Genomic DNA, 104,726 nt, shown 5'->3' with positions numbered 1-104,726 from the left:
CTGCATTGCCCCCTAAACCCATGTTAGAAATTGGCATTTTGTTTTTGTGTTTCTTAATAGTTCTGAAGAAAATATCTTAATAGGTCCTGCTTTCACCCTTTGTGCCAAGTTGCACTGACTAAAATTTATTTTTCTTTGCCACTATTACTGATAAAGGAACCCTCACTTCCATCATGTACAGTCACCCTAAAGTAAAAAAAACAAACAGACAGATGGTATTGTTTTGTTTTGTTTTTTGTTTATTGGGTCCAATGTTGCAGTTTGAAATAAGGGTAGGTTTTGGATCGGAAAAGGTTGGTGTCTACTGCTCATGAAAACATTCACATTTGTATTCTAACATTGCAACATATTTTTAGTCACTAATTGGAGTTGTGCCTGGGCAATTGAAAGGATGTGTCTGGGGTTGTGCTGAGAAAGCTAATGGAAATCTAGGCCTGCATCATAACTCCCATTCTTGGCTGTACAGGTTCTCACAAGAGATAACTGACTCCTTCATCTATGTACAGACCCGGAGCTCTAGCCATCTTGAGGACTGGACACTTTTTTCTGAACTTGCCACTCCTCCTAGCTCTGCTGGATTTAGGGGTAGGCAGCCTAGTGCTGGCATTGGGGTTCCTATCACAGATTATCTACTCAACAATCCACTCAACAGCTGAAACCTGTAATGTGAATAGTTCATTTTGACTTGTATGTAGCCAGCATTGCATTATTTTTGAAACTGTTCCGATTATGATTTAATGGATTTAATTAGTGCAACACTGATTGCGATCATATTCACAGGTGTTTAAATTTATTGTCTTAGATGAAAGGGCAAAACCATGCCCACAAATCCTCCAGGCATTTTTAGGCAGGACTGTGCAGCAGATATCTAATTCTGTGCTCTGGCTCAAGCTCTCTGCGGTGGAGGGGAAAGAGAGAGTGTTTGGCTGGTCAGCTTGGCCCATCAAAACTAGTATCTTTTAAAAAAATTAATGCTTAAACTGTTCCAATATTCCTAAGAACAAAATTCCTCAGTACAGCCCATGGGACCTTCCCTATCTATTTCATACTGTAGCCTCTAAGTCAGCAGACAATATAAAATTTCAGATTTTATATATAAAAGCACTTTTGTGTAGCAGAATCATAGAATCTTAGAGTTTGAAGAGACCCCAAGGGTCAATATAGTCTGACCTCTGCAATGCAGGAATCTCAGCTAAAGCATCCATGACAGGTGGCCAGCCAACCTCTGCCTGAAAACCTCCAAGGAAGGAGAGTCCATCACCTCTAGTGGGATTCTGTTCCACTGTGGAACAGCTCTTACTGTCTGAAAGTTTTTCTGAATGTTTAATCAAAATCTCTTGCAACTTGAAGCCATTGGTTTGAGTCCTAATCTCCAGAGTGGGAGAAAAGCATGCTCTCTCCTCCATGTGACAGCCCTTCAGATATTTGAAGATGGCCATCAAGAAGACATGTAAAACATCTGCAGATAGTCTTTTTTTTTAAGGATACGAATACCACACCTTTCCACAAGGTGACTTAATACAAAAACAAGACAGTTTTAAAAATGCAGCACACCCAACAATACTGCAAAACCCATTAGCAGTAGTCACTACAGTAAGAATCAGCTAGGGAATATGCACAGCTGATTGTTCTTTTATTCCAAAATCCCTCTGCAGCAGCAGAGTTTTAACCTGATGTCTCGCCCACACTAATGAAGGAGCTAATAGCCCTTCCGGCTTCTGTACAACAGCCAGAAGGGTCCTCAGACTTAGTAAATACAGACACTGCTACTTACAGATGGAACTCAACTGTTTATTTTAATTAAAAAAAAACACAACTGAGGCCTAGAGACTCTAACAAGAGTCAGCTACCTTTTCAAATACATTAATATCCAAAGCACCACCAGGAGTTCTCCTGAAGTGACAAAACACTTCACTTACTCCTGTATGAAATGATTGCGCATTGGGGCGATGTAGTGTCAAGAACAGTGGACATTGTGATGCTGGGCTTGTCCTCCATTTATTAAAACAGGAGCAGGAGCAGTTGTAAAGTTGTATGCAGAGAGGACTCCCTACAAATGATTGAGACCCCAGCAGACAAAGGGTTCCCAGTTACACACAACAGCCTGGGTTCTCAAATGTTTTTAGACACCAGTGTCCGTTGTTTCTGACCATTGCCCTTGCAGGCTGAGGAAGATGGAGGTTTGCAATCCAAGACTATCTGGAGACCGAAGGTTGAGGAAAAACTGGCGCCAAGCTGGGCTATTGTTGGACTGTGGGGCCCATCATCCCTGGCCATTGACCATGGAATTGGAGTCACAGAGAACTCTCTGTACATACAGCTGTGCACCAGGGGCTCCCCTACACACATGATAAATGTATGTAAGTCATGGAAGGAGTCTGTCACCGATGCCGGTTCTCCCCCTGCCCCCCACCCCAAAATGAGCTCATTTAACCTGACATACATCCTGCTGAAAACACATTTACTTGAGAGGCCACAGTTTCCTGTTGCTTGGTCTCCACAGTATACCTAAGTGTGGCAAAAACAGAAGGGTGAAAAATCTTCCCACGCAATTAGGCCCACGGGCTGTTTGCACAATATTTCTGACACGCAAATATTTTTTCCTTGAGGAAATGTGTCACATCTGGAACAGCCCTTGGACAGGAGCTAAAGGAGAGGGAAACAATAGTAATTTTGAACCGGGGAGACAACAGGCAAAGCTTATAGTATTGAGCTGGCCAAGGTCTATTCCTGGCTTGATGGAACAAAGGGCAAATAAATAAACGCCTCCAAGTCTCTCCTTGAGGGTGTTGTGGTGGAAATTGGACTGAAAGAGGAGCCTGACTGGAAAGGGGAAAGAGGTTTGGTAAACTGGGTGGGGAGGGGTGTTTCCTGTGCAGTGAAATCCCACAAATATGGTTCAGAGACTTGAGCACGTATTGGGCCAGACATGGCAATGCTGAAGGCGACAAAGCACGAGTTTAAAACGAGCAGCAAATAAAAATTGTGCTGCTGCTCGAAATAGAGAAACCAACACCCAATCTCAAGGTTTCTCAGGACTAACTTGTGGCCAAAAATTAAAAATGGCTTCTTTGGTGATGAGTCTATGTATTTTGAGATATGGCACCAGCCCTATGGAACAATAATACTACGCTGGGTGGAAGGAATGACTGAAGTCAGGGCTATAATTTCTGCCTTAGGCAAAAATTAATTTTGCTGCCCCTGCTCTTGTTTATTTGAGGGGAGCAGTTTCTTCCTCAAGGTTTCCCCAGTTACAGCTCTCTTTCCATATTCCTTAAGTGGCTGACAATGCGAAGAATGGTGGTGGAATTGGGAACTGATACCTTGGAGAGTAAGGCACACTAGTTTACAGGCCCAGACAGCTATCCCAAGAGTCCAGGGATGGGGTGTTGTGCATATTTCTGAGTTCCTGATTTTTCAAAGCAGTTTGGCACCCCTGTCTGCCGTAAAGTTAAGGAATATGGTCTGTGTTTTATGTGTTCCAGTTCACTAGAATTCTGGTCCTGGTTTTACAGAAAGCTGGGGAGCTCTAGAGACAAGACCTGGGAGCCAATGAAAAACTGTATTTCTGTAAGGCTTTTCGCGTGTCTAATGTTTTAGAGCCCATTTTCAATAAGTGGTTTAGTCACTATCCTGGAAGTTAGTTAGCAAGCTCTTGTCTTTTCCTCAGGATATTAAAAACAGCAGGTAACATTGATAGCAAGTGCTCCTTTGAAGTTTGTACATACCGTACATTCATTTTTACAACACAATCCTATGCGTATCTACTTGTAAGTAAGTCCCACTGAGTTAAAAGGCCATACCCCAGGTAAATTAACATGCTACAACCAGATCAAGATAAGAAAATCAGTTACATCTTTTCTTACAACCTATTTAAGTACTTTACTCATCCTCACCGAATGTCACAAACCAGCTTAGCTATTTCAGAGAGCTCTTAACCGCAGTCACTTCTCTTTCCTTTAAAACGTCAGGAACTGCTATTTAGATGGTCCGCTTTCCCAACCCTTTAAAAAAAGTTTTGAGATATAAGAGCATCAAAGCACAATCCTACACATGTCTATCCAGAAGGATGTTCCAATTAGTTTCCAGCGTGGCTTACTCCCAGGTAAGTGTGCACAGGCTTAATAAATTGACGAGAACCAGAAATACTGCCTAGGTTTCCTGCTGACCCATTTTCATAGCTACTTATTAACATAAAGAGAGGCAAGTCTCACCTGTAGGGAAAGACCCTCTTGTTGGGGAGTTGTGAAAGTTCACTGCCTGAGGAGCAGCACGGAGCTTCTGCCTCTCTCTCTCTCTCTCGCTTGGACTGCAGCTCTTGTCTGACTCACCTCTTCCCAGCTCAGAGCTAAGCTGTCAGTGAGACTGAAACGGAGGAGGAGGAGGAGGAGGAGGAGGAGGAGCAGCTTAGCTGCTGCTCTTGTCATTATGATTTTTTTGTGTGTCTTCTTTTGGTGTAGTAGTTTTTTTTAATTTTAAAAAATTCATTTTATAATGTATATAAAGCAGAGGCAACAATTATCTGTTCTTGTCATTATGGAGAGCACAAGAAGAGCTCTCACGGGATCAGACTGAAGGCCCATTGAGTTCGGCTTCCTGTTTCTCACAGGGGCCAACGTGCCCCTGGGAAGCCTGCAAGCAAGATGTGAGGCCTTTCTCGCTGTTCCTCCCTGGCATCTGGTCGACAGTGGCAGGCTGCCCCTGAAGCTGATGTTCTAACCAAGGACAGAACCGACATGTGTGGGGAGACCATATCCCCCATTAATGTGCCCAATCTTTTTACATATCTTCCATAAATTGTGTGTTATGTGAGGAAATGCTTCCAATTTAATGGCACAGAGTTCCAGTCTTCTCGGGGGGGGGGGGGCAGAAATTATCTACATTCACTTTTCTCTACACCATGGGTGCAAATTTATAGGCTTTTCACTGGGTATTAGTGTTTTCTTAATCATGGTTATTAAAAGCCCAAATCCGCCCCCCATTACATTTCTACCCTTCCTTTCTTCTGTCATGACCTGAGGGATAGCTTAGTAGTGGGCAGGGCATCTCAGGGTGGTGGGTTCAAGCCCCACATTGGGTGAAAGATTCCTGCATTGCAGGGGGTTGGACTGGATTATTTTTGTGGTCCCTTCCAACTCTACAAGTCATGCTATGACACCTAACATGTGGTTCCCACAAAGTCATTCACCCATCCAGACACAGACCTGCTTAGCTTCAGAAAGCTACTGGCCTCATATACCTCCAGCTCATACCCCGGGATCAAATGTCTTTCCCCAGCAGGGACTTCTACCCCCTTCAGAATTTTAGTCATGCATTTGTACACATTTTGTAATTCTTTTGCATTCCAGCCATTTATTTAAAATATTTATATCATCACCTGTAAATAACATCATGGGAATATTGTTTTGCCTTTTTTATTGACAGACAGTACACACAGACCTTAATTTAATAACCGGAAAGCTTGCCAACTGCTGTTTCTATTGATAAGGTTGTTAATACAATCAAGGGGGGGGGGAACAGTTGTATTATGGTAGAAAAAAAACCAATGGGAGGAGAGAAAAGAAGAAGCTTCATCTAAAACATGCTACAATTTACAGGGAGAAAAATGTGACTATTAAAATACTGACTTCTTATCAATATTTTCTTCAGACCACGAAATTGCCCCCATTTAGCAATCTATTTTAAATTCATAGATTACAATTTTCCTCCCCTTAAACCCATCTTACTTGTAAGGTCAAGAGGATGGATGGATTGCTCCTGGCTCCTCCTGCTTTGCTGGACAGTGAAGAGACTTGTAGTGGGCGGGATCGGAAGTGGGGAGGGAGCTTATGCTAACCCCAGACTTATGCAATGTGTCAGAGGAGTAGAAAGAAGTCCTAATGTTATGACTAATAGCTTATAATTTGTGTATTATTATGTGTAAACTGCTGGCTTCCCTCCCCAAATGTTGCAGTTCTGCTGATGCAACACACTTCCCCATCTTTCCTTCTACATGCAGCTCCTGAAATCTGCACCAGGGGGTTGGGAGACCCTCCAGAGCAGATATCCACTTGCCCAACTTTGGAGAAGGACCATTATAATTTAAGACATTCCCCCATTAAATTGCTGTCTCCTCGTCTGTGCTGAAATAGAATTTGGGAACATGAAATCTGGATTATTTGCTTGTAGTTCTTTATATGTCTGATATTCCAATGTATGGAACAACTTTATGACTAAGCTTATAATTTGTGAGTTTTTAATTAAGTTCAGTCCCCTACCACATCCGCTCCTCCCTGTCTGTCCACTTTGGCTGACCCTCCTTTCTTCTACTCAGAAGTTGCCATGAGAGTAGAGCTGTGTTTATGGGAGGGACGTTTGTGTGCACAGAGGAGAGGAGTTGGATCGGGCTCTTATTAACGGCTAATTGTCGATTGGTTCCAACAATAAGACAATGCAACCAGCAAAAGAAATAAAACAATAGGAAGGCTTAGAGATGAAATTCACTGGGTAGGCTTGGTAAAGTTACTAGGCGATATCCACCATTAGTAATACTCAGAGTAGAGCCATTGAAATGAAATGAAGTCCACAATGATTTCAGTGGGTTTGAGTATTGCTAACAGCTTCACAAGTGCCTGACTCTTAGCAGCTGAGTGGGGCATTTTATATCAAAGCCAGGCACAGTTAATCAACTGTGCACATCCCCATTAATAAGTACAACTCAGTTTCTCCCATTCTATTCCTTCCCTTCTCTTTAATGTAAGAGGAAACCCTGCAGCCTGTGGACAGAGCCCACCCAGAGAATTGTATAGAACCCTGCAGATAGACTAGTTAAGTTACTAACGTCTGTGGAAAGGCTGAACTACGTAATCAAGCTTCAAGAGAAAAAAAAAAAGCCAAAAGATTAACAGATCATTCACAAAATTTCAGTACCTGTCAAAGAACAGGTCTGATGCATGCATGGGAACCCTTTATTAAAAGTACTATGAATTCATTATTAAAACTGTATTTGAGTATTATACCCTAGAGAGGAAGTTGGAGGACCCTGTCTGGAGACAAATGTGGGAAGCCTTTCTATAAATATTAATAAGAGGGAATGAAAATTACAACTTGTCAACCATCACCCTCCCCCCCTTTTTTTCTTTTTGGAATGGCTGTTAATGCAATCCTCCAGAGAGACATTGATAGAAATGTATATTTTAAAGAGGCTTTATTATAAACAATCTCGCTCTTCTCACAATATGATCCGCTACACAATAGTCACCGGTTATGTGCAATTGATACAGATTTGTGTGTTCTCTCACTATGGTAAATCACAAATCAGGAGAACTTTTACAATTCTGTTGTAAGGTGATCTGTCACACACCGGGGGGGGGGGGAGCATCTTTACAAGAAAAACAGCAGAAACGCACAAAACACTCAAGTTATACATAAGCACTCAGTGAATCTCCTGAAATGTAACAAGTCTTTCAGCTGGGCATAAATATGATTTAATTAAAAAAGTATTTATTTCATGTGCATAGAAATGTGTTTTGGTTTCTATACAGTTCCAGTTAACAAGAGTTAGAATCTGGGCCTGAAAATATCAACTACTTAAAATGACTAGTTCCGGTGGAAAAAACTAGCCTGACGATTGCAGCAGTCATAAAGTCACCGAAAGAATCTGCTACGTATCATTTACGATACAAGCAATTGTACACATTAGAAGGAAAGCAGAATTGCAGTATCTGTTCATTTCCCCTTGGCTCCCAACAGATCCAAATAGAAATATAACATTTGCAGTAGTGAACACATCAGTCTAGTGCATGGAATCACTGTTTAAAAGAGGCATTACCCCACAAGAACAGTGCATCCATTCCAGTGTTTTTCATAAAACGTTAGCCATATATATAAAAAAGGCAGCACCTCCACAGCACCACAATGCAGGTGCAGTAAAAACAACAACACACAACCCCAGGACATTGAACAGGCCTCCTAATGTACTGTGACAGCCATCAGAGGGAAGGGTTGAGACAGAGACCTCTACGTTTTAGTCACCTCGTTTTTAAAACAGCAGCTGTTCCAACCCAGACCCAGTAAGAGACTTACAGCTTAGTAAAATTTGCCTGCCATTTTAAAATAGGAGGGAGGTGCCTGTTTTATCGGGCGGCGTTTTATTAAGGCTTGAACTCAGTAGGCAAAGACACACACACATGTGCAGTTTTCCAATTAATGAAGAGCAACAGGGCCAGCAGGAGAGTTAAAGGGAAGCAAAACTGCAAGCTCTCTGTGCTTCCAGGAGTTCAGTTAAATTCCTGGGTTTGAGGGAGAGCAGAAAGAAATGGAGACACTTGATCTGTCCACATGGTCATCTAGGCACAAGAGCAGCAGCTGCATTTGGCAAGTCAATCTTTCACCTCGAGTGTACACCAATGCATTTTGTTCCATTACACTCGCTTTCCCCAACGCAGTGCCCTCCAGATAATTTTGGATTACAAATCCCATCATCCCTGGCCACTAAGCCTGGCAAGGAATGATAGGAGCTGGTACTCCAAAACACCTGTAAGGCGTCAGGGTAAGCAAAGCTGTACGTTAGCATCTAGAAGAGAGTTAAGACAACTGGCAGGTGGCTCTGTATTTAGAGACACCATCACGCCTGACGCCACCAAATTTTCAGTAGTGAAGCACATATTGTACATCTCTTTTTTGGGGGTGAGGGAAGGAAGGTAAGGGCATCACACACAGCCATATTCATACCAAACAGTCTCCTGATCAGCATGAGAACCTGGTGGTGATGGAGGGTTCTTGGAGCTGCCCCCTCTGTTTGCTTCTTCAGTGCCTCCTGCTGGGATTTTATTTTCTGGGGATCGACCTTTGGTAAGAGAGGCCTCACTTGGGCTCGGCCCCTGGGGGCTGCTCCCTTCCGTGCTGCCGGAGACAATTCTGACAGGAGTCACTGTGGCCACTTCCCCAGATCTCAGCACTGGCTTGGATTTGATCTTAGAAACAGCATATTGTGGAGAGGAGCAGTGCTGCTCCAAACCTGGCTTGGCTTGCTCCTGTAGCTGAGAGTTCAGGTCATCCTTGGAAGTGGTTGGGGAGTAGGAAAAGGGGGGGAACAAGAGTGACTTCTCATCTTTTGGAGGCGCAAGAGAGAGCCGCCTGACATCAAGCTGCCGACAGCGAGAATTAACGCTCTGCAGAGAACCCTCCACCTTTGCAGACTGCGGCCTCTCTCTCAGAGAGACCTGGGAGCCTCCCGCTAAAGGAAGCAGAGAGGTCTGGCTATCCGAGTCCTTGCCCAGCTGGAGATCGGCAGTCACAGGCTTCGGAAGGCTGTTGTAGCATCTGTTTGCCTCTGGACCAGTGGCTCTGAGGAGGTCTGCGGAAGCCAAGCTAAATGCGCGGTTCAACGATGCGCTCTGCTTGCTCATGTTACTGCCCTGCTGAGAAGACTGTGCCACCTGCCTCGATCCCCTTTGAGATGCAGGAGGAAGCTTGTAGGAACTGGTGGAGTTTGCTGCAAACTCAGATTCTGTTGGCCGAAGGTTTGGTTTGACGTAGTGACCTGGCCTGGCTAGCCTTCCGTCTTCATTAGCACCAGACATCTTTATGGTTGGTGTGACGTAGATGGTGGGCATCTTGGCTGCCTCCTTCCTATTTGCTTGAGAAAGCTGACTTCCAATAGATGGAGGCTCATTTGCTTTTCTGAAATAGTCACTCAGGAAGTCGTCTCTGCTGGATGCGTCCTGAGAAAACCAAGAAACTGAATGAACATGGAGCTAATAAAATCACTATCCAAATATGTATACACAAAGATGCCACCTGATTTCTATGCTTTGATTAATGGATGGATAAGCTTAATCCTTCCGAGGATCACTAGGGAGCCTTCCAGAAAGGCGTGCTGGCAATCTGTGCCAGAGCTGCAGCAGGGCAAAGTGTTCTTCACCCCAGCACGCCCCTTTCATAATTGCCAGGGTGCCTTTTGAAAAGTAAGGCGGTGGGTGGGTGGTGGCAGGTCGTTGGCATGGCCGGGTGAGGGGGCACACAATGGGGCCCCCCCAATGTTGGGTGCAACTCAGTGCCTTTGCTGCTGCAGAAGATCAGGCTTCTAATACAGTTCCAGATATGGATATATGCATACGGCTTGTAGGCTTTACAGATACAGATACACAGATACAGATACATACAAGTAGAAAACAATCTTGTTGCTCCAGCAATTCATGACGTAACACAGACTCGAACTCAGTGGCAGACTCACTGAATGACGAATGCGCTGAAATGCCTTAAAAGGTAAAGGGACCCCTGACCATTAGGTCCAGTCACGGACGACTCTGGGGTTGCGGCGCTCATCTCGCTTTACTGGCCAAGGGAGCTGGTGTACAGTTTCTGGGTCATGTGGCCAGCATGACTAAGCTGCTTCTAGTGAACCAGAGCAGCACACGGAAACACGGCTTACCTTCCCGCTGGAGTGGTACCTATTTATCTACTTGCACTTTGACGTGCTTTCAAACTGTTAGGTTGGCAGGAGCAGGGACCGAGCAATGGGAGCTCATCCCGTCGTGGGGATTCGAGCCGCCAACCTTCTGATCAGCAACCCCTAGGTTCCGTGGTTTAACCCACAGTGCCACCCGCGTCCCATGCATTAATCACTTATAAAGATGCCACTGGGCTGTTGCCATAGCAACTGGCTTGGCTGACCTTGCACCTGTTTGCTCATCTCATACATGAGGTCAAAGAAATTCACCCCTTCCTCAGTTCCTCCAACACTAGCTTACTGTGTACATGTCAATGTATTCATTTCATTGAATAAATCACAACCAATCAATCACTGAATAAATAATTTCAAATCATAAATGGAGTTCTGGGTGCTTACATTAAGTGGTGTTGATCTGTGGCTTTCTTTCAGGAATTCTTCCAAAGTCACCAACTCGCTGCCTGGAGAAGCAGGTCGATGCCTAGCAGACGGTGCATGGGCTGGATTACTTTTCTGAGATATTTCATATGAGAACGCAGAGTTCCTGGTAAGGGAGGCATTGTGCTTAGTGTTTGAGCCCCCGAGAGCAGAAGAGGTGGGACAAAAAAGGCCGTCTCTAGGTGAGCCAGGTGTGTCTTTAGTCAGCACTGTGTCTTCACTACTGAGACTCTCTGATCTGCCATGAATACGATCAAAAGAACCTGTGCCAGGAGATTAAGACATATCAAAGTTACCATCTTGTTTCCCTTTCACTCTGTGAAGAAGCTTTCTTTGAGCACCACCCAAATATGAAGGACCCCTGGGCAGTTAAGTCCAGTCAAAGGTGACTATGGGGTTGCGGCGCTGGTCTCGCTTTCAGGCCAAGGGAGCCGGCATTTGTCCACAGACAGCTTTCCAGGTCATGTGGCCAGCATGACTAAGCCGCTTCTGGTGCAACAGAACACCTTGATGGAAGCCAGGGCACACGGAAACGCCATTTACCTTCCCACCGCAGCGTTACCTATTTATCTAATTACACTGGTGTGCTTTTGAACTCCAAGGTTGGCAGAAGCTGGGACAGAACCACAGGAGCTCAGCTGGTCGCACAGATTCAAAACCAGGTTAGTTTATTTGTATTGTTTCATATAATGTTGTGTGGATTTATTCTTTTGTACATAAATATGGATATCATTATTTACAATTGCTTCTAATAGCAGAATAGTTTTCTGAAAAAGGTGTCCTACAAATCAACAGATGATGATGAAGCACTGGTTTAAAATCAACCATGTTAAACACATCTGTATTTTATGTAAGCCTCTTAGATTTGTTGTTATTATTAAGCCATCTATAAATCTGATAAACACACCAACCAACAGCACAATTAGTAATGTGATCATAAGAAGAGGCCTGCTAGATCAGGCCAAACACTGAACTGTTCCAGCATTCTGCTCCCATTTTGGCCAAACAGGACATGAGTACAACAGAATTCTCCCCCCCCCCCAATAATTCCCAGCCACTAGTATTCATATGGATATGGCCTTGGATAATAGAGGTAATATATTCATCATAAATATTAGCCTTTGTCCTCTGTCAATCCATCCCATTTTATTAAGAGGGCATTACCCTATGAAATTAAAACTTGATGCATTGGAATTCCAGTGCAGCTTTTAGGTGAATATGCCAGGATGCAATCCACCATATATTTGTGAATATATCTTACCTTTGAAGTTCAGAGGGGAGCTGCTGGAGGATGCATTTTCACTGTTCTCTAAACTATTTGGCCTTGACACTGGAAGGGAGAAGAGGCACATGAGAGCCTAAGGTGAATCCCACCTCCCGAGTTGCATCAAATTAGGAAGAAAAGAAGTCATCATTTCCAAAACAAAATAATAAAAAATTCCTTCCAGTAGCTCCTTAGAGACCAACTAAGTTTGTTCTTGGTATGAGCTTTCGTGTGCATGAAAACTCATACCAAGAGCAAACTTAGTTGGTCTCTAAGGTGCTACTGGAAGGAATTTTTTTATTTTTTATTTTGTTTTGACTATGACAGACCAACACGGCTACCTACCTGTAACTTCAACATTTCCACTTACTGGAGACCAGAAAAGTCTCCCACGATGCTCCAATAAATCATGCAGCAGCAGCGACAACAACAAATTCTTTCCAGTGATAATGACTTGCATCCTAAGAACTGTGAATGGAACTTTGCTCATGGAATCGGGTTTCCCCCACCTCCCATTTCAGCCTCCTCACCCCAAAAAGGCACGTATAGAGGTCTGGGGACACCCTTCCTCCCTGAACATTGTTTAGTGTCGAGGATCAATGACAAAGGGGGAACGACTGATCACTTACTGTGCTGCCTGCTTGAAAGCTCTACCTCAAGGAAGTTTTCATAAAGGTCACCTTCTGAATTATGGCCTGGATAGAAGAATGTAAGATATCAGAACGTAATGTTCAACAGAGATGAACAAAGCCAGCAGACATGTCCAGCCATGTTATTTAACTTTCAAAATAGTATAGGTCAATATAGGGAGATGTGAAGGTGCGTTGCATAAACAGGCATCTAATGCAACCTGTCAAGTCTGAACTAGGTGCAAATGCTAGGTCTGGTCATGGGAGTGAAGACCACACACTAGGAAGGGCTAGGCTGGAAGCATGGAGAAAAGGGGGCTGCCTGGAACTTTCCAAACTTAGCAAGGGATGCTTCCCAATATACAGTCTCCCAAAATCTATTCTCTGCCGTGCAGCACCAATAATGTGCAAGGGCCAATGTTTCAGCTGCAAACTGCCCCAAAGGTAGCAAATCACTGAAGATACACACTGGGAGGAGCAGAGGAGCTAAGTCCCATATTCCATGGCACAAACCTGTTTTCAATTTTAACGCCAACTGTAGAACACGTGATGTAGAACATGTGATTTTAAAGCCAACGGTAGAACACGTGACATACTTACAGATAGCATGCCTGTAAAATGTGCTGTCTAACCACCACATGTCTACACCCTTAAAGGTTTCTGCCACATTAAAGGCAAAATCATTTTGGGGGGGTTTTTGTTTACTTGTTTCCTCTATCTTCTTCTCCTCCCACACAAATGATGTACACAATTCGTTAGCATTAACGCATGAGGACGTATGCACCAAAGCCAGTTCTATGAAAGGGGAGATGATAAATGAAGCAATGGCTGCACATTGAGGCTTTTTATTTGTTTGAACTTGGAAAGCGTTTGCTGAACCTCCCCAAAGCCAAGGCCCCCATTGGTAACCTGAAGTCAAGTCAGCCATGGCACATACCTCTGGGTCTGTTTTGTTGTCTAGAGGTGGAGGTAGAACCCGGAGCAGCCAAGTAGGCGGCTGAGGCAGAGCTGTAAGTCCTGGAACTCGGCTCCACGTAGCACTGCTTAAGAGCAGAGTCTGTTGCACTTCCAATGTGGTCACTGCTGCCTCCATAATGAGAATTTCTCTTCGGCTTTGAATCCACTAATATTGAGTAGGAAAGGCAGAAGAACGAAAGAAAGAGAGAGAGAAAGAAAGAAAGAAAGAGAGAGAGAGAGAGAGAGAGAGAGAGAGAGAGAGAGAGACAATAAAGCACACCAAAACTAGGCACAAACTTACCCACCCACCGCCTTGTAAATGCAGCAAGCAGGCACAAAAACAGTGGCACAAAAGATGCGCTGATTATGCAAGCTGTATCACTGAAGTTTATTATCAGATTAAATTTGCATTCAGTTTTGCAACCGGATGCTAGCTCAGTGAGAACCTAATGAGTGTCCTGGGTAGCAGGGAGAATGTTTTATAGATATTATGGGGAAGGAAGGGCCACACACAAACACTGGATGGGGTGAGAGCACTGAAAATCCTCTAAGGCTGGAAAGCTATTAACCCTTACTTGGGAGTAAGCCCCAATGAACCTAGAGGGATCTATTTCAAGAATAGCCCCAATGAACCTAGAGGGATCTATTTCAGATCTCACAAATGCTTTTCCCCCCTTTAGCATTACAATAAAAAAGGTAATTAATGTTTGATGCCCTATGCAACATATTGTTCCTAGTGTTCCTTCAGGGAATAATTCATATTTCAACACAATAGTTTTTGAATAAGCTATTAGTAAGGCTGGGATACTCGGTTGTAAATTTAAACTGCGCATTGGAGTACTAAACGCCAAAATTATTTACTTGTAAAAGTGAGTTAGTATTCATTAAATAATAAGGGTCTTGTATATTTTCAAATGCCCAAGAAGTGCATGTTACACTTGTTTTCCAGAGTAATTCTCTGCAAACAATATCACTGAATTCCTGAAAAATGAATAGGATAAGGCGCATGTAACAAATGGCTGGCACAGACAACAAACAACAGCGACAAATTAAATTAGCACAAAAGACACAGGTGAGTTAAAAATTGCAAAGTAAGCCTGAGGAAAGTGCCTGGAAGCTGTGTGTAAGGCTATGGTGCAATGGAAATATGGAAACACCATCATAATACTGGCAGCAAACACTCAAATATAATGTGCCCCACATTCTAGAAGCTCATGGAACTTGGGAAGTAAGAGGAAAAGCAACTTTAGGGCTGATTTATAATGCTGCCTCCTAGTCATCTACATGTAAAAAAGGACGGGCATTTGTTACAGTACAAAAGTGACTTATGCTACACATCCTATTTAGGGTCAGCTCTCTCAGAACAGTTGGCTCTTACTTGACAGACATATTTTATATCACCCACCTCTTGCTTTGGACAAATTTTTTTTATGTAAAGAGGAGACAAAATGCAATGGCATTTCTTCACTACAAAATTGGACGTTTTGAGGATAGTAGTATTTTGCACTTTGTAAAAATGAGAGGAATAGGTTACGGCAGGAGTAGCTGACATGCTGCTCGCCCCATGTTGCTGGGCTACAGTTTCTATCCTTCTATCCTTCCTGAGCACTGGTGGAGAGTGATGGGAGCTCAGCAAAGATCTGTAGGTTTTCCACATTGGCAATGCCTGGGCTAAAGTATCATAACATTCAACTACCTTTGCCAATGGTATGTCTATATTTCGATGTCTACATTGCAATATTATTGGGAAGGGGTGAGTGCTGCAAAGGGCCTGTTAGATAAAAGGAAACTTTAACACAGAATATGCAGAGGCGGTTAAAGAGGATGCGTCATTGGCGACACAGCGACAGCAGTTCGTCTCTACATCTGTACGGGACATGAGGCACACCAGTGAGTGCAAACATTACTGAAGCACACAGCAAGCTCACTTACTTAAGATGTGCACCATCACCTGTAAAGAAATGGGCACTGTGTGTCCCTTTAGAGTGTACTGTAGTGAAGAAACGATCCAGATTGTGCAATAAAAGATTCTTCATCTTTCTGAGGGGGGAATGCAGTCCATGTTGACTTGATCTGAGCTTGGATTTAGTTTGTGTCAATGATATGCGGAAGATCTATAATTTGTGTATGTAGAGAAGTTACAAGTCTGGATATATTCAGAAATGCATTGAAAATAAATGATAAGAGAAGGTGTTAGAGATCTCCCGTTTCCGAGAAAGAAAGTGGCTCATTAGGAAAGGATGGGATGTCAGGAGACGGCCAGAACCGGAAGCGGTTAGAGAGAGACGGATGATTCGATGGAGACTTGGGAGACTTTTCTTTGGGCTTGCTTGTGCTTCTCAAAAAGGCAATCTTTTTGCGTTGAGCAGCTAAGTGTTATCACCCAGAGATCCCAAAAGGAAGAAGAAAGGAAGAAAAAAAAGTAACAGAAATAACTAAAATGTACTTCAAACAACCAAGAGACCAGCTAAACATGAAAATGGACCAATTATTTATTCTACAGCAACTACTAAATCAGGTGAGGGATTAGATGAGAAAATGGTGCAGCCACAGCCAATAGTATCTACGATTATACATACATAGTAAAATCACACATGCAATAGACACATCTGATGTTTTTCTCTGTACAGTGGTCCTTGGTTCTCAAATGCCAAAAACCCAAAAGTAAGTGTACCGATTTTAGAACGTTTTTCGGAAACTTATGCAGCTGTCGGTTTCTAGGGCACCTGCACCAATCAGAAGCTGCACCTTAGTTTTCAAACATTTCAGAAGTCAAATGGACTTCTGGAACGGCTTAAGCTTGGTGCTTTTGTTTTTGCTATTTATTTTGTGTTTTTGAGGCTTTTTCGGTGAATTTGTTTTTGTAACTGTGTGGAACCCAGTTCAGCTACTGATTGAATGGATCAATCTGTTTTGCATTACTTTCTATGGGAAAGCGCCCCTTGGTTTTGGAACGCTTTGGTTTTGGAAAGGACTTCCGGAATGGATTCAGTTTGAGAACCAAGGTACCACTGTACTGCAGTTTAGAAATATCACTGCGTTGTTGCAGGCCAAGCCTGCATTTCTTAATCATTCGGGGGCATATGCTTTTACTTTGTGTAGCATCTCTTACAGAATTTGTAAATGAGAAAGGACACAGAGCATTCCCCAGTTCATGAGCTGCATGTAAGTGGTTCTTGATCCAGGAGAGATGCCTATTAATGGCTTGTGGTTCAGCTCTGGCTGCAGCTTGTGGTTAGTGAGTCCATGAGCCCAGGCACTGACAACACACTAAGCCAAATCATGGCTTAGTTTAGCATGGTACAAGAGAGAGAGAAACTGGGGAGAAGTAAAGTAGTTATGAACTCCTCGCTGGCAGCAGCCTGTACATAATTTTTGTGTTCCTCGTAAGCCATAACTTGGCTTACTGGGTTGTGCAAGCCAGCATGTGTACTATGGCCACACATTTACCATTATAATTAAGGTCTACATTAAAATTTCACATCATTCCCCCCCCCACACACACACTTGTATACATTGCAAAGTGCATCTAAGTAAGGCACATTTGAACACAATGGGACTTTAGCACAAGGTTGAGCACTTAAATTCCACAAGTTACAAATACAATTGAGGCCTAACTTCCTCTGGATTAAGTCTCGGCTAGTTAATATCATGCACCTTCCATCTCTCCCAATGTGTCACATGGTTGGCACACACAGTTTCTTTAGAAAATATCTGTACGGCATAAAGAAAAGTTGTGAGAAGTTTTCGTAAGATTTTCACTGAATGCTCATGTTTTCTTCCTGCTCTTTAATAAACGCCAGCCTTTTCCAATAATCCTGAAAATTGCTTTTACCTCTAAGTCAATGATTATGTAGTTGCATTTTAGTGTAACATACTCTGCTTTCTTACTGACAAACAGCTGGTTATAAAATGAAAAGCACCAACCAACACCATGTGTCTCTTGAAATCACTACCAACCCTTCCCACTTTTCTTACTTTGTCTCTGTGCGACCACTTCTTTCCTAATTACTCCCTCTACTGTTAAGAGATGGGCCACACCTTCAGAGTGTATCAAATGTCATAGTAAATTACACTATGCGGTGGAACCTTTATATATTTTTTATATATTTTGGACAGCACGAAGTGAAAAATCCCCATCCATTAATTTTAAAACAGTACTTAATAGATCTCACGCAATCAACTCAGAAAACATGTTGAGTCAAGATGCCGTTAAAAAAACACAGACATTTGTAAGAATCTGATAAATTCAGAGAACTACTATGTCTAACAGGACATATGACAGTAATATTATTAGTATTCAGTAATCCAAAATTATTTTATTTACTATAAACCATCTTTCAGTCATAATGCCTCTCAAAGAAGTTTAAAAAAAAAGAACAAAACTGAAGATGAAGTAAATAATAATAATAATAATCTAAAAACCACTAGACAAGAAGTCTAATTTAGTAGCAGCAATGGCAGGACAACAACCAAACCACAGCATCAAAATAAGCAAAACCTTCAAACAGAAGCAGCAGCAAAAGAAAAACTTTGCTCCATCTACATGTTGATAGCTCAGTAAAAGAGTTTTATGTTTCACACTGCCCTCCCCAGAAAACAGACTGTGCTGGATGAACCTCCAAATAGTAGGGAGTTTCCCCAAAAAAGGTCCCAAAACTAAAAACTCTGCTCCTTATTGAACAGGGGTAGGAAACCAGTGACTCTTCAGAGCTGTTTGGACTCCAGCTTCCATGAACCATAGCCATCATGGGCAATGGTCAGGGATGATGGGAGTTCCATATCTGCATTGTTGAGGATCCACAACTCATAGTAGTCATGGCTTCAATGGCACAGCTTAAAAAGCTAGAAAATGGTTTATCAGCTGTATATGGACCCCTGTTGTTGCAACTCTTAAGTTTGATAAGTAATGGCTGCAACCTCAATATAATCTGTGCTTAAAAAGCAAATCAACATTCAGTCCCGAGAAAAAAACTGTTTAGCAACCCTGTATAAATAAGTGCAAACTCATTTTCAGAGGTAGCTCCAGAGTGGTGAACTGGGACATCGCTGCGACAGTAAAACCAACCTCACTTTGTATAGTGCACCCAAGAACACCAAGCTGTACAACATAATTCTCCATCTGTGCTTGCAGTCAAAGTCCACTTCCCAAAGGACTCATAATTCTAGAATGGGAAAGTATGCTCTGCATACTTTTCCTGCTTCTGCTGGTGGTGTATTTGTGTGTGTGTGTGTGTGTGTGTGTGTGTGTGTTGGGGGGCAGGGAATAAAGAGCTACTCATTTCACCTAAACCTCAAACCCTGCCCCCCCCCCCGGTAATCCCTCTAGGTTCTTTCATCAGCCATTAACCCCAATCTCCTCTTCCCTTCATGCAACTCTCGGCTGCCCACCTTCTTTTCAGGAAGCTTAGGCTCAAGATTATGCTTGCTAGCTCTGCTTTGCCTTTGTGCTCAGCAAAAAGTGAGAGGGAGCTAGATGTTCTGTAGATTCTTGCCTCCAACTGGGAACCCTGTACCAATGAACTTCCCAATCACACATACAGGCTTTATGCACCTACTGAGATCCAGGTATACCCACACTTTTTGAAACCTTCCACTGAACGTACAGAGATAGTGGTCAGTAGGTGTGACCCCACTGAGGAACCCCATGTTCACTGAATGTTTGAATGGAAAGCGACAACCTGTTCAAACCTACCTCCTCAGCACAACACCCACTCCCCTATCACGTTGTCTATGAAACAGGTGAAAGTTGTCTATGAAACTTTGTGGAACCAGAAGGTATCACCATTCTCTCGATTTCTACCATCTCCACAAGGTGGTCTCCTTGTCTACCCTTCCTCATGAAAGTGCATTTAAAATAGCCCACTAAAAACAGATGTGCTTCTCTCTAATTTGCCACTTGATTTCAGTGGCATTCAGAAATGCTCAGCCGTGGCTGAATTGCACCCTTTGTCCCCCCCCCCCCTTAGCTAGCTATCCTTCCCAGCACCAACAGACCAGCAGTTAACTATCCATTAAGTACAATACCACCTACCTTTCCCCACAGGTCCATTATTCTGCTCTCTGCCTTCCACTGAGCCAGACTCTGCGGAGACATTCTCCAGATTCTCCTGCTGCTTGGGCAGCTGTGAAGGCAATGGTGACCCGGCTGTGTCTGTGCTTTCTGAGTGCCATGGAGGGCTCTCTACTGAGGATTTCAACCGTTCTCTTGTAGCTTCTTTCTTTGGCTTCATGAGTTTAACCAAGGCTCTAGCTCCTATCCAGTGGTTTTTCCTATTATTGAGGGAAGCAGCAGCAATCATTTTGTTTCTTTTTTTTAGCACAGTGCGATTCTTATCTTTTCTCTCCACCATAAAAAGAGTACAGTGGTACCTCAGGTTACATACGCTTCAGGTTACATACTCCGCTAACCCAGAAATAATGCTTCAGGTTAAGAACTTTGCTTCATAATAAGAACAGAAATCGTGCTCTGGCGGCGCAGCAGCAGCGGGAGGTCCCATTAGCTAAAGTGGTGCTTCAGGTTAAGAACAGTTTCAGGTTAAGAACGGACCTCCGGAACGAATTAAGTACTTAAACCGAGGTACCACTGTACTGCGAAACTGAATTGGCATCAGGAAGATGACATTCCCCAACTCAATAAAAGTTGGGCCGCATTTTGCCAGAGGATTTAAAAACCAAAAACTGGGCAAAGACCCTTGCATGGAGTTTTCACATAAACAAACATCCCATGCTTTTTTTATTTGTTGTCTCTTATGAGGACCTTTTCGGATTCCATTCATTAAAAACCCTTCTGGGAGAAAGATGGGGACTTAACACTGTACCTGCTCACTGCTAAGATACATACAGACACCACTGCCCTTATCTGTGAGCCTTATATAGCAGCAGTGGTAAACCTTCATCCTGCAGGCTGAATGTGGCCCTCTAGGCCTCTCTATCTGGCCCCTGGGACTCACCCCAGGTCACTGCCCATCACTGGCACCTTCCTCAAGTGCATTTGCCTGGCTGTTGCATGTGCTTCAACTGCACATCTTGCTGGCCTGAATGGAGGGTGGAGAAAAGTGGTCTGTGTGGTGTCTAGAGATCTTTGGCTTTTGTGTGGCAAATGTAGCTTACTGTACAAAGTAAGAGTTGCATCTGTAGCTTCACTCACTTTTGCTTCTGACCCTACTCATCCGTGGCATGCAGCCTCCGGCTGAAAAACGCCCCAACCCTTGCCTTGCATCCACACATGATGAAACCTGCAAGGTGTGACCAACCCCCCAACCCCAATATCTTCCCTAAGAGAAAATGCCCATGCCTCAATAAATAGGATTTCTAGACTGCAAGAACTGTCAGTAAGTGGCCGCCTTTCCAAACACAAAGGGGTGATATACCCCAAGTTGCCATCGCACACTTAAGGGGCATCTTTCTGCCTAGGACAGGACTGCCCGTGAGAAAACTTACTTTTTTGGAGCTGGATCATAAAACTTATACTGATCCATTATTTTCTCCTCCAGTTTTTCTTTGTGTCTCCTTAATGCATTCAGTTTATCACTGTTGAAAAACCAAAGCGGCAGGGGAAAAACAACACATTAGCACTTAGAGGGTTCGACTTGCTAGGAATTGAGTATAATTAATAATTCAACTCTCACAAAGCCCGTAGGCAGGATTTTGAGTGACGAAAAGCCCTTCTGAGAAAGTACCTCTCACACAGAAGTAATTAGCTCCATGATTAAGCACGTCAGCAGTCTAGTTGGTAGAGCAACCACCACCAAAAAGCTGAGGCACAAAAAAAAACAACAAGGAGGATTTTAAAATGCTTGGCAGTCCTTGGGAAAAAAAAGTGCTGGTTTTGTTTTGTTTTTGGAACGTGTGAGCTAAACTATCTATAGGTAGATATACAATCATGACAAGTTCATGGCAGGATTTAATGACCACACAATATGTCTGGGCCTCTGGACAATGTAGTTGGGTGCCTGGAAAGTAGAGGGCTGTTACCATGTCTGCTAAAAGTTTAGGGATCAGCCAGTACCACGTGAAATAGAGCCTCACACCTTCATACCGCAGCTTGTCCCAGCAAATTTTACATAACTTACCAGGTGCATCGTTCAATCTGTCATATATCAGGTAAGCAAATCTGGCACTTAAAAAAACCCAAAACACTACCTTTATGTATGCATGTTGTCATCAACCTATTATATACACTATGAGTGCATGAAACAAGACTGCTGCTCCAGCTGTTGCCTGCTATGACTCATTCAAGAGTACTTGGGGACACCCTCACAAAGTTTGTTTCAGGTGCACTTAAAGGCTTGCGTGCACCAGGCAAGTCTCAGGACTTGATTTCCCTCCGTGTCTTGTTGCAAATTGCTTTTGCAACTTTCCAAAGTTTCAGGCAACAGGTTGAGACAAAGCCTGGGAGGCTGCTCTTCATGGTCCAGAGGAAATCTGAATTATACATAGAGGCTAATACAAGACAGCACATCATGAGGATTATCTGTGATAACTGGCGACATCACTAGTTAATAAAAAAAAAAAATCCTTCCAGTAGCACCTTAGAGACCAACTAAGTTTGTTCTTGGTATGAGCTTTCGTGTGCATGCACACGTCTTCAGATACACTGAAACAGAAGTCACCAGACCCATATATATAGTGAGAGGGTGGGGAGGGGTATTACTCAGAAGGGTGGTGGGAATGGGTGATTGGCTGATAGGTGGGGGAAACCTGTTGACGACTGTTAACGACTGCAATTGGTGTTACAGGAAAAAGCAAGGGGTGAGATGGCTAAAAATAGCTTTATCATGTATAATGAGATAAGAATCCAATGTCTCTATTCAGACCAGGTCTCTCCATGGTTTTAAGTTTGGTAATAAGTTGCAATTCAGCAACTTTTCTTTCCAGTCTATTTCTGAAATTCTTTTGTAATAAGACAGCTACTTTGAGATCTTGTATAGAATGTGTTGGGAGATAGAAGTGTTCTCCTACTGGCTAGACATTGCTGGCAAGGCGCAGAGGTGCCTTCGGAGACTGGGCCAGCTCTGCTGGGGGGGGTGACAAAAAAAAATCCACACCGGGTACCACCTGACCTTGCTACGCCTATGCCCAGCACAATCCCAAAATCTGCTCCAGAGAGTTGGGGGGCCCTTAAGAGAAGATTTTGGGGAGGAGAGGAAGGAGAGGAAGGGGGAATCCCACTGAGTGGAAATCCATTTGTGCAGTGTTGGATACAAGTCAATATCTTTCAGCCATCAAATGCTTCAGTGAACAGGATTATTATCATTTTTAAAAATGCCTAAATGTTAATAATTAGGGGGAGATGTGCACCTCATCAGGGAGGGCATTCCATGAGCAAGAGGCCACTACTGAGAAGGCCCTGTCACAAGTTCACAACAGACAGGCAGAACCCAGGGTGATGGCACCAATAAGGCATTACCAGTCAACCACTGTGGTCTGTGATGGTTTATCTTCTAGCTACTTGGCATCCCAGGCCGTTAGGGCTTTGCATACTGATACCAACACCTCGAACTGGGTGTGGTAACTCACCCTGCAGTCAGTACAGTGCTTTCAGGAAATAACTCTCCGCAGCTTGCATCTACTTTCACACCCCAGCATGAAGTTGCTCAAGTGCAGGAGCAGGAATCTATGCAATACTCTGTATGCTTAAGCTGCATAAAATGATCACCCAGTTGCTCAGAAGCTTTTTAAATTGACTTTTGGCTGTGCCAATGTGGCCCAAGGGACACAGATATCCCCTTGGATGTCTCCATGCATCCTTACTGCCACACTTTGATAACAGTCTCACTGACAACATGATAAATGGGGGGGGGGAGTCTTACATATATTGCTTCTGTTCCTCATGATACTGCTCTTTGTTCTCCATGTTCTGCTCCAACAGCATTTGGTTCTGTTGACTCAGCATCTGGATCTGACTCAGGAGATGATGATTCTCTTCTTCCAAGTTTCCTTTTAGACGAGCCAGAAGCTATTCAACAGACACATCACAGGTGAAGTTCCTCTACCTGCACATGTCTATTCACCATTAATAAAACGGCACAGAGTCAAGGGTCCTTTGTCAAGCTCACCAACTAGATAACCGAGTGCCAAACCACTGCCACCAGTGCTAAGATGCACATGCATAAGTATGTTTCACTGAAATAAATTACTGGCTGTTTGCTGCATTTATATTGTGGTGGCCTATTGCTTTCATTGCCATTCATTGATTGATTTTAACTGGAAGTGAAATAAGGCATGACAGGCTGCATGATCCAGCTTGGATGATGCTGAAACCCTAACAAAGCAAGGTGGGAGAAGCTTTCAAGTGCATTGTGGAGCTAAACAAACAAACAACAGTTACGAGACAGGAAAAGATGAAGGCATGGAAAGGGTTAGCTCCCCAACTCCATCCTGTTCTCCAGTCCACCCATCTCACTTTTTAAGGATTTGGCAGCAACCCAAGCCTAACACCAGGGTTTCTCCTTCAAATTACTGGCATTTAAGTGCAAGCCACTACATTTTGCTCCCTTCGGCTGCATTCTCACCTAACAGTAAACCATGGTAAATGATTTACCACAAACACGCAGATAACTCTCTCTTCATTTCTCCTTGCTAGCAACAATCCATCTTCCTGGGCTTCGCAGTATGGCTGAACCAGGGATTGTTGTTTGCTTCACTCCAAACAAAGGACAATCCGAAACCAAGGTTTGTTCTTGGCTTACCAGTTGCTTGGAGTGAAAGAAGCCATTCAACATTAATGTTATACCAAGGATTGTGGTTTGTTGCTCCTGTTTGCACCATAGAGGAGCAGTGAAGTGGGAGTGATCTGCCATGGGTTATGGTCCTCTGTGAATGAAGCAGAATCTATTTATGGACTGGCAAAGTCTTCCTGATCCCACAATAACCACCTGTATTTCATTGGTCCATAGATCTCACCTCACAGTGGTTGTCCAATTTAGTAAAGGAAATGTCCATGGTCTGGTACTGCTCCTTCAGCTCATCATAGCGAGTTTGACAGCAGTTCAGCTCTCGCTGGGTGCTATTTAAGGATATTTTCAGTTCCTTGGTATGGATGTGAAGCCCCTCATAGTCTGCTTTGAGCTTGCTGTGCAAGAAATTAACCCTAAATGGGAAAAGCCAAACATCTCACTGCTTCCCTGTCCAAATCTTCAACAGCAATTTAAACCAGAAATGAACAGTTAAAACCTTGGTCCTGCTGAAGGGTAAGAATACAGTGTTTCTGAATGCTAAACAAAGAGGCAGGTCTATTTCTATTAGCATATAATTAGTCAAGCATTAGATCTGCTAATAGTAAAATCTGAGAGGGATTACAAGTTTCAATGGTACCTCTGTTTTCCAAAAGCAAGGTTTTAACTTACTGGTAATCCTACTCCATTTAAGCACAATTATCACTTTATTTCAGCTTTAAGCTAAGCACAATTATGCCCTGCCCAAAATAATTACCAGTGCAGGATTTGAGGGTGTGTGTTTTTAATACTGGCATTTTCTAGGCTCATACTCCTGAAAATTTCAGTTGTTCATTCAGTCCTGTGATATATAATATCCTGCATAATGTCCCCAAATTTTTGCCTATGATTAGGGATGGGGAACATTTCTGGGTGAAAAAATATACAACATAGACACAGAAAGATGTTAGTATTGTCATCCATGTTAAAATGACAATGGTATACTGTAATAGAAGGCCTATCAAAACATTCCATACCTAACCTATATGCAGTGTGCTAGCAAACACTGTGTTTTTTACATAGGTAAAAGGTAAAAAGGTAAAGGACCCCTGGACGGTTAAGTCCAGTCAAAAGTGACTACGGGGTGCAGCGCTCATCTCGCTTCAGGCCGAGGGAGCCAGCATTTGTCCACAGACAGTTTTTCCGGGTCATGTGGCTAGCATGACTAAACCGCTTCTGGTGCAACGGAACACCTTGATGGAAGCCAGGGCACACAGAAACGCCATTTACCTTCCCACCGCAGTGTTACCTATTTATCTAATTACACTGGTGTGCTTTTGAACTCCAAGGTTGGCAGAAGCTGGGACAGAACCACAGGAGCTCTTTAACGAGTCTGCGCAACCTATCTGCTGCGCGTGTATTTATAAGGGAATGTCAACTCTCCTAATTTTGTTAAACTTGTGAAGACAAGTAGGGAGAGGATATTATAAATAATATACCCTCCCCCGGACTCCCATACTTTCCCACAAAAGGGGCTGGCATAATTTCTGAGGATGTGTACCTTTCCAACTCTTCTCTCAGTTTCTGGTTCTCCGCAGTCACTATTGCACTTGCTCTCTTTTCCTGCTGCAGAACATCTTTTTCTGTTTTTAAAACCATTTCCAGCTCTTCCAGTTTGGATTTGTGTTGTATCAAACCATTATATCTGCAGGAAAGAAATAAAAGAATGGCTGCTATTTTGTCTTAATGCTTCTCACGGTTAAAACATGATTCGGTAAATCGAGATTTATTTTCTCTGTGTCAACAGATTCTGATGGTCTATTGTTAATTTATGTATTTGCTTAGGCCACAATGCAACCAAAGTTAGGAACTCCTCTTGCATGCCTAATTCTCTGTGATTCGGATTGATAGGACCTGAAAGTTCTTATCTGTGGCTGCATAACATCCATATTTTGGGGTTTATTCCATGTACTTAAACCATATACATTGTAATTTATGTATTTTTACACACACACACACACACACACACACACACACACACACACACACTTACAAACATCTGATACAGGAGAAACTACTGGCACATACAATATTTCCAACACAAGGAACTTGAGAAGGTTGCCAACTCATCAGGGGGACGGGCAGATCGGCCTGCTTTTGTGCCTTTAAACAGATGCTTGATCTGCTGAAATCTGCAAGTGATGCTTTTCATTACATGAAAACATCATCTGCTAATATCTGCAGAGGAAACTGCTAAGTAAAGGCTGAGACCAGGTTTTTTTTTGGGGGGGGGGGTTTAAAGTTGGTAACCCTTTTTATAACCCCATCCTGCAGTAAATCCCCCAGGGGGGGCTTCAGACATGAATAACCCATTTATTCCAAGAGGCTAACCTTTCTCCAAGGTCTTTGTGCTCCAGATCCAAGTTTTTGTGGAGCGCTTTGAGGCAGCTGTGCTGCTTTATCAGCGTTTCATATTCTGTCGACTGCCGCTCATGCAGCGAGGCCAGGTGCTCGTGGTCTTGCAGGAGGGACTCGTATTCTGCCTTGAGCTGATCTTTCTGCTTCAACAGATTGTCACATTCGTTCTCCTTGGTCAGCTGCTGGTTTTGGAGTAGAGCGTTTTGGGCCATCAAGGAGGCACTCTGGGAATTTAGGGCTGAGTTCTCCACCTGAAAGTTTCTCAGAGAAACAAGAAAAGATTCATCAGCACACAGGGGCAAATTATATAAAAGGTGCTTGCATTGCTACACCACTTTGGAACTGAATGCCTGGTAGGGAACCTTTCTCTCATACCTACTTGCTCATATGCAAAGATCTAGGGTGAATGCCCTCTTGACAGGGGAATCAATATGGAGCAACTGAAGAAAGGCATTAATGACACAGGCACCCCCTGATTGCGGAATTTCCTTCCTTTTCAGGCGTGATTTGTGTTGACCTTTCTGAGTTTTCAGTGCCAATTGAAGACCTATTTATTCACCCAAGCCTTTGGTTGACTTTGTCTTGCTGCACTTTGCAATGAGCCATTTGATTATGTATGTGTTGTTGCTTGCATACTGATTGCATGGTTTTTATTGCATTTTATCAGTACTGTACCCTGATTTGGCAACTGGTGGTTAAATATTTTATACTTCTGAGCTGGGCTGGGGAGGAAATTAAAGGAGTGGAGTTTAGGGGGAGGGCAGGATTCTATCCCCTGTGAACACATAATAGGGAGGGATTTGTCTCTCTGGATTGTGTCAAGTCCTGCATGTGTGCGTTCACAAGTCCGTTCCATCCTTCATTTTCATTTTTTTAAAAATCAATATGAAAACTCAAATTTAAATATGTATTTTAACCATAAATTGGATATTTAAAATAAATTTTAATCCCAATAGAAGCCTTTCTAAATGCATCTTGTCCTAATATATGCATTTTTAAAATAAATACGGTTGTTAGATGTGCATGCCAACATCCATTAACAACAAACTCAGGTCTCCGATGTTTACCTTTGGTGGGAATGAGAAGGAATGGATTGACTCAACAGCCAACAAGCTCACTTTTAAGCACATTTTGGTTTGTTTGTGTTTTGAGCCGAGAACTATATCGCACAAAATGATGGGAGATGGAATCCAACAATATTTGGAGTGTATCAGGTTTTCCACCTGTGCATAATGTTTTTGAACATTCTTTTCCAAATTACATAACAGCACTAAATTAAGAACAAAAAAAATGGAGAAATCCAATGTTGTGCTTTTCTGCTCGTTCCATTAGCACAAACATTTCAGCTCGCTGGAGAGAATGATCCCCCCTCTCCTCCCCCAGTTCTGGGGATTCTCCTGAGCATTGCGGAGCCAATTTCGGGGGGTGGGAGGAAAGGAGGGAAAGCCCCATTGCATAAGCAGAAGTCATTAGCTGAATCACACCCATAAAATCAAAACACACTTCAATTTCCCCGAAAATACATCAGTGTATTCATCTCACAATCTTGTGGGAGGGTAATCTTTCTTTTCCACCAGACTGACACTCAAAATGACGAGACTGATGCTAGAAACTGGCAAATTCTGTCCCATTTTAAAATGAGCCACCTAAAATGCTTCTGGCAGAAGTGCGCAGCAGGGATTTTCCTGACCTGGAGCTTGGCTGTTTGTGTTTGCATGGAAGTGTTGTGCTCTTGAAGGAAGGCGTTTTGCTTCTGTAGTGTCAGGATCTGATTGTTGAAGGAGGTGTTCTGAGTTTCCAAATGTCTTAGCTGCTCCTTCAGAAGCTGCTTCTCTGCATGTAAGGCTGCATTCTGATAAGAGAAACAGATATGAAAAGGCGGGAGAAAAAGATTCAGCTGCTACGGATTCTTCAGAGCATCTCTGACGCAAGGGGAGCCTACACTGTCTTCCATGCTTCACAAGCAAACAGCTCATGAGTGCCCTTTAAAGTTAGAAATCCTAAAGTAGGGCCAATACTGCCTATGTTACAGAAAGAAGCAGGAAATAATGGTTGCAAGTACCCCACATCCCAGACTTTCATGCAGGTAATGAAGCAGCAATGGTAGTGCACTTTCATCCTTCTTCCCCATCATCAGTGGTTTCAAGCTGTGTTCAAGAGAGAACTGGAACCCTTAGGAAGCTAATCAGGGATGTCTTAATGACAAGGTCTATAATGTCAGGACTGTTCCTTGAATTACAGCTTGCCCACCAATGCAGATCATCTCCAAAATGCAAACAAAGGTGTGTTGAGTATGTTTTGGCACATTTTCATTCTTCTGATACAGTGTCAACAGTGTGCACAAACACCATCAAATGTGCACCAGCATTTTTTGCAAAATGCATGAATGCCTTGGCAGACCATTCAATATGGAAAGAGTTGCCTGTAGGTGGAAGAAACTTGAAAACCACCAGCCTTAATAACGAGTGTCTGCAAAAGAAAGGAGGGCTTTCTTCCTCTTACTTATTCAGGCACACTCATTGAGCCCTGTATGGGAGAAGGTGTAATACTGTAGAAGACCGACATAAAGTATGAAGGGAAAGCATTCTGAAAATGCATACCAGAAGAAGGACCTTCTCAGGGGTAGCGCCTCAGTTATGGCTCCCCACAGAGATATGGCTGGCACCAAATCTCATGAGTTTTTTTTTTTTTTTAAACAGAATTTATTAACATTTTCATAATATAACACAAACCCAACCCCACACCTACAAATACAAAAACAAATACAAATACACATAAAGTCAGGATTCTTCTTCTTATTTATAACCTTACAAAAAAAAAATTTCTAGTTCTGAATCTTGACGTTTGACTTCCCCCGCCTTTTCACCTTCGGTTTTAATTCCATATACTATTTCCTTAACCACTTTTCTCTATAAAAAAAAATTTAACTTTACTTAAAAAAAAGAAAACATTACTTATCTCAATCTTTGCATTATACCCTAAATCATAACCAAATATTCTTATAGCTAAACTTATTTCTTCTGTCCTTTATCATGCTGCTTTTAACTTAAAATTCAATATCTCCTTACTTATTTAAAATAAACTTATCATTAACAGACTTCACACTCTGACCTCGGATACCATGACAGACCATTTAGATTATACATTTAACACCTCAACCCACTCCCCCTCTATCCATTGTTTTTTTCTGTCTTTCTCCAACGCCAAATCTCCCATTGTCTTCCTCCAAGTGTCCACAGATCCAGGCAGCGTCCACAGCAAACCCCGCATCGAGCCTCAGGGCGTTTCTCATCTGCATTCTGGGCTCCTCCGTTTCTTTTGCTTCTTCTTCTTGTAAAAATTCTAATTCCATGTCCCTTGCCCCCGAGCTGCCACCTCGGAGTCTGGATATTGTAAGTTTTCCCATTTCCGGTTGCTTTTCCCGGATTTGCCCAGCCATCTCAAACCATCTTTCAAACGCCCCTCCCAGCTCTTTGCCAAGGCATGATTCCATTGTGTAGAACTTTTGAAAAGCCTCCTCTGTGGAAAGTAGATCTTTTTTATGAATAATTCCACTCAAGACTTGTAGTTTCCGATTAAGCAATTCCATCTGCAAAACAGTGAGCTTTTCCTCATCCTTTAAATCTGAGTTCGATGCCAGTGTGAGCGCAAAGCCCAGCATTTTAAGAGAGAGGGTGAGTGTCAGATTTCAGTTCCTGTCTCTTCCTTCCTTTGTTTCAAATTTTTCCCACGACAAACCAAGTCGCCGCCATTTCTCCGAAGCCGGAGTATAAAGACCAAAACTTCAAGCGGAGATATTTTTTCCCCAGTTAACCCCCGAAGGGAGATCTCAACAGACTCAGTTTTTAAATTCCAAGTACTTTCTATTGATTGTTGTGGCAGCAGTCACTTAAAGAGTTAATTTCTTTCACCAGCCGAAGGGAGGGAGGCGGGCTGCCTTTCTTCTTTCCCCCAGAGCGTTCCAGGAAAACAAAGAGTCAATCAATTACTCACAGCCTCTGGGTTCTTATCAGCTCCTTAATGACAGGTAGAACTTAGACGCTCATCACAGGCTTTGCCACCGCATTTCCATCCCGGTTGGGGCATGTCCCCTATAGCCCGGCTCCGTCGTCCCTTCACCCCCACTCCCCCTTTACAGGGGGTGCGGGGGAAGGGTTCGGAGCCACAACGGGCACAGCCGGGGAGCCCAGGGTGCGGGACGCTCTTCCCGCACCCCAACCGGAGCCCCGCTATGCGGCTGCAGGGCTCCTAACCCCCGGAATGAACTGGGTGCTTCGCAGCCGAAGCATCCCACGACCACCCATAATGGCGTCAGCCGCCGGAAGTCCAAATCTCATGAGTTTTGGGCACCAGCTGAAGACCTACCTTTTCGCTCAGGCATTTGCTGAACATTACTGCCTGTTTGCTATTAATATTTCAGTTTTGGTTACTGAGAGTAACGTGGGATATTTATTTATAATGCTACATGTTGTATTTTGATAATTTTTTTATGTAACCTGCTCTGGGATTGCTATCATAATGAGAAGTAATACATGTTTTAAACAGATTAATAAAATAAGGGATGCTCCACACATTATGATTTTCCTACAGAGAGAAGTTCCATATAGGAAAATATGTCAGTGTGGCACATGAGTTTTCAGAGCCACAGGCTTGTGTAATTGGCACGTGGTTCCCTCTCAGCATACATACACAGAAATGAACCATCAATGGGCTGTACCCAACATTATCTGTCTGCTAGTGCCAGGACTCTTACACTAACGTGGACAGGTGAGCTTTAAAGCTGCTCAACAGAAGAACCCAATGCAACAGCTTCACTCGCAGAAACCTGTTGCACAACAGATTGAGCAATGCATCGTGAAACAAAGCTATCAGCAACCTGCTTGTGTATGTCTCTTGTGCAACAACATTCCACTGTCAGCAAAGTGTTTTGCTGGAACAAGTATACCACAAAGTGAATTCACCTTAGTGCAACACTGGCTACATTGCATCGCATAGGATGAACATAATAAGCTAACCCAGTAAAGGACAAAACTTACATTCCTTTCCAATTCTATAGCTCTGTCTTTTACTTTCAGAAGCTCCATTGTTGCTTCTTTGTGTCCCTTTTCCCACTTTTCCTTTGTCTGATGACAGGAAACCAAATTTTCATTGGGCTGCTTCAATGAATTCTGCAGAAGGATTCCATCCTCTTGCTTCTGCTTGACAACTTCAAAGTCCCTCCTCATCTGTAATACACGTTGTTTGTAAAATATGCCAATAAATAGAACTGTGAAGTCTACAGGAATAACTTAGCCTAACCCTAAACCCATTATCAACTGATCAAAAAACAGATGATCACGACCATATATTTCAGTTGAAAACATTCAGCATGCACCACTTTAGCTACTTTAATTGCTTTTTTCTATTAATATTTGTGAGGTTTTTAACCCAAACATTGCAATGTCTATGGAAACCTGTTTTCAAGTGTTTCTACACTGATGGTACTTCGGGTGTAACAACCTCTCATTGCTTTCTGGGTCTTGCATTTCTGCAATCTACCTCTTGAATGCTTTGTGTTTTTGAAGACTTTATTAGGCTGGTATTTCCCAAACTTCTTATAGGAGAGGCAATATTTATTCTAAACTAAGCAAGAGAGGCACTTTGCTTTTACATCCTAAAAGCTTTACTTTTAGGTGTGAAGATGAAGACTTCTTCAGTGATGGAACCCAAAATTATTTGCCCTCAGAAATACCTAACCCACTTTCCTTTTTGAGCCACTGCTCTGAGTATACCTCTTGATGGAAAGGAGACAAGCTAGGGACTTGACTCATTCAGCAAATCAATGGGCACCCTCTTCTAAGGACATGTAATTTGGTCTCCCTGTATTGGAGTGATCAGATGATCCAATCACATCTCATTCACAAATGGAGTATAGTTACCCTCAGCAGAGGTCACTCCTTTGTAAGCACATGCTTTGATCTTACAGGAACATTTAACCCATTTCAAAACTAATGCACACAATTTGGGGATTATTATGATCCAAACCCAAAATCTGTTGGGATGGGAGAGTTTGGATTCAACAGATCTTGAGCTTTCCTGGCTAAGCTGAAGATATACCAGTGTAAATCCCTGAGACTGCATCAATTAAGTCAATGTATTAAAAAAGTGGGTTACTGGGACGTGATGCAAGCAGAAAAGGACAAAGACTTACACCCCTTCCAAACCTGTTTCAGCTCAGTCACATGACCTAGCATCTCAGCATAATTTAGCTGGCAAAAAGAGTAGTGCTAATGAAATTCCTCCTGAACTTTTATTTTGAAAACTTATCTATGGTGTGTTCCAGTCAGGGCCCCAACATGGGTTTTCTATGGAAGTACACAAACACACACAGCTGCTATTTGCCCCTGCATACAGCATGTTTGAAGGCAAAGAGCAGCCAGGGGTGGGGGCACGATAGGCAGTTAACTTGTCTGCATTGGGTACAATTTCATGACCTGGATGGAGTACAAATTCCATAGCAGGGCTCCACAGTTCGCTTTTCTCCAGAATAAAAAGTGGCCCACATGCTTTTCAAATAATCAATTTTTCATAACATGCAGTTTCACCCTTTATATTATGAAGCAAAGTTTTCCCCTCTTACGGTGTTTAGTTCATTCTGTAACTGCTGATTCAAGGTGAGAAACTCTTGCAGCTGGGCCTCCAATACAGCAATTTTCTCTTCTTTATCAGATAGCGTTGTCTTTAGGTCACATTCAGTTTTGCTTTCCAGTATCTTATACTTCCTGTGAGACAATGACCATATCAGTCATGAGAAAGGCAGGAATTCTGCCATATTGAGGCATTTCAGCCATTCTTCCTGAATATTAGAAAAGAGCCCACAGAACCACTGACTTTCCATCAGTATCCTACTTTCTCATTTGCAGAGATGTACTTAGGGGGTTAGAAATTACAATAAAAACATCCGGACATGCATAAAAGGATGCTGTATGGTGAATGGCCTGGGGTGGGGGTTGGATACTGGCATCCATGGATGCATGCTGCTAGACCAGGAACAAAGAACTGGGTATGGGCAGTGGGCCAGATCCTTATCTCCCACATTACAACCCCCAGGGCCAAGCTATGCTCCTTTCAAACTCCTGACATCACAATGATGCCAAGCTTGAAATCGAACTGTGTAGGCAAAGCCATAGCCCTTTGCAAGTCCTGGTGATCAGCTGATCACTGGGGCTTACAACCCCGTGTGCATCTCTGTTTGTGAGCCCTTCCCAAGTGCTGTGCAAGCTTATAGTTGCGACTTGTGAAGCCCTTGTACACAGCACTCTGAAAGTCCTGACAATCAGCAAAGCACAGAGAAAATCCCTTTTGGGCCAGTCACAATGGTACTTGATGTGATATGCATGTTGGGCAGGTGTGCATGACTTGGCCCAAATGGTCTGGTGGGCCACACGAGGAGACCTACTTTGGCCCCACACTGGGTTAAACATACAGTAGTACTGCCACCTATGGTGAACAGTGCAGTTGGAAGAGACTGTCCAGCAGGGAGAGCAAAATAAAGGGAAATCCTTGTGCTCATGCCATTCTACTACATGACAGATATTTTTTTGCAGATGTCATGTATCCACATCTTCCTGATAATAATTTAAATAGCAAGCGATATGGAAAGCAGAACCATTACTTGGCAAAATTGCAATATTTAAGTAAACCCCCGATCTCACTAAAACTCAGTGAAGCTAAAACTTCATATTTAATTCACTATGGCTTGCAAGATGTCCCTACATCTGTGCAGCTGGCACCTCTGTTGACAGCCTTGTTTTGAAGAGAAAGTCAACCTCACAGCAACTCTAGGACTGATAGGGGACTTTCATCTACCTATATAAGCTTCTTTTAGAAACAAGTAATGTAGTTCCTTTAGAAGAAACAAATAGGAGCACCAGGGAAATCCCACAAACTTTTGAAAAGAGTACAAAGAACCTGGGAAATGTAATGAGGGGAAATGACGGCAAAATGTGCCAGAAATCCTTCCAAAACAAAAAGGTGATCTTCTCACTTGTCATTGTTGCCATTATCAGTCTCTAGGAGCAGCTCCTTATTTAATCCAATCTTCTCCAGTTCCTGGTCCAACTTGTCCATCTCACTAGACAATCTCTGGCTCTTCAACTTCTCAAGAACCAAATCCTGCAAATAAGGACCAACTTAATTAGCAGCCTAACAATGAAAGCAACAACATAATTGCTTTTCTTTACAACAATATTAGATTTTGGAAGCCCTCTGGGACACTTCACAGAAGACTTTTTCTTGCACAGTTGTCACTATTGGGAAGAAAAACTATGTTATCTACTGTACAGTACTTCTCAAGATAAAAATTTGCACTGGATGAAGAGCTGCATTTGGAACACATAGGGCACCTTTGTGATAAACCCCAGTTAAAACAAATAGTCCTTAATTAACCATAGTTTCCCATTTACAGCCTGAACCGGCAAACTATGGATACCAGCTTCAGAAAAAGTTGATATAATAAGAACTCTGAAGTATGGTTTGGTATCTTGGCTTGTTCTAAAATTTGTCAGTTTGGATGAAACAAACAGATAAGGATAACTGGGAACTTCCCAGTTCAATTGTGGGCCATAGTACAAGAGGAATCAAAGAGGCACTGTGTACAAGCCAAATGCTCATGTTTAACTTGGCTTAATATCCTAGCAGGTGTTTGAGCAAAGTCACTCTGGAACCAGCCTATTTTAATTGTGTGGACCAGGCCTTAATTTGTGAAGAAACCTTTGCTGAGGATTTACGACTTCGATGTTCTGTGTTCTTGAAATCACAACCTGCCTGTGAAATATGACCCTCTCTTCTGTGATTCAGAAATCAGGTCGGCACTAGGCAGTGATATACTAATAACTCTACAACATCTGGATTGTGGATCACAGAGAACATCACCTATAGCGGGGGTGAGGAGAAGCTAGATTGGAATCTGAACTTCCATTAGTTCAAAAATGAACAACAACAAATGAACTTTGTTCATTTACATTAGGCTGCTGCAATGAAGAAAGCTAACCAAAGAAGACACTGGGGGAGGGAAACGGCTATAAGCTCAGCTCAGCTGCAGATAACAAGTTTCTAGGGGTCACAGTGTTCTTTAATTATTTTGTGTTGTCTAATGCCTTTTCTACCTGGCTCTGGTTGGCAGACCTCACGGTTCTAGCAAAAAAAAATTAAAAAGTGGATCCAACAAGCCTAAGGTCAACAGAAATGGTAATGAGAATTCAGCCCCCTCTCTGGGCCATGACAAGATGTTATGCTCCAAATGGCCACATAGTGTCCCCCTAATTCCCCCAGTTTCATTGGATATATGTTATATATAAAATGTTCTATATATGCTACATGCTAAAATGCACACTTCGGACAAAGACATTAATGTTACATGTGCTCACCTCTCTCAATGTAGCTAGTGTTCTCTTGTCAATGGCAAGTTGCTTTAGGAATTCTTTATTGTCCTTTTCAAATTCTTTCATCTTATGAGACAAGTCTCTGGACCTAGCCAGTTCTCTTTCTAGTGTTCTATTTTCCTTCTCCAATGCTGCCAGTTCTGCAGTGTTCTCGTCCAAATTAGCATCTTTCAGCTCTACCTGCTGCCAAAGTCTTTTTGTCTCCTTTTCCAGTATTTTCTTGTCTTTATCCAGCTGGGAAACTTCTTGCTCCAACAGTTTCTTCTCCTTCTCCAGCCACTCCAACCGCTTATTTGAGATCTTCAGCTCCTCTAAATTTTTCTGGAGGGTTTGGTTCTCACTTTCAGTGCCTTCCAGTTCCTTCTCCAATTGTTGGATTTTCTTGCTGCTGTTCTCTATAATCTGCTGGAGTCTTTGGTTCTCGGCGTTCACACTCTGGTAACTCAGCTCCAGCCGTTCCGATTTCTTGATCAGAATCTTTAACATCTCTACGTTTTTCCTTAGCTCTTCTTTCTCTCTTTCCAGCTCTTTATTTTCTGCTTCTATCTGGGCCATTTTTGCGCTGGCAAACTTCATTGTCTCTACCATTCTCCTGAGTTCCAGGTTCTCTTCATCTAGCTCCTTGTTGTCCTTTTCTAGGCTTTCTAGCCGGACAGAAACATTGTGCAAGGTGTCTAGGGATTTTTTCAGCTTCCTGTTCTCCACTTCCAAGTTCCCATTTTGTTCCTCAAGAACCTCTACTTTCCCCGTAGTGATCTTCATGGCAGCAACTTTCTTTGTGAGCTGCTCATTCTCCCTCTCTAGTCGATGAAGCTCCTTGTCCATTTCCTCTACTCTTTCCACCTTTTCTTTAACCTGCTCAAAGTCCTTCTGCAATTGCTTCTTCTCAAACTCCAGCTTGCTGAGCTTGCTAGTGGTCTCTGTAACCGTTTCATGGAGTACTTTGTTTTCCACTTCAACATCTTTCACCCTGGCCTCACTACTGACCTGAGACCTCTGCCTCAGAGACAAAACCACTTGATTGAGATGGTCCGTTTCCTTTTCTAGGTCTTTTATCTACATTCAGAAACAAAACAAGATGGTGTGTTAGGCACACACAAAAAGCCCTGCTGCATCCAACCCAAAGCTCAACTAGTCTGGCATTCTGCTCCCCCAGTGGCCAATGAGATGTCTAAGGGAAGTCCACGAGAAGGACATGAACGTAATGGTACCTTCCCATGTATTCAGTACCAGGAAGCTGCAAACAAGCCCTTGGGAATTCACCTTTCAAGAAACACAACCTGGACCAAACAGGTGAGATACATGATGAAGTTGCATTATTTCAAGAAGTACGTGAGTATGAATACTGTGCACCTGGTTCAATAATCTTTGTGCTTTGTTTTGTGTCATCTCAACTGCCCAGACCTTGGGGTATAGGGCGGTATATAAATTCAATAAATAAATAAGTAAATAAAAATAAATCTCATAGCACTATGGACACACTGCCCTGCTAGCAAGCAGTTAGCACCTCTGTGACGAGTACTGTAGGCCAAAGGTTTGGCTGGAGGTGCTATGAGGTCCCTGGGTGCCAGATCATGGCAGTGTCAAGACATTCCCAATGCAGCATTAAAATTGTGGAGGAGATGGCCTGAGATATCTGTTTGGGGTATCCCAACCAACCTTGGGGAAGCAGAGTGTTTTGGTTTTCTGTGGTAATTTCCACACCACCTTGAACTGAGTTGTGTTTACTCCTTATTCTGCCCAAATGTTTACGCTACTCAAACAGGCGGTGTGACTAAGCAAGCACAATAGGAATTGTTTACTTAGGTATATCTATGATTTTGGTTTTGTCACTTTGCAATAGAGTTCCTGTGGACTGTTATGGGAGTCAGGGTAGGCAAAACTGAGTTAGTTAGATCGATCAGTATAAGGTATAAGGCAGTTTCCGTTGTTTCAATGAATTCTTGAAGCTATTCAAAACAGCAGCAAAGGTGATGCAATTCTTTCAGCATTTTTATAAATTTGATCCATACACATCTGCTTATGCAACTCAATTTTGCTTCTGGCAGTATGAAAATTGAGTTACTTCCTCTTGACACTCACTCTAAACTGGCACGTCAAGGTTACCTGAAGGTGTGGAGACACCCATGTGGACTGTGATGGATAAGTTGAAATGCTTCGTACTTTGATCCTGCCCTAATTTCCTGGCAGGAAGAAGTTTTGGTGCCTTTTTATATTTGTGGGCCAATAAGTCTTTCTAAATAACCAACCAGCCAACCAAGCAAACATGCCTCTGGGTTACATCTGCAAGCACCTGTCTCTCTTTGTCAGCTTTCAAGGTCTCCATCTTGCCCTGAAGCTCTTCCTTCTCCTTTAGCAGGTCCTCACTTAAAGCTTCCAAGTCTTGATTACTTTGCTTCTCCCTTTCAATCTGGTTCTGCAGCTTTTCAATCTGCATGGGAGAAAATTATCACAATATATCGTATGCGAGCCTGAACAAACATTGTTCACATGCAAAGACATTGTGAGGATGTAAATACTTGCACTTTTGTCCATTCAACGGTACTTTTTTCAAAGCAACAAGTTTCGACAAACTGGGTCTCTATCTCTGTATATATAAACAACACAACCTTTTACTTCTGCAAGGTTGCTGGATGTCACACTTCAGTTTGCAGTAGAACTCCAGTGCTGGAAACTGAAATTGTTTTAACCTTTAAGTGTCTGTCATGCCCCAAACTAGATGTTTTCAGCCCTATCAGCCAAGTTACAACATGTTATATACTGAAACCAGGATTATCCAATGGACAATGGACAAAAAGACCCATTTTGTGTGCACCAGGATTCTCGGGTCTGCCCTTATTGAAAAATTGCAGCTCTTTGAACTGTATCACAAGTTCTCAGGAATGCTTGCAGAAGGGTAGGCCTCAAATGTGTCATTGCCTTAGCAGAGTTTCCCATTCAGTGCTCTGGTGTGGAGATGTGGAGACCCAGAAAAAAATCAAGTTTTTCTCCAAAGCCTTTCCCCTCCCCCCTTGATATATATATATATATATATATATATATATATATATATATATATATATATATATATATATATATATATATTACATTATGGAATATTTTCTTTCAGAATGGTGAATGAAATGTTCAAAACAAGATGAAAGACCTACATTGGCTCCCAGTATGTTTCTGAGCACAATTAAAAGTGTTGGTGATGACCTTTAAAGCCCTAAATGGCCTCGGCCCTGTATACCTGAAGGAGCATCTCCACCCTCATTGTTCTGCCCGGATACTGAGGTCCAGCTCTGAGGGCCTTCTGGTGGTTCCCTCACTGTGAGAAGTGAGGTTACAAGGAACCAAGCAGAGGGCCTTCTCGGTAGTGGCACCCGCCCTGTGGAACGCTCTCCCATCAGATGTCAAGGAAATAAACAACTATCTGACTTTTAGAAGACATCTGAAGGCAGCCCTGTTTAGCGAAGTTTTTAATGTTTGATATTTCATCGTGTTTTTAATATTCTGTTGGGAGACGCCCAGAGTGGCCAGGGAAACCCAGCCAGATGGACGGGGTATGAATAATAAATTGTTGTTGTTGTTGTTGTTGTTGTTGTTACTCCCTCAAAATGTTACCTAAAAGCTGTGTAACAGGAAGACTGTTATGTAAGACTATATACAGTGTCAGATGATTACAATTCCTTTACAGTTACACTGAGGACAGGCAAGTCCTCACCGCCCCCCCCCAAAAAAAAACTGAGATGGAAACTCTCAAACACAAGCAAGATGCATTTCTGCCATTCTCACGACAGAAGGAAGAAGTGCTTCCTTTGCTTGTGAAAGGGTAGAGAAGCTTGTTTCAATCACGGCAAACCTTCAGTTTTTATAATTCCACGACAGCAACAGCTCCAAAGATTAGTCTGATTTAAAAGCAAAACAAAACATGTTTACCCTCCCATGGTTTCAAAATTTCCAGAAATTTTACACCTCTACTCTGGACACAATCTAGAAGGCACAACTGTAGCTCCCCTTTTGTCATATTAAGGCAGCTATGTGGGAGCTCGGACGGTCCAGCTCATCCCCACGCTGCTAATGTAGCAGAAGAAGTTCAGTCAATGTTGCAATGGTATTGGCATAAGAAAATAAGGGCTTCTGTGATAGAATGTTCTATCAAACTGTGAGGTAAGGGGTTCCCTAAACTCCCCCACCCCCTGCCATAGGCACTTGTTGAAGATCTTGGTGGACCACACAATGATGTCTTGCCTGTTGTAGCAACTGTAATTCCATAGAATGCAAATTGCAAAACAATAAAATGCAATAAAACAAGCAGTAAAAAGACAATTAAAAATCAATACAAATATTTAACGAGATAGGTGTGCCCTTGCCTATCTTCAGTCACAATTTCACAGGCATGCTGGAGACCACTTGAATGAAGCTCACAGACCACAAGACCACAGACTGGGAACCCCTGCTCAAAGGGCTTTAAAAGAGTAAGCTCTCATTCATTTTATACAATTCTGCTGTTAATGTTTTAATTAAAATGCATCCTTACTAATGCTCCCCATCCTCCCCAATTAATTAATGTAAAATTAAAATCAACTGGGATGGGGAGAGATAGATAGGACCCCCCCCCCGTGTGCATTTTTCTGATTCTAATCCAGCCAATTGCCAATCCAGCATTACCAGCTCACTCCAGCATCAACATATCAAACACCACCTGCTTGGTTTGGCATAATAACTACTCAGCCTTACAAATGGACTATTTTTATATTCACTACAGCCTGACCAGGTCCTGGAATATCTCAACACATTAGGTTTGTGGATGCAAAATGTTAAGCACTGAAAACAGCTGCTGCCATCTGGTATGGTTGGCCAAGCTTCTGGCTAATTTAGGTAATCTCTACGGCTAGCAAGAACATTAAGAGCAATGAAAGCATTTCCCCCTTTTCCCTGCTAATGGCTGTGTTTGGACTTAATGTGGTTACATGGAGGAGCTGTTGGCTCATGTGGTCTCACCTCCCTTGGCTCAGCAAGGAGAGCAGAATCTTTTCCTTTTGTATCAATTAACCAGAGTTTAGCACAGGCTTCCTCAACCTCGGCCCTCCAGATGTTTTTGGCCTACAACTCCCATGATCCCTAGCTAGCAGGACCAGAGGTCAGGGATGATGGGAATTGTATTCTCAAAACATCTGGAGGGCCGAGTTTGAGGAAGCCTGGTTTAGCATTATGCCTAAACCACTGCTGGTCACAATTATAAGTTACCGAAACAAGCAAATTTCATAAATCATGGTTTGAATTAGGCTTGTTTTAGTAAACCATCCTTATGATTAACCACAGCTTTTCTAGGTTTGGACATTGTTATTGTTGTTGGTTGTTATATTTATTTTATATCCTGTCTTTTCTCCAGACAGGGACTGAAGGCGGCTTGCAGATAGAATAGATGCTAATGCTAAACTGCAGTTAAAAATGGAAAAGGAAGCTTCTGGTCTTCGCATGGCCACGCAGAGTGTATGAGCGTAAGCCTTGTTCATATCGAACTACTAAACCACAGTTCAGTGTGAAGTTTGAATGGAGCTGATGAGTCAACCTCAGATGATTTTATGTTTTATACAAAATCTCTACACTCCATCGGAACAGCACTCTGGGTGTCTCCAATGGACTTGCACTAACATAAGAACAGCCAGATAGATGGATCAGGCCAGTGGCTTATCCAGCATCTTGTTTGCAAAACAGCCACACAGATGCCTAGGGGAAGCCCTCAGTTATATAAAAGAAATTGGCAAAGGGTTGGCAGATTACAAATGTGTATCAGCCACTATTACAGGAAATGTCTAGATAAAGGAGCCCTGCCCAGTATGTAGAGAAGATCATTTAACATCTAGAAGTAGCCCCCCAGGGGATGTTTTATTAAAGGCTGGAATATAAATCTGTTGTGGCAATAACTGCTGTGCACAAGACTCTTCTACCAGGGGGACCAGAACTGAAATAGAAATATCTGTTTAATCTGCTTGCTTCTTCTCGAAGACACTGGGGTTGAAAAATTAAAGCAATTTGGCTCGATACCCATGGTTTGTTTGTAACTCTGACATATAGTGAAGGCTTAAGTGAATTACCGGTAACAAAAGTTAAATTGTCAAGCTACCAGCCAGACACTATCAAGGATTCATCATCCGCCCCCATAACGTCTTAAATACTGTACATCTATCTAGAGGAGAGTTTTGTGCTACTCATACGAACATAAATGAAACTCCCTTAAACCAAGTCAAGACTACTAATCCACCTTGTCTGGTAATGTCTTCTCTATGACTGGCAGCTGCTCTTCAAGGTCCCAGACAAGGATCTTTCCTTGCTCACACTAGTACTGTACTGGGTTTCCTAGCAGGGAAAATGAATAATTTTGCTATGAGAGAATGGATCAATACCAATCCCCTGGTATGCTCAATTAATGTTTTGTTAATTACCTTCTGGCCAAGCTGCTGATTCTCATTCTGTAGCTCCACAAATTTAAGGCTACTCTCTTCAGAGGTTACCGATGCATCCCTGAGCTCTTGGATAATATTTTGCAGACTCTGGTTATCCTTTTCGAGCTTCAAGATGCGACTTGATGCACATTCGTTCAGTTCAAAGACAAAAGACTTCCTTGCTGTTGAAATACAACATTCAGAATACAAGACTGTAGCACATTTGTACACCTGCATCCATATCCAGGATTATCCCCATGTGTTATCACCTGACTTGGATCAATACTCATCTCTTTAAAAAACAAGAGGGGAAAGGAGAAGCACCTTCTCCTCAAAAGATGAGCTCTATCACTTCTGAGAGTTATATGCCCTTTTATTCTAAAACATCATGCAAAATTCTTTCTTCTTTTCATTCATAAAAACAGCTTTTTAATTGATTACTATAACCAACTGATCCCATGAGAACAGAAGATGTAATTTAAATGGAATTGATTTAAAGGAAGATAATTATTCCTCTAATATATTTTGTGAAATAACAATTGACTAAGGAGGTCATGAGCCATTGGGAGGGTGTGCCCCCACCTGAGGCGATTCTTCTGCTGTGAAATTCCCCAACATTTGAGACAAAATGATTGTGGATGTTATTACTGTGAAATTCCTTTGAGATACTTTATTGGATTGTGATTCATAAATGGAATTTTAAAGGCAAATAATGATTATAAATAGTGAGTCAATAATTCCGCATAGAGATATACATGATCACCAGTATCCTTTATAACAAATCATAGTAAATAGTAATATGTATCTTGCTAGGATTTATTTGTTTTTAAGGATATTGATGACAATGTGTTTGACTTAAAAATATATTAGAGGAATAATATATTTCAACAGCATCAGCCCACTGGATCACTAGCAGCAGAGAAAGCTAGTGAGAAAGTTTGGGTATAAAAGAGCAGATTCCCCCATTTAATATTATATTTTAAGCATCTGAAATTAAATGCTTTATAAATCATGCACAGATGTTTGCATCAGGCTACCTACGGAACCAGAGGCATTTCTATTAGGCCACCTTCCAAGAAGATCCATCATTCAGAAAGTTATTAATTAAATAGACACTGCTTCTGCCAGCAGCAAGATGTGTTACTGTAAAGTGCTGAAAAACTGGCAAGACACTGTAAGGTGTGCTTCTGGTCGCCCTTTCAAGCAGGCGTGGCCTGATAAGTTTTGGTGCTCAAAGGCAGAAGAATCAAATAGTGCCTCACCCAAGCTGGTAAAAGATAATAAGCACCTTAATTGCCAATTTGCTAGTCTTTACGGAAGCCCAAAATTTGCCACCTGGGGGAAGCTGCTTCACCTTGGCCGATGCCAGAGATGGCCTTGTTTTTTTTAAAAAAAAAAATATTGAAAAGGAAAAGAAGTATGAGAGAGGACCTAGATACAAATAGAGAAGCACCTACTGGGGAAGCCTCCCTCATTATGTGTATCTAAACCAGAAAAAAAAATGGACAGGCGACAATGTGCCAAACCACCCCATGTCACTTACTATCAGAGAGATCTGTGCTCTTTGACAGCTGCTCTAGTTCCCTGCCCAGGTGTGCAGATTCGTTCATGCTTTGCTTCTGTGCAATTTCCAGCACCATATTCTCTTCCAGCAGCTCCTCAATCCTCTTCTTGTCCGTATCCCTGTCCTAGTGGAGAAGGGGCGACATAGAAAGACATAACGATAATCGAGCTTAGAGACGGAACATTTATACCTAACAAAGGGTGCTATGTACTAAAGACAATGATGGACAATTTTTTCATCCTGCTGCATGTGGGGAGCTATAGTCTCTCCAGCCAAACTGCTCACAGGGAGAACCCCCAGCATGACCTTGATATCACTGGTGGGAGAATATTTGGCCCTCAGGCTGAAACACTGGGCATTTCATTCTGGAGGAAAGATGTGTATTATCTCACTCAAAAATAATAATAATTCGTTTTTTTTAAAAAAAATCCCATTGATAATTAAGAACACGACACCAGGGGCGTCGCTAGCCACTGGGCTGCTGGGGGCGGCAACCCCAGTGGCACCCATGGGGGCGGGGCGTCGCTCCGTGCGCATGACGTCATGACGCATGCGCACGGAACAACGCCTCCGCGCGGGCCAGTTGGCCCGCCCCTCTCCCGCTGCGCTCCGTGAGCGGAGCCGTCCCGGGGAAAGGAGAGGGGTTGGGCCAGCGGGCCTGCCCCTGTCCTTTCGCCCCGGGCTCCGCTCCCTGAGCACAGCGGGCAGGGAGCGGCGCGGCGGCGCGGCGGAGTGATGGGAGGGGCCGCCGCTTGTCACCCCACGTGCCGCTGTTCATTCCGTCGCCCCGGGAGCAGCAGCACCGCACACACTGTGCGCCGCTGCTGCTCCCACGGTGACGGAGCGAGCGGCGGTGCGTGGGGGTGACTTGCGATGGCCCGTCCCACCACTCCCCACCGGTCACCCAGGGAGGAACAGCGCTGCAGGAACGGGGTGCTCGCAGCGCTGCTGCTCCCGGGGTGACGAGCGGCGGCGCGTGGGAGTGGTGGGAGGGGCCGCCGCTTGTCACCCCACGTGCCGCCGTTCATTCCGTCGCCCCGGGAGCAGCAGCACCGCACACACTGTGCGCCGCTGCTGCTCCCACGGTGACGGAGCGAGCGGCGGTGCGTGGGGGTGACTTGCGACGGCCCCTCCCACCACTCCCCACCGGTCACCCAGGGAGGAACAGCGCTGCAGGAACGGGGTGCTCACAGCGCTGCTGCTCCCGGGATGACGAGCGGCGGCGCGTGGGAGTGGTGGGAGGGGCCGCCGCTTGTCACCCCACGTGCCGCCGTTCATTCCGTCGCCCCGGGAGCAGCAGCACCGCACACACTGTGCGCCGCTGCTGCTCCCACGGTGACGGAGCGAGCGGCGGTGCGTGGGGGTGACTTGCGGCGGCCCCTCCCACCACTCCCCACGCACCACCGGTCACCCCGGGAGGAGCAGCGCTGCAGGAACGGGGTGCTCGCTCGGCCGAGCGAGCACCCCGTCTGTGTAGCGCTGCTGCTCCCGGGGTGACGGAGGGAGCGGCGGCGCGTGGGAGTGATGGGAGGGGCCGCCGCAAGTCACCCCCACGCGCCAAAATGTTACGCCCGCCCCCCCCTACGACGCCCCTGCACGACACCATACCAGTTCTATGTCATGAAGCTTGGATTTCAGCTGCAAGTTTTCCTTTTCAGCTTCATGCAGTTTATCACCACGAGCTCTTGCTATCATCAGCTGCTCTTCCAGCATTGTCTTTGTTTCCATTAATATGATGTTGTCTTCTCTAAGCTCCTGAAAATGGCAAATTCACAAAGTAAAGGATGGTTTCATTAAGATTTCAAATGGCAGGTAATTTTAATATACTGCAATTTAATCTTCGTGTGCTGCAACATCATTCTTGAATTAAAAGACTTTTGTTTTTCTAGCAGAAGTTTGACTTTCGAGAATCACAAGACCAGGCCACTTTTGATATGGAAATTGTAGAAAGAGAGAAATAACTTGCAGAGCAGGAAATTTACTCAGATCAGCAAAATCCATATGTTAAAAGCCATTAACTAGATAACAAATGAAATGCTAAAGTTAACTGGCATCCTTCAAAAGAATGAACCAATATTAAAATCCTTCCATCTCATTTTCATGAGAAAGATGAAGACAAAACAACTACCATGACTTAGCACCAAAATATATGCTATACAACAGCCATATGCAATAGCTTGGTACCCTTAGGAGGAGAGGCTTTGCTGTGGGGAAGGGACAAGAGGCCCACAGGTTGTTTTCCCTGCCCAAATGTATTACAGAAATCCTCTGCTTCCCCCCAGACTCGTCTTTGCAAGGTCAACATGTGTTTAGAACCTCTTTTAAGGGAACTTTGCAACAAGGAGGCAGGTCAGCCTAAGTTTACATGATGCTGTAGTGCAATATTTAGCTCTGTATTTGCAGCCTAATCCTAAACACACCAACTTGGAAAAAAGTTCAATGGGCCTTACTCCCAAGTAAGTGCACACAGAGCTGCAGTCTGATACTTGTTTTACATACCGGTAGTATTAAACAGGTGAAAGCACTTGAAAGAACAGCACATATCTAATCCTTAATTAGTTCTGAAAAGAATCAGGGAATGTGTAGAAGGTTTAACGGTTGGTTTGTCAAATCAATAGGTCAGCTTGGACATCATGGTAATAAATCATGCTTTACTGTGTCAAGAAAGAGTCACAGCAAGTCTCGGGCTCATGCCCTCCCCCTCCCCTTCCAGTATGGTAAAAAAGGAAGGTGAGGGCACGAACCTGAGGTTTGATGTGCCTTACTCTTGACATGATGCACCATGGTTTATCATGTCAAAAGTTAATATGAACCCTAAACTGTGCTTAATCCTAACTACAGTTGGTTGCAACAAGCCAGCTTTAAAACTGACTCAGTCGCAGATTGTCAGAATCAGATGAAATTCTGCTTTAGGTGGCGTGCATCATTCACATAGTGAAACCATTGTTCAAGCTATGCCTACAAGCAACATTTTAATTGAAATAATTACTCCACAAAACTATAAAGCTGCAAGTCAGAGCCTGGAAAATGTACCCTGTGGCACTGACCTCAAAGGGCACTTAGCTGCAAATCATATTTGTGTTAGGTAAGCAATAAAAGACAAACAATGCCTGCCTAAAGATTTATTCTCTACTTTAATTAACAAAAAAGCCATTAATCAAAATTTCTTTGGTAACGAACTAAAACAACTGCGCAGATGACTTCATAGCTTGGGAAGTGGTGTGTGTGTGTGTGTGTGTGTGTGTGTGAATACTAGTTTAGTATTAAAACACCACTCTCTGTGTGCATTTTTAAAAACTGCATACTGGTATTCATTTTTATTCCACTCACTTCTCATTTTCTTCTGGGGAATCTTGACTGGTGTTTGCAGCAGGGGACTCAAGCAGAGATCCCCTAGCTTCTGAAAGAATCCAGTCTCCAGGAGCAGCATGGTACTCAATGCAGAGGAATGTCACGGCATATTTATGACGGGCTGGAATCTCCTCCTCAAGAGGAAATGCACTAACACTGCTCTTCTGTGCATTAATAACACACACTGCATTGGGATTACACAGCAGGGCGGCCTACAGACCACATGCACCTTGCTGTTTCCTGGAAGGCTTGTCAAATTAAAACAGCACTCAGTTACTTTCTCAAAATGAAGCAACCATGGATGGCAAAAGCAGCGCTCATGGGCTGAAGCATAGCACTGTTTTGAGACAAACAAGCTCCTTCAGCATTCAATTTTATGAAGAGGAGTGAGGGTCACAGAATTTTCTACAGGTGAGAGAAGCTCCCTTGAATTCTGACAGGCTCAACACTAATGCCTCACAATTCCAACTATTACCAGTGAAAACACAAACGTAAATGTCCTCTGCTGTCGGGTTGGTATAGGCACTCATATGGAGACAAGGGAGATTTAAGATTTCTGCAGCTTTAATAGGAGGCAACCCTGGGCTGAAGCGATGGCTAGAGCGATGACTCCGCCATCTTGTCCCCTCAGTTCTTCCTGCTTGTCGGAACTTGTTGTGGAGCAGAAGAGGCAGCAACTGGGGATGTAGTTTGAGCCGCAAGCTGGCAGAGGACTCACTCCTCTCTAATGCTATTTGCCGCCATGTTTTCCTTGGGGCCATTTCAAGGGTGAGGTACATACTGGGGTTGAAGGAGAGGCATACCAGTTGTTGGGGATAGTGAGCAGGAGTAGGCATTGCGCACTGGACCTGCTTGTGGGCTTCCTGTAGGCACCTGACTGACCATTGTGGGAAACAGAATGCACCTTCATTACATATTTTTGACATCGTTTATTATATTAAGTGGTACATTTTAAAAATATATCTAAATACATAAACTCCTGGTTAAAAACCTGACTCACCTCCATCCGTGCTTTATAGAAATCCACATCGTGCAGTTTCTCTTTACACCGGACCAGCTCCATTTCAAGCCTCTCCACTCTGTTTGCTTTTTCTCTTAAGGAATCCAGTTCATCTCTATAGGCCCGAGTAGAGCGGGCATCTGCCATGAGGTTAATGTTCTGAGTTAAAACAAAAACCAGAAAAAGGGAAAAAATCTAGCACGGCAAAGTTTTAAAACACTTTAAAAGATGGACACTCATTTTATTTGCTTATGTAGAAACCTGTCCCGTCCCCGTCCCCCATGTCCACTTCCCCTAAAAAAATGGCTTCCAACACTAAAATATACATATAATGAAAAGAACTCCATGAAATGCACTAAACCACCATAAGAAAATGCCAAAGCCATAAAAAAGTGGGAGGGCATTGCAACGGATGGGCGCCACCCCTGAAAAAAAACCATACTTCCTGTTTATTTCATTTTTTATTTTAAAGAATTTCTAGGTTGCTTGATATTTAAAAAACATATAAGTGATATCCCAAAAACACAACATAAAAATAATAGATCAGTATCACAAAGTTCATATTGCTCTGCCGCCACCGTTCCACAGCAACGGGAAATCTTAAGCATACGGCTCTGAACATGGAGTTTCTATGTAGCTAACATGACTAAGAGTCACTAACAGACTTCTCCTCTATGAATCTGTTTCATTCCTTTTCAGTCATTTAAGCAACTGCTTTGTCCACCACATCCTCTGACAGTTAACTTTTGGTATTCTATGCTTCAGGTAAAACTATCTGCTTAAGTTCCGAGCAACATGAATGCTTGCATACTTAATAGAAATAGGCCAAAAGAATTTAAGAGCGGCATTTCGGTAACAGTTGCTCAACAGTGGTACAGACTCCCTTGGAAGACTGTGGATTCTCCTTCCTTCATTTGAGGTTTTTAAGCAGGGGTGGAATGGTCATCAGTCATGGATGCTTAAGTGAGATTCTTGCATCGCAGGGGGTTGGGATAGGTAAGGTAAAAGACCCCTGGACAGTTAAGTCCTGGACTATGGGGTGCGGTGCTCATCTTGCTCGTCAAGGGAGGCGGCTTTTGTCCACAGACAGCATTCCGGGTCATGTGGCCAGCGTGAATAAACCGCTTCTGGAGCAACGGAACACCGTGATGGGAACCAGAGCGCACGGAAACACAGTTTACCTTTCTGTTGCAGAGGTACCTATTTATCTACTCGCACTGGTATGCTTTTTTTGTTTGTTTGTTTTTTTATGCTTTTGAACTGCTAGGTTGGCAGGAGCTGAGACAGAGCAACGGGAGCTCACATCCCCCCGCCCTTCGCGGGGATTCGGATTTGTATGGCTGGAATGTAGCCACATTCCATTGCTCCACCCACTTTTGCCTCTGGTCCCACCCACCACAGGCATGAGGCTCTCACAAAGGAATGCTGCTCTTTGGCTGAAAAAAAAAGGTTCCCCACCTCTGAACTGAATAGCTCTTCTGCGTAATGCTGTAGATTTCCTTACCTCTTGCTTTATTTTCTGCAGTTCCAGGACTAGCTGATCTACTTCATGTCTAGTGTCAACAAGTTGCTCCGATTTTTCTTCCCTGAAGAGTTCATAAAAGTTGGTTAAGATCTTGCCACATTAGTCCCAAGAACCATTAATGCACTGTGAATATCCTAGCAAGACACATATCTGGGCCTAGATGAGAAATGTGGTACGATTCAAGTTCTCTTAAATTTACCAAATTTAGCATGCACCACATACCACTAAAAAGCAGTTTCAAACTACAGTTTTTAAAAAAGTCATTAAATTTTCCGCTGCCATCCATTACCAACCAACAACAACAACAAATGTATACATCAAAAAATAAAGAGAAGCAACAGTAACAATGATGAATAGAAAGGGGTAAGTAAAAACAGAAAAAGAGGCAAAGCAAAATAAGGCTATCTGGTGTTATATCTTCATGGTGCTTTTTTTTTTTTAAAGAACTCAGTGCCAGCTCTACCATTAGGCAGAGTGGAGCAGCTGGCTCAGGCTGCAGATGCCAAGGGGAGGGGAGGAAAGAGCTGCGTGTTGCACATAGCCTGGTATGTATGCCCCTCCAACCCAAGCTAACCAGCTGCCTTCAAGTGCAGTTGAGGCTGCTGTCCCATTGCTAGTGTCAAAACAGGGCTCAGCAGCCAGTGTTGCCAGATTCCATAAGTGAACTGAAGTGGGTGTGGGATGCCAAATCGCCCTTTGCCCCAGCCAGCAAAACGAATTGGGCTGGTCCTGCTAAAACTGCACACAGGGAAACAGCAGGACCATGAATAAAGACATGCATCTTTGTTAGCACATGAGTAGTTATGTGCTAACTCATACCTGTGATCACTGAGATCGGTTGTCCCAGTGCAACCCCCCCCCCCCCGTGGAACCTGCCCAGCCATTTTGTTGGCTGGGACAAACTCCCAGGCAGCCCTGACCCCTCCCCTTAAAAACAAAATAAAACCTATATAAAAACCAAACAACAAAACAACACAATAAAACAACAAAAACCAAAAACAGTAAAAATTACAAACATACCAAAATTAAACAAATTCCCAAACCCGACTAAACATCCATCCCACCCCCACACCAAAAAGAAGTTTAAAAGGTAAAAAAGAAATTTTAAAAACATTTTAAAAAGAACTCTGTGCTGTTCTGAGTTTTCCTGGGCAGCGGCAGCAGCAACCGTCCTTATGAGGCCTGTCAGGCCCCGCCCTGGGCCAGGTGGTGAGAGGCAGGGACAGGACTTGTAGGCACTCACAGCAGGGGAGGGAATATGAGAGTTGTAGTCCAAAAGCAGCTGGAAATCCAAGTTTGGGAAACCCTGGTGCATACATTTTTAAGGATGCAGACAGTGCGAAGGTAAGAAAATGTAGTGGGTTGCATGAGCAAGTGTGCAAAAGCAGGTGTGTGTGTGTGTGTGTAAAACAAATGAACCCCAAATTGTTTTCTTCAGGAAGGCAGCAGGGGAGACTGAGCGCCCTGTTCTGTAAGCACAGCTAAATGTAGGACGCACCAGTACTGATCAATACACTGAAGCTAAATGCTACACACTGTGCATGCAGTTCTGTGTTATCGAAGGACACGAAGAGGCCAATAGTACTCCAGCAGCTCCAGGGGCTTAGTGTCAGTACTTACAGCTCCTGCCTGATCCTCCTTAGTTTAGCCTTTGTGTCTGCCAGCTCCACAGACAGATGCTGTTTGTCCTCATTGGAGAGGCGGCTGGCTGGGTTTGGCGAAGAGGCTGGGCTGGAAGTTTTTAAAGGGCTGGGTGGCTGTTGGGATTGCAGGTAATCTCTCTCCTGAGTGAGATCCACAATGAGCTGGGAAAGAACAAACAAAACAACCAATGTGAAGAATACAGTTTGCACATGGCTCCATTCATAAAAGGATCTCAGACTACGAAAGTCGATGACTTTATAGGAAGATTTGGACACAGAAAGCTTTAGTTGCACAAGCACAGAAATCAAGTATGCAGTGGAGCCAAAGGTTCGACACATTCACGGCAAGCCATAACTCAGCTTATTGTGATGTGCAAAGCAGACCACTATGTCCCCATGCAATTGCCACACCTCTTTCTCTGTGCACACATATGGTAGAAAGCTGTACATTGTCTAAAGCCCGGGGGCCAGATGCGGCCCAATCGTCTTCTAAATCTGGCCCACGGACAGTCCAGGAATCAGCGTGTTTTTACACGAGTAGAATGTGTCCTTTTATTTAAAATGCATCTCTGGGTTATTTGTGGGGCATAGGAATTCGTTCATTTTTTCCCCCAAAATATCATCCGGCCCCCCACAAGATCTGAGGGACAGTGGACCGGCCCCCTGCTGAAAAAGTTTGCTGACCCCTGGTCTAAAGTGAGTGCAGAGCCAGTGAAATAGACAAATGGACAATGATCAGAAGTCATGGTCCACCAAGGACCATGTAGTAGTAGTAGAAGTAGTTGTTAATAGTAGTAGTAATAGTAGCATTTTAACTTATGAAGCACCCTTCACCCTAAGGTCTCAGGGCAGCTTACAACAAATTTAAAATACATTAAAAGCAGTTTGAAAACTAAGGATTAAAAAAAAATACAACCACAAAATGAGGGTGGGTTTTGAAAATACGCATCTCAGCAGTTGATGGCTGGAGCTTAAGAGTGCAGGGTACTTGCCAATTCCTACATGGAATTATTTTTCCATTCAGAGTTCTGTAAACTTTTGAAGTGGTTGTTGAAATGGCTTATTATACAATTTGAGAACTATAACAATGTCATACGTCCTTAGGCTTCTTGGCCTTTTTCCTAGGCTAACGAATCTCAATCTCTTTTTGAGATCTGGGGAAATCTGCCCCTTCTCTTCTTGAAGATGCCTGTCTTTTCTTTTCAGTTACTACAATATAAAATGCTTCCTTATAAAGACCTTTATGTTAGTGTAAACTCCTTCATATTTGATCTACAGCTTCTAATGAGCACAGTATGGAAAATATTATTGAGCTACATTTACAACGGCACGGGGGCAGCAGCCTTTACACTGCTTCCTAAAAATTCCATATTTGAACATAAAAAGACCAAGTTGGGCACGAGAAAGGGTCTTGTCATCCCTTACTCAAAGCTACAGTGATATGCAACAGATGCAGATTTACCACTTGAAATCATAATTGGGTATGTGTATTGGGGTGGGGAGAAGAGAACTGACCAGCACCTTGCAGCTTATCTCCTGCCTACACTCTTTTCTCTCACTGAGTTCCGATACCAGGACTGAACCCAACTGAAAAGTGTCAGGGGGAGGGGAAGAGCTAGGCTGGATCTAGACACATCAAAAAAAGTTTCATGAAAAAGTGTTGTAAACCTCATACAGTGGTACCTCGGGTTACAGACACTTCAGGTTACAGACTCCGCTAACCCAGAAATAGTACCTCAGGTTAAGAACTTTGCTTCAGGATGAGAACAGAAATTGTGCGGCGGCAGTGGCAGCGTGGCAGGAGGCCCCATTAGCTAAAGTGGTACCTCAGGTTAAGAACAGTTTCAGGTTAAGAACGGACCTCCAGAACGAATTAAGTTCTTAACCCGAGGTACCACTGTAATGGGAAAAAGATGGGACTCCGCAGCGCCATCTGGTGTCACGGTGTTACAACGCGTTTAAAACGATTTTTCTTTACTAATGTAGCTGAGTCCCTAGACTGTGGAGAGGCAAGATGAGAGAGAGGGTGCTCACCCACATGTCCTTTTGTTCTTAAAACCAGCCCTCTCATTCCTCTTGTGATCCCTGATGTGATCAGGACAGATCCACATTTACAAGTTGGGCCCTACTGCTATCACATCTAGCCTGGCTCAAGTGTATTTGGGAAGAACCAGGAGGAAGGCTTTTTAGGGTGCTAAGTCAAGAGCAAAGAGTGCAGAGAGGGAATGAAAATAACTTGGTTGTCAAGAAGCAAGTCAGAGCACAGAGCAAGGTGGTAAAATTGTGTTCTGTATTGCTTCAGGCTGCATATGGAGGCTGTTTTGTTTTGTTATTTTATGCATAGTCCTGCACATAAAAATCTCTCTGCCTGCAGTAATCTAGCATATAAAAGAGAGAACTCCCTTCTCCTAGATGTGCTACTTTATCTCACACATCCAATAGCAATAAGCAATAAGCATGATACACTCAGCAAAGAAAGCCGACACTTGCTGATACTGCACAGATGAAATCCAGGCCTTTCCTGAGCTGTTTATTGGACTTTGGATAATTTTACCTGGGGAAGCATGCAAAAGTTATGATCCTGCCCACACCTGCAGTCTGAAATGGCACAGTCCAAATCTTTATTGCCTCATTCTGCATATTATGTACAACACTTCAGATACAAGGTGAGCCAAGCAGAAACATCAAAGATTTCAGTACATCTGGAACATTTTTTAACTAGGAAGCTGTGCTCTTCGTGTTATGGAAACACGCAGGTGGAAAACTTGCATTGTTAATTAAGAACATGGCTGAGAGAAACAGAGGCTTTATTTATTAATTTAAAAAGACAGGTCCCAAATTATAATGCACATCAATCTCTGCTACAGTAAACCTACCATTAAAATTATGGACTGGTCATTTCTCTGTCAGGGGGCAAATGGGCAAATTTAGCAGGGGATCAAATACTTCTTTCCCCTCACTGTAAGAGCAAAAGGTTAACAGAAAAAGTAAAGTCTAGCACAGGCACCCCCAACCTGCGGCCTTCCAGATGTTTTGGCCTACAACTCCCATGATCCCTAGCTAACAGGACCGGTGGTCAGGGATGATGGGAATTGTAGTCCAAAATATCTGGAGGGGGATGCCTGGTCTAGCACAATACTTCAAACAAACTGCATTGTCTTTAACATAAATAAAAAGCAATTCAAGATATATTATCCATACTTCTGTGCACTCATCTCTCTCATCAATCAGCCTCTTGAGATGGAAAACCATATTTCTGGAAAGAGACTCGAGTTCTTCTGGAGCCATATCTGGGAGCTCTAGCCACTGCAAGTCAAATACATTCTCCTGGTTATGGGTTACCTGAAATAAAGAAAGAAAAAAGCAGGAGATTTGTCTCTTTTTTGGAAGCTGTGCATGAGATTTGCCTGAAGAGCAGCCTCACTCAAACAACCATCACCTCCGACCTTTGGGCCATGCTGGCTGGTTTTGATGACAGCTGTAGTGCAAAACATTTGGAGAGCAACAAGGTTGGAGACAGCTGCTGCACAGTAAGATCTGCAATTCTATTAGGCTGATTCTTCAAACATTGTTCCAAGATATTGTCCCATTGAGTCCAACAGGACTATTTCCTATAAATAATGTCTAGGACTGCAAGTTAATATTCACATTCCAACAGATTCCCATAGTAATTGCTGCATTAGCTAATATCATATTTGCCTATATAGCATATGAGACCTTTTATATTGCTTTGTCAAATGACTCTTCTTGAAATTGAAACTGTTGGCTTCTGCACAAATGCAAACTCCAATGAATGCAGAAAATGCTTCAAATCTTAGCTATCTAGAGGCAGGACGACAGCCTCACAAAAGACTGCATCCCACCATTTTGGAAAAGCAGTTTGGTGACAATCGGAAACTTAACCCTCCTCCTCCTCCTCCTGTTCACAAGGGATTAAAGTGAATAATTCCAGTTTAGAGAACAATTAATACCGTATCATTAAAAGCTTCAAAAGCTTCTTGAGATGCTAACCTGGTTCGCACATCATGGCAAGCCAAACTATGGGTTGTCTGGACTGTGTTTATGTGCTGGCTTCCCAGACAGGAGCTCACACCCACTTTGCTCCTTCCCTGTTCTTTAGTACAGCATTGCATGGCAGCTAAGCCAAAGTTTGATTCACTATGTCGTTCAAATTCAGAATCATGGTTAAGAGTTCTCCTTAACCATCATCTGAATCATAGGATAAACTTTGGCTACACGTCATGGTTAAAGAGGCGTAATCCTGGGTTTGGACAACATGTGAAGCGAAGTCTCTGCCTTCCCTTTTAAGCCCAATCTTACTGAAATCTCAAAAGGAGGAGAGGAAGACTCACAAGGGATGGCAAAAACCTTTGGAAGTCTCTCCATTTCCCTTTTAAATTTCCCATCTCCCGCCTTAAACTGGTCATTAAATCAGCCGGGCTGACTGGGGCTGATAGGAACTGCAGGCAAGACAATGTTTGGAAGGTACCAGTTTGCAGAACGATGATCTACACATATTTTCCTCCTCTGACACTAACACATAATAGTGTTATTATAGACCAACTGCTGCATTATTACTTATGAGTTGCTCCAGTTGTTGTTTTTATGCCCATTTAGTACCTTTCTTTTGTATTTTCCATTTATGGCCCTAATATGGAAAGGGAAAGAAAAACACTCATGAGCCAGAAAGCCAGGATACAAATGCCACCTGTACTCACAAACTCAATGAGAAATTAAAGGAAAGTCCACTGGAACACAAGAGAACCAGAACAAAGGAGTTGAGAATCTTACCTCTTGAATATGAGAAACTATTGCAGCCTGAGTGTCGATATCTAGTTGCTTTATCCTTTCAATGAATTCTTCTTTTCTTTCACACTATCAATAGGAACAAAAACTGCACATCATATAATTGTTTATTGAGCAGTGAAAATGCACTGCACCTTATTTTTTATATATATCCTGAACATTAGAGAGGGAATGATAAAACAAATATGGCTGGGATATTTAATAGCTTGCATTGGTAATTAGCTTATTAGGTTTACTAATTATAACTATAGTACTAAATTAGGAGTAAACTTACCTGCACAGCACAACCCAAAACTAGCAGAAGCAGCTTTTTAATTTCATCCATACTTTTCCCTAGGAGATGAAAAAATGACCATTAAATATTAGAAAGTCATTATGGCGATTATTAAAATGAAAAAGGTCAATGATTTCTAACAACATATCCTCAGCAACATAGCATTAAAAAGGCAGCATATCTCTACATTTCAATTGTGTTCACAGAACAATTTTTCTTTGCTTTTTAAAAGAAATGTTTCAGCTTTGAGATTATGTGTTTTACAGTTCATAGCTCTTGTAGCTGTTAAGAAAAAAAAAACCCAAACCTCATCACTGTGAATTCTTTTTAAAACTCAAAGAACAAGCTGGCACAATTAGCAGTATATATAAATATAAAACCAATGAAAGGCAATGGATGGTTTTACTGCGCTTGATGCAAATCAGTGCAAATTTATGTATTTTTGCAGCAACGCATAGCTGATGTGAAACAAGTTGCTTTCCCCCAAGGTACTGGCATGTGTGTTCCTACCTACTTGCTAAAAAAACAAAACAGTTTTCTGTTTCAGCTGACAATAAAGCACCATGACTCTTCACACAGCTTCTATTAGATGTGATTAAAATGACTGCTGTTTTGCTGCAGTTTGTCCGCATGACGAAAAAGGCGCCATGAAATATCACTGCCTTGATCTATTCCAAATAATCAGACTCATTTCAAGGGATTTGTACACATAAAAGCTGCCTTACAGGAGATGCGTCACCTGCCCATCTATCATACTGTCATACAGTCCGACCGGCATCAGTTCTCAAAGATCTGCAGCGTAAGAAATTCCCTACCCTTGCTCTGGAAGGTTCTTTTAACTGGAGATGCCAGGGGTTGAACCTGTAATGTCCTGAATGCAAAGAGGTATTTTCTATTCTAAATCCTCAGAACAAAATCAGTCTGTGGAGAATGGTTCAAGATCACCAATGAGCGTCCTTGACCTAGTGGGTATCTGAACTCAAGTGTCTGGGTCAGAAAGACGGGCACTTGGAAGAGAGCTGTTCCTTCAGCAGTGAAGCAGCTTAGACTGAGAACTTGGAAAGAAAATGGAGGCCAGAGCCAGCTCAGCCATTAGGCAGACTGAGGTGACTGCCTCAGGCGGCAGAAGCCACTAAGGCAGCAGTCCTGCGGGCACTCCACCTGCCTCTGCCACCACTGAAGAAGCTGGCTGGAGATGATGGGAGATGATACACTACAACAACAGCTGGCCACCCAAGGTTGAAGAGCACTGCAAGTTTAGTGACAACTCTGGAGCTCCTGCTTGGTATCCTGTCTTCTGTGTTCCTGCGGCCCTCGGTGACAACGAGGCGGGCAGAATCAGAGTTGGGCAGGAACCCAGAAAGGTGGTCCTGGGACCTTCACTCCCAGAACCTCCTGCAAGTATGAAAATCTGCTCAGGGGGCTCCTCCTCTAAGGAGACCTCAGGTTTGAAGTCTGGGCAGGGCTGAACCCTGACACCAGGTATTCAGTTCCAGCCCAACAAGCCAACTACTTCTTAGGCTTTCAAAGGCTACATACCTGGCCTATCAGTGCTACAAAGGTGGTAGCCAAGGAGACTGGAGGGAGGCAGGCAAAAAGAAGAAACAGAAAGGGCTTCCCAGGCAAGCAGCTGTATCAGTTTCTTCCTCTGGACGTGCGCCTATCACTTACAGTACACTGCCACTCTGGACTTGAGTTCTACTACCGGCAATGTCATTACACGAATCCCATTCACTAAGTGAAGTTCATTCAACATTTAAAGGTTGTTCCCCACCCCCCATCCAAAGAAAGGGACCAAAATGTAAAGGGCTCCATAGACTTGTATGTGCAAATGATTTCCACTCCCACCAAATAATTTGGGCCTCCCAGTGAGTTTAAGTGCACAAAAGCTGTTGTGTAGCTACAGGTAAGATAGCTGATCTGCTTAAGTGCTTTCCTGGATTGGGGCCAAAGTGTGGAGCGACCATCACAATATCAAGTCTTTATTTTACAGAAAATGCTCCCCTGACCGTATTCTTGTACTACACTTCAATTATTCTTTTAAGACATGGATACAAAGACCCACGGGGCCCAGACCTGGAAAAAAACAGTTTGCTGCAATAATAACATTTCTACATTTGCTAAGGCTTTTTGTCTGTAGTTGGTTATTGATTTATAAGCTTGCATGAATTGCACCCAGGTGGCAATGAAGACCTGGATACAATGAGGCTTACAAGGGTCTCCCATGTATTATTATTATTATTATTATTAATTGTCCCTGCATCTTCATCCAAAGGTTACTAGCTTGGGAACCAGTGGTCTACATTGACTAGCAGTGTCTGTCCGGGGTTTTCAGATTGGGGGCAATTCCAGCCTAATCTGGAGATGCCATGGATTGAACCTGGAACAATGTGCCTCCAAAGAAAATACTCTACCACTGAGCTAAGCCCTTTCCATGAGTGAGCCTTTGTCCAAAATATGTTGTCCCCTGGAAACTGGAATGGAGTCAATCAATTATGCTACGGTAATGTATATTTAGCAAAAAGACACAGTAACTGAACTACTAATCAACTTTGAGTGGAAATTCAGTATGGAAGGGGACGGGGATGACAAACTTTCACCATTAAAAAAAATACTGGCAAGAGAAAAGGACTTGTCAGGGATTTGCCTTCTCCTCGTGAGGAGAGCCCGGGGGGAGGTCCTACTCGTGAGGAAAGCCCGGGTGGGAGTACTCCTCACGGGGAGAGCGGGGAAAGTGATCCTGCTAGTGGGGAGGATCAGGGTAGGGAAGCTCCCCGAGAGGAGGTCTTGCTCAGGTACAGGGAGCCCCAGCCACTGCTGTCATCTGACTCCTCTCAAAGCCCATTGCCAGAGCTCTCTCCCACGGAAGAGGAGGAGGAGCCGAGGGTCAGGGATGCTGGGCAGAGACCCACCAACGCCAGCCAGAGGCAATCAGAGGGGGAGTTGCAGCTTCTGGCGCCAGCACAGCATCGGGGGGTCAGGGGACACAGAAGACGTCGTTTCAGGGTGCCAAGGCTTTGGTGCTGGGTGGGAAACAGGAGAGGGGCACTTCCGGATTGTGCAAGTGACTGAGCGGTCATGTTTTTAGCTAGCTCTGCACTGTAAATAGTTATGCACAATAAAGTAATCTTTAGTGTAAGAGGACTCTGTCATTAATCATGAGCAACACCATGGTGTACCCTGACAGGACTGTTTTTATTTCTTGCTTACCCTGGAGTATATTTTAAGAATTCATTCAATGTACATACCGGTAAATAGTTACATCCTTTGAACCGATTTCCAAGCCAAACTTTTTTTACAACATGGTTTAACACAATGTGGGCATGCTAAACGGTCTTCCATATTACATTTCTATGGTTTGTTGCAATGTACAGCAGAGCTATATGTATCCAACTGTAATTCACTGGTTACAGTTTATTCTCCTACCCCAATTTCTCTCCAATACAAAAATATTTAATACTGTTTTCCGCAATGCCTTCCTCAAAAGGTGGACTTTTCCATGCATGCAGACTGACCTTCACTAGCAGCTACTTTTAACACACAAAGATAAACTGTAGTTTAAGTAAAAGGGGTGTGGGGAGAGCTACATATTAAAAGCACTTTAGTGTATATTTTAAACGCACGCAGTACAGTGATTTCAAGCACAGCACTTAACACCAAAGAACCAAGAAAGCTTTGACTGATGTTGTATGATTATACGGCTAAGTTAAGCAGAACTCCTCTGCTCTTCGCAGCTTCTGTTTGAATGACAGATGGCACAAAAGAATTCTTATTAGACATTAATGGGAAACAATTGCAGGCAAGTAAAAAATGCAGCAGACATGCAGTGAAGTTGATGGCAGCTCTTTAAAAGATATCACCTGCTCCTGCCAAATGCTGATGAAGCTGATTGCATATCAAATGCTGCCTTGTATTACTTTGTTCCTATGCATTTTGCTCTGCTGAACACCATCATATTTCATTATTTTAAGACTTGCTTAGTGCCTTCTTGTGCTGCGTACCTGATAGGACCATGGCGTTTGAAGAATGTACACTTATCCTTCCAAGTACATTGCAGAACCGAACCAGGAAACATGGGCCACACAGTAGGTTAAATAAATATACAAAATAAATAAATAAAATAAAACTGTTTGGTTCTGTCTAGACTGAGATTTCCTACTACTATGGGCAAGAATCCTGTAAAAGAAATGGAGTGGCCCTCATAGTCAACAAAAGAGTGGCGAAAGCTGTACTGGGATGCAATCTCAAAAATTATAGAATGATCTCGATATAAATCCAAGGCAGACCTTTTAACATCATAGTAATTCAAATTTATGCACCAACTACCAGTGCTGAAGAAACTGAAATTGACCAATTCTATGAAGACTTACAACACCTTCTAGAAATGACACCAAAGAAGGATGTTCTTCTCATTACTGTATAGGGGATTGGAATACTAAAGTAAGGGAGTCAAGAGATAAAAGGAACAACTGGAAAGTTTGGCCTTGGGAGTTCACAATGAAGCAGGGCAAAGGCTAATAGAGTTCTGTCAAGAGAACAAGCTGGTCTTCACAAACACTCTTTTCCAACAACACAAGAGACGACTCTACATGAGAAGAGAAGACTCCCTGGAAAAGCCCCTGATGTTGGGAAAGATTGAGGGCACAAGGAGAAGGTGACGACAGAGGACGAGATGGTTGGACAGTGCTCTCGAAGCTACCAACATGAGTCTCTGGGAGGCAGTGGAAGACAGGAGTGCCTGGCGTGCTCTGGTCCATGGGGTCACAAAGAGTCGGACACGGCTAAACAACTAAACAACAACAAAGACTGAGATTTCAAAGGGTTTTAGGATTCAAGCCACTGGTTCTGCATTAGACAGTGTAATCAAACTCCTATAATAAAATACACACTAGCACCCCCATGTTAACTACTCTGCTTGATTAAGGTCTTATAAGCCTTTGTGCATGCTTAAAAAAGGAGAAAGCTGGGATGCTTGATTCATTACATTGAGTAGTAAATATGCAGATTAAACGGATTAAAAATGCATCCTTTCCATCACAATAAATCAAATTCAGGTTTACCATGTTATAAATTCTCTTCAATATTTTGGCATACGTATTCTGAATATTTGACTATATACTCCTTGTGTACCTGTGCATGTAACTGCATAAAGTGTTTGTATTTTGCCAGGAGGGGAAGTCATGGCTACAAGTCATGGTATTTATTTATTTATTTATTTATTTATTTATTTATGGCATCTGTGGATTGCCATTTCTACAAAGGAGCTCAGGGCATTATATACAACCAAACGTAAGAGCAAAATACATCAAACATCAATCAAAACATATACAGACCTAACATTTTAACAACAAATCATTAAAACACGGACCCGCATACCACTGCAAAAGATTGTAATCTCCAGTATCAAACATTGCGGGAGAAAACAATGGGCTGAAGCTCTTTGGGTAGTCACACTAGTGACGCCCTTCCCTTTAGCGGCACCCTAATTAAAGGATGCTCTCCCCACCAAAATATGACTGCCACAGTCATTTTTTGCATTTTGGCTCCAGGTTAAAAACCCATCTGCCTGGGCTTTTTAGCTATGTAATTCTTCTAAATGTTTTATATCCAAGATTGTTTTCCATATGTTCTTGTTGTTAACATTTTTGTTAACAGCTTTGAGATGTTTTACAGGAAGAAATTCACAAATGCAAATATATAAAGAGTGGAAACATAGTACAGTGGTAACTTGGTTTACAAATTTAATCTGTTTCTTAAACCAAGGCGTGCTTTCCCATAACAGCGGGGGACTCAATTTACACTCAACAGGAAGCAGAACATGTTCTGCTTCCAAGGCAAAGTTCACAAACCAAAACACCTACTTCCGGGTTTGCAGCGTTCTTAATCCAAGTTGCTCATAAACTAAGCTGTTCTTAAACCAAGGTACCACTGTAATGTAGAGTTGGAAAGGACCACGAGGGCCCTTTGGTCCAAACCCCTGCAATGCAGGAATCTTTTTCCCAACATGGGGCTTGGACCCACGACCCTGAGATTAAGAGTCTCATGCTCTTAAAAGAGTCTTAGCTGAGCTATATTAATTGTCTTACGCTGCAAAATACTTTGATTTGTGTTATTGTACCTGCTGACCTTCTGTTGTTTAATGTGCTTGAAGTGTCGGTGGGTTCCCACAAGGCAAGACACAAGTAATAACAGCAAGAACCTTTATTGAACTAACAGAACTGGACAACAAGGCCAAAGCAACTGCTTATATGCATTTCTGAATGCCTGGGCCACTCCCACTCCCAATGTGATTAGCTGTCTAAACTTCCAAGCCGTGAATCAAGACTCAGCGTTTATGGGCCAATGGCAGAGGCCCAAATCCTGAGGTGTTCTGTGATTGGATATCATCTATGGAATCAGAACACAGGGGCTCATAATCTTTAGTCCAGACTCAAACTCAGGCAAACATAGACCACTCAATACGTAACAATGCTACTGTAACCTGCCCAGGAATGATCTGATGCAGGGAGGGTTTAAAAAATGTTCTAAATAAATAAAAGATGGCGCTCATGCTCTGTTTTTGGGCTTCTCACTGGCCACTGGCCAGGGAGGCTAGACTAGATAGGGCTGCTCTTGTGTTCTTATTAAATTGATTAAAAACATTCTGCATGTATCATACCATGGCTATGACCTTGCCCACGTAATAAAAGAATTAAAATCCAGATGGTGGGTGGGAAAGGCAAGCACCTAAAATTTTTAATAACAAAATAATCAATATCAATGTAATCTCAAACAGCCAAAGGAAGACTCTGCCCCACCCCCAAATTTACTACCTCATGAAAATGTAAATTGACTCATTTTCCTTCTTAACATATTTTATCTCTGGTTGCACTTAATGTTCAATGCAAATTGATGTATCCTGCAATGGCTTTTCAGTACTTAAAACTCCTTCCTGACTTTATTCATGCCTACTAATTTCATTTCAAGACAGTTGTGGAGTTGGGTGGGGGGAGACCTTTTCTCCAAGTCATACAATCAGAAAAAAAGTAGAGAATAAGAAACAGCATTATTGTTCTGAAGCTATACAGAAAAGGCCACTTTTAAAAGGCAGGGAAAATATAAAGAAAATGTACAGGAAGGACCTTCTGGAATGCCTCCCTTGAATAAATTGGAAGGCCCTTGAAATGCCTCTTTGAAACTTGTCTGTTTAAACAAACTTCTCTGGACCCTGACTTTTAACTTCTTCATTTTTTGTTTTGTTTTACACAGTGCTGAGTTACATTTGTGATGGACAGTCCAGCTTTGTTTTTATCTTGTTTTCAGGAAGTGGTACTGAATGCTGTATTTTTGCTGTTTTCCTGTAAACTTCTAAGGGTATCTTTATTATATTAAAATATTAATAAATAATATGAAACTCCGATGGAATAATTGACGCAGAGGAGTTGCTGGAGGCCACATATACATTATTCCTTCAAGTTGCCATCTGTGGTCTAGTCCGATATACATTATTTCTTTAAGTCACCCTCGGATTAATGCTCACCGGGGGGGGGGGGTTGAAGTTAACAGGTTCACCACCCCCTCTTTGCATGAAGAGAAACAAGCAAAGGGGAATGCTAATTAGATTCGGTGACAGAGCTGGCTAGTGCTAACACCTTCCTGGTCTGTACCATATGCCAAGCATAAAATAGCAGATTGACACATCTGAGAATGGCCCAGCCACAGCAGACCTTCTGCATTGTCCTTTTAATGTCTAGATTTGCATTACCAAGATGCTTGCTCCGCAGCCCAGCTGAGATGGGTGAAACCATACCGATAATTAAATGGTAGTTGTGTGTGCGATAATTAAATGGTAGTTGTGTGTGTTTTAAGTGCTGTCAGAAGGCATCAGCCAAGAGCCTTGGTAGACTTAAGTTCTCAGCCTAAATATTTAAACAGAAATTAAAGGGAGAGCTTGCATGGAAAGCTGTAGATCAGGAATCAGTTAACAATATCTGACAGGGCTGAATCGAGGAATCTGACGACCAGCTGCTCTCCATTTGGTGTAAATGGCAATTCTTCAGTACCCACGTTTTACAGTTTCGGAAAAGGCAGACTACTTTTAAATTAGGTTTTGGTATTATTAATATTGCTATTACATTTATACCCTGCCTTTCCTCCAAGCAGCTCAAAGTAGCACATGTGGTTCTCCCCTCCTCGTTTCATCCTCACAACAACCCTGTAAGGTAGGCTAGGCTGAGAGAGAGAGTGACTGGTCCAAGATTACCCCTTGAGTGCCACTGCGAAGTAAGGGATTCAAACCTGGGTTAACTTCAAGATCTTCCCTTTCCTTCATAGCATGTCAAGCAATGCATCTATATCTACATGTAGCTCCTTCTCTGTCAGTGTCTTTGTAGGGTTCATCTTGCCTACAGAAACTATATCCCACAATAAACCAAGACTTTAAAGCATCACAGAACTTTTGGTATGTTAGGTCTGCACAAACAGCCAAGGTGATCGCTCTTCAAAAAAAAAAAAAAATCGAACACAATGGCATTTCCCTTATTTTCTAAAAATTCCACGGCAGCCCCGTCACACTAGGTCACTGAGCCATTAAACCAAGGGATTTGCAGGAAGGCCATCTGCTCCCCACAGTGGGCCGAGTCCAGAGGGAATAAAACCTGTACTCTGGAAGCTGCTTTACATACAGTACAGGACCTGGACCCCTCACACTCACACAGGAAAGGGATGGTGAAAAACAGATGGTAGGATTGTTGTGGGAGGCCGAGAAAAAGAGATTAGGACACCAACAACAAAAGGATAGAAAGGTGAAGAAACAGAATGAGGGAGGGGGAAAGCCATAGGCTGGGAAAATGGGAGAAGACAGCAAGAGAACTTTGGTTTAAAACAAAGACATTTGATTTATCTAGTTTGCCCCTTAATAGAGATTTTTTTTTCTAAAGGAAATTTGAGATTGCACAATAGATGGCCCACAAATTTGCAGACACATTTCTTTGTACAGTGGTACCTTGGGTTACAAACACTTCGGGTTACAGACTCCGCTAACCCAGAAGTAGTACCTCGGGTTAAGAACTTTGCTCCAGGATGAGAACAGAAATCGTGCGCTGGCGGTGCGGCAGCAGTAGGAGGCCCCATTAGCTAAAGTGGTACCTCAGGTTAAGAATGGTTTCAGGTTAAGAACAGACCTCCAGAACGAATTAAGTTCGTAACCAGAGGTACCACTGTAATGCCTTCTGTGTATAGTCACTCTTATACATTTTCCCACTCAGTTTCTGGGCTACCATTGTGCCAGTGCTGTCCTCAGTGCCAGCCCATACCATTTGGCTGTCAGGATTGGAGCTCAGATGCACCCAGTCATGGAAGCAGGTTACCATATATGTTTCTGTCTATACACATCTTACACATGTGTTCACAGAACTATCACACAGGGAAACTTATATTGGAGGCGACTACACACCACAGTTGCTATTGTAACGGATGTGATGACTCTGGAAATAATTGGATGATCTTGTTAAGGATAGGGCTGGATAGGAAGGGCATGTTAATTAGTGTACTGGGTCATTAGATCGGTACCAGTTTCTTGTCATGTGGTGGGAGAATAATCACAAGGGGCCTTTGGTCAATCTCAGGTGACTGAGATGTTCTTTGTGTGGAAAATCGGAAAAGTTTCCCTGGAAATGTAAAGATAGGCGATCCAATTACCATGCGAAGGTGCTTGCCGATAGATGCCACCATGACTGTACAGAGTTAATTAATGCTATATAAAGGCATCTACTAGCATTAGATATGTCAGGAGTTCCAAGGAGCAATCAGACCTGAGCATACACAATCCATTATGAATACCAGTGAGAACAAGGAAATCCTACAGCTTCTACTATGAGGAGGAAATTTGGCACAAACCAGTGGGGTTTTCCCTTGATAAACTCCACCAATTCCTTGCACTGGTGCTGCACTCATTTCTCAGAGTTCCAGTTGAACTGAACTTCTCTCAGGGACAACAAAGGCAAACATCTTAGTAAATCTTGCTGTGTCATTCAGATAAAAAATTCTGCCTTCATCTATTCTCTCTCCCACCCCCCATGGTGCCACCTGATACAGGTCGCTTTGGCCTGCTATATAGCAAGCCCAGCCCGGCTGCATTGCCTCTTGCATGCGCCATTTTGCTACAGCCGCTCCAACTGGTCTCTAGACCTCACATGCCAACAGAAACCTCTGAGCAGCTAAAATGCTCACAGAGATACAGTAACGCTTTAAGTCGCTGAGCCAATGGCTATTCGGGTCTCACCAGAAACTGAGTGTGGCCCAAATTTTTTTTATTCCCACATGGTATCTAAAGGGATGCAGGGGGGAAAAAATCCATCTTCTAAATTTCCAACACTAGCATCAGGTGACTTGCGCCACCCAACTTTTCACTTCAGAGTTATGCAGACACATTTTATCCTGTACTACATTTTGCCTCCTTGGAGAATTGTGGAACAAAATGAGGAAGGAAACTGGGTGTGAAAAGTAAATATGGAAGTGGGAGCTTAAACCTTTAATGATTAAAAAGACCAAAAATACAGGCATTCATTGGGGGAGGTTCTTGGCTTTCCTCTCTGCAAGGACTTTATTTTGGCACATTCGTTCAAGGGGAGGGAATTTGCTTCTGTTTCATTTGGGGGGGGGGAGTGATTTGAAAAATCTCTAAAGCCGACCAGACTAATATGTGCACATTGTGTTCTCACTGAATCCCTAAATATGTCCTCTGACTGAACTCCTAAAGCAGGCCCAGGAAGCCACAAGTCCCAGGAAGCAGCTCATTGACCATGCTCTACTGGGGCCTCCAAAAGCTTTCATTTTTTGCTGCCTGCCAGAGACATTTGCCTCACTCCCTCTGGCAAATGCTGCCAGTTTCAGTACGCTTCCCTGTTACGGGGAAACCAACACAACTGCCTACACTTCTGTAAGGAAAAGGCAAAAAAATACCTGTAGTTGGCACAAAATTAAAGACGCACATTACAAACAAACGCCGATTCTTTAGAGATGTGAATGCTGGGAGAGATCAGTTTCATTGAGATGGCCAAAGCCCAACAATGATCTTGGGTCTCAGGCATTAGTTCAATTAACACCTTACAATAGGGCTGCTACCATAATGGACGGGCAGAGACAGCTCAGGATTACAGTCTCTCTCTGAATACGAGATCGGTGCACGAGGACAAATTTATTGCTAACCCTTTTCAGCTCTTCCTGAATTCTGTCCTCTCTTCTTCTTCCCTATATACATTTTTTTGTTCCTTTGTTTTCATCTATTTCATGGGCTTAATAGGCTGCAGTGAATGTGGATGCCAGAGAGGTACTGGTCACTGATGGAGCAGCAACAGCTTAGCCGGGAGAACAAAAGGTGCCTCTATATTGGATTACATCATATTATACTCCTGGAACTCAAGCTTCTCTGGAAGTCACACATTCCAGATTGAATGTAGCTGCTCAGTGGTGAGATAAAGGCACTCTGTGCATGCTTAAGCACTCTTTTCTGTATTATCTATATCCTAGGAAATCGGCCCTGAGTGCTCACTAGAAGGACAGATCCTGAAGTTGAGGCTCCAGTACTTTGGCCACCTCATGAGAAGAGAAGACTCCCTGGAAAAGACCCTGATGTTGGGAAAGATGGAGGGCACAAGGAGAAGGGGACGACAAAGGATGAGATGGTTGGACAGTATTCTCGAAGCTACTAACATGAGTTTGGCCAAACTGCGGGAGGCAGTGAATGATAGGCGTGCCTGGCGTGCTCTGGTCCATGGGGTCACGAAGAGTCGGACACGACTGAACGACTGAACAACAACAACAAAGGGATGTTCTGCATGCTAGGCATGCCCTCTATTGCTGAGCTATGGCCTTTCCAGTTTCTGAACTGGTCGATTTCTGCACAGATACAATATTAATGCTATGCTATGCTATGCTACGCTATGACCATGGGACACGGGTGGTGCTGTGGTCTAAACCACAGAGCCTAGGGCTTGCCAATCAGAAAGTCAGTGGTTCGAATCCCTGCGACGGGGTGAGCTCCCGTTGCTCAGTCCCTGCTCCTGCAGTTTGAAAGCATGTCAAAGTGCAAGTAGATAAATAGGTACCGCTCTGGCGGGAAGGTAAACGGCGTTTCCATGCGCTGCTCTGGTTCGCTAGAAGCAGCTTAGTCATGCTGGCCACATGACCTGGAAGCTGTACGCCAGCTCCCTCAGGCAGTAAAGCGAGATGAGCACCATTGTGGGGATTCAAACTGCTGACCTTCTGATCGGCAAGCCCTAGGCTCTGTGGTTTAACCCACAGCGCCAACCGCATCACAGTAAATATTTCTTTTAAAAAATCCCAAATCTGATGCCCTCATGTGGCTGTGCTCAATTCTGTTCATTGATACACTATGCTGAACAAAGGTTGGAGACTTCGTCCTAGTCAGCTCTAAATCAAAATTTCAACCTGTTTTCTGCAAGGGGCTTGTGCAGTAATGAACCAAGTTGAGCACATCCACACAAAAGCTCATCAATTTCATTTGTAAGTCCTGTGGGACACATATAACTGACCCACCTTCTGTTGTTGGAAGCTTACACCACAGAGGGAACCAACCCACTATTGGCACCTGCTGTGTAGCCTTGAACAACCGGCTTCCTGTTTTCGAAGCAGAGGAACCTGTAGACCTGGCTTCCATTATGCTCTGGATCAAGTTCTGTTTAGCAGTACAGAAAACGTAAAGGTGGTTCAAAATGACGCCACAGGACCTTGCCCCTAGTTGGCAATATAGCCAAGAATTTTTTTATTTTTTTTTACAATCTGCTCCTGCACAAAGTTTGGCAACAAACTGCGGAGGGAAAAGGTGCTGCAGCTGAAATCACAACTCTTGCTCCCACCTTTCGGATGACTGCAATTCCACAGCGCTGACTCAATGTGAAATGCATTTGCCCCCACGTGACTCAGGAGCAAAGGGGTCCGGTGCTGATTTCCAATGGAAGCAGAACACATATACTGTAAATGGCTATCCTTTGCTTATACCCACCTCTCTTTTATTTTCCTTATTTTCTTCAGCACCAAACTAATTTCAGCTGAAAAAGTTGCAAATACTGTTCCATACAGCCAATATTTTTGAAGTTTAAGAGGACAGAGTGTCACAAGGCTACTCACCAGACAGAGGGTCTTTGCCAACTATCAAGACGTTTGGCAAATTCATAATGATCAGTTGCTGGAGGACCTCCTAAAATACGGAAAAAAAGAGGAGACAAAATAATGAAAACTAATGCCAGTTGTTTTTAGAGACAGTTGTTTTTAAAGCATTTTTGAGAATGTAGTACTTTACTAGTTATTTAATATGACTACACTTGATCTTAGCCAAAAGGCCGAGAAGCGATTTAATATGACTTGCCTAGACAAACAGACTACTGCCTTGAAGAAGTAAATTTGTTCATGGAGGCAGCATCAAAACTCATAAGTGAGACTTGGGCTTTTAGAGCACAGCTGCACATTTGTCAATTTGGTGAACAAGATCCTCAATAACATATATGAGTATATGTGTGTTTGCTTGTTGTTGTTTTTTGTGTTTTTGTATGGGGGGTACAAGAGAAAGCAGCAGGGGTGATTCTGAGAGTGCTTTACTGTGCTAAGGCTAGAGCAGAGGTAGGGAGGCTGGAACAGATTATCTTCCATTTCCTTGTAAGATCATTTCAACACTACTTTTGTTTTCAAATCTCTTTATTTATTTTCCCAGCCTCTTGTGTTTTCTCTCTCTCTCTCTCTCTCTCTCTCTCTCTCTCTCTCTCTCTCTCAACCTATTTTGTCTTCAGTGTGCCAATATCCTCCTCTTGGGCTACTTGCCCTCATTTTATGCCCCCCTCGTTTTTCACTTGCGCCCCCTTAACATTCCAGCATCCAGACATGTACATCTCTCCGTCCTTGCAAATGTTTAAATGAGGGGTGGGGAACCTCAGGCATAAGGGCCAAATGTGGCCCTTTGGGACCCTCTATATGGCCCTCACAGCTTTCCCCATGCCAGCCCCCCTCTTTGCAGAGCACCCCCTCACTGCTTTGCACCTACAAGTCTTTTTTTCCTGACTGGCATGTTTCCTTTAACTCTTATAATGCTTCTTGACTGCCTGGATAGAATACAGACAGGGGTGAGGGATAGTGTGCGTAGAAACCAGTCTACTGTATAATTTAAAAACATTGCATTTTTTGCCCTACCTACTTTTGCTTCTGGCCCCTCCCATCCTTGGCATGTGGTCCTCAGAATGCTGCCCAGAAGGGAATGTGTCCCCTTGTCTTAAAAGGGTCCCCTGCCCCTTGTATTAAGCTATTCACTTGCAAATGACCTCTAATCTCTGCCTCTCCCCCAAATTCCCTCATTTTTTGAGACCAGCAACATTCCCTCTTTTTAATATATATTTATAGTGTACAATGCCAAGCGGTTTTATCATCATTACTGAATAATGCCTTCAAATGAATGTGAAGTGAAACAAGTGGGCATAGAACCATAAATTCCACTTCCCGTCTAGAGGCAGCTTCGCATACTCTAAAATGCTCCCTACAGAGAGGCCCTGTGGCTGCAGACTCATGCAGGAAGTAATCTATGAGCTGGTAGAACCATGCTGGCAGGTGCTGCTTCCTGGAAGCAATTTTGGTAAGCATAGTGGCATATTTTTCAGCGGCTCGATCGATAAGAATCTGCAGACTCTAGACCTTTTGAATTAAGCTGCACACCCAAAAGAAAGCACTATAGATTTGGGGTTTTTTTTAAAAAAAATAATTCATTCTGCAGTACATTGATCAGACAAAGAATACTGCAAAATCCATTCTGGTATATAGCGTATTATCAATTCAAATGGGGTGGACATATAGGAGCAAACTCCTAGGGGCCAAGGTCCCTTCAACCCCACCCAGTAAATAATTTGAGCTCCCCCCCCCAAGTCGATGGGCATTAGTATGTTACTACCTCTTACTTTTTTGCTCATTGGGCAAGTGCCATTTGCCACTGGTCAGGCAATTGAAGAGCCATGTGCTTCCTCACCCTCTCCTGCACCACTGTCTCCCAGAACCAGGAGGGGATTGAAAAGAGATAAGCGGGAGGGGTCCCCTGTTGCTTCAACTGCTCCATAGAGTGCAGACCTGAGAATAGCTGCCTAGAAGCTAGATTGGTGTGCATAGGTCTCCTGAGCTGTAGAAGAGACTGTCAACAGAGACACCAAGATCAACTTATCCCAAGTCTTTGACAACATAGAGTTAATTATCTTCCGTGTGCATTCCTTTCGCTGGGAACAGCCCTTGACAGATGCTGCTCAACTACAGCTCCCATCATCCCTGACCACTAGGGCCATGCGGATTTGGAATGATGGGAGTTGGGAGTCTAACAACATCTGAATATGCCACAGGTGACCCATCTGGAGACTGTACAGGCTTTTTAAAGAATCACAGAATCATAGAGTTGGAAGAGACCACAAGGGCCATCCAGTCCAACCCCCTGCCAAGCAGGAAACACCATCAAAGCATTCCTGACAGATGGCTGTCAAGCCTCTGCTTAAAGACCTCCAAAGAAGGAGACTCCACCACACTCCTTGGCAGCAAATTCCACTGCCGAACAGCTCTCACTGTCAGGAAGTTCTTCCTAATGTTTAGGTGGAATCTTCTTTCTTGTAGTTTGAATCCATTGCTCCGTGTCCGCTTCTCTGGAGCAGCAGAAAACAACCTTTCTCCCTCCTCTATATGACATCCTTTTATATATTTGAACATGGCTATCATATCCCCCCTTAACCTTCTCTTCTCCAGGCTAAACATACCCAGCTCCCTAAGCCGTTCCTCATAAGGCATCGTTTCCAGGCCTTTGACCATTTTGGTTGCCCTCTTCTGGACACGTTCCAGCTTGTCAGTATCCTTCTTGAACTGTGGTGCCCAGAACTGGACACAGTATTTCAGGTGAGGTCTGACCAGAGCAGAATATAGTGGTACTAATACTTCCCTTGATCTAGACGCTATACTCCTATTAATGCAGCCCAGAATTGCATTGGCTTTTTTAGCTGCTGCATCACACTGTTGACTCATGTCAAGTTTGTGGTCTACCAAGACTCCTAGATCCTTTTCACATGTACTGCTCTCAAGCCAGGTGTTACCCAAAGGACCTGATTACCATCAAGGGGAAACTTTCTACTGCACTTAAGAGAATTTTTAATTCATTAACAAATTTGGCTTCATTCTTGGAGCCTGAACCAAGGATGGCTAGGCGTTTCCTCGTGTCATAAAAGTACGTAGCCACCACTGCAGTACATTCATGCTTGTAGCTTCTTAATACACACATTTTTAAATTTAGAAACACACACCATCTGCTGCGACCACCACATGCCCATCATCAAAAGGTCATCCCTCGTTTTTGTCCTTACTTCTGCATGCTAATATAGACTCCACAGTCATATTTGCTTGCAAATCAGAAGTAGCGCCTGTCATTTGCTGGGGCTGCTTATAGCATTCTAGTAGTCAATCTACAAACACCCAACCAAACCTCAAGCATGTTTTATATGAACATCTGTTGCAGATAAAATGTCCTACATGTTTTCAAGCTTCTTTGGGGATTCAGAAGCAACTGAGCCTGCATGAAAAGCAACACTGACCTAAACCCACAAACATGCACTTCTATTTTGGCTTCAGACTATCACCACAGAGTTATCAAGAACCAAGCACCCCCACATTGCTAGATAGGCAATCTCATCCTGCCTTAGATCAGACGCCAATGTATTTATGTTAACTTTCAGAATTCATCTTTTAATCCAAAGAATGAACAGAGCTAATATGAAATTACATTTCAATCTTGTACCGACTTAAAAAGGGGACCAAATAAATAATTCACAGGTTACCATCCGCTGACTGTTGTAATCTAATGCCTTAGCAAAGTAAATTCCATTTGTTGATTACCCACAGGACAATGCCAAGCAGTCCTTTGCTATTCACATGTAATTAATAGGCAAACACACAAAAATCCATATGTTCACAACTGTCCTTATTGCCCTTATCAACCTGCGATTTATGGTAAGTTGCCCAATTTCCCCCTTATAAATGCCATAAAAAATAAAATGAAAATTCAACTTTCAATCATTATACATAAGCTAATATGGATTTATTCATGATGTTATGGTCAGTATGTTGTTCTTGATAATACTGTTTGTTTGTTTGTTTGTTTAGAAAATAGATAAACTCCTCAAAATGTTCTCCAAGGGGTGTGTAAATCACAATCACCAGATATTATTCTTTATATATTTATTTCGGAGCTTATGATTTATGTGGAAGTGGTTCAACTTGATCATGCAGGTTTTTTTATTGCTTATGACTACTTTTGTTATGTTTGCAGCTATGTAATTTTTTTTATATGTTGTAAACCGCCTGAAGCATGGTTTTAACTTTGTAAAGGCGGCATACAAAAACAGGACTGAATGCTTGATATTAAATGTGAAAGGTATCAAATATTTTAAAGGCACGGTTTTTAAAAAGGTTTGGGCCCCATACAATTGAAAGAGGACCTCTTTCCTTAAAGGTTTATTAAAATCAGTGGCGAAGCCCTTCCTGCCACTCTGAGAGATTTGGGTGACAGAGGACAGTGGTTCATATGGGGGGGGGGCTTCGTAGAGAAGGCCCCCAGACATGTGGAATGCCCTCCTCCCAAAGACATACATAGTATCACCTCTGGCAATTTATAACTGAAAAATTGGTTTTGGTATCTTCCCTGTATGGTATTGTTTGGGGGTTACCATATTTGGAGGGAGCAGTCTTTTGTGTTGTGTTTTTATACGCTGTAAACCTTTCTGGGACATTCCTGTTAATGGCGGGTTATAAATAAACATATAAATAAATCTGTATTATAGTTAGTGTGATGATTAACACAGGGCACATACAAAGGTCTCGGCAGTGTGCATTTCTTCTCCTGTGTTCCTTAAAAAAAATGTACCTTAGGATAGCACTCTGCAAGGTAAGAAGCTCTTAAGTTGCCGCAACCAGATATGCACACTATGATACAGTCCGGTGTTAAGTAGTCAATGCCATGTTGTTGTTGTTGTTCAGTCGTTCAGTCGTGTCCGACTCTTTGTGACCCCATGGACCAGAGCACGCCAGGCACGCCTATCTTTCACTGCCTCCCGCAGTTTGGCCAAACTCATGCTAGTCGCTTCAAGAACACTGTCCAACCATCTCATCCTCTGTCGTCCCCTTCTCCTTGTGCCCTCCATCTTTCCCAACATCAGGGTCTTTTCCAGGGAGTCTTCTCTTCTCATGAGGTGGCCAAAGTACTGGAGCCTCAACTTCAGGATCTGTCCTTCTAGTGAGCACTCAGGGCCGATTTCCTTGAGAATGGATAGGTTTGATCTTCTTGCAGTCCATGGGACTCTCAAGAGTCTCCTCCAGCACCATAATTCAAAAGCATCAATTCTTCGGTGATCAGCCTTCTTGATGGTCCAGCTCTCAATGCCATATGTTTTCATAATTAAAATCTGAACATACACCAAGGAACTCAACTAAAAATCCAAAATTTCATTTACCTTTTTTTAACTTTCCCAAGTCCTATTACTAAACCTCATTTAATCAAATATCTGCTATTCGCCGAAGAGAAATCCAATTGTGAAAGCACAGGCTTGCAAGCTTTTACTGCCAGCAGCGTATTTTACTAATTTAATCACTGGCTGGAAATAATAAAAAAAGAAAAGAAAGAATCCTATTGATTTATCCTCAACTTTTCACTCTAAAGCGTGTGCAAGTATCTCTTCATGTTTATATTGCTCTCCAGTTAAATTACCCTGGATTTTTATTTGATTCCACTCCCGAATGGCACCATGGTGGTTTCTCTGTAGTAACTGGTGATAATAAAGTGTGGTTGTGTTAAGAGCTTGTCACTTAAGATTACAGACAGCTAAAAAAATTAAATCCAGCTGCTCAGCACATGTTGCCAGAGTCTCAAAGGCCCACATGTATCCTTGAGGGAAAACTAGAGGCCCAGCTGCGCTATACATTTTAAGCAATACTGTATAGGTTTCCAAAATCAAACTCTTCCAACATAAATTGTAAGCGTTTTGGGGCAGGGCCCTATGAAAAGAGAAGCGGGGGTTCAGATTTGAGAGGGCCTTTGGACAAAAACTCCAGAGTGCTGGTGTTACTGCTACTCATCCACTAACCCTCTTCCTCTGGCCACCATGTGCATAACCAGTTAGCAAGGAAGTTAAATGTAGGATACTGCGCTTCATCCTTGCTTCTCTCACAACATTCAGAGAGCAGCTGACCAGGCGGCAGCAGAGCCAGGGGGCTCCAGAAGCTGGCAGTGGGGTCCTTGCTGAGGCACTAGCCTTGACAAGTGACCAGCTATGCTGACCACTGGCACCAGCTCTGGAAGATGTTTCAGATGCCATCACTAGTCATCATCACCGCTCAAGAATCTGAGACAAGGCTACATCACCAATTATCTCCATTTAAAGTAATCTATTGTGCATCTTGTGTACAACTAATACTGTTAACGCTAATTCATTTGCTGAGCTTTAGTTTCTCCTCCTCTGGGGTTTTCCTCCTACTGATGTGAGGCATCTCCCACAATCAGCCAAACATTTCCGACTAGGGTGGCTTTTTTTTTTAAATACATTTTGGTTGTCAAGGAGAAGTTCACCAATCTTTCTTCATTAATACACTTTAGAAATCATGAGATATTTAATACTTCTCCTGGGAGTGCCCAGGAAAGTCACCAGCAGAAATAAATAAATAAAATAAAAATTAACAGGTGCAACACAGACCTGCTAAGATCCCTTTATCCTGCCGTCTGTCTCAAACACAGAAGAGGCACCATATAATCATTAACATTTACAAAAGATTAACCCACACAATACTCCTGGTTAGGCCAGTTTTTGAGGTTCCTTGTAGCATTGCCAACTTTCTTCATTTGGCTGCTTCGGTTTTTTAAAATATATATGTTTTGAGGGGTGTTTGTGTTTTAAGTGTTATGGTCTTTTGAATAATACCATTAAAAAAAAATTCTTGTGGAAATTTAGAATGGTACAGAATTGTCCGAGAGAAAAACACACATACAAAATGTAGATTTTAATGTGTTTTGGGGGGAGTTGGTGTTAGGCTCCCATCTGAAAGAAGGGTAGGCAACAAATGCAGGAAACGAATGGAGGGGGGGAAACGCCAGAGGGTAATAGGATCATAGAACTGTAGAGTTGCAAGGGACCCCAAGGGCAGGGGCGTTGCTAGCGGAGGCGGGCCGCCCCGGGTTCCAGGGGAGGGGGGTGACTCTCAGCATGGCCACCCCACAACTCATAAGTTGCTCAGCGCAGCAGCTGGCTTACACAGCACACACCTCCTGCTGGGAAGAGCCACAGAAGCACAGCTCTGCCCAGCCAGGGCTCCACCCAGCAGCATAGCACATTTCACCAGGGCATTGCCCTCTCAGGGGACACAAAGGTGCCATCTTCAAGGGGTGACATTTGGCACCTCCACCTGGAGCCTCAAGCACAAGCCAGAGTAAATCCAGTGGCTTTGGGCTTAGGACTCACCACAGCATTGCAAAATCATTAGCTGTGCTTGCTTTACTCAGTCCACCTGGACCTGGGGTACCATCCGCCCACACCCCTTCAAGTCACAGTGAGCATTTTGCGTTCCCCCACAATGCTTTGCGAACCTCATTTGCATGTATGGTGTGTGTGGGCGGATGTGGGGGGGGTGACAAAAAAAAAACCGCACCGGGTACTACTTGGGCTTGCTCATCTAGTCCAACCCCCTGCAATGCAGGAATCTCAACTAAAGCATCCATGGCATATGGCCATCCAAACTCTGCTTGATAACCTCCAATGAAGAAGAGTCCACGGAAGACAATACATTTAGTTATAACTCTTATTTGGAGGCAGTTCCGATGCTGTTCTTTGGAACAGAAACCAAAACCATCTTCCACACCTGGAAGTATAGAAAGCATGCATAGTTTAAGCATGTCAAAGGGCAGGATACATTAAATTCATGTAGTCTGCTACCACACTCCTCACGAAATATGCAAACGTAGCAAGCAACTTTATAAAAGTAAGGGAGGCCTGGCTGAAAGAAGAATGGCCTTGTTAAAAACCCTTCTTACTACTACAATAAACTCTGCTTACGTCATTGTGAAAGAATATCCATGCCAAGGTGTTAATTTACCTGGTCTAACCTGTTTCTCCCCCCCCCCCCCGAGAATGCAATGAACTAGTTGATTCTAAGAAAAGGCTGGTGGGAAACAAGAGAGCTACAGATATTAGCTCATTCCTCTGCAAAAACTAATCCTGCAAAAGTTTTTAATGAGCGACATTCAATTGGAATAGATAGGATCAGTGTTAGAAACTCAGATATATAAGCTAATCGCCAAAAGGCACCTTAAACTTAGGTCATAGTCACCACAACAGAACGTCTAGGCGCCATTCCTCCCACCCAGCCCGATCAGATTTATTATTACTACTTGTTGTTCAGTCGTGTCCGACTCTTCGTGACGCCATGGACCAGAGCACGCCAGGCATGCCTATCTTTCACTGCCTCCCGCAGTTTGGCCAAACTCATGCTAGTTGCTTCAAGAACACTGTCCAACCATCTCGTCCTCTGTGGTCCCCTTCTCCTTGTGTCCTCCATCTTTCCCAACACCAGGGTCTTTTCTAGGGAGTCTTCTCTTCTCATGAGGTGTCCAAAGTACTGGAGCCTCAACTTCAGGATCTGTCCTTCCATTATTGCTACTATTATATTATTAATTTCATTTCTATACCTCTTGGCCCCTACTGATGCTCAGCCCGCTTAGGAAATATGACAATCGTGCTACCACTGCAATGCATTAAAGAAACACAACCAAACGGACTACTTTGCCTCAGCAAAAATGTCCATCAAGAGCTGAAGGAGTTATTTCAAGGGCCACTAAGTTCTGAATTAAAGGGCAATGCATTGCATGAAGGGCAATGACAGGGCACATGAAATAGATGCACCCAGCAGAGGGGATGATTCTCTCATTAACGGCAAGGAAGATGTTTCACTGCACATATGCAACACAGAGACACTCAAGAGGAAGCTCTCCTTAATGAGGCTAATGCAGGTTGCTTAGTCAAAGTAGGTCCACGCTACCACCCAAACATCTAACCACTTGCCTCCAGGGCATATGCCACACATTTTGTTGATGGCAACTTTAAGAGAAGGCTTTAAATAAGCCTTCTCAAAAGGATTTGTTTTTGAATGATGAAACACAGGTGAGAAGCTGCTGTTAAGGTTTCGTCCCAGTTTCTGGGGCCTGTAATAAAGTGGCAGATAACAATTTTCGGCTTAATGAGCTCTTATGAAGACACAAACAAGATTGGTTCCTCTGCCGTTCCTGAATATTTTATGTCTATCAGCACAGCTGCTCTTTTGAATCTGCTCATTTGCCCTAATATGTAAAGTGGTGGAAATGGCAGCTATGCAATACATGGCATTCATATATTGCAATGTATGGCATGCGGTACATCGCATGAATTTATTTTCTTGCCGTTGGTACAGCATCGCACCTCTTACTTAGTTAGCTTATAGGAAATTCTTACCTGCCCTTCAGCATGAGATCCCAGGGCAGGTTCCCAGGTTTGTTATAAAAACAAATGAAACCATTGCAATGATAAAAACGACAAATGGAACAGAACAGTATAAATTCAGTAAAGGATATGGGTTCTAGAAAATAAAATACTGTACTTTTCCGTGTATAACACGCCCCCATGTATAATACGCCCCCTATTTTGGGGGACTACAAATTAAGAAATTGTGGGGAGATTGCCTAGAATTGTTGAGCTTTTTTTTGCAGAAGATTGCCCAAAGTTGTTGAGATTTTTTTTTAAGGGGGGGTTGCCGAAAATCACTCACCTGCCTGGCTTTTGCTAACACTCGCGCACCTTGCAGCAGCCTCCTAACATCTGTCCCCTCGCCGTCAGAAGCAGCCCACCCAATTGCCGCAGAAACACCCAATCAACACCACCCCTTGCCACAGACACCAATAACATGCTGCAGACCATCTCCGACTCGCAGCATCAACCAATCCCACGCCCCCCCTAGGCACTACCCATGTATAAGACGACCCCCGATTTAAAACATGATTTTTCAGTAAAAAAAAACCAAGTCTTATACACGAAAAAGTACGGTACCTTAAATGCCAAAGAGGTGTGTCTTCAGCATACAGCGAAAGCTGAATACAGTGGATATGTTTAGATCACAGAATCATAGAGTTGGAAGAGACCACAAGGGCCATCCAGTCCAACCCCCTGCCAAGCAGGAAACACAATCAAAGCATTCCTGACAGATGGCTGTCAAGCCTCTGCTTAAAGACCTCCAAAGAAGGAGATGCATCACTGTAGGGAGGGGACTACCACAGAGAATGTCCTCTCCAAGGACACCTGAGAAGGTTGGTAGGTATGGAGATGGTCCTTCAGATATACAAACCCTAAATTGTTATGAGCTAAAGCAGTGAGAACTGAAGCACAGCCGTACTTTGAAATTCAGAGTTATCCAAATTTTCCAAATAATCAACTTTCCTCCAAACATACATGAAGCTGGGCGGCCACCTCTCTCACAGGTACCTTGCCCAAAAAGGGTATCTTCACCACTGGGCAATAGTTATCTAACACTTCTAGGTCCAAAGAGGTCCTCTTCAAGAGAGGATGCACAACTACCTCCTTTAAAGTGGATTATCTATTGTCATTTGAAGATTCTGGTCTACATGTTCATTAACCTGAAGAAAGTCGTTGAGCATTTTGGGCAAAATCACAAAAAGAAATGACGTTTCTGAGCTTTTTTTAAAGGGAAACCGCCCAAAACGACACTGCCAACATGGGTTACCATACGTCCAGACATTTTTTTGCTTTCTGCCCGGACACTGCTTCTGACTGCAGTATTCCAGCTATGTCCAGGAAATTCCAGACGTATGGCAACCTTATTCCAGAAAGCACTGGACGGTGTGTGAAGAAATCAATGTATCTTGTTCATTGTGGAAATCTGCAGCTTCCAGTTGCAAAACTTTGGCACCAGTTTCAAGGGCATCCCAGATTTTGGGGTTCATAGTTAATGAAGCCGAAATATGCCCCAGCTGCAAACCAGTCTTGAAATCTGACTAGGAAGAAATCAGCAACGTTTCTTAACTTTTGTAGGCAACAGTAACTAAAACCAATTATGAAGTGCAAATACTTTTTCATTGGCAACAGGGTGACTCACCAACACTAAACAAAAAAGGAACACATTTAACCAATCCAGTGGAGTAAGTCAGAGAGGATGGTTTTAAATTGGCTACTAAAAACAAATGTTCCAGTCATCTGTGACGGCTATACTGTTGCTTTTGAAATCTTCAACAGGTTGTCAAGCAAAAGAGCCAAAGCAAATGGCAATGGCGAAAAAACAAGAATTACTCAGTACAAGAACTCAGTACATAAATGATCAATTATGCAAAGGATTCAGCAACAATGCTTAGCACTCGAGTTGCTTTGTTGTCAAGGCAGCTTAAGATACTGAGGAACAGCTCACATGATCAGGCTTCCAGATAACAGGATCAATGCATGTCAAATATTATTTCATTATCAAAAAGAATATGGGAACTCTCTGGTCAACAATAATTTTCTTCCAGTTGGCAGCATTGGAATTGGAAGCAGAGGATCAGGACACAGGCCCCATTTGCACTATACATTTAAACCAGTACAGTATCGTACCACTTTAAACAGTCATGGCTTCCCTGCAAGAACCCCAGGAAGTGTAGTTTGTTAAAGGTGCTGAGAGTTCTTAGGAGACCCCTCTTTCCCTCACAGAGCTCCAGTTCTCAAGAGTGGCTTAGCAGTCAATCTCTCCTCCCAGGGAACTCTGGGATTTGTACGGTAGCTCTGCGAGAGGGGAACACCCAACACTCAGCGATGCTGCAGTACAAAAAGGAACATCTTTCCGCTGGGCCAAACAATTGTAAACTTTTATGGTCCTTTTATGAGGTGTTGAATCCAAAATACGCTGAGTATGTTGTGCTCCCGTAAGCCAATGGATTCCTAAAGGAGATACACCTGCTTCCATTTTCTAGCTATGGATTCTTCCAAGTTCCCAGGGGAACATAGCCTTTTAAGCCTTAGCACAACACAGCTGTTCCAAATAAGCCAAGCATTAACCCTAGAGTGACCTTTTCCTCCCCTTAACCCAATGAATGTCAAAATGGTCTCAATACTGCATGTCTCTTGGTTAACTGCAGACGTTACCCAGCCCCAGATGCCACCATGCCAATCTCTTATGCATTAGCACACATTAGTTTCAACCATGGCTGGCTGAGAATTGTTTGTTTTTGTCTCATTCTTATGCTTGCAATTATACCTTGTGTTCAGTGATTCTGACAGCAACAGCTCCACAGAAGGTATATCAGTCTGTTGAATAAATTCGTATTAGCCAGATTAAAGTGTGCTTTCTAACCTGCCCCAAGCCCTTATATTGAAGGGTGGGCAAGAGACCTTGCAAATAAACAAACAGAGGCACTGTTGTGAGTGCTGCAGTTCTTGTACAAATAATAAATGCTACCACCCAAAGTGTGACACAAATGTCGTCAGGGTTCCCTACATGGATTTTCAGATCAGAATTGTGCTACAGCCATAAATTCTTCAGAGGCCAGGGACAGAGCCAAACATGCTTTAATTGGCAGTGTGGCTTCAAGGCTGTGCTCTCTTTCAGAACCAAAAAAGCAAAACACAGGAAATGTCAAAACACATACATTATGGAATGTATTCATATCTGATTTTCAGGCAGATGGGGGGGTGGATCAAAGGTTTACTGGTCCTGCTCTCTTAAGAAGCCGAAGCTGAAGGATTATAATATAACGGGGGATTTAAAAAAAAGTGACTACTATGCAATTTCACCTGCCAAAGAATAACAAAGTTAAACATGCCACGTTTGTTTATCCCAAGACACAATCCTACAAAGCTATAGCTGTTTAGCAAAGAACTGGACAAAGGAAAACCATAATTAAAAATGTGGCATTCTGAAGTTCACACTTCCCTTGCGGAAGCAGCAAATCTCACTTCTATTGTTTCTCAGGAACCTCCCCCCCTGTTTCCAGGCTGCAATTTAAATCAATCACATTTTCCCTTGCTAACCCAGCTTACCTCCTGCTATTAGGAGATACTGCTTAAAATGTAGCGCACCCAAAGCTTTTATTTAAAAAACAAAAAGGGGAGAGAGAAATTACTCTGAGAAATTACTCTGATAACTATCAGACGGCACAACTGGTTTTACATACGGCACAAAATTAGGTCCGGCCTGCTGGAAATTGGTTACGAAATGTGAAGTATTTTCTGGGCCTTCCTAAACCCACATAGGAGTTTTTCAAAAGCTGCTCTACTTAAAAAAAAAAACAACAACAACCAAAAACACACACTTGTTCTAATAGTGCCCTTTTTGCACTCTGAAAGAGAACACAACCTATTCCAGAGACAAAAGCAGCAGCAAGACAAAGAAGCCACATAATTAGACATTTGGAGACACAGGATAAAAAGAAACAAGAACACAATCTGTCTTGCTACCAGCCTTCCTACATTATGAAATGCAGATTTTTACTATTCACATTACAATAACAGCAACTAGATTTATGAGGGTATAAAAATACATTCAGCAGCCTGGAACTGGGAAGATGCTGGAACAGGTTAGCTGCCTGATTTTGAGTTATTTCTCTTTCCTCCACCAACTTCCAAGTCCTCTGACTCTCTGTGTTTTAGAGAACCATCTGTCTGAAAAGCAGGAATGTAATAGCAGGATGGCCAGTGATTAACTGGCAAAATCTTAGGGGCACCTCTATATGGTGTTGTTTTTTCTTTTAATACTTCTCAGGCATGATTTCTACATGCCAGGTTCTATAATGACCTTGGAGTGAAAGTCAAAGCTTCTGCATTGGACAGAAACATTGACATATGTAAAGTACATTACTTTCACTGTAATCTGGATTACAAAAATAGCCATCCTGATGGAACCACATGCTCTTCTGTAGTGAAGTAGTTCATCTGCTGCATGATGAAATTGGACATCGGCACACCCACAAAAGCCCCACAGGTAAACTGTTTTTCTACATATCTTGAGGACTACAAAGCATGCAACCCACGCATCTGCTTGTGTGTTTTCCTAATTCATTAGAAACAAGGAAACATGCCTGACCTTTCTAGCGGTACGCAACTGAGTAGTAAGAATTAATTTATACACAACAGGGAATCTCCCAAGAGAGGCATGGACTGATCAACCTCTGCTGTTGTATGGGAACATTTGCAACATATGCAAACTGAGGGTGAACAATGAAAGCTCGTTCCCAGACACTACACAATGGGAGCACTTCACAAGGGAAGCTGCTCTAATTATTGCATTGATGGCACATTCAAGCATTATAGCTGAGGAGACTCAGAAGTTAACCCTTCCAACATATCACAGATACCACAGATTTTGTTTTTGAAAATCCCAGTTTGCAGGTTTGATTGCCTTCCTGACTTTTTAAAAATAATTTATTCAGTCATTTTTCTGTGCAGCATTAACTACTGAATTCTTCCACCTACATCTTTAACCTATTAATTTAGCTTTTTTTTCTTTTTTTGGTAGACACTTTGAAATTTATTTGCATTGGTTTTAATTGTATTTCATGTCTTTTCATTGTGCACTGGCATGATTATGATATGGTGGTACAGAATAGTAATCACCACGAGACACTTAATATTTGATTGTCACATTCATCTAGAGAAAAACACTACTGTATATTCTATTTTAGACTTGATATTTGGTTTCCATAAAAATTTTGGATGATATTCATCAGAGGTGCCAGGTTGCCCCCAAGACTGAGAGGGCCCAGTGCGTGTCATGCTCGTGTGACGAACTGTGGAACTGTGCACAACAGAGGAGCATAGCTGTCAACTTTCCCTTTTTTTGCGGGAAATTCCCTTATTCCAGCGCCGTTTCCCATTGCAAAAAAAAGGGGAAGTTGACAGCTATGGCCATTTCCCAATGCAAAAAAAAAGGAATTTGACAGCTGTGCAGGAGGCCGAGGGCTCTGGAGGAGCTGGCCACTGAACCTGTGACATGCTCAGGGCTGCCTTAATTTGAGGGGGCCCAGCTCCCTTAAAACAAATATTCAGGGGGCCGAGGTTGGTGTGTCTGATATCCATTGTGTCAAAGTATTATTGCAGAACTGAAATTGGAAGTCCTCTTAAAATATGAGCTATGGGGTAACATTCTTATTAAGCGTATTACTCAAGCAGACCAGCTACACAAACCGAAATCCTTCATAAGGCCACACATTGTTTGTATTGATGGATTTTTTTTGTTCTGACCATGTATACATTTTGCACGCATTTCAAACTGGATGCAAGTCACAGAAGAGTAAATTGATGGAGAAGAATGTCAGAGGAAATTACTACTTATTGATCAATGATGGATGTTGAACTGTGGAATTCTTTGGCAAGCCTACTAAGGTCAAGGGTTTCTGGGAAATTGGCAATGCACATTTAAAAACACAGTTTGAAGGTAGCTTGTTTCAACAAGTTCGCAGCAAGGTCTATTGTCTAACAATTTACACAAACCACCCAATACCATTCCAGGAGATGGAAAAGGGAATGTGTGGTCATGTAGAGCTAAAATACTCTTCCTGTTTAAATACAACCACACCTGATTTGCTGCAAGGATCAGGGCATTAACTGAAAACATTTCAACACAAACCACTTCCTCTTTTATTTCCTGTGGCAAGTGTCTCTTCAGCATACCAGGCACAAAAAGTACATAAGATATACCTGATAATAGGTCTTGATGTTTCTGACCAAGATGGTGAGGTTTTGAATCCGTAGGTTGACATCATTGTTGACATGCTTGTTGACACGCTGGTTTGTGGGTCGAGGATCTCTGAAAAGAGGAAGGCTGGGATTTTAGGAAATCCAAAGGAATTCAGTAATTACTTTGTTGTTTAAACAGTATCTTTGCTATGTCCCTCAATTGCCCTTTAATTGCTCCTTTGCTACTTCTCGAAATATCCAAACCCATTGTAAATTCCGTAACCTCTTTGACCTTCCTCATCACAAGGTCATTCCACAAGTCAGATAGAATGAGGTGCTAGGATTCGGAAGTAGTCTATTTCAGGCTGAAGGTGCAAGGTTGAGATTTCAAAATAGATGGCTGGAGAACTAAGCTTGCAGGCTAAAAGGGTTAACCTAGCCTTTACACACAGAGAGAGAGGGGGGGATTATGCTAGTTTCACTACATATAGGAAGTCCTAACAAAATAAAAAAATGCACACGAAAGCGCATACCAAGAACAAACTTAGTTGGTTTCTAAGGTGCTACTGGAAGGAAATTTTTTTATTTTTTATTTTGTTTTGACTATGGCAGACCAACATGGCTACCTACCTGTATAGGGAGTCCTATAGATGATATTCCAAAATTAAAACTACTACTTGCAGAATTAAATTTTGTGGTCCAAAATACGAACATCTCATTCTACTTAACACGTATAATGACATTTATACCATGCTTCCCAAGGTAATGGGGTAATAGACTATACAGTGCTGTATTGTTGTACTGCAGACAGTATTACTTCAGAATGGAAATAGGAAGGTTGTTTTTCTATGTTCTACCAAGTAAAAGAACTGCTGTTTTTAAAAAAAATTAAAGCAAAAAAGAAGAAAGAAAGAAAGAAAGAAAGAAAGAGCCAGCTATGACATATCACCATTGTACTTGCTTCCCCACTTAACAGGCAGAATAAAAAAGTGACTCGCTCATCTACAGACTGAAGTGATAATGGTGATGATGATAATGATGATGTTATTATTTATACCCCAGTCACTCTGGGCGGCTTCCAGACACAAGTCAACCCCCTCAATATTCTTTCTGCTGTATGCATAGACTGGTCAGAAAATGTCTTATTTGAAAAGCACCTAGCTTGCTATAATGTAGTATGTGCAAAAATTAAACAGCAGTAGCAGTTATATAATATAGAAACAGACAAATGAAGTCTTTCACAAAGGCAGGCACATTGGCAGCCTGACCCTGAGTATTTCTCAAGTTAAGGAAGTCTTTTTTACCTTAAAGGAAAACAGATTGTTTCACGGTATTTAAACCTCAATTGTGTAAGAGCTGTTGTAACAATGTGATCAATTTACACTTGGTTAGTATTTTACCCCAAGCTACTCACAAAGTCTATCAAATCAGGTGCACAAGGCTGAAATTTTAAATTCAGAGCTGGTTTTTAAACAAATTCCCCATCCTCACACAGTCCCAGCCTTCCTTAGAGGCGATTTCCATGACTGAGAGGAAACGGCTGGTGCAGCCACCAGGACTGATCTGCCAACTGGTGGAATCTGGCCCTTGCCCCAGCATGAAGACAGGGCACAAGAGGCCCAGCTGCGCTGCTCACAAACAAAACAAGGAAAGCTCTTGTTACAAGGAGCTCAATCCAATTCATCCACAAGCCAGATATCTGGTGAATAATATATTTAAAATAAAGTAGGCAATGGCGAAAAGCAAAAGCTTGAGGCTTTCAAAGATGTCTGGGAAAGGCTTTTGGTTCTAGGTTGTCAAGCCTTGCGGCTGTTAAACTGGCACCATCACAAAAGGCAAGGTTTGGCCTCGGAGCCACAGAATTAAGACTCCACAGTGCAGAATTTCATCAGCACCACATCCGCTTTCACTTGGGTTTGTCTATATAGTACTTTGGCTTTATTACGATAACTTGTGGCAAGATGAAGCATCAAGGTTGAATGGGGATGGGGAGGAGGAGGAGGGAAAAGCAGTTGCCATGGATGGCACAAGGGGCACAAGGTCTCCTTTCCAAACCCAAGGCGCTCATCTTCCCCCAAAGCAAACACGGGCCTGCAGGGCCTGAGAGAGGATAAATATTTTCCTCACTACCAATAGCCCACCAAGCTGGGAAAGCTTAGGAAAAACCAACAAACCGCTCCTACACTGGAAATGTTCGAAAGGGAGAAAGGAGAAGGAGCAGCATTTACTCCCAAATCTACTCTGTCAGGGGCACGTTGGTTTCCACATTTCCAGGGGTGATGGGCAAGATTTGCTTCCACCCACAGTGGAGGTTTTACTCCCCTGCCAGCCATTCAATGGCAGAGGAGTAAAGGGCTACTTTGAGATGGGGGCTAAATCTCTTCCCCTACCCATTAAATTGATGGATTATGCCGAAATGGCAAAATTGACTGGAAGTATCAGGAATCAGGAAGACCAAAATTTTAATAAGGAATGGGGGAAAATTTATAAATTAACGTATTTTTCCATGTATAAGACTAGGTTTTTTCCTTTAAAAAAAATAACAAAAATTAGGGGGCATCTCCTACATGGGGGCATCTTATAGATGGAAAAATACGGTATCTTAAAAACCATTGTGAACAGCTAAAATAGCAGGATTGGAATACTTCTAGTTTAATGGTGAATTTTGGACATAACGGAGGTGTAAAAGATTTGGATTATTATAAAAAAAATGCAGGAGGAAATGACTAACAACAGGACCAACGAAAGGAGAGGAGGGAAGTCCAGGAGATTATTTGGAATCTTGTTTTTATGTTGCATGTTGGATATGTGGTTATAAAATTTTAAGCTGAAAAAGCAAACAAATAAATTTATTAATAAATAATATCTCTTCCCTGCCTGTGATGATGCCAGACATGGGTAACGCCCAAACTACGTGACAGCAGAAGATCATTATCTTCAAATGTGGGTTTCCCCCAATCACATCTGAAGCCAGGGGTAAATTGAAAAGACATTGCAATTGCTCCAACAGGTGGAAAACCCATTAGGTGGCCTGTAGGAAAGAAAGTCTGGAAACTGATATATGGGAGATAAGTAAGTTTTAAAAACAAAAGGAAGGCAAATTTCACCAGGAGGCATAGCATGTGAACTCAACTCTCTGGCAAATTCACATCACATCCATGTGCCCTGTGGGCCCAAACTTCTTTTGTTCACCTTTCCTTTAATTTTAGAATTTATGAACTCAATCATTTAACTCTCAGACAGCCTGCCAACTGAGCTCTCAGCATCAAACATGACCTAATCTAGAAGCCTGTCTGGGTTAGAAGCCTGCCAGGTCCAGGTTCACTTTTGGAATTCTGGGAGTTGAAAGGGACTGTGGGTTGCACTTGCCTTCATTTATATCATAAATTTGGGGCATGGGAGCCTCTATGGCAGGGGAGCTTTGGATAAAGAGCAGGTTGCAAATGCCTATAATAAATATATCAAAGTTGGGGGTGAGGTGGGGGGAACTGAACAAGCTGAGGTTTCACAGATTTGTTCACATTTCCACATTGTTTTATATGCATATCAACAGGCTCTTCTGGCTATTCAACAGAGCCAGTACCTGTTAGCTCACTGTCCTGAGTCAACAAAAAGTAAAAGAAAACACACTGATTTAGGATATTTGGCACCTGCCACTGCTTGTACTACAGCCATGAAAGATAAACGACTTCCGAAGGCCAGTTTTCTATTGCTTGCAATTATAATCACAGTGTAAGTGTAGCGTACTGGAAAGAACATGATGGAAAAACAAGCTCATGTCTAACCTTTATGCTAAAAATGCCAAGATTAACTGAAATGCCAAATAGGTGCGGAAATTGTTTTTGTTCAAAGAGCTTCTACAGAGGCTTGGGTAAGCTTTCAAAAGCCGGGAAATGCTATTCCCTATTTCAGGGAACCTTTTCCTCATTGACTCACCTGCTAAGAAACTCCGATGCATTAAGAGAGAATTCCTGGGAGCATTTTACCCGCCTCAAAAACGGTTGTGTTTGAGATGCAGGATATTATATTATATAAATAATATAAATAGGAGACACACTCAGTAGAGGTAGGCAGTAGAAAAACCAGTTCACACCCATCAATGCCTCACAGATAAGCTGAGAGCCGGTTCTAAAACAAACCAATCACTCTGTGGGCTGCACAAGCCAAGGGGGAAATAGCAGGTGTGGTGGGCAGAGCTGTCCATCTTTCTTATCTTTATGATGAGGAACCCTGCTGAGAAGCTTCCAATGAACCTCCAGGTTCCCCGGGGAACAGTTCAAAAGATGTATGTCTGAGATTCCATTTGTGAACAAAATGGCTCCTTCTATTTGCAGAAGGAACTGGGATCCAGTGGAAGTTCCCCCACTGGTATAGCATTTGGTAGCACTTATTTGTTCATCCTCCCTTTCGCCTACGGTACCTCGAACCACCTTTCACTCTGTGCTGAACAGTCCTCCAATACTTTGGAACAGGTTTTCAGGGGACTAAGGGGGGAGGTGGTATCAGTGAAAGCCAGCTCCCCACTTCTGCTGGCAGAAGCATCTCATGAGCACAATTCCATTCATGGGGAAGCTCCCACCAGTCAAACCTATTGCATCAGAAATTCCAGAGCATTTAACACAGACGCCTGTTTCAATATTTTCAAGTTCTTATTAGCATATTATTGCACCCATTTTTATTTAGCTATTTATTGTTCTGAAGCCAGGTGAGTTTATTAAGCATTTTATTGCACATTTATGGGGACTTAACAACAGCTGAGCCATGTTGTGCCAAGCACAAAGAGTGAATGCTTTGAGCCATTAGGCAAAGTGGGGCAATCTGATTTTGGCCATCAATAAAAAATACTGCTATAAACCAGCATCATGCCATGTTTATGGAAGACAATCTTACTCAGCTACGAGCGATCACCAAAGAAGAAGATATAGACAAGCTGAACAATATAACACAACACAACAGATAGATTTCCCAGAGTGGGATTTTCTATCTCTGTTCCCAAAATAATTTGGCCAGTATTGTGCACTCAGTTTGTGAGAGTGTCCCAGCTGCTGCCCTAACTTGGACAATAGTTTCCTGACCTGCTCCTGTGTTCGAGATCTGTCTTGCAACATGGCACTCATGATGAGCAGCTGAAAGCATGCACCTATCTTCTGGTGATGGGCAGCTGCTGATCTCACCACATCCTGGTTTCAGCACTATTTAGAGCCTATACAGTTTAGTCATTTCTCTACAGCTGTCCTTATTATTATGTGGGGCGTACATGGTTATTGCTTTCTCTAGCTAGGAATAAAAGAACTCAGCACACAACAGTTGTTATGTGAAACTACTTGAAAGTGTTTCCATGGCCACTCTGCCATATGAAACTTACACAGGGAGTGGTGAGGAGGGAATGCAAGAATGGCTGTCCGTGTGTTTTAAGAGTCTTCTAGTAATTTTCAGTAGTGTTCACTGAGAACTGGCCATCTTATCATTAGTTTTGGGTTCACAAATATTTTACTGGCCCAGTGAAATCAGTAAGGAGGCTATGATACAGGGGACAATGAAAGACAAGCAATATAACTTGTTGAACTCTCCTTGTATAACAAACCCCTGTCCCTGGAACAATGGCAAAGGTATGGTTCTCCAGCTTGCCACCTGGGAAGCGGTTAATAAAATATTAAGTGCAGATACTGGCAAAACAGACATGCCTATGAAACACAGGAGGGATAGAAGTAGATTGTCTTACAGGCATCAATTTGCCTGCTGTCCTTCACCTTGGTCTCAGTTGGATGACTATGCACAGCAAGACCATAATATGAAAATGGATGAACTACTTTGCCAGACCAAAGGCCTATGACACTCTCTCCGAACGCCATCCAGACAAGTACCTCTGGAAAGCGCACAAAGCAGACAATGGTGGAGAGACAGCCACACCTTGTTTTCTCCCAGCAGGATGTCCAGAATTAAATCAACTGTGGTCCTCCAGAGGCTCGACTCCAACTCCCAGCATCTCTTGCCAGCATAGCCAACAGTCAGGTGTGTTGGGAGTTGAGGAGTCTGTCAACATTGTTCTAACCCGGTGTTTCCCAAACTTGGGTCTCCAGCTGTTTTTGAACTACAACTCCCACCATCCCTAGCTAGCAAGACCAGTAGTCAGGGGTGATGGGAACTGCAGTCCAAAAGCAGCTGGAGACCCAAGTTATCTAGCCCTCCATTTAAAAGCAGAGGAGACTGTATCAGGTATTCACAGTGGTTGTTGCACTCCCCTTCCCCCAGCATTTACAAATGTCAAATTCCATTCACTGGGTGGAGTGACCATGCAAATGTTTTTTCAAGAGTTGACAAAGCCATTTGGGAATTTTGCTTAATATCTGTTCTACGGCATGAGCAAAACATGTTTCTGATTAGGACAGTAATAGCCATGCAGGCCCCATAGAACAGGGATAAATGGTGACAACAGTACACCCTCTAAGCAATGCCAAGGCTAGGATGCCACACGGCCACCCTTGTCTCTTTGTTCAGAAGAAGTACTTTCTGTGCTTATGAACAGCAGTCACTGGCTTATACCAGCCTCCCATTACTTTATCTGAACCCTTTCAAAGCCATCCAAGCGGCTGGCCCAGCAGCACACCTTGTGACAATCCATTGTGTGAAGAGTAACTTTCTTTTCGTTGTTCCGAATTTGCTGGTAAGTTTCTCTCCTGTGCTAACTCAGTTGGACAGCCCACTAAACCCCCTGCTCTACAAGGCAAGTATGTGGAGAGGTTTTATTGAGAACTCAATTGACCCACCTATTCTTCTCCATAAAGAAGGCTGATCGCTGAAGAATTGATGCTTTTGAATTATGGTGCTGGAGGAGACTCTTGAGAGTCCCATGGACTGCAAGAAGATCAAACCTATGCATTCTTAAAGAAATCAGCCCTGAGTGCTCACTAGAAGGACAGATCCTGAAGTTGAGGCTCCAGTACTTTGGCCACCTCATGAGAAGGGAAGACTCCCTGGAAAAGACCCTGATGTTGGGAAAGATGGAGGGCCCAAGGAGAAGGGGACGACAGAGGATGAGATGATTGGACAGTGTTCTCGAAGCTACCAACATGAGTTTGGCCAAACTGCGAGAGGCAGTGAAGGATAGGCGTGCCTGGCGTGTTCTGGTCCATGGGGTCACGAGGAGTCGGACACCACTGAACAACAACAACAACAAAATTCTTCTCCTAGGCAACAATTGAATGCTGCACTTTATTTTCAGTAGTTTCTTGGGTTGTTTTTTTTTTTACCCCTCCTCTGTATCTGCGTTTTGTTTTTCTTCTCTCACATTTATATTTATTCGCTTTATCCATCATTTTTATTGTGTTCAATCTGTATGTGTTTCTGCCAATAAACTTTTAATTAAAATAAATGAATTTGCTGATGATTCAATTGCTTTCATATGAATCCTGGTGTTTCAGGGGGAAAGAATAACTTCCCCATATCTGAACATCCGTCTCCTTCCAGCCACCCTTACCCAATCATAGTAGCTCCTGGGACTCGACTCTACCTTCAGATTTTATAAGTGGTCTTAGAGAGAGTAGCTGCCACTATTTCTCCCAGAGTCTGCCACCATCACTAACATAAAGAGGTGGAGCACAGCAGAGGCAGAGGGGAGCCCCATACAATATGATTTGTCCAGAGCTCTGCACACGAACATAGCCAGGATTTATTGGGGGAGCAGGCACGGGGGGGGGGGAGCAGAACCGAGTTATCTGTGATGCAATTGGTCAGTTAGTTAAGTATTTTTATTTATTTACTTGACTGGAGGGGGGCAGCTGCAATCTGCAATCTACTGAAAATCACCCAGAAATCTACATTAGTAGATCCCCATCTCCCTTCTGCCCACCCATGCATTCGATCTATAAGATCTAAAGATAGTTCCCTAAAAATGCTGTACGAGATAAATATATTCAAGTACAGTATGTCTCAACTTGCAAGGCGTGGGTAGAGTGTGTGTGCACACTTCATAGCAGTAATTTAAATTGGCTATGGCATTATGGAGAGAGAGGGAAAAAAGTCTATCCGAAGCCTTTTAAGGTCATTAGAGCTACTGAAGTTTAATCAGTCCCTAGAGCATACACCAGAAACTCATTTGACTAGCCATCCTTGCACTCTCCATCCCAATGGATTAGTTAATCTTTTAAAGCTGTGTGTTCTACACCGAAAGAGGTCCATCAGTCAGACACACAGCATCTTCAGGGAGGTTGCCCAGCTGTCTAACCACTGCAAGTTGCAGTTCTGCAAGTTGCAGTTCTGATACACACACACACTCTCCAAGAACAAAATTTAGTAGTTACCTACCTACTGAGCTACTTTTAAATGTATAGCAGTACAATATTGCATCCTACATGAAACAAAATGCAGCACAATCTTATACATAATAAAAATAAAAATAAATCCTTCCAGTAGCACCTTAGAGACCAACTAAGTTTGTTCTTGGTATGAGCTTTCGTGTGCATGCACACTTCTTCAGATTCTTCAGTTCTGAAGAAATGTGCATGCACATGAAAGCTCATACCAAGAACAAACTTAGTTGGTCTCTAAGGTGCTACTGGAAGGAAGTTTTTTATTTTTTATTTTGTTTTGACTATGGCAGACCAACACGGCTACCTACCTGTAACTGAATCTTATACATGTGTACTCAGAAGTAAGCACCACTGAATTCAACAAGGCTTCCTTTCAGGAAAGTGAGGATAAGATTATTGCACTTAAAATAAGAAAATGACACACACACACACACACACACACACACTCCAAACTTGGATCTTTGATAATAATATTTTTTTAATTTTTTTTTTTAGATTGGCGTTGGATCAGTTAAAAGTATATGTGCAAATGCAGAACTCAGCAAATGGTCCAAAAAAAGGTAGCTTTTAGTTCTATTCCACCCACAATGGTAAAATGAGAATCAATTTCCACCACTCAGCCTTGAATGAATGAACAAGATAATATTCATGTCACTCCCTTTTTACAGATAGGGAAGCAATGATTTTAAAATAAATAAAAATGCATGAGGCAGTATTTACATCCATTTCCAACCAAGACCCATTCACTCCAGCTCTTAGGTAAATCAGCAATAGTAGAAATAATAATACTGCCTTTACTGTTTCCAGTTTCTGCAAACACAGTCTGGCTGCATTCTGAAGTGAGCTGCAATCAGGGAAATACAGAGTCGAAGCCCACCTGCCAAGATGGCACCTAGGCAATGCATTTCACCAATGAAATGCAGCATCCAATTGCAGGTGTAATTTCACATAAGATTGGCAAGAAAAACCTAGAAGCATTCAGACTATTTAACAGAAGGGGATTGGCACCTTACTGCACTGATGCTCAAACCAGGAAGCAAAGGGAGTGCTCACATGCCAAAACAACCTACTACATTATCTCAGTCAATCAAAAAATATGCTGTCAAATCTGGAACCAGTAAGCACTAAAAGGTATTGAGCCAAACACTTGAAAAGACAGTTTTACACCAGGCCTGAAAAACTGATGGGTCCACACTGGAAACTCAGGTCCATTCCTTTCTCTGAAGCAATAAAAAACAATTTAGGAGTTGGCGGGAGGCAGAGGAGAAAAGGCCTCCTCTGATTTACAGGCAAAGCAGTAACTGCTGTGCAGAATCTAAATGTCTCGACATGAAAGGCAAAAGTCATAGGCAGTAGCTGTGACCACCTTTGCAGCAAGGTTAGGCTGGATGTATACAAAAGCCACAGTTCTGGTTTCTTGTTAAACAGATGCAACCCTTTGGGAGTAAGGTTTTAATTTCATTGATCCTGAGGCACAACTGGGCACACTGCCAACACTGGCCCCGAAAAACTCCACTACAAGGAAAAGCAAAACCAGCTCTACTGAGATGCTCTGACAGTCACCGCTCTAAAAACATGTTTCACATCTGACTAACTTTGTATTTCTGGAGACCTGCGAACCTGTGAACGTTTACACTGACATGACGCTTGGTGATAACTGAATTAAGAGAGTGAAGACAACATTACACCTTTCTGCAAGGCAAAAAGATCACAAGTCCACATATTCTGCTGAGATTAAACTCTCCTGAAACGCGGCTGTGTTTCAAGCCAAGCACAAAGCTCACATGAAACAGGTTGTTTCATCATGTTACAGAATCCGTAACAGGAAGGGATGTGGTCAAAATTAGGCTTAACTGAGCTCAGAGACAGACAGAAAGAAAAGATACTTATGCACAAATTAATATTTCCCCAGGCACCACTGTTTCCTCCCTCTCTCTGTTACCATTTTAGGTTAACCTCTAAAGGGTTTTATGATTGCAAAAGCTTTATGAACAATAGGCTACTAAAAAATTGTCTGATTTGGGCTGATACATCACACCCTGCTTCTGGCAGGACAGCACATTCAGAACATTAAAGCTTCATGTTTAAAAAAGAAAAGGTTCTCTCTGTCTAAATTGAATTATTGTATAAATTGAATAGCAAGGTGTGACTTCCCCCCCTTTTTGTAAAGCCAACCTCTCCCCCATTCCCGGCATCTAAGCATCTCTTTGGCATTATGAAGCTGTCTTGTACTTTCGCATCTAGCGCATCAACTGGCAGCAAGAGCCTTTAACTCAACAGTGGGGAACATGCAGCCCGCCAGATACTGTTCCACACCAACTCCCATCAGCCCCAGCCAGTATGGCCAATAGTCAGCAATGGTGGGAACTGCAGTCCAATGCAATCTGGGCAACCACAGCCCCCCACCCCTGTTCTAACTGGAGATGCCAGGATTTGAACTTGGAACCATGTGCTTCCCAAGAGTGTGCGCACTTTGCTATTGAGTGATGGAAGCATAGGCTTTGAAAATCCCTCAGCGACAGCACAGAAGAGCAAGTCAATCAAAAGCCAAAGGTGAACCATGATTAATTTTCCCAGGAGGGAAGAGGCAGCAACAGCCACCCACGAAACTAGAGTGCTGAATCAATGGCATTGACTTTCATTCCACCAGTTCTAAAAGCATAATTTCCCCACTCATCCCTTTAGTTGTAACTCACACTTGCAACATTATTTTGTTCAGGAAGACTCCATCCGCAAGGTCCATATACATGGAGAGCTTGTCTTCATTGTCGTTCCCTAATGGTCCAAACGTTTTCACCTGCCAGAAAGAAAAGCTTTATTAGGAAATGATCTCAAAAAAAGGGGGGAGAAACAACACTTTGCAAATTCGCCCCAATCACCTTCAGTCATGTTAGCAAAGATGTCTGAGAAAAGTACCCACTAACTTTAAGGAAACACCCACCATTATTTCTGCTACAAATCCATCTCAATAGCAGTTGGCACTGTCTCGATTCCTTCCAAGATCTTACTTAAACCAGTTTCCATTCCCCAATTAATCTTCTTGACACATATACAGGTTAAAAAAAAGAAAAGAGAACAACATGACCAGAAATGTTTGCCCTCTTCTACAGGCCTGGTACACGTTGCTTGCTGCTATTAATTTATTATGGCACGCCAGATGGCATGAGGTGTTGGGGCCGGTCTAGAAATCAGATGGTAGACTGCTGATGTGATAGAACAGACTGCACCCTATCTGACAGCAGGTAAGAGAGAGCTTTTTTGAACCCTCCTCTGTGTAACAACTCCACGCAAGTAGGTAACAACTTTGGGAGAAAGGTTGAAGCCTAAGCTTCCATGGGGGCATTTTGCTCACCTATCATTCAGAGGAACAAAGAGACCTTACTCAGAGTGAGCCAGCCCTGGAGATTATCTCCACTAATGTCCTGTTTGCAGCACCAAATACTGCATACTACTGTCAGGGCAGCCTCATCCACAGTGGCTCACTCTTAAGAAAGGACCCGTGATCAGATGAAGTGGTGACCTGGAGAACCCTTCGGAGCACGGCCACTACACTGCTGTTGTCCAGGCCACAGGTGCCAGGTCAGTAGCCACTCAGCAAAATGGAGGTGGGCAGCTCTGCAGGCAAGCAGGTGAGCCAGGTGAGGAACTGATCCACTGCCTCTCCAAACCTGCCACCTGAGACACCTTGGCTAACAGGTGGCTTGGCCCTGTACAGGGAGCATATGCAGGGGAGTACTGTAAAATGCTGGTTCCTACCCTGCTGCCTGAAGTAGTGCAGTCAGTTCTACCACTGCATGTGTAAATTCAGCATAGCTCAATCAAGACTGGGGAAATCCACACACATAGGGCAAAGGGATGTGCATTTGATCATTGATCATCCTTCATTTCCTTCCACACCTCACAGCCACAATCCAGTTTCAGGTGAGGCACTTTTTGGTCCAGTTTATTTCAACTGGAGAGTTAAACACATGGATCGTATCAGGCTTCAAGTGGGGTGAAAGAGCACATGCTACATTTCCTTTTCGATTATTTCTCCTTCAACTAGCTCTCCTTCTGTTCCAAGCAAGGTTTTGCTGACTGTTTCTGCCTTAAAACTGCACTGGCTCCAAAGGCCAACCTCACAAAAAAACTTCTCATTCCCTGGATGAAAGGTCGGGGTGGGGGGGGGACAGACACCAGAAAGAGTCATTAGCATGTATAAGTGAAATCCTATGTCCCCTTCCTTTGTAAACTCCTGCTCTAAGGAAGGAAGGATTATGTGTTGGAAAGGAAAAAATGCCATGAATTCCCCAAAAAAGGAGCAGTGGTGGCTGGTGCCCATTGGAACTTGAGGGGGGAAGCTTAGGGAGACCAACAGGAGCCGGAGCCAGAACTAATGACAGGCAAGGCCAATTCATTCCCAATTTTGCCCCCAATCCTCCTCCTTGCAGAGTTCTGCAAGGGCAGCGCTGAGATCAAGGAGGAGGAAGCTGGCAAGCAGTGCCACTCCTTAGACTGGTTGTAAGTAAGAAGGCCGGCAGGTGGGGCTGGTTATGGGTAGACTGAGGTCCGCAGGGCAATGCCCCATCTGCCTTCATGGTTCAACCTCCAGTGCTAAGGAGGATTTCTGCACAGGAAGTAGCACACAAACCACAGGAAGACCGTGGCCCATGGTGGCAATCACACACATGTCTACATCACCAGCATGTGGTGGGCACAACAGAAATGTGCGAGGGAGAGGAAGCTATGGCCAATTATGGCTTTCAAAAGCAAATCTCCTGGGGATCTTGGTGGGGTTTGAATGTCACTACTCTTCTTGTAGGGAAGCTTTATCTGGGCAACTTCAAGGCTAAGGCAGCCTCAACAGTCACAATGCACAAGTGCTTCTAGTTTAAGGGATCCCCTCCCCCTTTCCTTTTAGGGTTTCTGTCACCTTGCCGGAGAGCAAGGTGCCACATCCCAGAAAGGAGAAATGTATCTTTTATCCCAGAATATGAATGACCCTGATCACAGATAGCTCTTTTTAAAAACAAACAAACACACACACACACACACACAATGAATGGACCATTTCCAAACGCACAGTTCCATGGCTTGAAAAAAAATAAAAAAACTTTTAATTTGGAAAGCCCACTTTTGCGACAAGTTAGGTAGTAAGGAAATCTAACACTCTTTCTCCTCTCTCTTCTAAAGTAATCCTGCATGGATTACTTGGGAGCACAAGGCACCCACTTCAAACTCCATCAACTTATTTCCTTCCGGAAACCGAGAGGAAAGCAGCGCCAACAAAAGCAAGGCAACAAGCACACTTTTCGTGTTGGTGTTTTCCCAAGGGGCCCCTCCAAGTCGCTCCTCTCTCCCTCCCCACCCAAATCGACCCCCTTTCCTGGGTGGCCTCTCCTAGGTGCCCCACGAGGAAAGGCGATTTCCTCCGCGAGAGAAGCGCTCAGCCCGTCCCCCTCCCCGGCAACAACTGCTAACAACAGCAACGCGGCGACGGCGTCTTTGCAAAAACTCACCCAGGTCACCAAGGGGCTCTGCAGAAAGAGCTCCATGAGCTCGGAAATGGTCACGTCCATGTTGCTCCCCGAAGAGGAGGAGGCGGGGGGGCTCCTCCGTTCGCCTTTGGCTCGAGAGCGAGGGCTCGAGCTGGCTGCGTTCACGCGGGGAACAAAGGCGAGGAGCCCATAGCCCGGGCGGACTGGCTTACGAGGGAAACAATACGAGGCTCATCTCCTCTGTCCCCTCCCCCTGGGCTGCGGTGGGGAGGGACGCGCACACGCGGGTCGCGATCAGTCGCCCTCCTGCGGCGCTCCTGCTTGCAAAAGCGGCGGCAGCCTCCTTCTCCTCCTCGAGGCAGCCGAGCCCTCGCCAACAACCTGCTGATGGGCAGGACAGGGCGCAGCTCGGGCGGAAAGGAGCGGGGACGACGGCGGGAGCTGAGCAACCGGCAGCGCACTCTTGCCGAAGCCTCCGGGCGTAGCGAGTGGCTCCTCTTTCGTGTTGGCTGCTGGTGCACAAGACGGGCCGGGAGTGGGGAAAGGAACAAATAGAAAAGGGACCTCTTTTTTTTTTTTTTTTTTTTTTTAGAAAAGCTTCCAAAAGTTTTTTTTCTTCTTCTTCTGGAAGCAAAGCAGAACGCGCGTCCCAGACGCTCTGCCTGTGCGCTCAGAGAGCTTCGCCCTTTCCCTTCTTTCCAGGCAAGAGACAAAGTCCTCCTGCGCCGCGCAGTTATTACCTGTAGCGGGAACTCTTTTTATAACTGAAGATGAAAGGGGTGCGTGGGAGGGAGCGGGGGAAGGCAAACACACACACACACACACACAAAAACCACCCACTTTGATGGACGTCGCTGGTTGCAAATGAGAGCCTGGGGTAAAGGGTTGGAACTGGCCAATGGAAGATGCCTCTGGGCTAATTGGGCTGGGAAGGTGTGAGCAACTGCGCCGTGAGAACAAAGTGCGCGCGAGGGGAATCCGGGGCCCCTTGAGCTGCGCGGGGTCCGCGGTGCGCGCCGTCGCTTCTGTGGATGTAAGTCGCGTTGGAAGAGCGAGTTAGTCTTTACTTCTTCCGAGCAGATGAGACGCCGGCTTCCCCTTCGGGTTTCTCGAAAAGGAAAGGCAAAATGTGGCCTCACGCGCCTCTGATTTCAGTCCTAGGCTTGGTCTCCAACACTTGGAGGCGTCCCCAACAATCTGCTGGGAGGAGGAGGAGGCGGCGGGCAGGCTGATGAAACTGGAGAGGAATTACAGGCTCTGGTTTTCAGCGCAGAAACAATCCTGTCCCACGAGCAAGCCCCCAGAGTGGGGGCTCGATTCCCCTCTTCGGAGCGGCAGGATGTTTTTCTTCTGGGCTCGTGGTCTCTGCAAACATGACGGCAGCGTTAGGCTGGCCTATTGTGTTTAAACATGAACTCATGCCAAAAGCTTCCAAAGGACAAAGGGAATTGGGCGAGCGAGCCTGTAGGTATACAGGGGATTTAACCCCAGAGTCCTGGGAATCATTTGGGAAAGAGCGACAACAGGGGATGGAGGAAGTGTGGTGCAGCAGACCCTCTTTTTCCTTCAGATGTCCCTATTTTCATTAAAGAAATGTTGGAGGGTATGGTGGTGTAGTGGTTAGAGCATTGGATCAGGCCCTGGGAGAGGCCAGGGTTCAAATCCCCTCAGTGCCAGGAAGCTGATGGGGTGACCTTGGGCCAGTCACAGACTCTCAGCCTGACCTCCCTCACAGGGTCCATGTGGGGAGAAAGAGAACAATGTGTGCCTCCTTGAGCTCACTAGTGGGGTAGAAATGGGATAAATCAGTAACTCGAACCTTGTTACAGCTCCTGCAGAAAGTACAGTTTGGGGAAACAAGGTAAGGAAGTCGCACGGTCTTATTATGGACCGGTCTGGCGTTCAGAAACAGCATCGCCAAACCAGAGGATCTAAGTGGATAAGCTACCAGGAGGACCTTCTTAAGGAGTGGGAGAGCCCCTCCAGTCCAGTCTGACCACTGAAATTGGGGCATCATCTCTGCAATTTGCTTCTACCTGCTCACCCAAACACTCAAAAGCAAGTTCCACTGAAATCATTGGGACTTATGCATTAATTATTTTATTTTATTATGCGTGACCTTCCTTCCCATAAACTATTTGTCAATCGTGTTTTTTTCTCACTTGCCTCCATGGATTTGCTTAGGCCCATTTTTGTCTCTTTTACAAATACCTCATTATGATTGGTCCGAAATATTTCCTTTAGTTGTCAGAACTCTCCACACACACTAACATTTTATCCTAAAAGTATCAAATCTTTGGGCAATCCCACCACATATGGTGGTAGTACTCAAAGCAGTACAGTTCTTTTCCAGCACTCAAGGCTTAACAGAGCCATAGATATAAATTAACCCTGGAGCTGGTAAGATATCATCTGTATAAAACCTTCAGGTGTATTTCCCTCAATCTTTGTCATTACTGATTCTAGTGGCCATTTATGCCTTATGGAATTCTGGTGGGCCAAGGCCATATCTTCCTAAGACAATAGCATGCTTTAATTTCCCAGTCTCTTAAAGACTATATAAACTAAGTGGGAAATTGCTTCCTGTTTGTATATTCCTGGCTCTCTACACACTTTACTAAGTAAGCACTACTGGAGATATGAATCTCTGCTGTACGTTATTTATCAATTTGTTACAACAGACTCTTGGCATTTCGGACACACCTCTGTACTTTTGCAGTGGAGGAGGGCTAATAATTGGGAATTACTGTACCAGATGCACATAACATTTGATAGTGATGATGCAGCAGTTGATTTTGACTTGGGAGTTATTGGTTAACTCTTAAGGCAAAAATGCATGTCAGTTCTTTCCTTTTAAACTCCTTGCTGCTCTTTATCTGACTCATCTGGTTTAATGGAGAAGTGCAGTTAAATTGCATGGAGAAATGTCAGAAAAAAATATGTATGACCACTGCAAGTTAATAACACTATTTTGAAATGATGCCTGCAAACCTGGCATGGATTCACTTTTGTGTGCTCCTAAACAAAGTGCCAGGATACCTGAGTTGGTACAGTGGGTCAGCGGGTCTGGCTCTTAACCAGAAGGTTGGTGGTTTGAGCCCACCCAGGGATGGCTGTGGGCAAGATTCTTGCATTGCAGGGGGTAGACTAATTGACCCTTGGTGTCCCTTCCAACTCTCCAGTTCTGTGATTCTATGAAATTCTCTAGAGGGCAGAAAGAAGAACAAGAAAATACTTAGCAAAAACATAGGCGCTCTTCAACTGAACTGTACGAAGAACATTCAAGTGGCAGCTGAATGCAGAATAGTATGTGGTTAAATAAACTTCAAACAGCTATTGCCCCATCTCTTTGCTTTTCAAAATGCAACTAGCATCTTCTTTAAGCAGTCTGTCACTACTTACTTTGTTGTTGATCGTGTTGGATAGATAAAATGAGCTATGGGACACCCTTGTGAGTACAGTTCTAACGTCTGCATAGCTCTCATAGTCCTGACACTCAGATTTGAAGCATTGTAGTTTCTGTATTACAAAGAAGAAGAAAAACAGGCATTGTTTGCAGTGTCTGTCACTCCCCATGACCAGGCAATGCAAAGAATGTTTCCACCACCTAGTGGCTGAAAAACACCATTCATTGAGCGCATTAGTTAAAGCCAAACAATAAAAAGCAACTCTGGTGACCATGGCAAACTTTGTTTTAAAACGGACATTCAAGTAGTCAATCACAAGTGGCGCAGAAATCCCGGCAATGGCACCATTTGGGATAACTATAGAAGCCAGCTGGATGGGCCAAGTTTTTTTGGTTTGTTTGGCAGGGTTCTGGCTAATTATATTGCTGGATTCCTTTTCCTCTTAACTACTATGCTGCATTGTTTGTTTTCGGCTGAATGCTCCTTTTTCTTTCTGCTTTTTTCTTTTGGTTTCTTTTAGTTGTTACTGTATTTTGTAGCCTTAATGGTGTTTGCCACAGTGGGCATTGCAGTTAGGAAGCTGTAGTCCTCCAGATGTTTTTAGACCTCCAACTCCCATCACCCCAGGCCAGCATTGCCAATGTTCAGGGGTGTGGGAGCAGTATTAACATCTGGAAGGCCACAGGTTGCCCGTCCCTGACCTGTGGAAACATGGGGTACAAATTATAATTAAAGAGCTAAGAACTTGTTTCTGCTCAGCTGCAGGCAAACAGTAAACTGCCATGCAGAGCTCACCAAGAACAAAGAAATAGACAATGGAGGGAGACCATGTTAACCAATGACTGTGGACCTTTGCATGCAGCTGGGGGAGGTCTCACAGACCAAGGGACCAAACCCACTGCTATTCCTTGGGCATCTTGCCAGCGACAGTGGGCCCAGGATATTTTTGTCAGGCTACATGTTTGTGTGTCATGTTATTCACTGGGATTTACTTCCCAGGAAGTTTATTACATACAATTGCAGACTTAGGATGCTATTCTATAGAAACTTGTCTGGTGTGAACTCAACGGTCTCTCCCTCTCTCTCAATATAGAGAAGAGGATTAGACTATAAGATTTATAGGTCTCCCTAGATAGTTGTGTTCTTGATTTGCAGCTTTCACCTGAGTACACCCTTACATTTTTGGAGTTAAATGAACCTGATAGATTCCCATGAATTTTTTTTTTTAAATAGAAAAAAGGTCATGCAGGACGCAGGAGAGCTGTTTGAAATTTCAAAAAAAAGGAAAAACCCACAAACACACACACCCAAAAACAACACACACACACACACCAAAACTTGAAAAGATAAAATATGTTTTAATGCTGTTATTTTCTCAAGCACCTTGTTGTCATCTTACAGCAGCTGACAAAAACGGGGGATTTCCAAAGTGAAGGCATTTTGGCATATACCGGTACTTTGCACCAACTGTAAACAGAGTTATTCGCCTCTCTCCAAATGTCTCCTAGCAACAGTCCCAAGCATTAACAAAGCCTCACCATTCATGTGTCCTCTAAAAAGAATCTAGGTTCTTGGAAAGTAGTAGTAGAAGGGTTTGGCAAAGCAGTGGGACAGAAAAAAGGCGCCCCTTCCCACCACCAATTTTTCAATCATGAGAAGCAGGAGAACAGGGAAATCACAACCAAGGAGAAGGTATTGGGAGCACCTCTATTTCTGAAATATATTGAATGCTAGAGGAGCTCTTTGAAATAAATCACATCCTTAGTGGCAAAGGCCAGGTTGTAATTTTACTGACATTTAAATGAAGCTCGAAGGTTTTTAAGAGTTCATGTACATGGGGCAAGCACAAGTCAGCAAAATGTTTCCAACTGAGCACCTAAAATGTGTGACGAGGACAATAGTAACAATTCTCTAGCTTACTAGAATGTTTAGATTATGTAAGCAATAGATGGTGGGTCCATACAAGGTGTCCACATCCTAACTTCCTATGATGG

General features: G+C 43.2%; 1 protein-coding gene across 1 annotated transcript; it reads right to left on the bottom strand.

Annotated features, from left to right (window-relative positions):
- Nucleotides 1-8,532: 8,532 nt before the first annotated feature.
- CCDC88C (coiled-coil domain containing 88C) lies at nucleotides 8,533-99,844 on the bottom strand. Its single transcript, XM_033141125.1, has 30 exons — nucleotides 99,347-99,844; nucleotides 96,545-96,645; nucleotides 85,561-85,669; nucleotides 69,941-70,010; nucleotides 56,813-56,871; nucleotides 56,524-56,607; nucleotides 54,934-55,074; nucleotides 51,710-51,894; nucleotides 50,069-50,150; nucleotides 48,565-48,723; nucleotides 45,822-45,968; nucleotides 44,193-44,337; nucleotides 42,650-42,831; nucleotides 38,512-38,649; nucleotides 36,204-37,274; nucleotides 34,823-34,950; nucleotides 33,416-33,557; nucleotides 31,833-32,021; nucleotides 28,487-28,648; nucleotides 26,770-27,047; nucleotides 25,940-26,083; nucleotides 24,629-24,815; nucleotides 23,536-23,681; nucleotides 21,164-21,253; nucleotides 19,755-19,993; nucleotides 13,701-13,886; nucleotides 12,764-12,829; nucleotides 12,132-12,200; nucleotides 10,832-11,133; nucleotides 8,533-9,704 (listed from the first exon to the last, which is right to left on the bottom strand). The coding sequence occupies exons 1-30, from the start codon at nucleotides 99,404-99,406 to the stop codon at nucleotides 8,691-8,693; spliced, it is 6,075 nt and encodes a 2,024-aa protein (XP_032997016.1). The 5' UTR covers nucleotides 99,407-99,844; the 3' UTR covers nucleotides 8,533-8,690.
- Nucleotides 99,845-104,726: the final 4,882 nt, after the last annotated feature.

This window comes from Lacerta agilis, chromosome 1 (genome assembly GCF_009819535.1).
Source record: "Lacerta agilis isolate rLacAgi1 chromosome 1, rLacAgi1.pri, whole genome shotgun sequence".
In the NCBI taxonomy this organism is placed as follows: Eukaryota; Metazoa; Chordata; class Lepidosauria; order Squamata; family Lacertidae; genus Lacerta; species Lacerta agilis.
Note: the sequence above shows the minus strand (reverse complement) of the source record. Positions and strands in the feature narration are given on the sequence as shown.

Bases quoted from the DNA above. Each gene is read 5' to 3' on its own strand.
- CCDC88C (XM_033141125.1), bottom strand. From the start codon at position 99,406: ATGGACGTGACCATTTCCGAGCTCATGGAGCTCTTTCTGCAGAGCCCC. The intron at 55,075-56,523 runs GTAAGATTCTCA...TCTTTATTTCAG, and splicing joins TAGTTTCTCATATTCAAGAG to GTAACCCATAACCAGGAGAA. The intron at 24,816-25,939 runs GTACACATCCTC...TTTCCCATTTAG, and splicing joins CTGAGAGAAGAGTTGGAAAG to GGTTAATTTCTTGCACAGCA.